At 28.6% G+C, this 139,856-nt stretch overlaps 2 protein-coding genes across 3 annotated transcripts; both read left to right on the forward strand.

Moving 5' to 3' along the window:
- Positions 1 to 1,601: 1,601 nt before the first annotated feature.
- LOC112593226 (AT-rich interactive domain-containing protein 3A-like) lies at positions 1,602 to 88,319 on the forward strand. Of its 2 annotated transcripts, XM_025337580.1 has the most exons (11): positions 1,602 to 2,044; positions 2,123 to 2,227; positions 26,497 to 26,841; positions 26,968 to 27,321; positions 45,089 to 45,161; positions 64,513 to 64,696; positions 65,295 to 66,061; positions 74,616 to 74,690; positions 78,515 to 79,000; positions 83,311 to 83,412; positions 87,168 to 88,319. In XM_025337580.1, the coding sequence occupies exons 2-11, from the start codon at positions 2,225 to 2,227 to the stop codon at positions 87,263 to 87,265; spliced, it is 2,487 nt and encodes an 828-aa protein (XP_025193365.1). In that variant the 5' UTR covers positions 1,602 to 2,044; positions 2,123 to 2,224; the 3' UTR covers positions 87,266 to 88,319. The 2 variants fall into 2 exon arrangements, with proteins under 2 accessions (XP_025193365.1, XP_025193364.1); XM_025337579.1 differs by having other exon boundaries at positions 1,602 to 2,227.
- Positions 88,320 to 107,032: 18,713 nt separating this feature from the next.
- LOC112593232 (dynein regulatory complex protein 8-like) lies at positions 107,033 to 118,453 on the forward strand. The gene is made up of 4 exons (XM_025337589.1): positions 107,033 to 107,291; positions 108,989 to 109,112; positions 110,179 to 110,398; positions 118,318 to 118,453. Exons 1-4 carry the CDS (start codon positions 107,033 to 107,035, stop codon positions 118,396 to 118,398), a joined length of 684 nt encoding a protein of 227 aa, XP_025193374.1. The 3' UTR covers positions 118,399 to 118,453.
- The last annotated feature ends 21,403 nt before the right edge of the window (positions 118,454 to 139,856 follow it).

A 139,856-nucleotide genomic window follows, 5' to 3' on the forward strand; every position in this document is an offset into this window, starting at 1 on the left:
CTTTATAAAATATTAATGTGTAATTAACAAAAAGAAAATTTTACAATACGATTATGAATATAACGAACATCATATTTAACAATAAAGACCTTCAAATTTATGAAATATCTAGTTGGCCTCAAATTATTTTGTGATTTCCAAAAGTATCAAAAGAAGTGAAAATTACTATACCAAGTTTTCTAGAATCTATAAAAAAAGAATAAAAAATAGAAAAAAAGTTTTGACAAAAAATAAAAACTCTTTCGTCAAAAACTTGAAAAACTTCAGTTAAATTTAAAAAAAAATATATTTAATATTGTAGTTAATTAACTATTGAAAAAAATGTGTACCTATACATTGTCATTTTTAGTCAAATATTTTATAATATTCTTAATTCATATGCAATTAAAGAATAAACAGTGTATACATTATATAATATATATATATATATATATATATATATGTATTAGTATAATATTTGTAAGTACATAAATCATAAGGTCCGAGTAAAAAGTATAGTACCTATAGGTAATATAGAGGGTCAAAATTTTATGTTGTTTCAACAGGGGGAGCATGTGCCTAATATACCTACGAAAAAATAAACCATAAAGGATGTTTTATAGCGTGCATATAGTATATAGTTTATGAAAATAATAAAAATGTGGCAATATCGATGCGTGAAAATATTTTGTTAGTTACGATAATAGTTTATTACTATTATTTCTATTATCGAGTCATCGATTAAAACGTACATATATATATATATAGAGACATATAATATATATATATATATAATTCATATACTCATTATAAGTACCGACTACAGTATAATAATAATATACCTATTGCGGTTTTTATACACATATAAAATATATATACAATAAATACCTAAATTTATTTTGAATTTGAACAGGGCTGCAATATTTAATATTTATTACATTATAATATACTGCACGCGCAGAGAGGAAAGATATCATTAATTTTATTATGATATCGCGTCGTATTAGCTGCGGTAGATTAATACTGTATATAGGCATTTTATTGTCTTTATTACGATTTTGTGTGTTATTACGATGGCGTGTGCGCGTGTCGAGTATATTTAATAATTATAGCGTTATAACAATATCATTCATATCGAGTGTATATTATAGTATAATACCCATCCAATATAGCTCAATATGTATGTACTATGTATACATAACGTATAGATATAATGATATAGGTATCTGCGAAAGAAATGAAAAAAAATAAAATAAATACTAAAGAAATAATAATAATAATAATAATAATAATACATTATAATATTATAATAGTAAAACAGGAAGAGAGAACGTAAAAAAACGGATCGAGCGGCGCGCGCGCTCGCGGTAGAAGGAAAACTTCGCGCGAGGTGGGTGTGGCCCGGGGCCAATGGGAGACGGTAGCCCCGCGAGTACCCCCCCCCCCTCCACCCCTCCCCGGGCCGCTGACAAGCTGTCGGGGTCAGGGGCCGACAAGCACGCAATTCAGAACAACAGTCGTCGCGCGCGCCACACGCACACCGACACTGTTTGCTGGATTTACGGACGGCGAGTCGTACCGACTGTATCTGCGCGCAGTAGATAGTGCCCATCAATGACGCCGTCGAATGCACATGAACACATGACAATAATAGCATACAATTTAATATCGTCATTGTAGGTTTGGCGTGCGATTTTCGTTTTTTTTTTGTTTTTTTTTTGTTTTGTTTTTATCGAAAACCGTCCGTTTCGTTTCGCGTTTTTTTCCAGACCAACGACATAGTTTTGCATCGGGCATCCGACCGGATACGCGGATAATGCACCACCGCCGACGGGTGTCGTTGTTCACGTGGTCGTCGCGGTCGTCGACGCTTCCGTCTTGTTCCGATCGCGCCGCAATCGCCGTTTCCGGTCTATAATATCATAATATCATATACACATACATTTATATACATACATATATACACAACTCCACGCAATAAGTTCCTATAACGCGCGGAAAACCTATATCATACGTAGGTACGTGTACCTATAGACCGCGTTTAGTCGGTATTCCGTCGTAGTCGGTAATAATATCATCACTTATATCATAACACATCACATTATAAATATATATATACATATAAATATACCGCCGCCCTTAGTGGACCGGATGTGAATACTCATTCAAAATTGGCCGTGTCAAGCAGAACCCTGTCCGTGCAGCAGCCACCGGCGAGACCAACTCGTTGGACTCGCACAAGGATATGGTGAGTACCTATTAGCTATTACACACTACATTAAATACCTACTATACAAGTGTAGGTATATATTATATGTTATACTATATCTTCTCATCGATAGATAAATTTATAGATATATATATATATTATCACATCAATAAATTGCATAAATATCCTTACTTTAACTATATATATATATATTATATTATTAAGGCTATAGGTTTACGCCAAAAAGCTATTCCTTGAAGGTATCTACCTATATATTATATTGAAACGCGTTATTGGTATGTCTATATTCCATGGATAATTAGTAGTTAACGCTTGTATTTTTCTTTGACACTTATTTTATATTTTATTCATTCGATTATTTATTACTGCATGATCAGATATTATTTGGCTTATAAATTATAATTGTATATGGTTGTCATGTTCTTCTTTTTTTAGCTGATCTAAAAACATTTATAAAGTTGGTAGACAATACAATTAAAATGTTTTAAATGTAATATGATATCTTTCTATAGTTCTATATTATAGTACCTACTACATTATATAGCTGGAATTTGTGATCTATCATGTTTTGATGATAACTAAATGCATTGAACATGTTATAGGTATATTTCTTAGGCAATTTATAAATTACATTAAGATGACCAATTTATCGCGAGCAAAGTAGACTTAAAAAAAAAGTATATTCAAATGTACAAGTTTTTGTTAAAATGAATGATGTTGTTGAATTTCACATAAATGTAAAAACTATCGCAACTGCATCGCTCATATTTAATTTCCTAGTGATAAGCGATAGTGGTTGTTATCAGTTCACTATATCAGCTATATTAGGTAGGTACCTGATAAACATTTTGAATGCATTGGATATAATAATTATCATATATCTCCGTTTTGTATAAATCTTGACATTTCGAAATTTCCAAAATATAGTTTTTTAGCTTTTATTGTTTTATTACTTGCGTTTTAGGTACCTATAACTATATATATATAGTATTTTTTTATTTTTCTCATGCTTCATTCTATGGTTTCATTCAATATTTCTCACTGACTACTGTCTTTACGTATATATAACATATGATGACACATATAACATTACGTTTGAAGTTTGAATGGTCTGTATATCGTGTAAATATATTTCTCCAAGTTTAAATTGTTTTAAATTATCATATAAAAAGTAAATAGAAAAATCAATCATTGCTATCTTAAATTTTATGTATAATTTTCTGTTCATGTTTTTTTTTAAGGCAGCTAGTGTTTTTTACGTTATGTAGGTAGTCATACCTAACTCTAACATAACAGTTAGGTATTGTTAATTTAACAAAACCGTGCATTTAAAAATATAAAAAAACTCGTTAACTAATTGTTAAAATATTCCGATGAGGTCTTTATTTATACATATAGTGTTTTGAATCTATAAACTTATCTTGGTTTAATTTTCGATTATAATTAGTACCTATATATTTATTAGTTATTACTATGGAACTCAGAATTTAAAGCATATGCTTCTTTTTTATGTATGAGGTAGAAATATAATTTGTATTCGTAAATTCGTTTCGTGTCATTCTGATTCCAAATAAACCTATTTATTCAAATTTTTGTTATGCAAATACTTTTTTTTTCAGTTATTCCAATTGTAGAATTTATATATGATACGTTTACTACGCTATAGTGATAAAAAAAGAAATTAATTTATTAATAAGAAATTTAAAATTCCGAAGTATAGGCTAAATTATTATATTGGATTATTATTGTTTTCGTTATTGGCTTGATTATCAAATGTATTAAACGTATAGATCATCAACCTACAGACAGTCTACAGGTTAATAAGTTATCGACCTATAAATAGCTTATAATACTTATAGTTAGTATGACTATAACATCAATATCGATCATTTCAAAATTTAAGATTTAGTGTTGTAATTTGTAAGTACTATTTTCAAGTAAAATGCGAAAAGTTAAAACTAATGCATCTTTAAAAACATTAGTGTTATAATTTGATGAAGAGTTCTTTTCAAACAGAAGGATCAGTTTTGTATAGTAATCTGTAAACTTTGCGATAGAAAAGAGTCTTGTGAAAGATATGTAACAGCATGTACAGAGATATAGAGTAAACATTTAGCGTTTGTTTTCTATGTATAAAAACATTTTGTCGGACAATAGAGTCAGTTTCACTACTGAAAATCTAGCAAAATATAAAGTAATTAATTCTTTTATTTTAAATTTAAATAAATTTTTCAATTTGGTTTTATTCATTTTTATAACTAGTTCATATTAATTTTTGATCATGCTTTTTTAAAAATAAATATGTTTCTATTTTGCTTTCTTTTATTTTTTTAACAATTTTGTGTTTTTTTATTGTGATTTATTATACTTTAAAAACTGAGCCTTAGTTATTTCTTGCCTTACTTAACATACTATAAGTTTTTTGTAAAGATATACTTACTTTTTATGAGTGTATGTGAATCTAATTTCTATATAATTTCTTTAAATTATTGATGTATATGTCAATGCTTATAAGGTGCAAAATAATTCGAAGTTTGATTCTCATATGTTTATCATAATAAAAACTATATAATTATGTTCTAAGTTTTTAACTAGCCCGCCTATAGGTTATATTGATAAATAAATAATGATTTCATTTTGAAATAATTGGATTAGCGCGTAATCATTACTTATAAACTTTGTAGAGTTAAGTAATATACCCGGCCGTTTATAAGTAAATCCAATTAGTAGGTAAATATATAATATATTACAAGCATATAGCCTATATATGTAGTACATAATATATTTATGGGTGCTCATATATATTAAAGTATAAAACATTTAACACGCAATAAAAATGTTTTTATTTCTGTTTTGGACATAAGGTGTAAATTTAAAACTTCAACTATTGTATTATTGCAATTCTATCATAGATATTTCTTACATTTGACAGATATTTTTGAATTGAAACTAATACATCTCTATATCTCTATAAAGCTGCAAGATAATATCTGCAAAGCCTGTTCTTTAAGTATAATATTATATGTATAACGATTGCAACTTATAACAAATTATTAATAATAAATTTTACTATTTAAAATAATATATTATAAACAAAAATTTATGATTATTACACAATACACATAGTCTATGTTGATACATACATAATACATGTATTATTGTAGGGGTAAATATCATAATATCGAATGCTAATGGTATGATAATTTAAGTAAAAAAAGAAATTGTTTAAATGGTAAGTCTTTTTAAGACTACTATTTCTATGTTAAATACGGTTGAAATCAACTAAAAAGAAATATAATTTTATATCTTCATTATTTTTAAGTTCTGCTGTAATTGTTATTATTTTTTACCAAAATAAAATAATATTTTACCATTGAATTATAATGAATTATTAATTGTATGTATAATGTGTTTTCATCAAATTATTTGTATACGCATAACTATAAACTATAGGTATTTATTCGGTTCAATTTACATAATAATATCTAATAATTATTCTGATGTCGTTACATTTACTTTAACGACGGTGGCAGTATTAATTATATTAATTACGTTTTTTGGTTGTTCGATAATTTACTCGTATACTGTTGTAAACGCCCTGTAATATAACTATGATAGTTCACGTTGTGAGATTATTTATTATATCATAAAGTTTTGCGCTATTAATTTAATAAAAATTAAAGGCCATAATATAAATATATAATAAAAACGAAATAAGGGAAAGTATTGAATTTATGTTTTCTTACTGTTGACAATAATTGTATGTTGGCGACGCTAAATATCGGTGTCTACAACATATAACATTAATATATAATGGTTATATAATATTATGGTCTTCACCCTCATATAATACATACTACGCATGTATAACAATATTATGTACATAATATTATTAATACATAAACGTAATGCGTTTATCGTACAACCTTGCCGATCGGTCACCATTAATCGCGTCGTAATGGCGATTTAATGACGATTATTGTGTTTATTCACAGGATATTATCTCGAATAACCCCTGCAGCTATTATGAATTGAATGTTTATAAATTTGATATAATAATAATATATATTATTATTATACTTAAATAAGTCACACCTGTAATAATAATAACATTATTATGTACAGTTGATTTCATAGATAAACGTTTTTGTATAGGTAGGTATATTATATCATATAATAGTATAATACCTTAAGTGCATTTTAAATTTAGTGCGTGTTTCAAAAACTGTAATACACGTGTGTCCAAGAAACAATTGTTGAAATCGCATAATCTCATATGAACGAACGAGAATCGATATTATTGCTTAAACTGCATTTGTATTATGACAATAAAATAATATATATATTATTGCTCAGATTTATTATAATAAGGAATTATAGGAATTATATAAAAATCACCAGATCACACGCAATGAAATAATTGGAACGTGCCAGAAAAACGTCACTGTCTTGCCTTTGATAACTTTGCCAATAAACTCGCAGTGATGTGCACACACGTATATTAGGTGGGCGGTAGATATACGTATTCACGGGTCCGGCGTTAGTATAATATAATATTATTAGGTGATTCTGGTTTTGAAAAAAAATATTTATAACTACCTATTTGTATTATTTCTCGGAAGTCTGCACATTTTAAAAAACAATGACACTTGGCATATAGTTAGATGAAGTGCTGTGCAGAGTATATAATAATATATTACGGTATAGATACTTCAACATCAAAATTTAACTAAACGTTATATGTGGCTATGTGGATGTGAGCACTGGCACTTTTTTATTTTTCAATGGAGCTTTAAGAGAATTTTTTTAAAATATATTTACATATCATGCTTTATAGTGACTCGCCATCACCCTCTTTTTTATGCGGATGTCAGCTGACACTTTTGTATTCTTTAGCGAATTGTGTTATGTATACACGTGCTAATGGTTAACTAAAATCGTGTTTGAAATCTATCAAAGTATGCCATAATTCTTATATATATATACATAAATATCTAAGTATATAAAAGCTGGACCTTCTTGACTAGAAAATTGTATTTTTGTGATTTTTGTGATTTTTAATTTTTTTTGTGGATCTGTTTAAAATTGTTTAAAACATCACAATTTTCCACATAGTTCTGTCAAATTCAGTGCATAAATTTCGCATTAATAGTAGATGAGTTTATGTTATGTTTTTTCGATCGGCTCTTACAAATAGTAAAATGACATGTTATAAAAACATACATGCTGTAGTGTAGAGTAATCGGGAGTAGAACAATTAGCTTACATTATTATCACGAGGTTTACTATAAAGAAGCTTTAAAATAATATGATATAAATTCATAGATATACATAGTTAGTTGGATAATTGGATTATAAAATCTACTTAATAGTAAAAATATACGTCTATTATCGAATGAAGTCGGTTAATTATTATTCAGATAATATTACATAAAGCATGCGTGGACATACAGACAACTATATTATTTATAATTTATACAGCTGTGAAACGTGCATATAATATTTATAATTGATAGGGTATGTTGCATATTAATGTGATTTGATGTGCACTAATCCGTAAAAGCTCATTTCATTTTTGTAATTTTATTTGCGTTTAGACATACTAACAATACTACAAAAATAACTAAATGTATTTGGGCATAAGGTATAGTGGCGATATTATGATATTATTACTATGTCACATACTATCAATGTCCCTATAGCTAGGCCTCTCATCACACACCGCCCAGCACTCGGCACAGAGGTATCAATATAATATGACTGATATTTGTACATTGTATAAAACTAATGTTATGCGTCGAATACAGCTTGTATAATAATAATATGACCTTTTTTTTATGATTTGCACAATAGTTTGGTTTGGTTTATGTTGAATACCTATGATAGGTACCTAATGTAATATATCGACCAATATAATCCCTTAAAATTTATCGCGTCAAAACCCGGTAAAAGAATCTCGTCGGGGCGAACAGACGCGTTCCACGTCCTTGACCATAACATAGGTATTATAATATGTGTAGGTATATATATATGTACGCGCCTTAGCGCCTGTAATGGGTCCAAGGACTTTTCTCGTTGTGTATGATAATGCGGAGATGTATGTCGTCGCCGACGATGTATATTTGTGCGCAAGTGTGTATGTATGTGTGTGTGTGTGTGTGTGTGTGTGTACGTGTGTATTGAAAACTCACTTATGGACGTGTAATAAAAACCCTCAAAAAGTACAGCGCGTTTTTAAAAAAGAAAAAATACCCGTACAAATCAAACGTTTGTTTAGTCGTGACGTATATTATATATAATATAATATAATGTGTATACTTTTATTATTATTATTATTATTATTATTACAAGGGTGACCTGATGGTTCAAAGAAACCGATGCTTTTTAAAAAAAAGGGAGGTTTATAGACTCGGAGAAAAATAACATACAACGCGCGCATAATATAAAGAATAAGATATCACGATTCCCATTATACATATAGGTATACATTTTATTATTATTTGTGCGGCACACAGACCGATAATAGCGGGTGGTATTTTTATTTATACAAATGATTTCGTCCTTTTTATACGTGTTTGTGTGTGTGCGTGTATTGACATTTTGACTCGAGAAAATAACCCTTTTGACATCTTAAATCACACAATCAGCTGGTACTTATAACGGCCACGTACCTACCTAACGCATCGTCGATTAAATGATATATACGTACCTATTATGTTTTGACTGTCGGCAGTGTGTGGTAAATACGTCGTGATTTGGTACAAATACACCTATAAAATATAATATTATAACGAACAAAATGATGCATTATACCTTATAACTTATAACTTACAATAATTATAGGTAATAAAATCGTATTATCTAGGTATAGGTATATTATTAATTTGGTGAGTATATTATAATGAACAAGAAAACGTTATGTAATGAAACATTCTTTTATTATTTCGAAATCGTTAATACTTGTTGTACAAAATATTTATAATATTATCTGAGCATTTGAACTGTATATTCAATTTTAACTGCCAATAGTTATGTTTCAACAATTTGTTTTCATTTATATCAAATACTTATAGGTACTGATTAGTGATTTATTAACGTACCGTTACGTTCGTGACGAGTATAATTTATAAAATAATAAAATCAAACATACATTTTACTATTATATTAATAATATATATTTACATGATAGAACGCACATAACATTAGGTAATATTATAAAAATTAATTTCACAGAAATAAAGATTGCTAACTTAAAAATAATAATAATAGAATAATAATTATATTTATTTACGTTTTAGTATAAGACAGTCACCTATATAAAATGTTTTATTTTTTAACATTCTTACAATTTTTTTATTTGATACACTTGTTTACTTGACTATCCAATTTTAATTTATATAACAATTATACCTACTTGAATTAATTCCTGCATCATATTATAAACCAAAATAATACCGTCGAATGAAAATAATATTTTAATATGTAATTCAATGCAGATTAGATTTAAACATCTAAAGAGTAATAAAAATCAGACGTTTCCTGCAACTTTTCAGAAAGTATAAAAAAAACTGAATTATTATTTATTGCAAAGGTAAATAATAAATATTTATATTTTTTTTAGGCGTATTGTTAACATACAAATGTAGTTTATACTTAGATTATAAATCAGTGTATGATCTAAGAGTTTATAATGTTTATATTAAAATATTACTACAAAATTAAGTTTTTCGTATTCACTAATATTGGGATATTATGTCGCATATCATATAGGTACGACTAATATATTAATGACTTCATGATTTATCAAATAGATATAAATACTTAAATATTTTTGGTATGAAATTTAATGAAAATATCGTATATTATGAATACATTTTCATATTGTTTATGTTATGTTTGTGTAAACAATATCTGTCTCTTTATAAAAAATTTAGGCATCAAAATCACTCCAATAAAATGACCAATTTTATTTTGTTTCAAACTTATATTAATGTGTAAAATCGACATAATAATATGTTTCAAATTATTTATATTTTTTTTTTTAATAAAAATTAACTAGTAATTAGATATATAAGGTTTAAATTAAATAATGTTACGTTTAATTGTATATATGTATGGTATATACACACTTTTCGTGTATTTACATAATAGTTATATTAAGTATAAGTTATTATACTAACGCTAATTTTTACGGTTTTTATTTTTTATTATCGTTCAGTAAACAGTTTATACGAAAATAAGGCGTACATACCTATTATATTATATATTATTACGTTTAAATATACAATAATATAATATATTAAAATTGGTTTTACAAAAACAGCAAAATTGCCGTTTATCTTGGAATCGGCTTGTAATGACGAAAAAGGAAGTTTACCCAAAGAAGGTACGGCAGTGCAACAGTTGCACGTGTCATTTTAAAATACATAGTGTATAGGAAAGGTAAATACTGCATAATATTGTAACATACAACGACCACTATTATAATACTAAATTATAACCATTGTTGTAAACGTTTTAATAAATGATGTAACTCGTAAGTAATCAATTATTGTACCTACAAGTGTACAATAATATTGCTGCGATTTAGGCGTTCTTGATTCTTGTATTATATTATATGTGTAAGGGGGTGAGGGATTTAAGATTATTTTATAGGGTAGCGATTATTATTTCATGTTTGTATATTTTGACATAAGATAGATAATAAATAATATTATATTGTTATGCATTTATATGCATGCATATACAGTTAAATGTCTAACTGTTTACTGATGTCACTCATTATAGTATAAATATTGTGAAGCTATAGTCCAGCTTTTATATCAAATAATATCCATAGTTCATAGACAAAATAATATTCTAAGTAATATAAATAAATTCATCAATTAAACTCGTAGCTGCCCATCCTTTATGTATTAATTTATTTAGTTTTCAATTTTTAAACCTAAACATTATTAAGCTTCAAATGATTCAGAATAATTCAAATAAGTAGTTTTTAATTTATTAAACTTGATGTACTATTGTGTAATATGTACAAAAGATCCTTGTCTTGCATGATAATATAAGTTTACCTTTAAAATACATGAAGGCTATTTTTTTTTAAATTAAATTAATCAATTTAAGTATTTTAAAGTTTTTTTAAACTTATTTTAAGTATAATAATTACTAGAATAAAATATATAAGTACAAAATCCATATTTTATATTCTTAACTATTATAACTATAATTCGTAACTCACGTTTCTTTCAAACTTGTTAAAAATTTACTGAAAAAGAGGTAGTCTTAATAAAAAAAAAAAAATATATATATATATATATTTCGCTAATAGAAACTCTATAAATATTTTATAAAAAATCCAAATATTTGATAGGATAGTTCTGAAGTATTCTTAAGCATTTAAAAAATTTGAATTTGAATAATTCAAAGATAAAATGGGGTTGGCATGATTATATGTACGGATATATAGTTAACGTGCATACTGAATGATGATTAACACAATGTACAAATATTATGATATCGAATTCTTGTAATTATAATACACGATATCATAACTCGTTTATTATATTATGTAATAATATTAAAATGAAGATGACCTGCAGTCATCTCTTCTGAGCACATTGACGAGAAAAAAAACGTCGACTGCCGATGTAAATAATTGTGGAATCATTATATATATGTATATTACATGTAAATACGGTGTAAATACATTAAACATTTTCTCGTGTACAATTATTATGTGAAAGAATTTTTAGTAAATGTCCACTCATTTAGTATGATGTACCTACTTTATATAAATAATAAAATTGCGATGTAGGTTGTAATAAGTGATTATTGAAGGGATCTGTTCATGCCAGCAATCACCCTCCCGTAATTGGGTATTTACGAAATCCCTTTTATTTGGTTTTCTATTTGTGTAAATAAGTCTGATTATAAATATATCGAGATCGGCCCTATATTACAGGTTTGATACAAAAATTGCGTGATAAAATATCCACTGAAAAAATAGACGTAGGTGATAAACTGTTTATTACCAAAATCATTGATAATATTTTTGATTTTACTAACTGATATGCAATCACTTTCAAAATATTTGTATTAAACAACCTTAAATGCACTATATAGCACCTTATTTATATCAAATATCAAAATAGGTACACAAAATATAAGTTATTTCGTTAATTTTTTTTTCATAACAGACATTGTATATTATACAGGATAATTTTCTTTTCTTGGATCAGACCCAATATTCAGAAATTGCGAGGAATTTTTCAATTTTTCTGATATTCAAGCACAGCCCTGCACATGGAAAATGATTTATTGTATTTAAATATTATATTTTGTTCTTAAAAATTAATTTAAAAAAACCCACGTATCATCTAATATATTAATTGGTCCAAAATGATAAAATAAACACAATATTAAATGTACAGTGTGTTTAGATGACGCGAGTTACTCCGCATGTTTGGTATTCTGGCATTCTGATATGCACTCATTGAAACTGCGAAAAATCTCTAAAGGGAGGGATATGCATACATATATGGTCGTTAAATAATATAATTGTCGTTTGAGACGCAACGGTAAGTTCAATAATAATTATTGGTGGCTATCATATTCGTCCAACAGCAACGTAACACGCAAACATTAATCCTCAGTTTCGTTAAACGTTATGCGCGCTGCTGAATAATATTATATATCAGAGGTTCTCGTATGTACACAGAAGATAAATTTATTAATTTCGGTGTGATAAATAAGTCCAATTTTTTTATTTAACATATCGATATTCATAAATATGTGAGTTCCGAGTGATACTATTACGACAAATGTAATATACGCTTGCTGATAAATGAATAACAAATAAATTAAACAGTATTACATTAGTTTTAATGATTCTTAGTTCTTGTTTTTTGTAATCAGTTTAGTAGAGTGGTTTAAACGCGTGTATGCAACTGATTATTTATTTTATAAATAATAATAATACATGTACCTAGCTGGTAAGTGGTAAGTATTACATCCAGTACTTGTTAAAAATACTTTCGCGTACCTATACGAAATTCAAATTAATTTTTTAGTATTTTTCGATTCAAGTATTTAAATACTACAGATAAGGATATACGTTTTGAAAAACTTGTTTACGAGGACTAGAATTATTGTCTATAAGTAATTTTGAATTAATTTTTTTTTTTTTTTTTTTATATATACACACAATACATATTTTAAGCAACTATTAAATTAGAACTTATAAAAATTGTAAATTTTAATTTTTTTAACCATTCATAACATGCTATTTTTAAGAAATAGATACCATTAGGTTAAGTTTACATTACCACAGTACGATTTATAAACATACTCAACTATTGCAGCTGATTAATTTAAAATAGTTTGACCCGGAGAGTTTGAATGTAATATTATTCAAGACATTGTTGTTATTACGTATGTAGGTATATATTTAATTTTTATAGTAGACCAAAAATGTGCGTGTTTACACCCAGATACATGTTTTACTGATATAATAATTCAAAACTTGACGATGTGCATACAGGTAAATTAAATGCAGTAATTGTTATTTTTATTATCCAGAGAGTAATAGTAATCGTATCCACTATTGTTTTATGAGTAAGTTTATTTTGTTTGTACGATATACATATAATAATACGTGTTCATGTGTGTGTAAGAATAATGTGTATCCACACTGCTGGCATAAATTTCAAAAGTTATTTTTTCGACCCCTTACCGTGTGTTGACTATAAAAATTCTCCTTTAGGTATAACATGCATGATTTATGTGAAAACGTTTATTTTGACTTTTTAAAACATCGACAATATTATAAATATGATATTAACTGATAGGTCGACATGTCGATAACATTATAATATGAGTAGCGTGGGTACTGAGTACTACCTATGTATGGACGTACTTTGAAATATAAATGGACTTTTTCGTTCACTGTTTTAAATAATTTCTAGTTCTTATCGTTTCAGGTGACCGGTAAAATATCTCTAGCTAGAATATACTTATCAGAATATTTTCTGAAAAAATATAACTAAAAAAAATATCTAAGCAAATTATTTCTTTCTATAAAAACTGTATGACAAAAAGTATTTAAAGCCAGTAAAATAATATAATTTGATAGATACACAAAATTAAGAATTCAAAATTTAAGAACAATTTCACATATTCTTAAGTTTTGTATTATAAACTTATTTGTTATTTAGTGTTTTTATACATTTATTTCTGTGTAATATCATTATTTATTATATTTGTATGGATAGAACATAATATTATTTTTTATCTTGTAACTATTTTTTTTTATTTTTTTTTTAAGAGATATTTTGATCTATAACTATCCGTTTCTATATATGCGTATTTTTAGGAAACAGAAGTTAAATAATATCGATGTGCCGTCAAACGTATATAATAATTATACTTTAACCTACCGACAATATTTTTAATATACACTCGATGCATAGAATTACCGGTGCAATTGTGACCAGAAAAATATATTATAATAAATTGAATATAATACTATGTACCGTCGCCGTCGTCATCGTCGTCGTCGTCGTCGTCGCATGTCGTTGTTTCGGTTAACTCGTAAAAGTAATAGTTTGCAGCGAACGCACGATACAGCCTATATATTATTATAATAATAATAAAATATAATAACTATGTGTGGTAGGTATAACAATCCGTCGTTTTAGAACAGCGCCGGTGATTCGAGGGGCGTGTACAGCGCGGAACAAAAACGGAAATAATAAATATATCTATATACGTACAAAAGGGATATAAACAACACACGGGGAAATATGGAATAATAAAAAATTCATTTTTTGTTTCTTTATGCCGAGTCGCGTATTGTTATGTGCGTTTATAATATATTATAAACGTGCACCTCTATACTTAACGGACGGCGTGACAGCCGGGCAATTCCGACACGTCCACATGATAACCGACTCTATATCGGTGCACAATAAACAATATTTTATAGATAGATATAGCTGCAAATATTGTAATACGTGTGTATATTATTTTGTTATTGGTTAATACGGGATTAAGCTGAGACACTCGGCAACAAAGACAATAAAAAAAATATGAGAAATACATTGACAACCGGAATACTCACTGAAAAGCATGACGTTTGCAGATTACTCGTTTAGAACATGTTATACCTTATCATCTGCAGAACAGGTAGGTATATGATTTCACACCTAAAAATTATATCGATGTACTTACAGTATGTCAGAATTTGAAAAATTACCGTGTTAAGATCAATCAAACACTATATAAAAGTGTGTCTGCTCGTTTTGACTTGCGTTAAAAATTCGAAAATTTTAACTTTGACCGCAAAAATCTTATAGTCTCAGTATTAATTTGTACAATTAATTTATTAATTATCTATACGTATAAACAAACTAGTTAGGATAAAAAGTCGTTGGTTATTATTAATCGTATATATGTATTTATCTCTAATAGTATCGGATTCAACCACGGATAATTAACTCGCGGATAACGAGGATTTACTGTATATTAAAATAATAAATATATAAATTGATATTAATTACAATATGATAATACTTTTATCACATTGTAAAAATATATTTCTATGCAATTCACATTTTTCGTTGAAATTATCAAAGAATAATTTAAAAAATAAAGAAACAAAATTATTATTATTATTGCTAAACATTCTTGTTATGTGGTTGTAATTTAATGAGAAGTTACTTTTTAGAAACTTCTCATTAAATTCCAAAAAAAAAAAAAAAAAGATCATGGTTACATTTCGGGGTACAAAATGGTTACAAAATGTTGTGAAAGTTTCGTGTAAAATTCGGGATTTGAGGTGCTGATGTGACATAGTTATCGAAATAGTTTTATTAGTCAGTATAGAGTTGTAGGAGCAACGATTACATTGGACTAAGAAGTAGATAATAATATAAAATTATAATTTTTCGTAAACGCGTTTGATTCAGCGCCGGAAAATAGGTATATAACGCACCATGCACATTATAATATTATTAAACAGAAGCTTTATAAGGGTTTATTATATTTTGTATGTATAGGCACTCTTATTATTATGTATAAAGGAATCCGTACTATGAATCAATTGAGCATCGGCGAAGAAGGCAACGATGTCGACGACTACAGCTAAAGTCCCGTCTTGGATTAAACGGCAGACTTGTTTTACAACATAAGAAGCCCGGCTCGGGAGTATTATCATTACATCACCGAGTTCTAATATCATTATGACATTATACGGACGTCGTATAGTAGTTTAATTTTTACGATTTCCCCCCCAAAAACACACACAAACATATTGTTTCTTATATGGGTATAGGTATTAGCCACTGTATTATAATATATATATATATTACACATTAATCCATCGCGATCGGTATAATATGCATTATATTTCGTCGTTATCGAGACCTTCAAAAAAAAGTTAATAATCTGTCGACCTCCTTTTTGACATATTATAATATACACTTATATTTGGGTAGGTATGTGTTTACTATTATAATATTGTTATTAAAATGTTTAAATTATACAGTCGTTTTTGATATTATGAGTGTTGATAATACGGCTTCTATTCTTCATGCTTTATTATAGTACGATGTGGCCGCACGTCTGCAGGTAGTCTGTCGGTTTTTAATATTTATAAATATTTTAATATTTCTTGGTGTTAAATTATATTCGACGACTTTCGGGAAAATGATTATTCTATCATAACGATAATTTACACACAATATGCTCAAATAGATTGCTTCTTGTTCAAATGATGTTTGCGATCATTGGCATTATCAATACTGTCGTAGACACTGACCAGCATAAATAGTGTTCACATTTAAACGATCCAGTAAAAAGACTAAAAAGAGCACATTGAGTGTCGATCGGACTTGAAATTCGTGTTTTCTTTAGCCATTGCGGTGTTTCAGGTATAATAAGTGTATAGAAGGTATATTAATTATTATTATTAATACACTGTACAGTGTACACACCTGCAAGTCCGCTAAAGGGTTGTACGCCCGCACTGAAATCGACATGTGACGTTCGGTAGTCACCAGTGATATTAATTGTTTAGAAACGGTTTGTCGGATTACATCATATTAAAGTAAACAATCAGAAGCAGTAGCCAAAGAAAATTATACGTTATAGTAAAAACAATTTTTATAAAATATATTTAGTGAGTGTCTCGTGTATGTGTGTAAAACACATTGTAATCAAAACATTCCGAACGGGCGTGTCTACAATAGAAAAATAACATCACATACACAAACCTTCTTGTTCACTGTCGTATGTATTTAGCGTTATTGAATTCTTATATTGAAATTTTAAAGTAATCATTTTTGAGGGGAAAAAATAAAAATCTATATAATAATACTGCATGACACGCGTATTATACAAAGTATACTCACGTATACTATACTTAAATGTATGAACTATGTACTTTTGTACCTATACATATCATATATTATTTAAACTCGCGTTATGCATATGCAATGTGTTTGAATGCATTTTAGAATATATTTTAATCTACTGTTAGCGCCTAAATATGACTATAAACTGTTACAGTTTCTCTTTTTTACTCTCTTTGTTTCGTTTTGCATGGAAAATAAAAAAAACAAATGTTAATCGGATACAAATTATGCCTATAATTACTGCGAACTTAATAAAGCACTATTAAAAATCCCTATGAGTGCAATTTTAATGCAATGAAATCGAAATATGCAATGCAAAACAATGACCTAAAAAAAAAAGTAAGAATAAAAAGATTAGAAGTTATAAAAGTGAATTTATTATAAATAATGACTTATTGCTGAATTCAAACTTTTTAATAAGAAAGTTATGCTTAGCAATTAACTAAAAAAAATGTATTTTTATACAAATTCACAGCCTTACTTATACTATAATAATTTTAAAATATTAATTATTAGCCCGACGATTGAATAAAAACAAGTTATAATAATATAAATGAAGACCGGATATTGTATAAGCCAATTATACAATATGTGTTGCACGTGTATCAGAATTTACGGGCAAAGCCCATAGCACGCGGCGTAAGGCGTTTGATATTAAAAATATTATATATATTAACGTGTCGTCGCGATCAGATTTCTGTTACACGGCGACAGCTACGGCGCTTTCGTAGATTTTATTTATAATATTCACTCCATTTCATTTAATTCTGTTTGAAATGCAAGTCGTCTAGGAAATTAAATGACAAAACCGCGTAAAAATATACGAAACACTCACACTTATACAATATGATATAATACAATAATATTAACAACGATAATCGAACGGACGATGCATGGACGTATCGTGTTATTCAAAGCGCCGGTCCAGTGCAGATGGATCGAATCAATCGACGCAGTTACGCGGTGGAGGTGGCGTAATCGGATTTACCAGACTCCTCGTTGTCGTCGTCCGTGTGTATATTTATCGTGTAAAAAAATTTATAATTTTTTTCACTACTCGCTAGTCCACTGACGTCTAAATCATTTTTACATCACGACAATGTATAGATATTTCATCCTATTTCTCCAACCATTCGTCAAATATATTTAAATAGCCGTAAAGACGCAACGAACAACATTAATGCTGCCAAATAATATAATCGTTTTGTATTAGATTGTTTTTTTTTTTTTTTTTTTTGTAGGGGATGAGAGAAAGGAAATAGAAGTTTCACCTTGAAATTTCAATAAATATTTTAAAAACAATTATTTATGATAAATGTTGTATTTTTTTTTTTAATACGAAATACATAATAGATATTATTATGTATTTTATGATTTCGGGTCATCAGACCCAGATATTTTCATTAAGACCGGGTCCATTCTCGTAATATAATAATACGATTTTATTGAACGTGTTATGTATCATAGCCACACGACGATGTGTTATTATGCTCTCTCGACTTTGATCACGACTATAGGGTGGCAGATAATCGATTCCTTGATGGAGACGGGTCCGTGGGGGTGTGTACGTATAACATATATTACAATATTATATATTATAATAATATCAACCAGAATCCTTATCCGCGTGTATAGTCTGTGTGCGAGGACTTTGGTCCGCGCTGCAGTTATTGGAAAATAGTTTTGGCGTGCGAAATTGATGAACCGATACATGTAGGGCTGGAGTCGAGTATATATATACAATGCATCGATAGAGGAATGCGCGATGTCGAAAGAGCTGACAGAACAAGAACGCAACAAATGTACATTCATCATTTGGGTCGTCGTATCGGCTGTATATTATATATCTACTAATCTCGTTTCGACGCTACGCGGCAAAGGGGTGACTGGCGGATGCAGCGGAAAAGTGTCAGACGGTTTCACGGCGCGTGTAATTAATGATGTCGTAAGAATTTGTTTAACGAGCGGCTCTTTCGTGGCCGGCAAAAAAAAAAAAAAAAGGAAAAAATTAAGTGTAAAATTAAAAAAATATATATATAGGATTATAAGCATTATATATGTATTATATATTACGATCTGCGTTAACAACAAGAGATCGGTAGGTATAGTGGTATATGGTTTTCGTGCGTTCTGATTAAATATATTGTAATGACCATGAACTATACTGTGAAGTTATAGGTATTTTTAATATAGTTGCTGTGTTATTATACCATCTTGATTTGTTTTAGTAAAATTTTATATTTCGTTTAACTATAAATAATAATAATAATAATAATACTGTTATTAGATTATAACATAAATCTGTAAATTTAACGTACATTTTTCCTCGCCAATTTAATATTTATCACAAATCGAGTAAATTTGGTAAATTTTGATATTTTTAAAGATTACATATAATCATAAAATTACACTCTCAGGAAAACTTCTTGTTTTTATTTTTCCCAGACGTATTATAATCACAATATTATACAATAAACACCTAATTTTAAAAAACCATGACATATCTACATTAAAACAAAAAAAACTTACAACTTCGATTTGTATATCAGCCAACACAATTTTATGTTTATAAATATTAATTCATTATAGAAAATTAATCTTCAATTTTAAATTTTTTCTGTAAAAAACGCGATAAATTTACCTCATCGGTAAATTTTTATCAGGTTTACATTTCTAGATTATACATGATTTGATCGATCATTGAAGTCTAGTTAGGGTGGTTTGTCTGATGAACGCATAATTAGACTATAATTCCATCTAATAAAAAGCTATAACAACCGTGCTTTTTGTTTTAGAAAAAAAATTAGTGAACAATTAACTAAGTAAATTTCGAGCTACGATTCAATGTCTTTTTGTTGTTTGTGTTTAAAATACTAATTCTTTTAACACAATTTATTTCGATTTACGTTGTGATGTATCGTGTTAGACCTTGTTATACAGAGGGTGATCAACTTACTGCTGAATTTTGCAAGTCGCTCAAAGTATTATACTTATTAAGTTAGTACGCCGATAAATAATGACTTTCGCATAGTATATAATATCGTAGTAAGTTTTGGTTGAACGTGTTATTGCGGAATCCCACGCGGCGCGAATAATACAGCCCACATGCATAATACACCCTTTTCGCCACCTCATTCCCTGTAACTGCATAGTATTGTTTAGCCTGTTTAGGTATTTCAATATATATTATAACACAGTATAATATATTAGGCCGTACGCAACTCGTCACGACGTCACACCAAAGTCCGTCACTTTCAAAAACATAATATTATATTAACTATTAACGAACTAACATCATTTTCACTTCTTTCATCGCCGGTTTCAATTATAGTTTTCAACCCATTTATGTTCACCGCAATAAAATATAAACTTATATGACAATTTTATACAACCGCAAAAATAATAAATTGTAAGTACCTACTATTATCTATAGCAGGGACGGTCAAACTTTTTTCGGCCGCGATCTACTAAAAATATACTTTACCTTTGAGGATCGACTTCGATAAAAAAGTTTTTATTATTATTAAGTTACTATACCACCATAATTAATTTTCGTGAGCGCAGCCTAAAAATAAATTTTAGCACGATCGACTTTAAAATCGTTGCGATCGACCGGTCGATCGCGATCGACTGTTTGGCCGCCCCTGATCTATAGGGTAGGTCCGTGAATACTGTTTTGTTTTTTCGAGTACCAATATACCTATATTATTTGCAAAATACCAAAAATTATACATTTATTTACTTAAGTCTAAAACTTTAAACATTTAATTAGAAGAACAATAATTGTTATTGTAATCAATGAATAATAATAATTATTGATATTAATATCGTTCGTCTAGTTCGTCTGTTTGGTATAGTTATGTATACTTATGTACGATCTTTGTCATTAGAAATTATTATGCATTACATATATAGTAAACGTTACTCACTTTTAACTAGTTAAGGGAGATTTGATACCCAAAAATTAAGTGCATTCAAACATGTATTAATAATTCACTGGGTTAAATGAATTATATTATAGCTTTAACGTTGTATTCAATTCTATGGTAGAGTGTAACCAAAATTTTAATTTTTAATGAAAAAAAAAAAAAAAAAATATGTGACATAATTAAAGATATAATTCACTCATTCGCATAGTTAAGGAAACAAATTGTAAATATTGAAAATAGAAATATTTTTACACTTATTTGTTTTTTTTTGTGATTTAATACACATTCATTATTTTTAAAAGCTTTCCCAATACGCTACTATTGTAATTCAATTTATAATGTCTGTGGTTATTCCATAAATACGAGTATATATATAATATATACATATATTATGTTATACGCGCCAGTGTAGATCTTGCAGGATATAACGACAATCAATGTATTTTATTATTCTTTATAGTTTGTATATTTATATATATATATATATATGTATTTTTGTTCTGGCCACATTATAACGTTGATATTCGATCCGCCGCGGTAGTCACCGTACAGTCGTGACGGGTCTCGTAAATAACAGTTATTAAAACGCGCCTGAAACGATAATAATTATTATCGTCACGGCGGCCATGGTGTAGCGTTGTATAATAAATACATATTATAATGTGTACAGGAGGAGAATACATATTATAATTTCGGGAATTTAGTTTTGAGAGAGCGTAGGAGATGAAAAATCGATCGTAGCTCGACCTCACGTAAAGCGTTTTGGTAACTGGTAAAAAAAAAAAAATTGTTTGAATAGTGGTCTGCACTGTTTTACTTAACGTACGTTTTTTGATGACAGCATACAGTACATTAATAATTAAATATGTTTCCACGTTATATATGTCAAGCTAAGGTTGTTCATAAAAATACAAAATATACTTGATATTAGGAATTGACTCTTGCAGGTATAATATATTGTATTATTGTACATTTATGCCCCATTTACAGTATAAACCATAAACATATGCGTACCTACATCTTAAAATATATATTTTTAATTATTATTGTATACCTGTCTAACTGAGAAGTTCTAAAAAATTTGTAGCTGAACAGTATATTTGGGTATGCTGGGCGGATTACTCTGTAGTATAAACACGTCAGTACGCCACCGGTGGCACGATACAGTGTATCGCAGCGTACGTCGCGTTTTTCGCGCAACGGATTCGTATAAATTAACGTCATAATAAGTTGAATTTGATCTACGCAATTGGTGTCCATTTTCGGAGACGCTAATAAAGTATAGTTGTGTATAGCGTGATCCGATAGAGAATTCTTATATTTTTATATATTAATATAAAAAACGATACCCGCGCGCGCGATCCCGTAATCTGTGTGTATGTGTGTGTGTGTGTGTGTGTGTGGGTATGTGCGTCAGTGGATCTGAGTGTTATAATATTATATATTGAACGCGGACACGCAATCCTAGAGCCCAAAGCGGTCACGATATCCCGGAAAAAAAAAAAAAACCATATTCCCGTAAAAACCAGTAGTCGCTCCCATCGTCGTCTCGTACAATCCGTAATAAGGTCGATATTATTATATACCTACTGTATATTTAATAATATCATACATTAATCGAATCGTTAAATGAACATTATACATATACGGCGCATTATACGAATCTAGACGATTGGTATCGGAATTATAATTACATACGTAGTCTGCTGCTGCACAACTGATGGTGCAGTAGTATCTATACAACTGGCGGCGGCGCTGAATATTATTATTAATATACTTATATTATGTTTATCATGCGATAAAAGGTCGTAGGGTGTAATTATTACGCGCTCGCGTTGTTTCTCCTCTAATGTTTTCTTTTTATTATTAAAAAAAAAAAAAAATAATAATACAAATCGAAATCTGTTTGATTTCGACTCCGCGTGTATTACATACACAAATACACGATGATATACATCGTATAAGGGCAGTATTACAATCAATGGGCTCGTATGCGTTCAAAATACGACGTGATAAAAATATTAATAAATAATTTTAATTTATTCTTTGTACTCAAATTTTAGCTCATATTCTAAGAAAATCGGTTGTATTATGTTGAAAGATATTTTAAGTATTTTTATGATTTTGAAATGAAAACTGCGTTAGCTGTTAGATATCTTAAATATTTTCACTTTTTAATACGCAGATTTTAAAAATCTAAAAACGTGTTAAATAAAATATTTATATTTGATTCATTACATTAAAAGGCGTAAATTTGTGTTTAATCAATCATAATAAATAAAAATGATAATGAAAACTAATAAGACAAATATATAAATATATATTTGTATTATATTAAAAGCGCAATGCCAATTACTGAAATCTACTCGAATGAAATGAGAGTACACAATTAAATGTTTTCTCTCTCTGGCTTACGAGCAACAGGTAATATTTTTAACTTTAAGTTTAATAATAAATCATTTCATTCCAATACATTTAAGTAAACAATAAAAGATTGCAGGTTTTGCTAAATCAAAATTTACCATATTACGTGGTTTGCAGAAAAAAATTAATAGTACTCTTGTTCGTGCGATCGGATCACGCACAACGAAATAAAAATAAAAATAGTATATCTACTTTTACCTACCGATTTATGTACACTGTTTCATGCGATGCGTCGTACCTGAACACTGTACAGTTTTGACGTCATTTTCTGCTATACATATCTATGTATAATATTATATTATGTTTCGTATAAACCGCTGTCGTCCGACGATTACGTGCAATTCAATATTTTAATCGATTTTCGATGGGTGGCCTGTAGACAAGGGGGAATAAATGTTCTTAAAGCGTCGACCGCACGCACGAAACCAAATCGTTCCGACGGATCGTATTTTTGGCCAGGATTTTTTTTTTTTTTTTTTTTGATAAATTGCTTATGACATTCAGTTGACGATAATATGACGATTTCTGAGTGAATTAATAATAAAGCTCACGAGCGCGACAGATGAAGGATATATGGAAAAATAACACGTGTTTCATTAAAATTACATTAGTCCACTTGGCAGTCGGCCACACGTCATACACAAATAATATATGTACATACTTATTTTTTCTTAATACCAGGCCATTCGAATCATAATCATAATAATAATAATAATAATAATAAAATTAATAGAATATAACGCCAGCTAGTTTATTATTAATTAACAGGCTCGTGGTTATGCCAATTTCTGAGTTGTTGACGCCTTCGAATCGACTCGGCGACAATAAAACGATAAAACACGATGTCGAATGGAAAATCGAGAACACTTCTTATATCCGATAAAAATATCACATCAGTGCGTTTTAGATATTCGATTTTAAAGCGAATCCGTGCATAAAAATTAAAAACTTCGTTGTACTCGAATACCGTATGTTGAAATTGAAATACGTTGAAGAATATTTTTGAAAAGTTTTTACCAATAACGTCGACACGATATCATTTTGTAATACATGGGTACTATAGTGTACTACTATCATTCAAATATGGAATAATATATGCAGAATCGGTTGAAAGTACGATATGATTTTAATATGTTATTGTAATTATTATGTGTATTTTATCGTGAGATTTGATGTAAGGCTATATTATTATCTCCATTATTATTTTTGACACAACAGATTAGAATGGTTAAAGATATTCTGCGTGGGACTATCACAATGTATAAATGGTATTATATTATAATGTGAACTCGATGAACCACTGAAGGGTGAACTCCCGGATACAGTACCTTATAGTTATGTCGTCTGTGCTACGCTGGTGCATCATTGCTGACATAAATTAAAATATTAAAGATTGAAAACGGTTGCGTCACGCACAAAAGATGTACAAAAATTATTGTTATTATTATTATTATTATTGTTATTCGATCGTATCTTGTATCTATATTATTCTGTTTCTTTGACATCGAAAATACGATCAAAAGAATATTATTAGTATAGAAGAAAACTCCACTGTCGTTGTTCCGTCTGTACCTATAGTCGCCCGATGCCCACTCGACCTGTGAGTTCCAATAGTATATTATTTAACGCAGCTGCACGTCTGACCGATTCTGTTTGAATAATTATAAACTATCGGCACATTATTATACGATATATTGTTATACTGAATAAGTATCTATCTCAATGATATCATACATTATAAATCAAGATATTTCGTTTTTCTTGTCCCATGTCTTTAGTATTATAAAAAATAAATATGTTCAATGCTTATAGGTATGTACTATTTAAGAAATATAATTTGATCGGAATTGACAAAAATGTAGTACACAATTAACTCTATCGTTCTATCATAATGTACGATATATTATACGTGTTATGAGAGCTTTATTGTCTTAAAGATTAGGTTTTGTAAATCTAATATAGAAGAATGTAAAATGACGTATACATATTACATTCTAATATTACCGTATTAAATTATAACAAATGATTAATTCAATTTTTTTTTAAATTGTTACTAATTCGTATACTAAATTACTGTCATTTAACGTACACTTACATTTTACACTGAAGTTTATTGTCAAATAGATGGCATTTAATTTAATTTTACAAGCTTTGTTACGGATTCACGGACTTGAGCAAATATTGAAAAACCCTATAAATTTCTCTAATTATTTATTTACAAATAGTGCATAAATTACTATAACAAAAGTTTCCAAGAATTCGATAATATAATATTATAATACGTTAACAAGCAAACTGGCGTTTTCAAAGACTAGTTGATTACTAGGAACACAATAATATTACATAATAATTCATAATGTGTAATTCATATTATAAAGAAGACGTATAACGTTTTGTTATTTTTTTTTTTTTTTAACGAAGAAGTTTTCCTCCTACGCATTATTTAAAATAATTTAATTCCCGAACAGTATGATTATGTTTACACGGTTAATAATTGATGTACGACGTTTTTGGATTTCTACAGCTGAATAGTGAACCGTCGCCTGAGCTAGACAAACAACAGCGCAACGCTCAGACAGAACAAGTGAAGATGGCCGCCACCGAAGCCGGAAGCCCCAGACGGCTGGGACTCAATCTCAACCTGAGCGTACAGCCGCACGCGGCCGCATTTCACTGGCCCCACTCCACAGTGGCCGAAGACACGTCACCATCCCGGTCTAAGGGCTGCACGGACGACGACGACGACGACGACGACGAAGACGATCGCGACATGGACGACCGTGACATGGACGACGACGACATCATGATGGACTGTCGGCAGGACGAGGATTGTTCGCCCGAGGACGAACAAGACATACTGGAAATGCAGGTAAAAATTCTACGATTTCAGGGGGTAGAGAGATATCGCGAATTTGAGGGGGAGGGACGGCGTAATACACAGGTGTGGATAAAATTTAGTTTTTCGTCGTCGTTAAAGCGTGATTTTTATTCGCAGCGCGAGGAACGCGAAACCCTCAATCAGCTTGCCAGACAATTGGCTTCCGGTTCGCGACTGATAACTCCCATGCTCCAACATCTCGTGTACCAACATCCGGGGCTATCCGTACAACCGTCGCCGATGCACCAGCAGCAACTGCAACAGCAGCCGTCCTCCGTGGCCGTGTCGTTGACGACGGCCGCGCTCAGCAGACACGCGGCGGCGGTGGCAGCGGCCGCTGACCTGTCGCCAAAGTCCAGCCACTCGGGCGACGTGCCAATGTCCGGCGGTCGTTCTACCGACGTGCAGTCGCCGTCCGCGGCCCGGAACAACGAGGCGCAGTCGTGGACGTTCGAAGAGCAGTTCCGACAGGTCAGTGACGTTGTGAAAACATATAATATATAATATAAATATACAGAACCGCAGCTATTACCGCAACGCCTTTATTGTTGCCGTTCATTAAGTATTTTTTCTTATGTTTGAAATATAATTTTTGGGACATCGCAGCTACCCACTACTAGAAAGCCTAAAAGCTACGGTTGAAATATAATTTCGTAGGATTTTCGGTCTACTTAAACTGGAAATCAAAATGCATGCAAAAATGTCGAAAGTTGAATAATTGACAGATACTTCTCGTTATTAAACGTTTAAAGAGTAATTAAAATAGGTATAGGTATAGGTACACGAGCAGGAAACGGTTTTGGTCATGCAGAAAAATAATTTCTAAGAAGCGCAATTATTTCATATTCATATATTCGCAGCTGTTATCATATATTTTTTTTTATTTGTAGGTACCTACATTGTATTATTAGGTTTAATATTATTTAATAGTTTTGTATTCAAAGACAGCTTTAGGTACCTATATGAAATCAACTAATAGTCGGTATGGTGATGTATGTAGAGTGGTTATACTAATGCTCGGATTTTTCATTTTTGGATACATATTTTGTATTATATGAGATTTATGGGATGTAGGACTTCCTAATAAACTTACTTATAGGAAGAGATTTCCGCTACTTCTACACGGTCTCGTGTGAATCACACGCGTGTGTTATCGATTACGTAGTCTTTGGCACTGTTATAATGCCGTAAAGCTAAGCGTGTCTTAACTAGGTAGTTACATATTGTACAACAACAAAAAAAAAAAAAAATATATATATATATATATATACGAGTATACGACCAACGATTATCATCGTAATATATTATCATAGTATGGCCGTGACTAACTATATCGGTCCAGTCGGTTGTATTTTCGAACGGCAGCGCAGCTGATACGCGGTTTGCACTTGAGTGAGACTTGTTTTATGCTTCTACTTCGGACCGCACACGAAAATCCTCGAACATTGTCGCGCGCCGCTCGTAACAATTACACGCATTACGTCGCGCTGCCGTAGATTAAATTAATATACGCTCGAAAACGTGAAAAGTATAAAAATCATTAATTTTATATACATGTAAATGTGTATTTCAATCTATTTTCGGTAATAATAATCCCGTGTGGGTTACTCGTTGCGTGCCCTGAACCGATCGGACGCCGTTCTTCCTATACTCGAGTATTCGTTCAGAGTGTAATCCGAGAGTCGAGACACACAATAATGTTTTATAACTATTTGAAAAATAATAATTAGATGCTAATGATGCTGTGATGCTGTGTAGTCGGATGAACACATTTCTTAATCCTTTGACGCGAGTGGAACGAAGTTTAAAATACTTATATGTGAGGCTTTTTGTTTTGTTATAATACAGGACTTACTCTAACTTAAAGTTTATTTAAACGTATTAAATATAAACATGATTATGCACCTGAGGAGGCAAAGAAAAAAAAATTTACTTATCACTTTTTTCATAGTCACATTTACATATTTTTATATTCAAAATCACAGTAAATTTATTTTTAATTTATGTAAATTTAAAATTATACAAATACAATTATTAAAGTCATCTATTATTTGCATCTATAAATATAGAACAAGTAGTAAATTGTATAAAATAACTTCAGGCTACTTTATTTATTAAGTAACATGAATATTGATCATGCATTTATTACACAGTCACGAGATTAAAACTTCAAATAACTTAATATTCTTTGTTATTTATATATAATATGATGTTTTCAGTAACTTAATAAATTACAATATCATTTTTCTAGAAATGACAACATGTTTCTATGATTCTTGTACTTGTATTACACAGAGTTATATTTTGGGTGGTCGGTGATTAGGCCACATTTTATTTACCTGAAAAAAAATATTTGTTTACATATTAAATCTGTTTTTTAAAGTGTATCTAGAGATTTGGTCATACATTTTTAATACAGGAATATACGAATAAAAATACAATTATTTTAAATGATGCCAATCCAATTTAATAAATTTAATATAAAACAAAGTACATAAAATTAGTCAATAATTATATATATTTTTTCTAATATATGAAAATATAATTATGATACAGGTTTTACAAATTCAAATCTCGTTTTTTCTCCTTCTTAGTATTTTTTAATTTCATTGAGAATATAATTTTTTCAAATTAAAGTTCGTTTTTTGGTTTTTATTGTACTTGGTAGTGATGTGATTTTAAAAAATGATTTTTGAAATACGAACGAAAAGATTCGACGACATTTGTAGTTCGAGTAATAGATTTAGACCGTAACGTCCGTATATGCGGAAGGAAATTAATATCATCATAAATATAGGTGTCAAGAATATAATCTGAAAATGTCGTTAATTAACCGAATTGTAGATACATGTAATATTAAATGTGGATAATATATAGTTTGCACTCATCTAAACAATCGCGATGCTTTATAATATTTGTAAATTACGCTTTTGGATAATTTTATCCATTTTATTCGGTGGCGGCCTCTACCAATTCTTTATCATTTGATATTGGATAATTTATTACTTTTTTATAAAGCACGCGGTCACTTCGAATAAAGTTTCGTGTGCACTGAAGTTTTAAGTATTGTTGTGATTTAATATATGTGACATGCTTTATGCCAAATATTATTTCATTAAAATTTAAAATTTAATTGTGGCCCGATTACCGTATACGGCGTATACAACAATAAAAAATGTTGAAAATAATGGCCCAATCACCGGTTTTACCTATTATAAATGTAAAACAGAAGTGACCCAATTACTATCGTGTATACCTTTTTGGTAAAAAGGTTAATCGTGGCCCGATTTCCGGACGCCCATTTCCAGACGTACGTGAAATAGTAATTTCGCTTTATTACTTGATAATTATTATTGACTACTGTAGCAACGGTACATGGATGGTACCATCAGCTGTTCGAATAGGAATACTATTTTAACAAAAACATTCGTCTCTATGGTTCCGACACGTCGGCTGCATACGAATTGCATCCCGATATAAAAATTGCGATTTGTGACATACTAATCGTGGCCCGATTCTCGGGCGCCAGATATTTTTCCACGTGAACCGCGAACCAATCGCTAGATAATATATCATGAAACATTGAAATAGTACATAGATATGAATGCATTCGTCGAAAACCAGATTTTAATAATGGTTTGTCGTATAATTATAATTAATTTTTTTTTTTTTTTTTTACACTCAACTGTTGGGTTGTTGGGTGGGTAAGTCTAAACATTTTTTCTCTGTCGTATAATTTGCTACGCGCTAAGTGAATACATATAATATTGTAATGTATAACTATTTTCGAATCGTTTCCAGAAGTAATTACATATTTTATGCAACGGATTTGAGCGTCAACTTGAACTCCGACTGATTCTGCACGCCAAAACTATTATCACAAAATATTTATAATAATAATTATAATAATGACACGTACATGTACGTAATATGAACCGGAGGGGGGTTTCGACTGATGTTTCCCGCTCACTTTCTCTGTGTTCGATAACCTGCAGGTCCGAGCACGAGCGGTACACGCGGACGGGCGCCGATACATCAACCGCCACGGTGCGATAGACCTTATCTAACCAGCGCGGCGCGTGCCCAAAGATAAACGGCGTGCCAGAAGACGTGATCGTCTCGGCTTACTAGTCTGATGATGATCCGTTTCGCCCGAAATAAGTGGCGTCCACTCGTGTAATATATTATATTATTCCGTTCGTCCCAATGAGTTGTCGGCAGTATTTTCAATATAGTGTAGCTTATCGAAAACGGCCCCGAGAAACACTTTTGAATTTATTTTATTAAATCGTCTACATACATATGCGTAGAGGAACAAGGTCAAATCTCTTTGTTATTGTCACGAATAGACAATTATAAACTACTTGAACGTAGTCCACGTTACCAGTGATAGATATAGATACAACGGGTCGGTTATGACTTTTACCCTCTGAGAGCCGTTTTAAAGATTATCTTAACGAACAATATTCTATGCAAATAAATGGTTTATTGATTATATTTTTTAAAAACTACGAGTACCTGTTTACTTATACGCAAGTACATTTTTTCTCAAGCTTCCCATTTTTTTATCGCCAGATCAACTCCTGCTATTTAATCTGTATAGTAATTATTAGTATGTAAATATATAAAATCTATAAAATCGACACCGCAAACAAAATTTTAATAATATTATTCGGGATACAAAGCGATTCGCCATTTACATTTTAATCTTGGTTGAACATTTTTTTAGACCGTGTGGCTTACTGTATTTTTTTTTTAACCCTCACTACAACAACAAACTCAGTACATATATTCGTGTTATATATATCCGGTGTAATATCTGTCTATTCCTTGAGGGGGTGTTTTGGTTTTTTGTTTTTAATACACCTACGCGCGATGGCAACTGTACAACAGCAGTGTTTGACGAATATTATGATAAGTGCAGTGCGTACTATCATCGTAGGTAGTAGGCATACAATATCATAATATTATGACAATAAACAATAATAATAATATAATTTATTACCCCATCATTTTAAGATTATATTGTTTTAATATAATGGTCGTGCATCCAGACGTTGACGAAACGGTGAACACGCATTCAACGGCGATTGTACCATTCTCGGACGAGAACCAAGTCGGCCGTATACATATATACACGTGTGTGTGTGTGTGTGTGGGTACATAAATCCTACCCCACGACTAATTGTTCCTTGATGGGACAACCCTTTTGAAAACACTATCTTGTCCGTGTATACTGATTTTAAGACGACTCTGCAGAGCCGCCACTGTGCACACTAAAATTAATAACGCTATGACGACAACGTCTGGCCCACTCGGACAATACATAGTACCTCGCGGTTATTACATTACATTATCATCGTCATTATCATCTATAGAAGAGCACACATTAATTTATGCATGTGCGCAGATGACTATTGGAGATTTTTACGCGTCTATCTCGGACCGGGGTTAGGTCACAACGTGTTATTGTGATAATTATATTCACACGCCGCCAGACAGACGAATTTCGATCTGTTGTCACCGAGCCGATTCTTTTCCCTTTTCCCCTTTCGTTTTTATTTCATTGTCTCCCGTCTCTGGACGTGTTTTTCATTTTCACCTGCCCCGCGGTCGGCGTTTCTCATCGCGAGACACATGACGTGCGATGCAGTCTGATTGCATTACTATAGGTACACCAGGTCGTCGATCCACGCTAGTCCGCCGCGCACGATATAATATAATACGTTCTCTTGCCGTACCTTTACGATATAATTAATATCAATCTGAATACACACACACACATCGCTTGTAATATAGCATGTACCTACCTACTTGTTAAACTACTACTGAATATGCTGTACACAATGTCCGCGAGTGTAACACGAGGGCTACCGCAGCATGTGGGTGACGAAAAAATGTCCATTTCGAACCCAGCCAAGTGTAACTCTGTTGCATCTAACCTACTCATATCATGTTGTCGTTTTAATTTTTTTTCACACTCAAAAATTGTTAATCAACCAACCCCTCGTGTGTGGTTTTTTTCGTTTTACGCAACCCCCACTGATGTCCGACGGTAAACCGAAAAACTATTCAAACGTGTGTCTTTTCTCTTCGTTTGATATCGCTATTGTAGAAGATTACGCATGTATGCAGTATCAGACTATGCACAACCATAAAAAGTTTTTAATCGCATTTCTAGAGTTTAAAGAGAACACTACACACGTACGTGTTGTCTCCATCTTACACCCATATAAAACGGTAAATTTGCGTTCATTATAACTGATTTTATGCTATTAGTTTTAATACTTAAGTAAACTGAACAATTATTAAATGTGAAGGTGAAAATATTACATGCGTACTTACACGTTAGCGTTTTTTTCGATATTTTAATTTTTAAGCCTGATATGAGTATGTAAAATATTACAAATCACAAATTCTCATAATATTTATCACTCTAATATTAAATTTAACAATAAAAATCGGTTTAATTAAATACAATTTTTTTTATCTTGTTTATTTATAGGACGAATGCATTACAGATAAGTTTAGCATCCTTTTAATGGTATATTGTATCGTAGAATATACGACATCAGTCATTACTGTTATATCAAACGAATTTTATTAATATAATAATTTACTAGGTATCTTTATCGAATTTTATGAAATTTTTCAAGTTGAAAAATTATTATTATTAATATTTTTTTTTTAATATACAATACTATAGTATTATAACATGATTATTATGTGAGAAACGATTTTCTTCTAAATAATTAAATCTTTCGATTGGCGTACATAATTTATGATCGACGAGCTTAATGTCTAAATTATTTTAAAAATTTACATTTCCGATATATTTAGAATATAATATTATATTTTATATATATATACATGTAACAGTGACAAGTGTGATCCTATGAACTGCAATACTTGGCCACCAGTCACTCTACAAAGTAATAATATTATATACCGCTATAATACTACATACGTATAGCGGCCCTCCGTTTACGGTCTTATTTTTGTCAATAGGGGATTGCATTATACACTTTGAAATCCTTAAACTTTATTGTGGTGTATATATTGACCTTGTATTGCTTCTAATGTTCATATAACTATGTGCATAGATATATAAATAAACACCGTATAGGGGTGAAAAAGCGATAACATGAAGTATATAATTGAAAAACGGAATAGCATATAATATATATCTATAAATGGTAGTGCAGACGACCAACAGAAATTAGATCCTCTTTTCACTACAGTTTTCATATTATCTCGGAATAAAACATTTTATTATATGAAAGGATAAAGCAATTAACCTAGTTCGCTAGCCACTAATCGTTTTCGGTTCGAGAACTTCTCCAAAGCTCCTAAACGATTTGAAACAATTTTCACGAATTGAAGAAATAACTTTGTACGAAATTCTTATTGATTTACTTTATACTACGTCGACTCATGTGTCTCGACACCTATTACAGTCTACGTATCGTTTTGAAAGGAAAAAAACTATTTGCTATAAAGCGCATACGTTTATAAATAATATTAAAAATAAGTTAAGATATTTAGGAATTGGGGTGCTCTTGGATACATTATAGGTATAATCCTATTGTAGAGACAATATTATGACTACATTGGTTTGTGTTGAAATGAAAAAAAAAAAAGTAAAAGATAAAAAATTTTACTCAAAATATACTATTTTTAATTCATATATTTATTACAAACTATCACTAATTATAATATAGATTATATTATCTATTTACTCATAGTACCCACCTAGCTGTATTACGTTTTTCTTAATTTTTGTTCTCTGTATAATCGTATATAATATGTTCGTTGTATTATTAATTATTACTGGATATGTAAACATTTAAGCCTATAACTTCTATGAGTACATATTAAACATATTTAATCATCACATCATGTTAATAACAAGACGATTTCGATTGGACCCATGTCGGAGAGGAATGGCTGAGATAACCGATTATTATTTATTCGGCCAGTCGAATAGTTATAAAAAAAAAAAAAAAAAACTTAAAACTCTTCGTTCTATATATTATTATTATTATATCCCACGCTGCGGCCGCAGTTAATCGGCTGCGATTATTCATTGTCCGTAATATAATTGGGCGAGAGCAAAAAATAGAAAATAAAAATATTATTATATATTATCGGCGGCCGGGGAAACAGATGAGCGTATTATTATAACGACGACGATTCCCGTACTTCTCGAGATTGACGATCAATCAGCTCGTTCGTATGTGTGTGGATATAAACCGCGATTAACGCGTTCGAGATTTCGTTTAGTATTATTATTATTTTCTCGTCTAATCAATATTTTTCATATACACATTGTACGTATGCGTGTGGTGGGCGTACGGTCCATCAGTCAACGACGTGTTTACGGCAGTCGGATCGCGGACAAGTATATAATACGATGGTATAGTATAACGCGTGTTACATTATACAACAAAAATATACCTAAGTTAGCTGATGAGCAATATCCCCATTGTATAATATTATAAATTATAATGTCCGTATACTTTGATTTTATTATGCGTACAGAAACACAAACAGACAATATATAATATACTAAATACTAATATAAGTCAACGACCGTCGTGCAACATGTGCATATATAATATATTTATCATATATTATGTAAATGTTAATAAACAGGTATACGAGAAAAACGATAATCTCAAATAATGCCAATAACAACAATAATAATATCGTATAATGTCGTGTTTGGCCAAAGGCGCCATACGATTTTTCGAAATATCGCCGTGCATACCGTCCTTCAACCGCGTTTACCTAAGACCGAATCCGAATAATATAATATGTAAGTAGTAGCGGTACACTAGAATATAATAAAAATTAAAAAAACGTATGTGTTCACGTACGGGCGTATTCAATTTTTCTTGTTTAGACCATTCGAACAGGAATATTATGCAGGTAAATATTTCTTTTTTTTTTCAAACCCGAAATATTTTTAATAACGAGACATTTATTTGGTCTACACGCGATGATATACCCACGACGTTCTATTATAAGCATAATATTACTTAAAAAAAAAAATAAATAATGATATAAAGACCCTATTTATATTAATTATTATTATTGTATATTATACATTATATGACGATATTTTTTTATAATAATAGCTAATAATAATAATAATAATAATAATCATAATAATATGTGTCATTGCAGCGGCACGTACATTATTATATTGAGTCGTTCGCGCGGGTAATTTAAACAAAAATTCTTCGACAAATGTTAACAAATAAGTATTTACGCAATTAATCTGATAGGTGATAAAATTTTAAGATACATCATTAAACCGTTTGTTAGGTATACTGAAATGTGCGTTGAAACTGCGCCGCGCCACCTGCTGTTAAAACCTTCGAGTTTAAAACGGTCATTAAAATCTTATGTAAATCATATACCGATGTCGTTAGAAGTATTACATACGTTGCGCTATAACTTTGTATAGTGTACCTATCTATTATAATAGTCATCGAAAAGTGGAAAGATGCATGGTACAATATATTATTTTAAAATCACCGTCTTTATCGTAGTATAATATATTACATAAAATATTATAAGTAGCAGTAGTGTAGGCAGTAGCAGTTTTTTTTTTTTGGTGGCGTTTAACACAAATGTGTTTTTGTTTTTTTTTAAATTGTTGTTTTTGGAAAATGCATATCTTGCGATTTACTGTGAACGCTTTGAATTACAATCATCTAATATTAGATAGGTATACTACACTATACAGACAGTAAGTCTGTTAGGCTGTCAATACATTATTTTATAATTAGTATTTAAAAAAATATTATAAACTACGAAAGTGCCACAATAATTTTACCTGGAACTAAGTAGATGATTATAATCTAGGTTATAATATTTAAAATTTATGTTATGACCATTTTATTATAAGTGTTAAAAATTTAGAGTTGAGCATTAATGATTGTGGTTTGATCATTAAAATTTATATAACTTATTTTAATTACATCAAAAAAATGTATCTTTAAATTAATTTTGAAAAAAATATACAAGTTCCCATATGAACTTTTAAAGTTGAACATCCCTCTATTATATACCTATTTTTATATATAAAATAAGAATCATTGAAGATACTTAAAAAAAAAAAAACTTTAGCTGTAACATACATTTTGAATTACTTTGGATATTTTTATTTAAAAAAAAACCTAGTGTTTATACCAGTAATATATATGATGTGTATTGTGTATATATTAAAAGTGGAAATATTAATTTTCAATTTTCACTGAGTTATATATTATATATGTATATGAAGGAAAAAAAAAATGGGCAGTAGAGTAAAATATTTATTTTGTAAGTGGGTTGTATACAATGATAAAAATTAAGCGTCACACAACTAATTATTGGAAGAAAAAAATGTATATAAGACTATAAAAGTTTTAATATTTTGTTATTATAATTAAAAAATTATAGTTAAATGTTGTAAGTTATTCCAAGATGGTTTTGAATTTTATATATAACAAGTGTTGTTTCTAATAATAAGAATGAACGGTCAAGGACCAGTCATACCAAAAATATGACATCAGTAAAAAATAACGAATATATTTGTATAGTATTATATCGTGCTACACTACTGCGATACCTCATTATTTGCAATAATTATATACCAGAGATATTATTTGGCAGTCAATAGTCATTAAGTTAATGATGAAAAATATACTATTCGTAAGCATATAAAAAAAATAAAATAGTATCTTTTACACAATTAAAGGTCTTGAAAATATATAAACGCTATTTAACTGCTGTAAAACGGTGTGAATATACAATGGTTTATATAACATTGTAATAATTCCTTGTGCATTTAAATTGGGACTTATAAATTTATAATATTGTGTTCTTTAAAATTGTAATTATAATATTCAGCAAGTATAAACGATAAAATATGCACTTTTATAAATCTTTATAACATTGAAAAATGTACATGTTATATATTATTAGTATTATAATATTTACTGTATTGCGCTAATCGCATGACAAAGTTATATGTTAAAAACGTCTGTTCATCCAATAATAGTATCTATCTATCAACTATCTATCATACCATTGCAACTATAATAATGTTTAATTCGAAATAGTTGTCCCAGATAATTTGAACAGCATAGTTTGAAAACCACTGATATACGAGTACATGGTAATGGTATATACAAACAAATATAAACGATAAGTTTTTATGTTCTATCAGGCATAAACTGATTCTAATATAATTGCTTTGTATATGTATGACTTCTATAGTATAAACGCATACATATTTTACACAAAAATAGTATAATTTATTTGTTCATTTTATTTTAAAAAAAATTTAGTAATTACGATACAATTCAAACATATGTGTCGAAGTATACATTTAAAAATGTTAAAAATAGCTTTTTTTTAATTAGAATGTAAAACAGCTTTTTTATTTGGCTATACCATACAAACAAAATATAATCAATAATCGAAAAAAAAATAAAATTAAGAGCTAAGTATTATTTATCAATATTATATTAAAATTGTCGATAAAGACAGCCGACACAATTATTTCAATAAGTATACACTAATACAGAGGTAAAGTTATTTATCTTATAATTTTTTTTTTTTTTTACATATTGCGTACAATTTCATTGGAATTCTGAATACTAAATATTTTTTTTCTCAATGATATTAAACTATAATTAATCATGATTATAGCTACTACCTAATTATTCAACTCTGAAAGATTCGATCGTACCCTTGCATGCCTATCTATACTATCTACTCAATTAAAATTCATGTCAGTGTAATAATATTGCAATTTTTTGTTTTTAACCCATTGCCGGGTATGACCTCTGTTGGTCCGTCATCAACGCGTGTAGTGATGTGTGAGTTTTACGAATTTGTTGTTAATTTTTTTCCTACTTGTGTTTGAGGTAGGTACAGTTGATGTCGGATTTCCACATAACAGACCACACGGGCGAAATGTTAATTTTTGTCCACGACCGAAACTGATCGGCTGTCGCGTGTCTGTGTACGGAAAAACGTGATTTAAATTAAGCCGCCGTTATTATATGCATCGTTGTCGTCGTTGTAGCGTGCTACAACATAGACGTTTTTTGCCCGTCTGTCGTATATACACATCATCGTCGCATATAATATGTATAGATATAAAATACTTTATTTTATTATAATATAATGTAGTTATGACTTAGTCCATGCGTATAAAATCAGATAATTTTTTTGTTTTCTAATCTATTAAAGTTATTAATAGGCACCTACCACGTATACGATAACGCATTGAGTGTAGCATTTAATATATTTTTGAGCGTAGATTTAATTACTCTTTAAAGTTCTCTCGTATTTTTGAAAACAACCCCTAAAACTTCCGTCAAAATTGGTCAAGTAATTTTTGAGTCTATAAATCTTTAATAATACTAACACCATTGCCTTTAGTTGTAGGTACATTTAAACAATTAACATTTAAATAAATATTATTTTATTTAGAAAAAGCCCATAAAAAAGCACGGCAAATTAGCTGATATAATACCAATTTCTCTCTTAATTTTATTTCTGTATTTAATGGCAACCCGAAAACCTATAAATGAATACAAAAAAAAAAAAAAATTCAATTCTCGTGAGCTAAAACGAAATTCTTGTGTGAACTTTAAAATGATTAAAAAAAAAAAAAAAAAAAGAAACACCAATCTAGTTTCGACGAATCTATTGATATAACTATTTTTTAAATCGTAGATTAGACATGGTAAAAAAATAATTTTACATATTTGTATACTTACCTATAGCAAAAAATACAAAAGAAATATTTCATTATTGGGTTTCAAGTGTTATGACTCCTAAACCGGTTAAATCCACTCTATTTGCGCCACTAAGGACAGCGTCACTACAGTCACTATTCACCACACACGCGTATATGTCCTATCGATAACATATACATAACGTATTAAAATTTATTTAATTCAAAGGTTTTGTGAAAAATTCGTAAACCAATTCAATTGAATTCAGAACGCACGTGTTGCTGGCGTTCGGCGCAATGTAATACAACTTTTAAGTGTATGCAAATATGCATATTATTATGCGCGTGTGTACAGCAGAAAACTAATTGCTATTTATACTTGAACAACAATATTACGAATAAAATATTATAATTTCTAATCCGATCGCATGCGGGCGATCGATGCCAGCTGTGTTTCGACGTGTTAAATTCCATTGCAACGACCACGGTAGCAAAATTACCGTAAATTACACAGCTGATATCGCGTGCTAGTCAAGCGCATTTTAATATGTCCATCGCACATAATAATAGTATGATAATAAATAATATAATATTCGAATAAAATACGATTATACGTACCGGATTGACGAGATTCCGTCAAAGTACGATTGAAATTTCGTTCGTATTATATTAATAATACCTACTGCGAAGAACACTTTATAATAATAATTCTTCCCGATTTCCGAACGTGGAGATAGATACCAACCAACCAATATAATGATACTTACGTGTATAATATTACATTATATTATAGGTATATTATGTATATATTTTGTGTTCACACGAACGCATAGGTTTATACGGCTTGTGTGTGTGTGTGTGTGTGTATAACACACAATATATTATATTATATACGTCAAAATAATATTTTAATAATCGAACGCTGCACGATAGGGCCGACGATACACGAATTTATTATAATTTATACGAGACGTATCGTGTATAGCGATTATACGAACAAACGCGATATTCGGAGTACCTACCGAATATAACAAATAACGCGTCTACATATCGATGTATTATACGCGCGGGTATGTGCCGATCGGAAAATCTCGAATTGCGGACTCGGACGATAAAACCAAACCGAAAACCGCGTACCTGGAGGTGTCTGCCGATCGGCGCCACAATCGTAACACGATAATAATAATAATGATAATAATACGATCATAAAAATGTTACAATGATATATTCCGAGACGTCCGTCCGCAGACCTCAGAGCCTCCTCAGACGAGAAATCCGCACTGCGCTCAGCACGCGGTCCAGGTCGGTCGCTGCGCTGTATAATAATAGCAACGCAAAGATTCGTCAGCGATCGGGAGGAGTATATATTATATTATATTGTGCCCTTGTATCGTGTGTGTGTTTAATATAAGTATCATCGCAGTTAATTCATATCGCGTGTCAACACGCTACACACGTGTGGTTTGTGTATGTGTAATACAAGTGCTGTACGTGTTATTATGTTATAGCGTATTTACGCGAGTTTCGTCGTCGGCACCCCGGGGATCGAGCGCTCGGCGACCTCTTTCCGGCGCGTCCGCGTTTCTCGCCCTTCACTACCCACACCCCCTTTTCGCCGCCGACCCACCCGAATCGTTGGTTTCGCGTTTACGCGTCCGAAATGATGACGATAAAAAACGGTGTAAATCCACCGTGACCCCACGACGGCGTACAGGTACCTATATATATATACGCCGTGTAGTACGATGATGACGTCATGTCGCGGCGATACCTGCTACCTGAGCGGCGGGTGCGAGTTTCGATGATAATATTGTCCACCGCTGTCGCCGCCGCCACCGATACACTTACGTATATCACGCGTGAAGAACAGTATTATTATAGGTGTATAGTATTTATCCAACAATCGAGTCGTGCGGGGTGCAAACCGAACGCGGAGATATAATTATTACGTTTTACAAGCGGCGGAGGGGACACCGGTGGCGGTGCAGTCGGTTCCGCGTAAAGTCGTAAAAACCGGAAACGAAAAGGGCTCAGCGCGCGCAACGCTACAGCAGATATACGCAATAGAGAGAGAGAGAGAGAGTAAGAGAGAGATGGAAATCGGTGAGAGTCGCATACAGCTGCAGACGGTATTGCACAGCGCCCACCAGTTCACCTATATAATCGCCCTCTCCCCGAAGACCGTACACGTTAAATATTTAGCCCCTATATTCGTTCTTTTATTTGTAGGTCTTATATCATAAGCACACGCTCATTCCTTCTATAAACAATACCAAGCTTAATAAACATTTCCGTCTAAAGTCAATAAACCTAGACGAAAAACAGATAATATAATAAATATGTTCGCATTCGGCACTTAATTGTGCACTATTATTGCAATAGTATAAGCATATTAAATTTTGAATATTATGTAGTAAGAATTAAGTCTAAATAATTGAGGAATTTAAACGCGTGTCGAATGATGTTAAGTATAGTTCAAAGGATATACACATTATATCATAGTATACATATTATTATGTGCAGTGTAAATATTAAAGCAAATATTACAGTATTATACGACACTACTGAAGAACACCAATAGCACTGAATTGCACTCTGCAATTGATGACACAGATGTGGTCGTTATACTATAATAATATAATGTTGTGACGTGATCAGTGTGTACGGGATGAACCACATCCGGCATCGATAATGTGAATATAAATCATGAATATATACACAAAATATATATCCATCTTGGAGACGTCATTTGCTCGCGCCTTGTAAACCACATTGTATACCGCAGTAGGCTGAAAATACTAACTTTCTTTCGTCTCGTATTGATGAAACTCTTCGTTTTATTTGTCATTTATATAGGTACACATTTATAATATTTAAAAAATACGTCACCGCGGTATGCGTATTATTGTTATGTTACATGTATGTATGAGCAAAAAATGTATTCACAATCGATAAAAAAATATAAATAAAAATAATATCTATCCTTAACCTTGTACGCTGTAGTAAGACGCAAGGATTAAATCGTATCCTTCTGAGTCCGTTCTGTGATCTACCTATTTAAAATAATATTGTACAACGGATAACTTAACTTAACCTAACCGAAAAATAATTTTTTTACTTATAAAATGTTGACTTTAAAAGATATCTATTTATTTGATAAATATATCTAACAATGCACTGCATATACTTTATATTCAAAAACTGATTATTGATTGTTTATGTGTCTTGACTCGTGGCTTGTATGTATTATCGTTATTTCACGTTAATTGGAAAAGACGTCGTTAGTTCGTTAATGCCTATATTATATTATTGTTTAATAAATTAAAAATATATACTTAAGCACGAAACACATTTCGTCATACATCGGTGAAATCAACGAGTGTGTTTTATTCAAATTATCATCGTAACTCGTAAACATGTTTAAATTAAAAGCTTTTAAAATATTCCATGATTTGGTTACCTCCGATGTTAATAACCTTAAAAACACGTCACAGTCAATTTGTTCCCGAAAACACACCTTATAGTAATTACTAGTTATATCTATACGACGCATTATTTTATTCATTTAATCCCATTATCATTATATATTATTGTACGTATCTACATATTTAGTATTTGAAATATATTTACATATATAACGCACAATATACAAAACGCATAATTTCATATGCACGACAATAACAATTAAAATGTATTACTATGTTCGTTTTTTAACGAGTAGGTAAGGTACCTATACACAAAAACAGTAAAAGCTTGTTGGTTTTTTTTTTTTTTTTTGTGGAAAATGTCTATTTCATAACAGTATTAAATAATAATGATCTTCATCGAGTGACAATTAGCGTGCTTACACTACTCGTTAAAAATATCTGTTAAGTTCTCTAGCTAACGCGTATTCAGTCGACGTTCCTCAGATTATGTTTATGTATAGACTTTAAACGATCTTCAAACGTGTATAAAAATATACGCTTGCACACACGCATTCGTATTAATCCCGTAGATTGAAGAGCTACCGTGTTACAAGACGTATTCTATTATTCATACATACAGGGCCGTGTCCTGACCGGTTCTCTAACACACTACTATACACCACGTTGCCTGTTAATGAGAAACACTATATTATATTAAATGATATACGCTCATCACAATAATATGTTTTCACCCTCCACGTCATTGTCATTCGTCTCGGCATAGTGTATTTTTATGTTCATTTTTTTTTTTTTTTTTTTTTTTTTATTGTAATAGGTTGTGTTGACGTTTTTTTTCCTAGTTGCGTATATTTTATCATTTTTAAATGTATTTTGATGTATTATAATAGTACCTGCCACGGTATACGACACGCGGATTAAAATAATCATACCTATACGTATTAACAACAAGGAAGAATTACCGAGAAAACAATAAGGTGTTAAATGAACGATTTGTTGAAGTTGAATGGTAATTATTTTTCGCAAAAAACGATCTCACGTTGAATTGAATACAAGTACTTAATATGGTATATGTACTTATGTCCTATAGGTACCATAATATAAGTGCATATACCAATTTATTATTATTATTATTATTTTTGTTGTTGAGTTAACAAGATAGATGTCGAACAGGTATGCACTATGCACGAGAAAAGTGTATTGCGCAATGGAACAAATATATTTTGTAATAACCGCAGTCGGGGACGGGAGAGCAATGATTTATACAACGGTGTGAACGAAAATATATTATAGGCATCAAATTAATTAGACATCCAGCGAAACGCTGAACTGTTCGCGTAGACTTATACCGGTCAAACTTTTGAACTCGAGTGTCTAATTTGTTTACAATAATGACTTGCAACCGATGGAAAAACAAATAGTATTAATATTACTGTATTAGCACCGACCGACCGACCGACTATTTGAAATACTCCGAGGTTAGGAAAAAGCAATACATTTTATCATCCGAAACGTCTCTAAATTAAACATAACCGGTAGACAGAAAAGTGTTGATGTATTAGAGTATTACCATTATTATTATTACTATACCGCAGTACATGGGAATAATATTATGTATGAGAACAATAATAATTATTATCATTATTATTATTATCGATCATTATATTTTATAGTCTATGTTAATTTACGAATTATAATATAAATTAAAAATATTCTAATAGTTGGTACCTATATATTTAACTAAATACATTAAACTATATACTTACTTAACGGCTGACTAGAATAAATACATTTTCAAAATTATAATACTTACATAGTACATCATACATAGTAAATTATTACATAGCAAATATAGAACTCAATGTTTATCATCCATTAAAATCGAATAGCACTCGACTTTATTCATCTTATTATATAATCGAATAATGAAAAAAAAAAACCATTAAAAAATTATAAAATATTTGTCCACATGAATGTTTACAATTAAGCGGTGTAAGTTGCATGTACAACTAAAACTGATTATACGTCTTAAAATTACAGTGGAGATAATATAATATTATTTGTTTTACAGTTATACTCGGCGGGCAGTGAATCAGACAGACGGACCTTTCTAGACTCGCTATTCAGTTTCATGCAAGAACAAGGTGAGTACCTGAGAAAATAAAGCTTGTGCTTATATTTTATTAATCATATTTCTTACTTTATTGACTGATAATTTTTCCTTGATTCTCCGCAGTCGGTATACATATTATAGCTATCTATCATGTTTAAAGCTGAGTATTCGTAAAATATAAAAATAATTATATCTATAAGAGCAAAAAAAAAAAAATATTTATTATTTTTTTAATAGCATTACAATTTGCGGAAAATAATAAATTATATTGTATATATTATTGCAAATATCAACTACCATATAATATCATATATATGCACTTCAACAACTATCGCGTATTCCGTCATGTCTCTGGTGGTGGGGTAGGCGAGTTGCATATAGCTGATATACTCAAGCTATACTTAGATACTCTATAATAATGTCCAGGTTATCGACCGTCGAAATCATGTACGTCTTAAAAATTTAATTTCAGGCGATTTTTTATCTTAGTTAATATGATTTGTATCTACCTCTACCTATAATCAGATGAACTGCAAAATCTAAAATATAAATTTTCTTTCTAGAAAGTAAAAAAAAGGTTCTTTCTGCAAAATATTTCTTTTTAGCGGTGTTTTCGCAAAATAATGAGAACCAAGTAACTTGGTAACTGCAAAAAAAAAAAGGACATTTAATTATATACATTATATGCATTTCATAACTCCACTAATACAGTAGAACGTTGATAGCCAAATTTAATCGATACACAGTTATCATTCGTTTAACGATTGCGCGTTTGTCAGCAAATACACGATTTCTACATTGTCCGTTATTAAAATAAATTTTATTTTTAAGTCACAACGTAGTAAATTTGTGTAAGCATACGATATAATGATCAATATAATTTTTAATATTTTTATTGATAAAACTCAGCAGGCGTAGATTATAATGCACGCAATTAGGCAAAAACGATAATATTACAAAAGACGCAATACTACTGATCGTGATTCGTAGGTCTTGCAAATGAGGGGTACATAATATTATTCATAACTATGAATTATATATATAATACACACCTATATTGTAATAAATTATAATAATGAACGTTGTTATTGGAAAACCGTTTAAAATTTACTATTATATGTAGAATCGATAACAAATTATGTATATCAATAAAATTACGACAAACATTTGAAAGCAATTAAAGCCGTTTAAGTTTAAAAATTTAATTGGATAATCATTTTACTTAACGTCTTCTTTAAATACAAACATATTTAATAAATAATTAAATTTCGTATAATATTATGTATATTATTAAAAATTATCATCGATTATCAGGAAATGTTGTATTGTAATTGAAAAAGTAGATTCATACTACAATTTTGTTTATAGTTATGAGAAAAAAAAAACCATAATATTTTATAAAACATGTGGATATTGGCAATGTCAAGATATAAGATCGTTTAAACACAACTACTTATAATGCAATTCGATAAAATTAGCATATCTATTTATAGTTTGTACTGCTCAAATACTTAGTATATTAATCGTTGAAGACTTTCATAAAAAGTTCATATCATATTGCCATAATATTATACCTACGTTAATTTGGACGTTACCATACCATAGATGTTACATCTGAAATAACATTTTATGCGTTTATCATACTCTTTTCGGAAAATCGACTTTTTGATATCAATTATTTTGTAATTTTGTTGGACGGAACGGATGTTTTGTACAGTATACATGTAAATCTCATACGATATTCTACTTCAAATTTTTAACGTTAGTATGACTTTTTTATACGGTCTGAATAATTATCATGTTTACCATAAACTCGAACATAATGTAGGGAGAAAAGTAACAAAAATACGGGCTATTCAAAGACACAGCGACGGTGTCGTTATAAACACGTCGGCCGCGGTGGAGGCGCTAAATAATAGTGTATTATATCATATTATATATTATACTATACAAAATAAAAACGATTACATTTTTATAGCCAAATAAAAAAGCAACGCGCAATGAAATATCGATTTCTCGAAACGTGTTTCATTGTGAATAGATGTTTTAATATGCAATACGAAAATTTACTAACTATAAACGACGAGTCTATAAAATAGTTTTGAATAATTCGGAATTCGGCTTTGAAAATCAAACAAAATCGTACGCCATAGTAAATTATGTCATTAAAAATGTATATACATATTATATATATTATTATAACGTTGAATGAGCAATAAAAATAATAATATTAGATTTTTAAAAATTAAATAAAAACTACTATTGTAATACTTTTGGAACCCACCGATTTTTTATGCTACGACAATGACTCGTTTTTGGATATAAAATCTGTTTTGAAACGTTAATATTTCTTTATATTACCTACTTAAAATTTAGGTTCCATATTATTATAGACTTCAAGTAGACATTTTTTTTACAATATTAATTTTTTTTGATTATGTTTACGAATATAATGGTATAACTGATGTATGTATGCAACTAAAAAACGCTTCAAATATAGTATTGTCTTAAATAAAATAAAATATACAAATTTTAGCTATAAACGTTCATTTGAGACCTAACTGAGTCATGCATTGCATCTATATTCTATACTAATACACTCGGCGGGATTTTAGTGGATGAAACTATAACTGAATATTATGTCATTGGGTTTAGACATTTAATATTTTAATATGACTTTAGATAAACTTATTTTTCATTGTATCTATATTGTGGTGTGCAATTGATTTGACTATAATTTCGTTTTTTATGCTATTATTGAGTATTAAAAATTTGTTAACTAATAATTTTGGATCTATGTCTAAGAAAAATAAAGTAAGACGAACGCGTTCAGAAATGTAAAAAAAAAATATTTGTATTTGTATGTTAATTATTCAAAACAAATGGTGTATATATTTAGGTGTGTGTGTGTGTGTGTGTGTATGTAATATATGTCTATATATTTTTCTGTAAACTTCGGATCGTAGCTGTCATTGTGTGACGCATATTTGTAATGAAAACCATCAGCGTCGTATATCATTATATTTATTATAAAAACGTTTATTAGGTATTTATGTTTTATATTATAATGACGCTAATGAACTAAAAAATACATTTACATACTGTATGTGTAGCAATTGCGAAACATCATTAGAGAACATTTGTCGTTATTATAGGATTTCCGCTGCTTAAATTATTATAATATCATAGTTGAAAGAAATAATAAATTCGAGAGTTCCTACAATATACGTTGTATATTGTGTATTTGATATTTTCCTGTTATAATGCCTATATGTTAATATGTAAACATAATTTTGTTCTTCTATTCTCAAAAACGATGAAAAGTTCAAAAATGAACTATTTTTTTTCTTCTTTCTGCAAAGACGACGATAATGATGGTGACAGCGTGGCGCATTTCAAATTCCAGTTTTTTCGTAGGAGGAGACGCGTGGAGAAATAATCATTTTGTTTCTCATACCAATCCTGTGTTTGACGAATAACGATGCGAGTGTTCGCGCCCTATACACCATTATTATACACGGTACACACTATTACTACATTATAATATATAATATTATAAACGTACTTAAAAAAATAATAATAACTCCATTGTAAACGGATCGGCTCGAAGGCGTTTTAACAGAAATAGCCGATTTGTCAAAATCTCTCTTACGTGTAGAATACGGTTTATAGTGTAGAAATCTGTATGAAAATCATTTAATAACAACTAGCTCATCTACGTTGTTAACCTTCGACTGTATCAGGGGCTTTTACTAAAATTATATTTTCCCCGTTAATTTCGGCTTCTATTTGATCTATCCCGTACAACGCATATTGTTGTATACCTGCAGCACAACGCATTCGACTATCTGTGATCATAACCGGAATAATATTTTAACTATGTTCCAGGAACATAATATTTGACTGCTCGATCGACATATTCCAAATAGTCTATGTAGACTACACTATCGATAGCAATTTAAGGTACATACCTATCTTGTATTCTTGTATGACCATTATGATACATAATTTATACATATACCTATAGTGCCTACCTACATGTTGTTACCTCCTAACTATCCAACTATAACTACTGTGTACAAAAATTTACGTTTATGTTATATTGTTATAACTTTTAATATTATCATTTAAATATTGAATTATACGGAACATCATATAAAAAAAAAATCAAAATATTTGATAAAATGTTATTAATATTATTGTTAAATTTTATGATGATTAAAAACAAATATTATGCATCTAAATATTATGGTGAGTGTGAACAATTAAACATTTAAAATTACTTAAGCTCATTCCATATCCTACATATTTTGATCTGAATTAATTGTATAGTTAAGTATAATGAATATACAGATATTTAAGTGCCGTAAATACAAGAGTATAAAATAAGGTAAAAATGTTTAATATGTATGTCGTATCTCATCCATATCGCGTAATTGTACGTTTCGCGAAATGGAAACGTGACTTATATGTGATCATTCTCGTTCCTAAGATAGATAAAGACCGTTGGATCTAGCGAACATCACTGGAATAGTGGTTGATTAAAAAAATGATATGAACCAATTGGGAACTGAACATGGAATTATTAATGGTTGGTATGATGTAAGAAGCTTATATAACTGGCTTCTTCGAATTTTATAAAATTAAAGCAAGTAAAATATGAAGTCGAGAAAAAATTTAAAACAAATTGTTTCTTCATTAAAGGGAAGACAAGGTTATTTTAGTTGCTATTATAAAAGCAAATTTCAAACAAAAAAAGTGTGCTTATTTTAAGATAAAAATTTCAATTCTTGATATTATAAAAATTCTATTCTACGTTTAAACAAATAATAAATATAAATGATTTCAAATTCATAGTTTTCATGTTTCATTATATTTATAGTCAATAATTTTCATAATTTATTATATTCACGAGTAATCATTTTCTTAATAATTCATAATTTTCATAATTATTAATTCATTATAATAATATTCACAATCAGTATTTATAATTCTGTACTATGTTAAAAATAATAAAAAATATTATTATAAATATTGTTACGTTAAGTGTTTATCTATATGACGGAACTATAGTTCCGTTATGTGTAGTTTAGGTATGCATTTCGTGAAATGTTGTCCAAATAGCGGAATTACGCGAAGTGGAAAAAAGCGTTTCCGTTTCGCGAAGTGGATATAAACTTTATCCATTTTACGAAATGTATAAATATTATACGATATAGACGCGATATAGATGCGACATATATATATATATATTTATTTACTTATAGATTAATAATATAAAAGTGTATATATATTATACTCGTTTAGTATAGTTACAATGATAGCACAGTATATATATATATATATATATATATATATATAACATTAAAAAGTTTTAATTTCTTATCAACATTTTGTAATTTTTCTGAGATACACTGCAGGGGTCACACAGTTTTAAAATATCATATACTTTGCGGTTTACACAGTTAAATTCCGTACAATGATCGTGACAGGCAGACAAGCTTATTAATTGCATTATCAGGAAAATTTATGGATATTAGATGTGTTCAATATATTAATTATTAACATAACAACATATTGTACATTGTTTTGTCGAATGTTGTGTAACGTATTCGGTATAAAGACAATATACTCCACATATTGTGACTATAGTGCAATATATAATAATATAATAATGTATGGTCATGCAACGTGGCACATATTGCACTATAGTTTAAAACCACGGTTGACGGGCGTGTGAGCATTAATGAGTAGTTATATTTAATATTATAAACGTTATAGGTACATATCTACGTCGTACAATGTATTTTTTATTTTCTCAAACTAGAATATTTATTACAAATTATAAGATACGCACAGTAAACTCTTAATTTTCTATACATCCGGAAATGTAACCATACACTAGGCGCAGGAAAACGAACGAATGTTAGTAATTTTGCTTCAAAACCGGCAGCTGTTGTATGTATTGTAATTTGTTTTCCTTCAAATATTTCGCAAATATATACGTACAAGGTTTATTCCGCTAGAAACTTCATTAATGATAGCTACGTATCACTAATATGTAGTTAGTATTTTTCATAACTTTTTAATAATTATGTTATCTTCTCGCGGAAGATGCGACGACGTGAATATGATATGATTGAGAATCGAACGGATGCAAAGAAAAGGGCTAACGTTGGTCGTTGACCACGTTATCCTACTAAAATTGACCGACCACTGAACAATGACCGATGATAGAAAATATTGTAACTATATACAATTGTAATTATATTTACCACATTTATGATTTGGACTGTGGTCACTGTCATAAAAACAGGTTTTTAATATACTAAGTCGTGTGTCTCATCACACAGCTCACCGTTCAACGCGATTTCTTAAAAAACATTTTATATCTAGTTGTGATATTGGTTAAATCAGTAATTATCATCTAGTGGTTAATCATCGATTAACCGTCATTTTCATAGTTAATACCTATTACCTTTATCCTATAATAAAGCTCAATCTTACACAGACCACGTGGTTACCATAATATTATATTACTAGGTATGTTTCACGGACCACGATGAAATATAGTATACTCGTAGCCAGCCTGTGGATAACAAGGAATTGATGTTTCATTACTTATGAATAGGTATTGGATAAATGTAATAAACGACGTGTTACGGTGTATTATAAATACGAGGTAATGCTGTGATGGTCTACATTGCTCATGATTAAATGACGATAATATTTTCTTATGTTCAGCGATAACCCATAAAGAAAATTGATGACCACCGACCGTTTTTGCACGTACCTACATCGAACTACGTTTGGTTCTCGGCGGTACTCGATCAGTTTTTGATTCATCACGACCTTTATAGAATCTTTTGCATATATGACGAAATTCTGGAACACGAGTCTATATTGTTTGAACTTTAAACACATACTTACTTAAGGGTGATATATCTTAAGTTTTCATCCAAAGTCCTAGAAACTTTTCTATACTAAGGGCGACGAGTCGGTAAAACATAAAATTTTCATCTAGCTATTGCTTGTTACTTATTGTATACTAATTATTAATTATTATTCAGTGTTACGCCTATTAAACGATCACTGTGACTCAGTATTTATTGTATAGTTACACCTAATATAGTGTGATGTTGATGTATACCTACAGTAATATATAAAGCTAGGAATGCTAGGATTTAATTAATAATACATAAATCAAAGAATCACGCGGTCGTCGTAATGACCGTATAGAGTCTTTATGTATTATGTTAAAAAATGGTCAAGACTTTTCAGGATAAAAATTTCTGACGAAGACGTCTCGATCGCTAGTTACTTTAAAACACAATATATCTATATAACGTACGAGCATATCGATGTCAGCGGCCATATTTCGCAATTAAATCGTGAGTCGTAACGCAATACTTTTAAAAATATTAATATATATTAAACGGACGTGATAAATGTCGCGAACAATGTGCATAATATTATACGCACGCGCACTCACTGCAATGGTCACCACCGTTAATCTCGTTATATTATATTATTATGTAGGTAAACGTAATCTCGACTGGCGGCGTACGTGATGTATATAAATAACGAAAATAGCCGCCATTTTGTTGTCGACTGTGAATATTGAGGTTTTATTTTGCACGCACGTTTTTTATTATATTTTATTTACTGTTCTTATATATTATACATTGTTGCGCGAACGCACGCGCAGCACTTATCACGTAATTTGCTCAGACGCCTGCTATGCCCCATTATGCGTACTGTACGTAAATGTGTTTACGGGGGAAACAACTTTTTCTTCGAAATTAACTACCTATGGCGTCGTCATTATTTTTATTATGATTATTATCAAGTCAATATTTTATTGCCACAATATCTCGCAGTTATTAATATAATATAGTAGAATAACTAATAAGCAATATTTAACATTTAGTTACTTCTAAAAAAGCACGGCCTTCGAGTTATTCGCCATCTCAATTTTTTTATAACAATTTCAAAGCAAAAAATTACAAATGCGCCCCAATAATAATAATAATAATAATAATAATAATAAAACTACATAGTATAAAGTTATAGTTCATTATTTTGATGTCAACGTATTATTGCGGGTGCCAAAAATAACCTCTAAACATTTTCATTTTGTGGTTAACTACATGTAGGTAGTTTTGTCATTTTTTTTTATTAGTTTTTTGTTTCATTTACCACCCACATTCTCGACGTATACTCGTAAAACATATTATTCAACATCGCCATTATAAAAAACATGAGATGTAAAACGTATAAAATATAGGTATATTGATATAAGAAGGTTTAATACTGTTAAACAGCCAGATACACAGTATACATTATAAATATAGGACTAATGAAAGGGGTTTTATACCTCCATTAATTTTACATGCCGCCACTATACGTCGTATTGAGTATAATAATAATAATTTTACCGCAAATATTTTACAATTTGAGCAAAAAAAAAAAATAAAAAATGGTCATGTTTGTACGATCTACAATAATTTACTATTGAATTTTACGAAAAATCAACAGTATAATATTTCGTGTTTTTCTTTATAATAAAACTGTAGTCATAATAAAATTATTAATGTCCATGTACATTATATGGACTGATTATTGCTTCTTCATTTTGAACGCAATACATATAGTAAGGGAAAATAAAAAAAAGGTAAATTAACCACCACATTATGTGTCAGCACTAATAGATAAGATAATGATTATAATATGATACTATTGTAATAGTATACTTAAACTTAATATGAATAAAATATTAGTGCCATGAAATATGTTTTGAACTATATTAAGTGCATCGTTTGTCGGAAAATTTTTAACAGGAATTTGAATCAATTTTAAAAACACTTAAGAGAACCATTCACCTTCGTGTCGTGTTCTCCGTTTTACAAACCTAGAACACGGTAAAAACCATTCACGCAGCAAGAACCACTTGGACTGTAGTGCAAGTTAAACAACACAATTTATATACTATATTTAGGAAAACATTAATTGCGAAACATCGTTAAATACAAAAAAAGTTTTTATCGTTTCAAAATCCATTAGTTTTGTGCTTTTCAAACTTGAATAACTTTTTTTGTTGTTCTGATACGAAAAAAATAAAAACGATGTTACCCAGTCTAAACACATCTCTTTCTAGTGTGAAAATTTGGTTGCTTAATTTTGGGCTACAGATTGAGTAGTCCTTGTCAGTTGTCCGCGTGAAACTTAAAAGAATAGAATATTGTAAGTTTGTAAGACTGAGACAACTTATTATTGTACTGATGAAGCGTCCTCTAAATATAACGTTATTCTATGATATCAAGTCGTTTTTACACATCTCCAGAGGTTTTTATATCATATAATATACCATGTTTTTTTTTTTTTTTTTTTTTTTTTTTTTTTTTTTTTTTTTTTTTTTTAATAAAGTTGTATTTTAGCCTTTAGGTACTTTGTATAGATAATAACAGTGATGCGCTATCTGAACGACACTATTGTGAGTTATTTATTAGTTAATCTTTGCATATTCTTATAATATTAAATACAAAATAAATATGATTATTTTTCTAATGTCAGTGGACTGTCGTAAAAAATCCATCAGAGACACACGTAATAATGATAATAATAAAATCATAATAATAATATAATAATAATAATAATAATAATAATAAAAACAACAAAAATAAAAATTATAGAATAAAATATTATTTTTTCGGTCAGCGTAAAATACATCAAATCTACTGTATCGTATACGCACTGTCGTTTACGACGATCCGAATCAAGAACACGCGGGTACCTACTGCATTGTAGCTGACTGGACGGGGCGGGAAGGGTCGAACTATACTGATATACTATATATAATATGTACATGTAGTAGATTATTATATGAACATAATAATATCATATATTTGTATATTATATGTGCTATATGTATAGATACTCCGGTAATCATATTTTTACGGCTTTCGACATGACGCGCTCTGGCTCTCGGCCGGTATTACCTATATATATATATATTATGTATGTATCCGTGCGGCCGGAGACTTAAACGACACCTCTCAGTAATCTAAAACTATAACATAACAACGTAGCTTATAGTTGTGTTATTGATGATAATAATAATAATAATAATAATAATAATAATAACAATAATAATAATATAAGCAGAGGCATTACTATATAATATTATTATACTCGTAATATTGTTATTATGTGTTGTGCGTTTAATAGCGAACGATAAAAATACTAAAAACTAGTTCGTCCGATGACGATAGCCATTAAAATATCGTTTAACTGCGTGGTAACCGAAATGCTCGTACTTATAATATAATATAAAAAAATAAAATAATATTGTTAACGCCGAACCGCGCGTTGTATAAATAATGTTCATTGGTGTACTAAAACGTATTATACGAGAAAATGATATGAGAATACGTTCTGCACGAATATTACTGTATTTTGTAATACTTTCTGTATTAAAATGTAATATTAAATAATATAGGATTGCGTTTGGAATTCGCAGACAAAATATGTGTAAATATATGTCATGAGTAAAGTTTAAAAATAATTAGTAGCAGTATACGTTAACAATCGGGTAATGTAAACTTTCTTCTTATAAATGTGTAGTGTATATATGTAGCGTGTATTATTTACCTAAACACGTATCTATGCATACATTAACAAATCCATGTATATGTCGCATCCATATCGCGTAATAATTGTACGTTTCGTAAAATGGATAAAGTTTATATCCAATTCGCGAAACGGAAACGCTTTTTTTCCACTTCGCGTAATTCCGCTATTTGGACAACATTTCACGAAATGCATACCTAAACCACACATAACGGAACTATAGTTCCGTCATATGGACAAACACTTAACGTAACAATATTTATAATAATATTTTTTATTGTTTTTAACATAGTACAGAATTATAAATACCGATTATGAATATTATAATGAATTAATAATTATGAAAATTATGAATTATTATGAAAATGATTACCCGTGAATATAATAAATTATGAAAATTATTAACTATAAATATAATGAAATCAAACATACTAATCCTAAATAAGAATTATTTATTAGATTATTATTAAATTAATTGATTTGTTTGTATATATATATATATATATACATTTGATCTATTTATTTAATCAACATTTACTTTTACATATATAATATAAACATTTTTTTTTCTTCACCTTATCCGGATAATGTGTTTATTATCTATTTTCTGTTTTTAATCGTAGCATAAATACAAAATACAGAGTAGGCCACTACGTTTTTCTTGTTTCCAATAAGATCACAAAGAAAAACCATAAAACACGATTGCAAACCTTTTATAATGCATTAGTGTGTAATTTTATAATATGTCGATATCATCTGGTCTGTTAAATATATGACATATTATATGTAATAATAAATTTGTCTCAAACTCGACATTATATTTTATAATTCTCACATGTCTCATTTGTATATGTATACAAGCGTAATGTATACGACGGACTTCGATGTCACCGCCTTAGTTGTAACGATCGAAAACATAGTAGCGGGTGCGCAGTGCGTATTAAATATATATATATATATGAAAAGCAAATAACTTTAAACTACAGTATTATTATATATTATATTAAACCTACTTAATATAAACTGCAGGGAAAAAACGAAAAAATGACGACAATGACGACGCATGTTAAATATATAGGGCGGCGTATGGTGTGATATACATATAACGTGTGTATTATATAAAGCATACTATATATTTAGGTATAGCCGGTCGAATTTTACGACTACCCCTGAGGGCAAATAATATATTATTATTATAAAAATCCGATGCGGCGCGCGGTATCGTATGTCACGCACCGTTGTGGCTGCTTCGGCAAAAACACATGGCCGACAGATTTTTGGGACATTTTTATACATATATATTTTATATATTATAATATATTGTACGCCCGGTGAAACTGTGTGTGTGTATGCTTATATGTACATTTGTATAATAATATTAAAGTGCAAAATACGCACCCAGACAGCAGACCGATATATATATATATATATATATATTTATAGACATATTCGGTAACCCTCCTATATATATATATATATATAATATATGTATAATTAACTTCTGTCTAGCATCGGGCGATATAAAATCATGGACATGTGTGTGCTCTTTTGGTGGTGTATAATATACAGAGCGATTTCATAGTCTGATTGGTTTCTTTTGGAAATTCACGAAACGAAAACGTATAATCTACTGCGCCGAGGGGCATGTATATTATTATGTAGAACGCATCTGCAATATCTCAATTAGTTCGTCATTTCGAGTAATTATGTCTGTCCTATCAAATACCGTTCTTGCACTGAAACCCGATATTTCAAATCGTTCGATACATCTTTGCTCTTGAAACATTTTGTTTTTTCATAAATCTATTCCTGCATTGACCTCCGAAAGGAAAAAAAAACTCCATAATGATATTAATATTTCTACGTTCTACACAGAATGAAATATGCCAAAATATATATATTTATACATTATACTTGTGAAGCAGAATATTATTATTACGTTTACGCATTGTTTTTATTATGAACGTAATTCGCATAGTGTTGATTTCTTTCTGCTGATCACATTATAATACTATGATAGTTTTAAATACCTACGATGCACTCACACACTTAAAATTCGTAAAGACGTGAAATCTGTTTAACTGTTGTGTACCTATATATATTCGATGTTAAAGAGAAACGATATCTTTTAACGAAAACAAACGGGTTGAACGGCAATGCTTAAAAATAATCTCAATTTAAAGACGAACTTTAAAGGTTTTAATACGAGTGTATTGTTGGCGTTCTAGACCACTCTGTATGCACACATGACGCAAACCACCGTGCATAAACGCATTATACATTATGTACGTGTGCTTAATATATGATATATAAATATATATGTATATATATTACGTATGTATGTATATATACATACATACGGGGAACATGTTTTGATACCCTCATTAGCCAAAGGGGCTCTGTTGTTTCCGGCCCACGCCGTATTCGCGTATATGAGTATAAGGGTTTTTAATTATCCTGGAAAATAGTAATATATGTGGTTGAGTCTGCAGTGTGAAACGGAGGTTGGTGTATATTATGGTATATATTATGCGATGAGAAAAGAAAAAAAAGTGACTCGGCTAGTCTATAAAATTTCCGCAACCTATTAACATTCCTTTTGATAAATAACGTATGATTTTGTTTTAATGACGTCTCAATTGTTGTATAGACACGTAGTCTAGCCGCGTATACGTATATATATATATATAATATATACGTATACACAGCCGTCTGCTGCGACTCGTTTCAGTCGTTAATATGAAATTATTATATTTCATATAACTCGATGTACGTATTTATGTTTAGGTAAATGCATTTTATATTACGCGATACGTGCTTGCAAACGAATAACGATCGATTGTGCTCGTGCGTTTTTAATCGAACCTATATATTACGTCGTATACGCACGTTGCATAGTTTTATAATATTATTAATCATTATATCGTTGTAAATAAACTTTTTAATCTTCGCACATATTGTATGAACCCGGTTCCGGGTGTAAATCGTACACGAGTCGAGTGTAAAACGTACATCCTGGAACTGTGCAGGATAATATTGTTCAAAGTTTATCGTCTATACGTGCGGGGGGAAGTTTAACAGCACATTATTAACGGATCGCAAACACTGCAGACACGAACCAATGATACCGTGACGTAGACTTTGCATAAAGTCATAAGGACAATATTATTATCTCACCACATGGATACATTTTCTGGTGAAAATTTTCCACGCGTGGATCCTGAAGTCTTATAATCGGGCACATTGAACAACCTAACCTAACCTCTGTAGATAATAGCACACTATTAATGTATTAATTCGTGCGTATCACGTGATTTATCACGCGTGTTATATGTATTACAATTATATAACTATACAAAGTTCTAATATATTTAATTTAATTAACACTAAGTAACTATTATGTTTAATTATGTAAATAACAGCATATCAAACATAAGTGGTCGTATCTGATGGCAATAAAATATGAAAATATGAAGATAATGTCTCAAAACAAACAACGAAAAAACTATGTTTAAATAATTTGAATGATTTCTAATCAACAACAAATACACAAAACTGATTATTTTCTTGAATATCAAAGTCAAACGAATGTCAAAATGAGTAAAATGATATGATTTACGTTCTCATTAATTTATTATATTTGTATTAAAATAAAAGAGGAATAGTAGTTGAATGAGTTCTATTGACCACTGCTGAATAAATTCTATGTAGCTCATTAATGTATAGGTACTTATTCTTCTACGACTAATTTATTTAGTAATAACTAACAATATATTATGCATCACGCAATGATTAATCTAATTAAATGCTTTCAAAATAATACTGTCAAACACTTGAACATTTTGAAGAAGTTGCAAGATAGACTTATATACATATATTTATGTGTAATATTATGTACACTGTAGTACAACTATATTGTCTATACTTCAACTCAAAGTTTGAACCTGTGTAGTGTATAATCTACGTTATCTTTATCAAAATCATCATATAATATAATTTATAGGTAAGCACTAAGCACCAAGCACCTATTAAACATTTATAGTTAAATAAAAATTCAACTTCCTACTGCCTGAAGGCCATCAACGGATTTAACAAGTCACTAATCATGTCTTCTCGTTGTAAATCACTTACACTTATTATGCTAACCTAATACAAATAAATTGTGTAATTTTACTAACAAGTTGACCCGGTAAACGTAATTTTTAGAGTGGTTTAGAGTATTGTTATCACTAGTATTATAGGTACATGTATGCCAAATGTCAGAAAATACATGCGTATGAGTTTATAAAATACTCCCACTGAAAAAAGCACTTTTGTTTTTTCACAAGTTTTTCAATTTTCTAGATAACTTTTCCAATTTTTTTTCCGTAAAAATTTTAATTGAACTGTTACTATTATAAACATTAAAGAAAAAAACGAATTTAATTAATTAATCCATTTTCATGCTATGCGCTTATAAATAAATAGCATTCAATTTTTATATAATATAAATGTAGAAAAATGATAAATGTAAAAATAAAATTAATATTGCAGTTGATACTGTTACAATATTATATCGAAATTTCCTTTCGTATTGTGTGGCACGTTAAGTCAAAAATTATGAAACTTCGAGATACAACTTTTTTAAATTTAATTGGCGCGATTAAAAATAAATGGCCAGTGAATTATTTTTTCTAGAATTGACACTATTTATTGACCACTGACTATCATTATACAATCATCAATATTAAAATATCATATTATAAATAAATATATATATATATATATATAAACCTATGCATTATATGTTTTGTATAAAATACTATTCAAATGTAATTTTACTAAAAGTGTATTAGTATCACATATAGATTAATTGTTATTCAATGAGCACTATTCGTAATATAAATTTATCTATATATAGATATACCTACCGGTATAATATTGTTAACATTTTTTTAGAAAGTTTTCCTTTTTTTGGTCAGGTAAAATTGTGGGCGCATTAGGGCTTCACCCCGTACACCAAACGAGTGTGTAATAATAACAGTCACATGGCGTAAACATATTATATAGGTAGTACCTATGGGATTTCACGCAGGACACTCTTACTACCCGCCTGGCCGCCACCGTACGCGGACCACCTCGCCACGCTAACAAAGACGCCGCGCACGAGATCAATCACGCCACACACGCGGCGATATTTACACGTACATATTATAATATTATTATATCACATATTATACGATCGTGATACTATGGTGTATAAGGGCGGTGGTACGTCAAAGAGCTCTAACAATTGTAAATATTGATAGACTGAAAACGCACACAATCGTATATATCATATTATATAGGTACACAATAATGTATAATATTATGTGTATAGGTTTATATAGTGGCCCCGTGAAGGTGTATCTCGTATACTCTTACATATATATATATATATATATATATATATATATATATATATGATATAAGTAATAAGTATGCGTGTGCGTGTGTGTGTTTTTGTGCAAGTCCTAATAGTGAGAACGGTGTAGTTGTTTTTATTGTGATGAGTGTGTGTGTGTGTGTGTGGTATTAATAATAAAATATTGAAACGGACTGGAAAACGACTCGCGCCTCCCCGATAATAGTTCGCGGCCGGCAACGGAAAGGCGCATGGGGGGGGGGGGGGCTCACTCGGCCGGATGGCGTGGTGGAGGGCATATTATAATATTATTGCCGTGGCGGTCAGTGCTGCAGGAGGCGGTGGTGGCGTGCGCGACAAACAACACAATACTTGGCTTAATGACCCGGCCTAGCCCTCCGAGCCCGGCATTCGAAACAATCACGTACGATTTTTTTATAATAACACCGTCCAGTATTATTTACGTACGTAAATACAATATTATTATACATGCCGACAACGCGGTTATAATATTATTATAATACGACGCTACGGTTCCCAGAAGTCGTGTGTGTGTGTGTTCGTTGTACGCATATAGTGCCGTACATAATAATAATAATAATAATAATAATAATAATAATAATAATAATAATATTATACACGGACAAGCCTTCGTCGTAAACGCCTTTTCCTACGGGACGGAACACATACTTACGTTATAGTATAGACTAAATTTTATTATTAAAATATAGGTTGTCGCAATGGCAATTTTTTCTTTTTTTCGTATAAAACAATATACGTTTCTATATCGTCGCCGTATCAACGATCGCGTGACGGGGAATATCGCGTCTCTCGTTCGCCCGTCACGTCTTGCGGCGCACTTTCCGCAGGAAAACCACGTCGTTTTAGTTTTGCAACCGTATCGCATCGTCGCGTATCGATGTTGTCTACACCGTTTGACCGCGGCGGTTGTCGACGCTATTGATGGGTTTTGACTAGACGACGATACAGACTTGTACGAACAATGAGCTTTTGCCCCCCCCCCCCCAAACACGCACGTGATCCGATCGAAATATAACGTATAATTCCAAAATCCTACAACTGTACAGCGTGTTTGACGAATGCACTCGGACGGACGTCATAATATTACACAAATATTTAAGTAAACCATTCCCACTAATCGTGAATTTTATGGCTGTATATAATATATTTTATTGACTCGTATTGCTTTATTGCTGACAGTCCACGGGGAGGTGGTGGCGAATAACAAATACCAAATATCAAATACCAAATAGTCATGTAAGTGCCTAGGACCTAGGTACTTTGTTCCCACTACGATATGACGACGGGTATCAATGCATTTCCATCAAGTATACGAGTCGTGGGAACCCGACTCAATAATATAATATTTTACGGTGTTCGTTTGATTTACGGACGTTTTAATTTTCATTCATATTGTTACATAACATACGACTCAATTGTAAGGTTATATAGCTTAATTATTTTAGCAGAGATAAATTTTAGTCGTGGATAAAATTATTATGTATGCGATATAATAATTAACTCAGATATTATAACGATATAAAAAGAACCATAACATTATACTATTATACGTAAAAAACATTTTCACGGTAGTTAAAAATTTGATTGACATTCGCTTTCGCGTTTTGCACTTGGACTAAATTAGACACATGTGTAATATAATTATTTTCCATTAATCAACTGGTCTAATTTTAGGCGTTTATTTATATGTTACACGTATGTATTATATCATACTTATTGCAATGCGGCCTCAGTTCCACCACACGTAAAAGTTTTTGTAAATAAATGTAATGTGTGGCGTCTATAACTATAACATACGTGCTTAATTAATGTTTTTTTTTTTTTTTTTGTAATACACCAAAGTAGTGAATTTTCATCATAATATCGTACTGGGTAAAAAAATATCGTTTTATAAAAGTTAGATATTACATATTATTTATCGCGCGCCTTAGAATTTACGTCTGACATAATCATAATAACAAGACTATGCTCGTTTAGAAAAAAGGATTTTTTCTTCTTTTTTATAGACGACTACAGTAATTCTTATCTTGTATTCGTTTTGCATTTTTCTTTTTTATTGTTTTTATACGTTACATTATTACCTATATTTGTTCTTTTATGGTGGTCTACTGGATTTTTCACGTTTTGAACAATAATTATTTGCGCGCATTCGTGTACACCGACTATAATATATACAGACACTTTGTTAGGTATGCGGTGGTGGTTAGAAGGCGGAATAACGAATAATATAAATTATAATGGAACGAGTCTAATTTTTTATTACATTATTCCTACTGTACGCGCATCGCGCAGGTACCCTATACATATAATAATAAATATAGCCCATAATTATAAGTCGTAAAAAAAACCACGCGGCTGGCTGGAAACGGCCCGAGGGGGGCTCCACTTCGCCATTTCAGATCCTCCGCCCGATTTCTGTATTATTTTTTTTTTTTTTGCATTAACTTATAGGTATTACGGGTATTACACATCGAACATTATAATATACGTAATAAAATGTATCATTATATTATACGTGCTTCGTGCATATGCGCCGCGTTAGCAGGATGTATTTATTTACTTCGTTACATTATTATTGGGCTGCACATTCGACGCCATATTGTGTAGACTTTACATTACAACACCAGTATTAAATTAAATGTGTAATGAAATACCTGTGCATTAAAAATAATATGATGGCTTTAAAAGTACGTTTTTTAATCAGATTATTATTATTACTATTATTATTCTTTGAACCAATGGGAACAACTAGACGCGAAACTCGTTTATGGTTTTTTTTTCTTTTTTTTTTTTTTTAGATAACAGAATTCCTTTGTAATATTATATTCATTATATTCATTTATTCGTTTCGACAACGATCGATAGGTTGGATTCATACGATTACACGATCTAACGTGGCGCCATCGCAGTAGCTTTTCTAGATACCTACTTTTTTTCATTCCACAGTGTTTATGGTGATTCGTAAACTATTATCGGATTATCTCAATTCGACCGCGTACTCATTATACAACACAACCCTAGTTTGAAAAATAGAATGATTTCTATTCAATAATAGGTTGCTATTGACTGTGCAAATTTTAATAACACAGATACCGTTCTTTAGCTATATATCGTACGGCGTAACTATCTACATATTTAGTCAAAATCACGCGTAGTATTATTAAATATATCTTGTTATAAACGTAGATAATATTATGTTACGTTTATGCTTTATTGTCATGCATAAAATATACAAAAGAGTATAGTTTTGAATAAAAAATTATATTTTTATGAATAAACCGTGTTAAAAATATGTTTATATTATTAAACATTTCTATATTTTGTCTAGGAACCCCAATTAGCCGTCTACCCATCATGGCCAAACGCGTGTTGGATCTGTACACTCTATACAAGTTGGTTGTCCAGAGAGGTGGTATCGTTGCGGTCATCACCAAGAAATTGTGGCAAGAGATCATCCGAGGTCTGGGACTACCTCCTTCAATAACGAGTGCTGCGTTCACATTACGTACACAGTAAGTACACACTATTTATATTATAATATTATTTAAATATTTATTATTGTCCCCGTTTAATTGTGAACAACAATAATAAAAAAAAAAAAAAAAAAACACGTAGGTACAAAACGATAAATTTATATAACATATTATACTTGACGTATAACTGTTCAAGCGGGTAAAGTATAAATATAGTACCCGAATATTTAAAATAACTAATATTGTATAATCGAACCATATCGTTACTTTCTGAACATTTTGAATTTAAGTAGTACGTTTATGATTTTAATGACTTAAAATCCTTAAATCTTGATATTATATTATAAGTACTATTGAATATAATATAATATAAGCATCATATGAAATATATATGTAGATATGAACACGAAAAACGTTATTGTCCTTGGAAAACGTCTTACGAGAACTTCGATTGATTACATTCGGTGACACCACTGACAGGTAATAGGTATTTCCAGATAATCCCGAGACAGTTTTCAACTTGCCAGCAGTTATATCATTTTGCCCATTACCCACAAATAACATAAATAATACGTCATGTGGGTGGTCCCGAATATATCTGTAGAAAAATAATATTTTTTTTTAAAAACGCTCACAGATACGTTAAATATTTGTACGCGTACGAGTCACGAATGAACCAGTTCAGTACGTTGGACGAGCTGAACATGGCCATAGCGGGCAACCGGCGCGAGGGCCGGCGGAACAAGTCGCTCATGTACTCGGACATGCCGCCGCCACCGCCCGGCCACATGCACCACCATCACCACGGTGGCGGCGGCGGCGGCCATCACCAGCAAGTGCACGGTGGTGGCCACCCGCATCCAATGATGGGCGGGGGCGCTCCGTCGCAGCAGCCGTCGCCGCAGCAGCAACAGCAACAGCACCAGCAGCAGCAGCAGCACCAGCCGCCGTCGTCGCATCACCATCACCACCACTACAATAACGTGTTGGCCGCCGAGGACCGTTTCCGGCACCTGGCCGCCGCCATCATCGACAACCACCATCACGCGGCCGCCGCTGCAGCAGCCGCCGCCGCGGCCGGCGTCAGCGTCGACCACCCCAGGCTGCGGATGCAGTCGTGCAGCCCGCCGCAGCATCAGCAACAGTTGCAACTGCAACCGGAATGCAAGGCGTCCGCGGTCGCGTTGCACCAGACTACGCCCCGGTCGCCGGCCACCGCCGGATTGCCGCCGCCGCCACCCATGCCGCCGTCGTCTCTGTTCAACGGCCACCAGCCGCCGTCGTTCCAACACCTCCACCAACAGCAGCAGCAGCACCAGCAGCAGCAGCAGCAGCAGCAGCAACAACAACAACAACAGTCCAACGCCGCCCAGTCCAACAACGAGCAGACCAACAAACAGAGAGGTTAGTAGCGTACTGTAGGTATATAAATGTTGTCATGTCCCCCCGGTTCCAGTTTGGTTTGGTCCGGTTGCAGTTTTTGGTATAGTGGTCTGCAGGTTCTTCTCGAGGAGAGAAAACCGTGAACGCGGTTTTCGGTCGACGAGGTTTACTCTTATCGGTTTGCTTAATGTGCAATAATTTTAAATTTTTAACGTAATGATAAAACGTCTTGTTGTTTTTACGGTTTGCGATCGACTGCCTGCAAAAAATATTCTAGCGACGAATGTCGCGCATACAACGAAATTATACTTACATGCTAGGTATAGGTACATTCTCAAAACTATAAATGAGATGCGTTCTTGACAATACACTGATGTATGATGTCAAACGAATGATGAGTTATGATATTATGTTATTGCACGAACCCGACGGCAGAAGATCGCTTTAAAAAAATCAAGCGTCTTTTATTGGTAAATCAAATATTTTTTTACGCTATAATTTGATCGTCTCGTCGCGATTATATATATATATATTTTTTTTTTTTTACCTCTAATGGCGTTCAACTAATTTATGTTTATTTAAAAAGTTAGACGTTTGATTATATTTTTAAACGAGGAAATCGATTTGTGTACTCGTTCATTCGATAAGTAACGGTGTTACAGGTACAAGAATGTACTTATGTGTACAATAACTGTACAATACACGACGTTTTGTCTTGATATTCTAGGTTAGATAAAAAAAAAAATTAAAAAAACAAAAAATACCTTTATTATACCCAATATTTTAATTTTAGTGATTAATTAATGCAATAAAATAAGTGGATTCAATATTATAGATTTCTCACGGGCTCTTTATCTTTAGATAATGTTGTGTAGTACATAACATTCAAACAGCAAAATTCTTTTGTCGGTAACAAATAATTATTACTCGCCGCATGTTTTGTCAATAGGTAAACACAGTTGGTAATGACTAATAAAAGAAAAAAAATATGTTTTTTGTTTTTTTTTTTTTTTTGTTTAGACACTTAGATTTCACTTTATTGGTAGGTGCATTTTAGGTATCTATATAATATAATTGTTATCTCTGAGTTATATATGCTATAAATTTCTTAGTCATTATTGAGTGGTTCCTGTGAACATACTATTTTTTTTTTTTTTTTTTTATAAACACACCGCGTTTATAATTAACGACTGTTTATTGTATAATCGAATTTCGACGTGAATACCATAAACTATTTATATCACACAGATTTGTATTGTGACATATCAAATTGAACAATATACGTTGCCTTTACGTAATAGGATGTATAAAATATTATATTTTCTACATAATCCGAACAGTTTTGTACTGCCTTGTATTATATATATATACAATATGTTTGTATATATAATTAACTATTTATCGCCAATAAAAATAGTATAGAAATATTATACTGCACGTGGTGTGGTCTTCTCATTACATTTAGTTACATTTCATTATACACTTGATAATGATATATTTTAATAGGAATATTACATTATGGTATTTTATTCAATTCGTCATTTGATAACGTAAATATTGTCAGTGGCTGCATTATGACGATCAAAATGTTTAATGTTCACTGTTAAATCAGATAAATATACTACCGATATTAAATATCTGTAACTGCTGGGCGCAGCCCGGGATTTTCGTCTATAAAAAAAAAGTCTGGTATGAATTTATTTTTCAAGACAATATGCAGTTACTATTCAAATATATACTATAAATCGTATGAAATAATTAAGTTGTACGTAATTTAGAGTAAATTCGCGTGAATATTGATAGCTGAGAATGCTGAGATATTCCGTCAACGACTCATTTCTGGCATTACACAATGTGTACCTACTTTGAAAACTAGACAGTCATACGCCAATACTATTGGACCAAGATTGAAAGATAATACAATACAAATTTACTTACCTAATATGATCGAACATGACGTATCGCATCGGTATTATAGGTAAAAATTTCAAATTTTTTTAGAAAGGACTGAAGTCTTAAAAAAATGTTTAATATAAAACAATAGCCGCGGAATAAGTAATTAATGTTATACATTTTCTCAAATCCTTTCATAATCGTTTAAATATAAAAAATTAATATTTTATCTCACTATATTAGTTTTTATTTAAATACAATATGAAATATTGTATAGAAAACACAATAATTCACAATTATCATAATTTATCTCCAGACATACAGAACGTATTGTTCAGCAATTATAACTTTATATCTACCACCTATCAGACATATCTCAACACTAAAACAAGATTTCAAACAATTGTTTATATTTAAATAATAATTATTGGTTTTTTTTCTAAATTCCATACAGTGATGATAAATAAAGTATAAATATATATACGTTATGAGAAACTTGACAGAGATTTATGGGTATTTATATACATGCGGAGTAGAACGGACGCGTTGATAATATTTTTTCAATGTAAACCAGTGAGACGTACTGACGTTTGTTATTTTCTTTATTTTTTTTTTTTCGTCTATATTGTTATAATTTACACTTACAGTCTCACGACAGCCAGACGTGTGTTAAGGTAAACGAATCGTATAAATACGAAAAACAAAATAAACCTTTATACCAATCTCGCGGAAAAGATTTCGTGAAAATGCTCTGTCACAACGCGGGAAATCGCATATTATATTTTGCTGGCCATCGTCGTCACCGTTGTTGTTTGACAGCCGACAAGATTTCTGATGAGGTGTGTAACTTTATCGTGGAAAACTACAGGGAGATGATAATGACTTAATAACATTAAAGCTATAATAAAACAGTTTCTAATAACGGCTTCTGTTAAATTCTGTGTTTTCGTTGTTTGCATATAAATTATAATTATACACTTTTGTTAGTAATACTGTAATAGTATATATAATATGTTCATAATATATTCTATACAACGTTATAGCTAAAAAATTTTAGACTTTGTGGTTTTAAAAAAAATCGTGAAGATTATTTGGTACGTATATTTTACACAAAATAAATATTTTTTTTATAAATATTAGGTTTGATAAAATGGAAAATTCATCGTTCGTTATAGCTATTAAAACACCACGATTAAACAACATAAATCTGAGAAACATAGATAACAGTTAATTCTTAATTACACGGTTCAGTTAGTTAAATCTTTCATGTTTATGAAATCAACGACATACGTATCATTTATATTGATATTAGAAAATAAATTTATAAAAAACGATAAATCACTTGTCATCTACTAAATATTGTATATTTTTTTGTCGAATAGTTATTATTATTTTTTTTATGTTTGTAAGTTTGTTTTAATACTTAAATATATATGTAGGTCTTTCCGGTAGAATAAAAATAATAGATAACTATAGCTTATAACAAAAATTAAAAATAATATCTATACCAACCTAACTGCATATTAATATATATAAAACGCAGTACGAGTTTACCATTAGATTAAATGTTTTAAACAATGTAAAAAACCTCAATTTTTGCAACCACGCCAACGAATTATGGATGATAAGCGTGATCTTTAATATGTCACTTGGACATTTTTCAAGTCAGAAACTGTTCGATTAGCCTGAGTGCATTTCGAATGTACCGAAATCGCCTTACTAAGATTAAGTTGTATTATGTTTTAATAACCGTTGATCTTTTTATTTCCATACGCTTTTATAAATTATTTGGCTCAGTCACAAATGCTTTCGTGTCGGGACATTTCATGATACACACCTAATTCGTAAGCTATTTTACAAAATATATATTATAGTTACGCAGCACACGAGCAAAAACACATATTGCACCTATTAATGACCGCCTTTTTAAAATTTCGATATTTCAACCTCACTAATATGTTCGATTATTACCATCGTACTACCGCGCGTGATTAAAATCGTCAGAATGCAAAGACAAACATAACACCTATACCTATATTATATTACACACGCGATATAATCTGATCAGACAAAACATCTTAAATTTTCACGAGTTCGGTGGTATGCAATGTATATATGCGAAGTCGGTTGTCTGTTATTTTATACGTTAATATATTATTTTCGCTGTGGTATACTGCGCGTTTACGGTGCGAACCGTTTTCGGAACATTACCACGAGCGTTGTACGTATTATTATATTATGATATTATTATACTCGTATTATTGTACGCGCGTACACGTGTCGGCGACGAAACGCAACGACTACGTTGCAGGAGTAGACTGAAAAAAAAAAAAATCATGTATTTATAATATAAACGTGGGTACCTATGTAATATTTTGAAGAAACGAAAAAAGAATATCGCGCGATGCGTTCTAGTTTCTGCTCATTCATCAGACGTCTTCATTAGTTACGGTCGCGGCGTCGATCAAAAACGCGTTAAAGGTAAAGCCCGTTGGAATCGTATCAAGACGGATCCGAGTTTGAGCTGCTGGCCGGTTAATTATTACACACGCGTGGTGTATACGGACGGAACACATTTCCCGTTGTCACCCGTTAATAACGCGCCCGCCGGTAAAGTCTCATTCGAGTATATATTATTATTACTATTACTATTACTATTATTATTATTATTATTATTATTATTATTATTATTATTATTGTTGTCTGCACGACGAATGTGCGTATTTATAACTATTCATGTCGTGTCTCCGGTAAATCGTGTACGCCATCGTCTCTTCGGGACGTGAGACGAGGTCAACAGTCATCGTTTCACGTTTTATTTTTCAACGGGATTCAAATTATCAAACTTACCAACTTACCATATGTATATATTATACGTGTTGTACAGGACAAACTTCCCCCGGGGTGCTCTTTCTCGTTTTTTCATTTAATAATCGATTTATTATTGTTTTTCGATATTTTAAAATAATCATAACATGATATAGATATATACTAATTAAATACCATATTATATTTTTAAATTTTTGAGATTTTGTGTTTCAATAAAATTAAGAAGTACGTGTGCGGATAAAAACATATATTTTTCAAAAATGAAAACTCTAATTTTTACTGCCATCTATTATTTAGTGAATATTTTCTTAAAAATTTCGATGTACCTAATTTCTTTATCCTAATTTCTTGTCTCATGTATATATAGTCTTATCAAAAGAATTGTGGCTATGTGACTATGTTAGTTACTAGATGGGATATCGATTTAATTTTAACATTTTAATTATCTGTCATTAGAAGTTCATATTTTGTTTTAGTGCGTAAAATCATTGAAACTTGTTTAAAATATGATATTAAAACATATTTTAAACGATGAGTACCTAGTTAGTTTCAATCAGGTACATTAATATTAGAAATATAATAAAAATAAGTTATGTTAAATTAATAAATGATGCTTTAGTTTTATTCTATTTTCATCATGCTCTTTTGTGTTCAATTTAAGAATTAATTATCAAATAATACAAAACAATTTTAAGTTTTATAAGTTTTTTCAATAATAATAAATAAAAAAAAAACACATTGAGAACAGAAATTACATAGACGGTTGCACGTCCAATACTGTATTATCTGCATACGAGTATAAAGATATATTATTATAAGTCATATTTATTTAAATATATTTTAATCTAAAATCGGTGTACACTTTTACTCAGTACAATAAAAACGTTCGATACTATGCTATAGGCCGTCAGTCACGTCCGTTTGTTATTTGCATTTACATGAAGATATCTAAATGACGTTTAATATTGCTCTGCGATAATATGTCACCGAGTGCATTAATCGTTAACGTACATGTCCGATTATTCGGGCCGTTGAAAGAGCCTTCGTTATCATTATTAGCGTACTAATTTATGGTGTCGCGGAAAAATGTCGTGGTATAAATATCGCTGCAAAAACGTCGCAATGAAAAAATGTCACCAAAAATAAAATGAATGTCGCAAGTAGTAATGTGTATATCGTGGTAGTCGCACCGATCGGTGATATCCGATTGAGCACTATAAAAAAATAAAAATATTTTGTACAGTGTTGTCAGATTTTCACTAGTTACCTCCTACGTACCTATGCTGTGAAGATTACTAGTGGGTAACTATATCATATCATATTAGTCGATATCGATCGATGAGTTCCTACGGAAGTCAAAAATAACTGTGATAGAAACCAGAACTGTTGTTAAAAATGATTTTTGGATCGGCTTTTCTTCCGAGTCATGAATAGTATCTGATGCATTTATCGAACTTATCAGTGTATGTCCAGATGAAACTGCTTGCACAGAATATATTATAAATTAAATTATAATATGTTAATATTTTTAAAATACATTTTTGACATATAGCGATATTTTTGTGTTCATGACGTTTTTACCGCGACATTCTATAGCGACATAATTACCGCGAAAATTTGACGTGGTTTCCTAATTCATACACGTCAGTTATCATACCGTATAAAAGGTATGTGCATACACAGCGCCGTAGCTGTTGTAGTTGTTCGATAGGCCGAGCCCGATAAAAGTTTTACAGCTGTGGATTTAGCGTTTTACAATATCACATAATAATTATTATATTGATGCACCGCCACGGTTAATCGAAATACTGCGTACCCATTCATCATAATTTATAGCATTATTTTATGTATTTTACGCAACAATTCATCATTTTGAAGGTGGTAATAATTAACAGTATGTAGGTAGTACTTTATGAAGCGCTTATTAATTACTTTGGTACCTTACTAATAATATTAATAATAATAGCATTGCTATTGTATCAGGTACTATAAATATTTACCGTTTTTTTGTCTTCGTATTACGGCTGTGAAATTTACATCGATGTGTTAATCAATCGATGTGTACGCAACATTGCGTGCGTACGAGTTATTACTAATAACACTGCACGTACCTAGGTATATTACCATAAGTGATTGCGATTTAACGAATAAGGAAAAAATAAATATTTGTTTTTTTTTTTTTTTTTTTTGCTAATCAAATAATATGATAATGGCAAAAAATAAAACTACAGTATTCAACTCTCAGTATCTACTTGTGCGTACACATATTATCATTTTGCGTTTTAATTAATAACAATGTCGAGTTGGTGAAAAAAAAAAATCACGATACAAAAAAATAGGAATTTCAAAACGTATAATAATTATTCCATTATTCCGGAACGATTAAATTTGCTTATTATTATTATATCGATTCGTCGTATAACTCATAATCTATAGCGTATACAGATTATACATATAGATTCTTTTCTAATGTTCCGTCTGTGAATTGTCTCCTCTCTTCATGTCATTCATGTCATTGTACTCAATTTTTCCCATCTACGTCATTTAGTGTTTATGTAAAGCAGATTGTAAATACAATTTAATAATAATAAAAAAATGTGTATACATACGTAGATTCTGTATAATTGTATTATTCTTTTAACATAATACTTCAGTGATATTGTGACGCTTAACATCCATCGATTGAAGGACACGGATCGCGATGTCCTCCGATAACACAACTCGCGTAGTGTCACTATTCATCTGACGACAGCGTGTGATTATTATATATTAAAATATACTTAGTTACTTGATGATAAAATATAATATATGACAAAATAATAATAACAGCTTTTGACATTCGAACGATGCATTTTAAAATTATAAAACTAGAACTTTCGACTAAACGATCATATAACACGAACAGATTTTTGCGCCGATGACACTGCAGTCACAATCCTCTCAAATTAAACCCTGTGCGATTTCATCCAAAGTGTACAGTCCTGTAATAGTATACAGTATACATCCCGTGTCATTTCGCGAATTAGAATTATTTGCAGCATTGACGACGTACCATGTACCCATGTGTTTAAAATAGTAATAGTTATACTACCATCAATCATTTATTAATACGATTCATATAGGTATATATATATATGTGTGTGTGTGTGTGTGTGTGTGTGTGTGTGGGAGTAGTAAAACACATGTGTGTCAAGATAAATATCGTTTTTAGGAACACGTTATAATTTAATATTATATAATAAACCTATACCGACACATGTGGGTAATTTTAATACATTTTAGGCGCTCTATTCGAATATATTATTTGAGATATTGTATAATACGGTTTTATACGAACAGGAACAGTCACGCGCCTTTCAGGATTTGTGTCTAACCGTTTCGCCATCGACCTTCTGTGTATAGGTCAGTGTTATGAGTGTTATGAGTTATGACTAATTATACTTATTTAATTTACTACACTGTATACCGGGACGTCGGGTTCTAGATCCATTTAAACGAGAGAACGATATGAATTATTTCACGAACATGAGTATAATATTTTATTTTTTGCTCAAAAATTGTGTTTGAATAATCTATCGCGATGCCGATGTGTAGATAACAACAAATCGATAATTAATACGCGGCGACGATGTAAATACTAATTATCGACAGCTTTAAGATTAGGTACGATCATTATACGTTCGTTCCCAAATCGACATCACAATAATAGTAATTTAATACAAAGATATTATTGTAAATATGTTTTCAAAATATTAACAATCACGCTCCTAGTAATAATCAAGTGTATACCGTCTTTATCGCAATAAAATTTGATATTTTTTTTTCTGATCTCTTGAATTTTTACGTTTTTCAGAGCTCCTCAACATGCTCATGTGGATGGACATTGTCAGAGCGAATCAAACCGCAATGCCGAGACTACCCATTTCAAGTAAGTGAAATTTTATAAAAAACAAAATATGTTCGAAGTCGACTCCACGACGAATATTTATTGTTATACGGCCTGCGATCTGTTGTCGAAATGGTGCACTCACGACTTGGCCAACGCATTCGGTAGTCGGTAGAGAGAGAGAGTATGTTGTATTGTAACACAAATTAGTCGTCGCGGCAAAAAGGGGTTTAAAATAGGCAACCAACCTATAAGTTTTTTTTATATAGAAGAACAGACGTGTAACTAATAATCATTAAAATTATATTATTTAAACACATTTAAAATAAAATTTTTTTAAATGATCTAGTATTTCTACAATCAGCTATGTATGATTAAGATAATTTAAGTGATAAGTGTTATGTCCGAGTTTAAAATGTTCAGTTAATATTTCTTACTAAATAACCAACGTTTACATATTATTATAAAGAATTATTTAAATTGATTTAGACCATTGAAAAATTGATAACGTTTTTATTTATCAAGTACAGAGTTCTATTAATTAACTATATTCATGCTAAATTTTCTGTGATTATCCTTTAATATGAACATATCTGCTCTCTGTATGGTCTTCTAAGTCGCACACATAATTTCGATTTTACACTGCACGTCCTAATAAAAAATGATACATAATTTTTATTTTATCTATGTTCGTTTGTTTATCGTTTATAAAAATTCAACCGTTGATGACGAGTCATATTCATGATTGTCATTAGTCAATATTATTGCCTGTGGCTCACATTGACTGTTTCGAAACATAAATGGCGATCATTAATGAAATAATGACTATAATATATACATGTAAATAATTTTAATTCATTAAAACCATTATTGGTTTTGTTTTGTTATACCTACGTTAAACGAACGGTCTGCTTAATTTATTACTTTCAATTAAGGTGGTTATAAACTAAATATTCAAACCTGTCGAACTTGAGTACAAAAGTACATGCGATCATTTGTTTTTTAAAAAAATTGGTGCTAAAAACAGAACAAGTTTACATAATTTTCATCTCAAAAATCAAAATTTATTGACGGTATTTACACAGTTATGTAATATCAAAATTCTTGTGATTTAGTGTTTAGTGTGATGAATTAAACGGTTGTCGTGGTGACGTGACCCATTATTTGTGTTTATAGCTTACTACTAATCGATCACTCAATACTGTGGATAAAAATCTAATTTAAACTAATGTAGTCATGGCTTGGGAATATCTAGACACTATTCGAAGTACGGAGCGACGACAATGTCTTCTATTTGAGATGGGTCGATCTCAAAATATGTCGAACCAAAGTTATTTGATTTAGTGCACGTCGAGCTAAAGTTTGAAAACATGTATACGTATATACGCGCGTACAAACGTTATACAACAATATGCCTTGTTAAACGTATTTCTCACGCACGAAACTGTCATTGGTATTTATTTACTACGGTAAATAATATAATATATTATTCACTATACTAAATAATATAATAATATATAATATAGCAAATATATTTCGATTTGAATTTTGAAACTTAGTGCTGACAACACGACGTATCTGCCTTGCAATATAGGTACACCCTTTTACAGTGTACAACGTGCATACATATTAAATGGATAACTAACTATTCCGTCTTTCACCTGTAAATTACTTCGAATACTTCAGACGCAATGATCATCTTCTAAGTTAAAAATGCATAATAGTAGTTAAGTTTATAACCAGTACACATCAATGCGGTAGGCTAGCGATTCTCAACCTTCTAACGTCCGAGTACCATCTACACATCTTGAAAATGTTTACGTGCCACTTAATTTAGAAAACTATATTTTTATTTTGCTTTTAAAAAAATGTATAGAATATTAACATTTATTGAAAAAAAGTAAAGTTAAGTATGTTCAATTCGTTAAAACATAAATCGACCAAGCATCACAAGATTATAGAGATTATCGTTTATCTAAATTTCTATCTTTAATACGATTAAAACCGGCCATTTGGTTTAATTAATTAAATAAACGAAATAATATTTCATGATAAATAATTATTTTTCCTTCACGTACCACCTTTGAGCTTTGTGCGTACCTCTAGTCGTACGCGTGCCATAGGTCAAGAAACGCTGCGGTAGGTCGTTATGAATATTTTTTATGATTGTTCGGAAAAACTTGGTTGACATGATACGCTTAGAACATCATGGAATAACTCTATACTATAATCAGTGGCGGCTCGTGTATATGTACACAAGTGTACGTGCACTACTTACTCAAACTCAAGAAAAATTGAAAACATAAATCTTAATCATACAACTAAATACATGTAATGTTATTAAGATTATTTTTCGAAATATAAAAATATAAATTCAGAATATCACGAAAATAATATAATATTTAGATTGGGTTATTTCAACGGCCAAACAACCCAGCCGAACGATTATCCGCGGCAACGGTATCGGTATGTATTATAGTGGTGCAGTTGTGCAGTGTGCAAAAAATCGCTATGCACATTTTTTTGTACTGCGTAAAAATTAAAACAAGTCGATACTCGATACACGCAATCCGCGTTACAATGGAATTGATGTGCTCGTAATCAATTAAATTGTTTTCAGTGAATTATTTTCGACGTCGCCGCGTCGGCATCGGAATTACAGTTTATTTTTACTCTCGTCCGTTTATTATATCCCGATTATTATCAACTGATAATGTTTGTCGATCATTATTTATTATTGGAAATTCAAAACAACAATCGTGTTTCTGTTTTTTATCGACGAACAACATTAACGTACATTATTATTCGTGTATTTGTTTTAAATTTTTAAAATGAATTCAGTACCTACCTACCTGTCTTACCTACTCCAAATACTGCAACTCAATTTTTCAACAATCTCGTCGGAGAAAAAGATGGAAATAAAAAATAAAAATAGGCCTACTCCAGACTTAAACATGAACAAAATAAATGGCAATTGGTAAAGAACTAAAATTTGTAAACAATAATTATTTAATACAGTTTATAATATACATATAGGTCATATTGGTTATATTTTTTTTGGACGTGCACTGACTAATGACTATAATACTATGTACGCAGTGCACTCTAAGCACACACGCGGATTACAGATCAGTACCTAAATATAAATATAATATTAAATCGCGTACAGAATGTTGTAATAATTATTCGGCGGACCGCCTAACGGTATACCGCCACGGTGTGGTTTACTTAGGTTCTTTCATAATTTGAACATGCAGATGCTGAAGTTTTATTTTAGATTTTTGTTCCTATAACCTTTAACATATTATATTGATTTAATATACTTGTATACTTTAAATACTTTGGATATTTTATTTTAATAGTAATATATACAATAATTTTTAAATTTTCTTAAAATGTCGGGAGAGGGGGGGAGCTACAGCCCCCTTAGCCCTCCCCTTGGCTACGCCACTGCATCTCGCGGTTATCGCAATGACGCGAAATCAAAGAAATCAATGGAAAAACGACGAACTGAAATCGCAATCATTTCCGTCTCGCGCGCCGCACCCAACACGCACGACGTCGCGACGGTACCCACATACGTCATAATACTTTTTTTTAGGTTATGAATGTTATCGCGGCCTTGGGGGGGCACGACTCCGTCTACTGGTGGCGTACCACTTTCAAACCCCTCCCCCCCTCGAAATTTTTCCACGACAAAGCATAGAAAAAAAAAAAAGTCATTCAAAATAATACATTTTAGCCCATTTGTTCAAACCTCTCCCTCTCCCTCCTCCACTCCGAAATTTTTTCCTGCGTACGCTACTGCCGTCCACCGTTGAGGTGTTGACTAATCGTTGGCCTCGCGCCGTTTGTGGTTTTCGCAGGTTTGCCATCCAGTCCGTCGGCTGCTGCGGCGGCGGCGGCGGCGGCGGCCGCTTACACGGCGGCCGCGGCGCTGAACCTCGCTCCCGCGTACAACAAGGGACAGCAGATGGCCGTGGTCGTCGTGCCGGAACAGAGCGAGGCGCTGAACTTGGGCAAGAAGAGGACGTCGAACAACAACAACAGCGAGGACGAAGACGCGGACGGCGACCGGCCGGACGGGCGTGACGGCCGGCGCGAGTCGGTGTCGTCGGCGGCCAAGCGCATCAAGACGGAACGGTCGTCGCCGCCCGTCAGCGGTTGTTCCAGCGACGACGAGAAGCCGTCCGCTGCGGCCAAGGCGACGGCGACCAGCGACGGCAGCCCGTCGTCGCCGCAACCGTCGCCGGCCGCCGAGGACGTCGCGTACCGACCCGACACGAGACGCGGCTCGTCGCCCGTCGACGAGGACGTGGTCGAAATGGATATCAACACGTCGCTTTCGGCTGGTGAGTGTGACGTCTATACAAAAATAATACAGTGAAATACCTGACGCGGCGTTGTTTATTATATTTTGATATTCTCGTCTCGTTTCGGGTCGGGATCGGTAAATTGAGTCCCGGAAAAAAGTATATTAATTAAAATGCATGTGGTTTTTATAATATTATGTTCTCAATAAATAATATATGGTATAAATGATGAAAAAATTGTGTCCCGGGAAAAAATGTCAATACGCTAAGTAATATAGTGCGTCAAATTTTACAATATATAGGACCCAACTTATCTACTACCACCATTTTATACCCGGGACTCAACTTACAGCTTTCAAAACGAACCCAAATTATCGCGGACTCAATTCACCTAGCTCCTTTCGGGTCGTCCCGAAACGACGTATCCGGCACGGGCGCCGACTTCACGGGTGGAGGGGAAGGGAAGCAATCGTCCCCGTACTTTGGTTTCAAGAGGGGCACCGCTCCCCCCTCGCACACACTTAAATCGTTACGAAGGTAATGACGTAAAAATAGTACCTATTTTCCTTTTGAGTATAAAAACTATTTGATCGTTATTACCTATGGCATTTTTGTAGCCAATGAGCTTTGACGCGGATAAATGCTCATCAAAACAACTCATATCGTCCAAATGTGACTAGAGATAAAAACCATCGCCGTCACGCATTTTTGAGTGTATAGATATGATTAAATAATAATTATAAACCTATACGACTAATAAATATTAAATTATTGATGATGGTTTTCCCTGGCTCTCCGTTATCGCCCCGCCGATCTATATCTGGCAACGACTGTAGTACATGCTCGATCAATGATCATATTTTCATTGGATAGAATCGGAATAATATCGTTTCACGGTAAGTTTTTTATTTGTCCCCGTGCTAAAATCTAAAAGTCGGCGCCCAGCATAATTCTGCTCGAAACGTGCTCAGTTCGATACCTAAAAAGCATATAATTGTGACGACAGTCACAATGAGAAATGATTACGATGTTTGATGCGGAGATAAAACGCCAATGACGGATTATTGTTTGCGAATTGAATACAATACATTATTATCATGGCTCGAGAGTGGAGGTTTCAGATTTATAACAGAGAGAAGATAAGATACGGAGAGCGTTCGAGATTTTCGAATCTCAGGCGCAGAGTGAATAACTAATTATCCGACTTGTCGACTTGAAAATCAACAATTTGCGCTGCAGGATATTTCTTCGTGTTGTTGAATGAAAAAAAAAAATAAATAATCTCACGTAATGTAAAACATAAACTATAACTATACAATTATTATTGACAATCATATCATTTTACCATTGTCGATGTATATTATAATGTATGGATATATATATATCCGAATTTTCCGAAGAGCTTTTATCGCTATAACATCGACGAGGCCAAATTTCTTGCTAAACGTAATAAATTCCCTACCGGCCTACGAAATATATATGTTACGTACACTGCACACACTGCAGGGCGCGCCGCGTCTTTTGCCAATAACTCGCACGTCATACGAAAACTTTGTGAAGCGCAGTGACTCACTGTGTGTATATCACACTCCTTTGCTAGTTACGTGTGTGCATTACTCGTGTAAATTAGTTCCGCCTCGGTAATTTCATCCGTATTGATTCAAACAACGATGATATCCTACACACAAATATGATATTATAGCCTATACGCATTAATACGCCACATAATGGAACCACTAACATACCATTTCGATGTACGTGTATAGTGTCTCTATAACTTTCCAAGTTTGAACTGAGTTGATTGATATGTAGAGTTTGACGTACGTTTAGTGTGCACTTCCGGTATTTTAGTCCCCCGAGGTTGGAGAACGCGCTCGGGCAGCTTACGTTGGCTGTTGGTAAACATAGTACAATATACCTAACCGTCGTCATTCATCAGCAAATGAGCTGCCATGTACAAACTAAACTTTTAAAAATGTAAACTGGCTTCTAACTTTACTTTTTCATATGTTTTTATTGATTTTAAACTCGAATACACTTTTTTTTTTTTAAATTTGCAATTTTGTTTAGTTCATTTATTTTTCCTTAAAATAAAAATACCTCATTCGAAACAAAATCCATGTATTTACGTATAAATTACTATTATCACCCGTGGAGGTCTCAGATTAGAAGTTATTTCTCACTCCATTGCAGTTTTCTTTTTATCATATCATAACATTATCACTGTGATATTAGAGTTATTATTTCGTATTAACTTTTTTGAAATTTTTTTTTTCTAATATTCTCTATGACCGTGAAATCCCAAATTTAGTTTTGAAATTCCCAAGAGACAATCTTTCAATCTTTTTCCCAAAAAATTATGTAGAATTAAAAATACGTAAAAACGGTTAGTAATAAATGTATAATATTTATTCAGTATAAAAATGTAAAAACAGTTGTTAATTAAACATGTGATTAAAATATGTCATATGGCATCCTTAAATTAATTATAGTATAATGTGCGTTTTTTCACAATCTGTTTGCAACGCGTTTGTTACGATGCGTTGAAATCGAGTGTGGCTTACCGGATCGTGATTTGCCGGCCATAACATACGTTTATTCCGTTTTTATCTATACGTCTGTGTAATATAAAGGGATAACCACCGTCGTTAAAAACAACAATATTATGTTTATATGTAGAAATCCGTTTTTGGTATACGTTTTCAACCCTCAATATTGCGTTGGAACTCGGTCAATGAAATAACGAACGTTGCGCACCGCAGTGTAGTTACCTATATTTGTGGCAATAAGTTTTGCAAATTTGTTAACTAATGAATCAGTTTTCATTGTTTACCAATGGAAAATAATTCGTTTAAAAATCCAGATTTATAATAATATATTATTATAATAACACAATGTCTCCTTAAATATCCGTGATTGCATGAGCTATACAGACTAACTTGTGATCAATTATTAAGATCCAATTTCAGTATTAATAATTAAGCAGATCTCTATGCCAAGACCGTTTTAATTTTCTCTGTTGATTGTTAAAAATTACACGTGAAGAGAATCACGTTAAAACGAATTGTTTCTTCATTAACGGAAGATCAAGGTTTTTTTAGTTACTATTTTAAAAGAAAATTTCAAACAAAAAAAGTGTGATTGTTTTAAGATTAAAATTTCAACTCTTGATATCATAAAAATTCTATTCTACGTTTAAACAAATAATGAATATAAATGATTTCAAATTCATAGTTTTCATGTTTCATTATATTTATAGTCAATAATTTTCATTATTTATTATATTCACGGGTAATCATTTTCATAGTTATTCATAATTTTTATAATTATTAATTCATTATAATAATATTCACAATCAGTATTTATAATTCTGTACTATGTTAAAAATAATAAAAAATATTATTATAAATATTGTTACGTTAAGTGTTTGTCTATATGACGGAACTATAGTTCCGTTATGTGTAGTTTAGGTATGCATTTCGTAAAATGTTGTCCAGCTAGCGGAATTGCGCGAAGTGGAAAAAAAGCGTTTCCGTTTCGTGAAGTGGATATAAACTTTATCCATATTACGAAACGTATAATTATTACGCGATATGGATGCGACATATATATACATATTAATATTATATTACATTATGTCATGCAACTTGTTATTGGTACTTAGAAAAGTTGATGCAAATACGAGTGTGGGCAGAGTTGTAGATATGTTGATGTGCGGTCAAAAGAAAATAAGTCAGACTTTTTGATTCCTTTTGCGAAAAGTACGGTCACGAGTTTTACTCTAAATAAATAGTATTATACACTGCTGCATAATAACGTCATTTTGTATTATAATGTTGGGTGTGCGTGATAAAAAATATTTTTTTCTTGCGGAGTAAGAAAACGTCTTAGACGCAGTATATAGTCTTACTTTTAAAGACATTTCAACGATAGTTGAACACATATAATCACTGTAGTTAATGCATCGTGAGAATTTCGTGAAATAACATATTATTATGATATGGCTACATTGTACAGAAGTATGAGCTGGAACATAATTTTCCATGTTTATATACTTTTTTTATACGAGTACGTTTAAACGTATCGCGTAATAATATTATTTTACATTGCACATATAACATTATATACATTATTATCATACAATTTATAATATTGTTTAACGTACATCGCACTCCATGACATCAAATTTTGTAAAAAAAAAAATTATATATATACAAGAAAATGAGTGTTTACCTTTAAAAGAACCTATTGTCAACTTTAATAACGATATTATAGATTTTTATTATTTAAACTTACATTTGTTGATTTTCTTAATAATTTAATTACTTTTTTTGTTCATTATTACGCAGGCTCGTCTGGTAACAACGGTTTGGCGATTTCTGTTACGCGAAGAACGAAAAATGGCGTGTACATGGGTCAACTCACCAAGAACAACGCATTGATCAACGGAGGCAAGTATATCTCTACATATAATAAATGTAATCAAAAGGTTAAATTCTTTAAGTCAATTTAACGATCTACTAACTAGCAGGCGTAAAAATATTTTAAATTCTTTGAACCAAGACAAGTTACACTGAGTAGAATTTTTTTTTGTCATTTTAATTGTCAGAAATGTCTACAATTGTATATTATATTCATGAATAAATGATCCGATAACGAATTGATTATAGGTAGGTTGTTTAAAAAATAATTTTCAGTTTTTACTATAAATAAATATAATATATATAACATTCAACAGTTTTTCACTTTAGTTTTGATACATCTTACGTGTAGTTTAACACAATAATAAACATAATATAGTGATTTAATGCGCTATTGTAATCGGTACAAACATCATCGAAATTGACTTTTAAGTGATTTAAGTCTTCCTTTCAATATATTTTAGATCAAATCGTTTCACACGTTATAACTGGTGTCAACAACGAATAATATATTGCAATATTTTGTATAATAGGTAACGTAGTACTCTGTTCAGATCAGTCCATCGACCTAGATTGTAAAACGTATTTCCAATATCCCTTTTTGCCAGTGTTCAACCCATCACAACTATAATGTAATGATATATCTAGTTGCTGTGACTGTGTATAATGCACACCACCATATAATTGTAGTGTTTAATACCGTGTTGACTCAAGCGAGAATGAGAGTAAATTCTTGGTATACTAGTTTCTAAGTACAATAATTGTTTTCGCCGTATTTAAAATCACGTTGAACAAACTTTATTATACTTATACTATATTACTATACATGTGGCGCTACCAAGATTTTTTTAAGGGGGGGGGGACTCTAAATATATAATTATCTTAAAGTAGCTAGCAAATTTAATTATTATTTTTATTGTTTGGCTATTGTAAAATTTAATTATAATTAAATGTAAAAAATAAAGGTATGTTCAATGTGTATACTGCTGTAATAACAATAAAATTACAGTATTTTAAAAAGATACTACACGGTTCAAGGGAGGGGGAGTCCGGGCCAAGGACCCCACCCTGGTTACGCTACTGTTACTTTAAAGTTGAATGTAAGATCTTGATATATATATATTATATGTATTATGTACCTACTGTATAGCATATATGTATAAGGTTTATGATAATTTAAAGAATATATCGATAGTTCTATATACTATCTTATTTGGTTTATATACGAGTATACTCGTAATTAATTAAAAACAAATTAATTATATTGCTATATTTCAGCACAATAAACATATGCCAACATTTAATTAAATATAAATAAATCATTTTTTCGCACCAAAGTTTATTTTATTGTGCTATTAAGTAATCCAACATATTATTTAAACTTCTTTAAAAGGTAACTAGGTAATTCATATCAGATAGGAAATTCAAATAGTAATAGTTCATTATTGTAGTCCTTCAGTTTACTTTCATAATTTTTAGTATTTACGTTCATTGCTTTTCTAGAGGTAAAGAAAAATATACCAAATATCTACCCACCTATCAATATTAACGCAAAAAAAAAAAATGGAAGAGGGAGTCTAACATAAATTTATATGATTAATGCATTATACAATAATACAACTAATTATATTTTAGATTAATATTGGCTAACTATATTGTTTATCATACATTTTAAAATTTACAACTAGGGATTCAATATCCAACGATTACTACCCATCCCTCTATTTAAAAAAAATAATACTAAAGGAAATTACCTCTTAAATTATTATTCACCACCCAATTGAACTTGACATTAGAAATAATCTAGATTTTGCTTGGATTTTTCAATATTTTAAAAAGTTTCATGAATTTCTTCTTTTTAAATAAAAAATGCTTTATACATAAATAATTTCTGTAAATCTCGTAAAAATATCATTAATTTAAACAAAGTTAATTATTTTAAAATCATAATATGTAGTCGTCTTCTTGTGTAATTGTAAATGTTTTATGTCTTTATGTGTATGATTTATTTTGTAGTAAACAGTTGATCAATTATATATTTTCATACTAAATTTTATTGAAATTTTAAAAACGTTATTGCTTTTATTTGAAATTTGATTGTTTTGGTTTTACTTAAAAAAAAAAAAAAAACTAGCAACTTTATTTATTTTTTCATGGATTGAGAGCTTTGAAAATTTTAGTACTATTTTGTCAGATCTGGTTTTATTGCTACATCTATTATAGGTACTAATGTTAATTGTAGTTGTTACTTACTATAACTGCTATTTTATTTATATGTGCGTCTATAATGTTTGCAGTACGCGTCTTTACGCAAACAAAAACAAATCGTCACAATATTGAAGTTAATATACAATATCCATTCAAGACCGAAACAATCGGCAAAAACCATAAAACAACGACTTTTGATTTAAATCTATACAACGGAGTTAATGGTTCCTGCGTCGCTTGATCTCTCAATTTTTCAACTTATTTGTTACTTATAATAGCATATACAACGACTTGAAACTTAATATTTAACAATTTGCTTAAATATCATAAAACACAAATAACTCGTCTTTCACAATTTTTCTAACCGTAGCCTATTACGCATAACACCTATTCAACTGGATTGAGTTATCTTAGTATAAATTTTCTTATTGTAGTCGTTATAAGAAATATTTATATAGTTATAATAATATATAAAATAATGCAATTGTACCATACACAATGGGAATTCAGTAGAAGAATTTCTCTCGACCATTTTTGCATTGAATTTATATAGATTAGGTTTTGAATAATATTAAAAGCAAAATCGTAAAACGATGATGTTATTGACGTTATATACCCCATAAAATGTATTGATGAAAAGTAGATTTTCGACACAAAGTAAAAATGACGATCAAAATATTAAACGTACCTACGCACTCAACTAATTTTTATATGATAAACTATTAAACACAAATATTTCTATAATTATTATTTTCTACAATAATTTTGAATATTTTTTTCTTCTTACTATCAAGGCGTTTTCCCGTTCACAAAAAATACGAATTTGTGAACATTTGTTTTAGAAAAATACTTTCACATAGTATGAACTATATTTTGCTTCTTACTTTTTTTAATCATACCATAAATTGAATATTTCTAAAAATAAACAATATAATTTTTTTTTTCTTAATGTAGTTGATCACGTGGTTTAATTTTTATTTTACTCTATTTAGTGTGTATGATTTCTTTCTTACTATTGTGTCATAAAACTTGATAGTTTACGTATTTTACGTCTGCCGCGCTAATTCTATTAATGACTGTTTTCAAGACAAATTATAATTTAGAGGTAAATCGTGATTATGGCGGTCGTTCGTCGCATATTATTAATATCATATTAATATTATTATTATTGTCATATCGCGTATACTCGGGTAAGGTTAACTGCGTAATAATATCTCAGTCAATAAAAAAAAAAAAGTTTTTCCGTATACTGTATACCACTGTTTGCAATAATAATATATATTAGTGCAGCAAGAGCGTATTAATACGATATAATGTCATTATATCATTAAGTACACTACAAGTATAGTATACGGGTCACTGAACCGCGTATAAATTGTATCACGAACAATTAAATTATTATATTTTAAGTTTGTGTCTTGTGCGTATGGTTTCTTAAGTTTAATTTTAATCGTCAAACAATCGCAGTCTATACGTATTATACTATGTTTTTGTACCTAAAATATTATTTCATAGAATATTATTATCATAAAAACAATTATTGTTCGATGTCTGACTCGTTACGTTCCGTTTTTCAGGATTGAACAACAACGAAAATCCGTTCGTACTGCACCTGAACGGAGATCTGTACACCGGACAGTTGCAGTTGCAACAGCAGCAGGTGGCCAACAACTGAGGATTTGATGTTTCTCTCACACCGGCCATCGGCGAAGTGTACACGTGCAAAAAAAAATAATGATAAATTCGTCTGATTTAGAAATATTATGCCTATATAATACACACATTATAACTTATACCGTATTATTTTAATACAATTTGGACGTCGAAATAAAGAGACGTACTATGCCTATACACATCTTATTATAACGGTGTAGGTACACTGCGCCGCATTCGACTCAAAGACGAAAAATGTGTTATTATTATTATTATTATTATTATTATTATTTTTTTTTTACGAATAGCTTTTGACTGATTTTATATTTGGTGTTAATATTTCGGTAGCATATTGTAGAAAAATACTTCGTTTACTAAATATCGAGTTTTATTTATTGCCGATTTTCAGGTATTATTATATTTATTATATTATGTTGGCCGGTGACCGTGGTATTGCGTCACACTCACATTTTTTCAACAATATTGTCATATTATTGTGAATTGTAATATAATTCGTTTTTACTTTAGTTCGATTAATACTTTTCTACCAAAAAGTTTTGTAAACGTGTTTGAGTTTGAGATAAATAGAAAATTTGATATTTACACATTGTGTGATTCAATGTAATGTAAACAAATTGAAAAAAAATATGAAGTATATGTGTGTATATTCAGCAGCATAATAATATGTACAGTGTATATTGTAGTTATTTTGAAGTTTATTGTACGACTTGTGTTTCGTCAAAACTTTCTTTTTATAGAATGATAATAATTGTATTTTACATTTATACGGTCTCGTCGAATCGAGGACTTTGTATATTTGTATGTGTGTCTTTGTGTGTGTGTGTGTGTGTGTGTGTGTGTGTGTGTAAAAGTGTATATTTCGTATAAATATATTTAGAATGCGTAAACCGAAATCGGAAGGGTTCAAAAGACTTTTTGTACATAAAAATTCAATTGTAAAAGTTTTTTTTTTCATCGACTCAATTTTGGTCAACTATAAGGTTTGTCTGTGACAGCAATAAGACCTAAATAAAAAAAAAAAAAAAAAAACATTTACGGAATCAAAAAATAGGATTTTGTTAAAAAATAAATTAAATCTATTCGGATTCACGTGATTTTATACGTATATTATATAGGTATTTACATTATATTACGTAATATAACTATATTCGAAACCGTGTACATAATAATATAATAATATTACTAAAACTACATTATACGATATAATTACAATATAATATTGTACTTTATATTTGCCATTGAGTGGTTTTAGTTTTAAAAGTATAGTAATTTATCGATTTATTGTGTTTTTAGTATATTATTCAGTTTAAGTTTAGTGTTAGCTTTTTTTTTTCTCGGTAGACTCTACGTTGAGGCGTATAACTATTGTTAGTTTAATAACTAATTATAATATTAATACAAACGGGTGTGACAAATACACGGCATATTAAATTATTGAATGTAAGAATTTTTTAGTTAAACATAATATTGTGATGTTATATGCTTGTGGGCAACGAGATCTCATGTTCAAATGAATAAAAATATCATCGTGCTGCACACGTATTACAACGCTACCATGTCGTGTTTTTCATAATGATTTCTGTACTTGCATCGAGTTAACATTTATTTATTGACTTCGACGAAGCAATATATACGCGCATCAAGTAAGCATAAAACAATAGTCAATAGCCAATTCGTCCTAAAACCGTCGTCTTCGATACGATGACGTGTGCATGACCATTTATTGAAATGTATTACTTTATCCAAGACACACTTTATTGCTGCCCATATTATACATAGTTTTATAAAATATAGTATTAGTGTGTACATTTTATTATTATATTAATACATTTATACTATCATTATCACCGTATCATTGTAATTTTGTATTATATATTATAAATATTATATGATGCGTATTTAATATCTGTGTTTATTATCATTAGGTACTTAATACAATATAGGTATGTGTTAATTACTATTTATTTATACATTTATTGTCATTTATTTTTTTATCATACACATTCATGTATAATACTTTAACGATTTAACGCCATTGCAGGATAATAGCTAAAAAAATATTTTAGTAAAGCAATACTATGATGATATTACAATATATAATAAGCACATTGATTGTAAAAACAAAATTAAACGATTTGTCTTTATTATATTATACACTTATTGTACCAATATATTTTATTATTCATGTTGCATATTATTATACATTTTAAATAATTGTTTAGTACCTCAACGACGTGAAAAATTATTGCTAAAGGGGTTGGAGGTATGGCAAGCGATTATATATTCCCGAATCTCATCTATCGACTTCATTCATCCAGCTCGTAGTAATGATGGCGGTTTTTGTTTTGTTTAAATTATTATAGATTAGGATATATTATTCAAATTGTATTGTATCGTGTAACGCAGTTAATATTATTAACATTTTGATGTACTGAAATTTAAATTTAAATATACAATATATAGAAATAATTTTCAAGGAGTTGGTTTGTTTATTAGAAATATGCGTGATTGATCTCGTTTCAGGGCACAAAAAGAGAAACTACGAAAAAAAAATCATGTTTGAAGTTTGAAAACGTTCAAGGTATAACATTATACAAATATATAGTAACTAAATATTTAACAAATTACAAATAAATAAATAATTTTAATTGAAAGTACGATTAAAAAGTTTACAATTTTATAGGATATTGTAAATTTTAAAATTTGGTATGTTTTGGTTTAGTTCATAGATATTATAACTGTTAAGAATGTGTTTTTATAGTTTATTTGGATAACTGGACGTAAAATAAGTTGGAATGTTCTAAAAAAAAAAAAAACCCGGAGGATGATTAAATTAAAATAAAATATCAAGGCTAAAAATTTTAATAATATTTTTAATTTAGAAATATTTATATATTGATTTAGTTGATAGAAATATTGAATGCATCAATCTAATTAGTATATTATATTATTGGTTTAACTTAACTTTGATTAATTTAATTTAAAAAAAAAAAATGTTTAAATTTTAAAATCACATTGTACTTTTTTTTTTTAAATATCCACAACATTAATTTATTATATATAATTTGTATTCATATTATTTCATAATCAGAACATTAGCATTAATACTAAAATGTGATTATAAATGTATTCATATATTGATTATAACTTATAATTTATAATTAATAAAGTAAATAGTTATAGTCATATGACTTATAATAATAATGATTACATAAAGTAATCTGTATTTTTATCTTTCTTTGGATGTCAAATTTTTATATTACATAAAATTGATTTATCAAGCATATTACACAAACAATAAAGTGTAAACCAATTAATATCGAAAACATTAATTTTCTTGATAATAAATTTTAAAATCAACTTATCACAAGCTGTATTGAAAAAACAACGTGTCGATATATCGAAGTTACCCCTGGTTAAAATTACTTAAGTTTATAATACAATTTCTATAACTAACAAGCTCAAATTTTAAAATTAATTCAACTTATTGATATTCTAGTCTTAATCAGTAGTATAGCAATTATATGTATACTATAATAAATTTCACTTGGGCACAATTGATCAAGCTTTGACATTTTTAGAAAATTTAATTTATATAGTTCAATACAAAAATAATAATATAGTATAAAAGTCATTGTTGTTAATGTTAAAAACGACCAATAATAATAATAATAAAAGAAAAACTATAATTTATGAACTTTCTTTGGTCCATAGAGTGTAGATTATCCATATTGAACATACATTAGACATAAGATACAAAAAATGGTTGGTAATAATTGATAAGTTATTGACTGACTGTACGTTAATACAATAATAAATACGTACTCGAGTTTTGTTATAAATAGAACAAGAGTACAAGTATTTATAGTTCTATAAATAAAACTTTATCTTTGTATATTATAGTATAATAAACAGTATTAAGCTTATTATAATTCGTGTTAAAAAAATAAAAATAATCACATTTTAATCTTGTAAAGTAAAACTTCACTAATAAAAAAAAATGAACGTTTATTAAAGGCTTTAGAAAGAAAAATGGATTATCTTCCCGTAATTTTAAAACATCCGTATTTCGTACTCGCTGGCCTTTACTGTCTATTCTGTATTTATACGACCACTTAATGAATATTACAGCCGGTAAAAATGTACTGCACAGTTTAATATTTATGAATTTTTGAGTTAGGTGTACAATATCAGTATAGGTACCTTTATTAGTGTACCAATGTGATGTGTCTTATGTGACGTTAAAAATTATTTAACGGATTATTTATCATCGTAAAATGATATTGTATAAAATAAATATACTCGATTAAGCATAAGTGAAGTTTTTGAAATTTTTCTTGTACCTGAATATTATAAGTTATAACAATAAAATTACTTGAAAAAATCAATAATTGAGGAACGTAAATGAAAACAATATTTATGTGATTTATATGAACAGCGTTCATAATTAAAATTAACGAATACATATAAAGCTTAACATTTTTATGCAGAAGAAATTATTTATTTCATAAGAAAAACAAGTGAAGTTTTGATACTGGTGTTGGTAATGTGGTTTACCTATCGTTGATTTTTGATGATAGAATCGATATAATTTTACTGTCATCCTGATTTTAAAATATATGTTGATATAGTTATTTGCAATTCAATCCATTTCAATCATTATTATGAAAAAAAAAAAATCTTGTCACGGTTTTGATATTGAAATAAATGAAGCGTTATAAATAATCGACAGTACGCAATGTTATACAAAGGAGATCGAAAATATATAAAAGCATGGTAATCCATATTTTATATCTAAAATCACAGTTTATGTACAGTTGTTATATTACATTCAACTGTCGATCAATTTTGGTTATTCAGACAAATCGTGTTACACTGGATGTCGTCTGGATTATACATAATATTTTATGATATTATATTATGGGTTTTTTAGATTTTGGATTTCTATTGATTTTTAAAGATTGATAATGGTAGTTTTGCCGTGATGTCGTTGTGTTAATAAGTATATTATATCAAATGCTTCAGAAATAACAAAAAGGAAACAAAAACACATGCAAATTTTAGTTTATAGATTTAGTTATATTAATTTATTAAAACAATTTAATTTTTTTTTTTTTTTGTCATCGTGCATAGCGCACCTAAATAAAGTAGAAAATACGCATTACCCAAGACCATAATAATAATGTCACTGCTTATATGTATTACATATAATAATATTATAAAAACATTTACAATAAATTTACATGATCAAATCAATAATATCAATATTTATTATAATATATACATAATATGTATGTCCGTTCAGTAAATAAAAATATTTTATTTATTAATTTTCGTGAGTAATAATTGATTACTGTGCCCAAAAATACGGCGTGCGTGGACTTTATGAAATCTAATAATTTTTAAGTCATTTAATCTCATTAAAGATTCGTATACAAATCTAAATCGATATTTTATGCACTTTTGAGTGTAAATTCTTCAATTCACGCGGCTACCTATGTACGTATTGTTATACATATAATTTTATATTTTTATTCTTTAAATGCATTATTATTTTAAGTGGAAAAGCGTCGAAATTTTTGAGGCGCATAATGTGCAACGCAAATTTAAGATTTCTCTGAATTTCATCTCAGGTGGATTAATATATAATATACGTAAATATAATATAATATACATACATATATATATATATATGTATATGGATGATGTAAAAAGCGTATCGTCGTCTATGCAAATGGATTTTTTGAAATCACATCCCACATGGCTTTGTTTTTGCAAAAGAAATTTTATGAAATAATATTTTCTTTTTTTTTTTTTTTTTGTATAATAACCTTTAAAGTGTTATTTATATTCATGAAAAATATAGCTATTTAATATAAACAACACATCTTTCATATTATATTATAATACATAAACAGTAATATATAATAATTTGATATATTATACTATAATATTATTCATTGAAATATACAAGCAATAGGTCTAATTCATCACCATCACTCCTATAAAGCCGCGTCTACAAGACGATATTAAAACGTGCAATAGTTGCAATTTTGACAGCTACCATTATGGTTGTAATAGTTTGTATGTGTAATGTATTAAATTTTTAATAAACATATCCATTTCCAGGGCTTTGGATTTTGAAGACTATCGAGTCTCACCTAACCTCATGCAATAATGGCTTTTTTTGAAGTGAAACTTCTTTACGGAGTTTTTACGTTCAGCTTGATGGTCATCTTCACGGTCGAGTGTCACGGTTGGATGTCACTTTTCTGCTAAAATCACGACGTGAATAGATAACGCCAGTGTGAATACATAAGATTACGTATGATGTTTTTTGGGTAAATCGGTCACGAAGTGTGCAAAAAATTACAATTAAAATATCCATCTGCTTAATAGTCGTATATCATATTTTTGACATTTATAAACCCACTGGAATTTTATTTTATTATTACACACAATATGCGAATGCTCCGCGATATCAGTAGAGGTCCATTATTATACGTTGTTCAATTTTCGGAACGTTGTACGCGGTTATCGGTGAATAAATGTAAGCACACCGAGAGATTGTGGTTACTTCACGGAGTCCCCACACGACTGGAGCCGGGGAATGAGGATTTGGATGGTTGTGGTGGGAATACAATGGGTTTTGGTTCGTACGCAATCACATTTTCTCGGCAAACTGAGAACAGAAAACAATGCGATCAATTAATTAACAATGTTCAATAGTCGACAAACAATCGTTGTTCATAACACGTAGGTATTATATTCCTCTGCAGATCGTTTTGTTCGTATAATATGTAGACATTTTATTAAATACATTCATACATAATATGATAAATCGCGTATGCATTTGAGTTTATGACTACTGTATGAATGTATACCATTTCCTTGTTTTGTGTATGATCGGATTCGAAAAGTTTTTAGGTTATATCGGGAGCGGTAAAAGGATTTCACATATTTCGTTCTACGCGGTACAGCAAACGTGCACATAATATAATATTTTGTATGTGTATATCACGTTTACAAATATTTGTTTAACCGCGCTCTAACGAATGGCATTTTCGTCACGTGAGCATGAAAATTCTTCGAGTTTCCTATTATTATGACCTATATTATGTAATCCACGGATTTTCGAAATATTTATTACGATTTATTTGTTTAAGATAAGTAAAAAATATAGTGGATTTAACAATATTAATATATTTTTGCGACCGCCATCTGATAATATACTATTGTTACTTTTTGGCGAATTTTTGTCCGAAAATATCTTGCATATTGAAAACTAACCTGAAATTTTAAAATAATTATAGTATTGCATTTTGTTACTAAATAATATCCAATCTTTTACAGCAAAAACTACGTTTTAAAATGGCCAACGTTTATAATTGTTGACAATTTTTGGATAAGTTTTACGATATTTTATGCTTTTTATGTAATTATTTTTAATTTTTACATAATATTATAGTTATTTTATTTATTAAATGTTTAATATTCCTTAAAAAAAATATTTAAATCACTTTGAAATGGTTTTCGTTGTATTGTTATATGGTTACGAATAGTAATAAAATACTATGATTATGATAATATTATAACGTGGTATATTCTGAGATTTGATTAAATATAATATTATTATTAGACGTAGTCATCGTGTAACATCCTTCTGGGTAATTATTACTTTTAACAACCATTTGCACGGGGAAAACTAACCAAAAATATAAACTGAATGTGTATGCACGTTGCTAATGTTTCTTACCTCTTGTAGGAAAAACATCGTTTTAAATAACGACGTACATAAATTATTTATTTAATGGCATTTTGAGATACTTGTATGATACATCTTGACGTTAAAAAATACGCATGATATCATGCATTGTGTAACTTGAAAACGCGTCACGTGTAAACGATGAACGTGCCCAACGAACCAATAAAATTTTGTTTTATTTAATGAACCAAACGTATTTTTCTTAATTTATTGTTAGATGACAATAATATAGTTTTTAACTTTTTTGTTTCTTTAATATTGAAGTCATCTAACTAAATTTGTTGTTGAGAAACTACACAGTTTTAAACAAATACGATGAACGATCACTGAGAAAAACATTCGGTAATATTCTAAAGCAAGAGAATATTAATTTAACAATGAAATTGATCTTTTACTAGTTGCATAGTTTTAAATTAATTTCATAAACCGTATTCAAAACTATTGTCTTAATTCAATGTATATTAAATGCACGTCTTAATCTTATTGTCATCCGGTCATCGACGCCTATCAGCTAAGAAAATATATCAAAATACTTTAGTAGATCGAGAGCAAAAATAACATTATCATATTAGATGCAAAAATAATACACGTAGACTCCGGTGTTCCAAAGAAGGTAAAAATAATCTACATTAATAGATCTGTATTCGCGATTCCAAATAAATCTTAATAATGTACAGGCTGTAACAAATGACAAACGAAGAGACAAATGAACGTGCACACTCTTAGCTCCATCGTTTATGTTTGAAAAAACCTAACTATAAACATCTAAAAGTTAATATATTAATATTAGGTGAAGTTTCATCACTAACTCTGGCCAAGTTTATTTTCGATTGATTACATTTCGTATAATTATTATGTTTTTTTTTTATAATTTTATTGTTTTTATATACTTTTACGAAATAATAATATAATGTATGTTACAATTATTGTTGAATTGTCTAGTAATAATAAATAAAAAGTATATCAAAATTAGTTTAAACGTTTATCATTAAATTATACGTTTATACTTTATAATAAAATTTAATAAATACGTTTTAAATGCCTATAAGTTTTAATTACAGACAATTTGTATAGAAATTCGGAATTACCTATTATTTTTTTTTATTTGTTCGGGTTTTTCTCTAGCTTAAATGTCCATGTTGATTTTGAAGTAATATTGATTTGCAATAAATGCATAAACTAATATCATTCGCAGATTATAAAATAATTCTTTAAATTTATCTTAAAAATATTCAATCATTTTCACGCAGTCAACACAGATGTAAAGTACGGATGAATATATTATAGTACAAGATTTTCGACCTAACTTTTCGAATGTGGATTTCACCGAGTATAGAGCCAACATATTCAGAATGAAGATGGAAATACTATGTATAGGTAGTTACAATTCATAATTCTAGATTTTGTCGAAGTAACCGTCTAAAATAATGTAACGAACAGAGAAGAATGATTCCTATGCCCATTGATCATTTAAATAATATGTGAGGCCGTAGAGTGAAAACGTGGGTTTTATTTGAGACTATTGGACGCAACATGGTAATATCGTGTGGGACACTTTATGCATTTATATATTATTCTAAATATTGGAATCATTTTTGCACTAAGTTTAATAAAATGTACGATAGTTTAATATATCGTGATTAAACAGTGCATACAATTGATAGTCAGATCAAAGGCGAACGCTCTATCTATATTTTGTTGCTTAGACGAAATGCAATTATTATTGCTATGAGAATAATACGGTCGATTCAGTCACGCGCCATTACTCATCCATGGTAAATTATAATATGTTAGTCGGATGAGCTGCTGTATTGGTGAATTGAATTTACAGTGTTTCAATGTTATAAAATATAAATCGCTTATTAACTAAAACTGATTCGGTTTCGTATTTCTTTGATCCCGCGTGTTTATTTTATAAATTATTTTCCACCAAAATATGATTTATTTTAATTATTTATTTACATTGACGAGCGTTTTTAATTAACCAAATTAGCATAGGCACGGTGTAGCAACGCGTAGTATCCTCAAATTGTGTTACTGTTTAAACTGTTTAATCTCAAATAATAACTCAATGTACACTGCAGATGTACATTATATGGCAAATGTACGTCCTTGTAACATCAATTAAAACTAAACTGCGGAACTTTGATAATATATTATTGTTGCGCTTATAGCGTAAACTATTTTTTGTTTACGATAAATGCTGTACAAAATAAAAATATTATATCAAATGCACGTAAATATTTGAGTACGTTGCACATTAGGTTGAATAATTATACATTTTTTTTTCTGACGATATTTTTTTTCATGAGCTGGTTTAAATATATGGAGCTGCTAATTAAATTCAGAATCAAACCGTCTACATATGTATATATATATATATTGCAGTTTCGTATAATAATATAGCCGGCGCTTTTAATTAAGTTGATATTTTCATTCCAGCGATTTCCGTCGCCTAGTAATGAAACCCACGCGTGGTTTGCTTACAATTTTAAAGTACACTTTTTATTGTTCGTTTATTGCAATTTGCAATATCTTCTCAGTTATTATGAACAAGCACTCATTAAATTGTTTTCTTTGTTTATGGCGTACAGGTTTAACATTATTATGCTAAGTTATTTATAAAAATGAGTTAGCCATCTCAATCTAATGAATTATACTTTAAATACACATTTATTTTTTTGCTATAAAATATTTTATTATACAATCTATAAAGCAGTTTACAATAAGTATAAGTGATGTAATTTATTATATGGTCATTGAAGATGTCTAGAGTGAAAAGGCCACCCATTGGTGGTACTTTGTCATCTTTTATTTGATAGCAATATTTTGACTTTTATTGTGTAAGGTTTAAGTATTTAATGGATTCTTATGAGAAAAAAGCCAAATAATTAATGATCGACCAATGAAAATCTCAAAAGTCGATATTCTCAACTACGAACTAATGACTTAGTGCAGTAAGTTTACCCTACAATCTATATCGATATAATTAAATATTAAAATAATTTAACTTATAAATAATGATGTGTAGTGTAGGGACTATATAGAACTTAAGATATCATATATTATTCTAACCTACAATTTTATACGGTGGCTAAAAGTTTACTTTGAAATGTTAGAAAAAAACTTTATAATTAGATTTATATCGAACTTTTTTAAACTATTATTTAGTATTGTTAAAATATGTGTATGTGTATCATAAAACCAACATTTTAAAAAATCCATTATAATTAAGAATTATAATGTTATCTTATTAATATAATATTTTATGAAAGTGGTATTTGAGTATATCTGTAGTTTCATCCTCACTTATTTTCATTGGAATGATGTAATGATTATAATATAATGCAATCTTTACAAATAATTTACATGTAATTTACAATTTGGATTGTGTAGCAAGAATAGTCAAATTCAATTGATAATTAAAATATTTTTATAATCTAGGTTTTGTACTAATCATGTAGGTGTTTCGAATTGCTTCAAGGAATATTTAGGGCACAAGTATTTTACTATATCATATATGTGCATATTAAGTAGAACAAACATTTTATCAAGACTGTTATTATAATAAATTTATGTATGTCAACAATATTTAGAGTTTATTTGAAAATATTACATAATTGAACATTATTATTTCTTTTATTTTCATTTTAAAAATTGATTTTCCAATGAATTTATTTTAATTTCCATTTCAATAGACATTAATGTATTTATAAGCTACAATTAGTATTTAAATGCATATATTATATTTAATAAACTTATCTTATGTTGACTTTTGTATTATTTGTAGCAAAAAAAAAAAAAACGTATCTTAGTGATTTAGTTACTTAACCTTGGTGTAGATACATATATTGTGTGCCCAGATTTTAACGACTATGATAATGTGTATTTACGCCTTAATTGAAAACGTCAACCATTCTTTGTATCTTATACACACTTAGCAGTTAGAATCGATGTTATACTAAAGACTTTAAGACTATAAAGGTTTGCGACTGAACAAAAGAAATGTTAAGGTTTTTATTGATAAGTTGTTATTCTGAAAATTCCAGCTTAGGTATTGTAGTAAATATTTTATTTTACGGAATTTCATTAGAAATCATTTTTTATATTATTGATTGAAACAAAATATGATATTATTATGTGGCTTGATGTGGTACAGTGGTTGGCCTCAGTAACTAATGTGTTTTGAGGTCAAGCATTGGCCGACGTCGCTAGTTATCGGATGGGTGACCATCCTAGTTCTTAGTGACAAATCCATGACACACATACATACACACATGTGTTCCAACCCTACTAACCAAACCTTACACAAAAAAAAACCTCTACTACTCATATGCACAGCTAATGACCTTAGTTACCAGAATTAAATAAAATCAATAGTAATAAAAAAAAAAAAAATATAGTAGACACAATATAAAATAAAGTCACGGTATTTGTTATAGACCATTAAATTATTTTAATGATATTATTTTAGTAAATTTTTAATGTTTTGTTTGGTTCACGATATTTCCTAAAGTAATACAATATACAAGTGTAGAATTGTAATACATTTAAAACTTAAAAAAATAAAATTCATAGTTTTGTATATATATATACCTATGCATATGTATACGAATTTAAGACATGGTTATATCATAAAAATACTTTTCAAACAATACAATATTCATTTCCAATTTAAGTAAAAGAATTTGGTTGTTATTTCAGTTTATTTTGTTTTTGTTTTAAGTTAATAAAAATACACCATCGCTAAAGTAGAAAAAGTGTTTCAAATTTTTAGTAGGTAATTTTGGTTATTTTATTAAAATTCACTTATTTTATATTTTTCTTGAATATCATTAACTAAACATTTTACATATACTTATTATAATTCATAGTTAATATACACTTGGATGCGTCACACATAATATTTAACATATGTGACATAATATGCTCAAAAAATAAATATTTCTGAAAATCCAGAAAAATTTAACTTATATGTCTCCAATTCAGTTTAACGTTTATTGTAGTTATATTTTCATTTAAATAATTTTTATATTTACATTTTATATTATTATTAAATAATAGTGTTTGTTCTGTATAATTATTGAACCGATAAAACATTTTCAATGCGACTAGTTTTGTGATGGACGATTTGTGTAGTTATTGATTTTATTTTTGTATTGTATGTTACCCGTGAGTGGATATAATCTTACATGACAGCTTAAGAAGCGTATATGTATATTATTAACGTGATATTTGAGTATTTTCCGTAGAATAATACATAATATTTACAGTTTAATTAATTCAGATTTTTAAGCAAAAAGTAAGTCATCCGGAATTTCAGAACACTTCCAGTTATTGATAGGTGATAGATGTTATAATAAGTAATTTTTGTTATTGTATGTTTTCATTTATTAATTTTAAAAAGGTTTTAAATTGAGTACATTTATAAGTCTGAAAAAAACTCAAACTATTTTTAACGAATGCTTTTTTAACTACGGTGTACACATTTTTGTGTAGTATACATCAATGACTATGCAATCATTTTATTATACGTCTAATGGAAGTTTGCTTTCTGGTCTATTATGAAACATTTATCTTTTGATGCATAGAACAGCTGAGAATGAAATATTTAATTACTCTAAATTATATATCTAATACTTACACCCGGTGTTTTAGTTATTTAAAGTTTTGTTTTGTGAAATTTTATGCAATAATATTATTAGATTTCATGAAAGGTAAGCAGCTTCACTCGCAGAATATAATATACAAACAGTACATATAATTACATCAAAGAAAGTAATAATACGAGTATGTATATTAATATATTGATATTCTTTTCAAAAAAAAATTTAATAAAGTCTATTGTGTTTGAGATGAAAAAATATGATTCGTAAATAAATAATTATCGGAAATAATGCTTTCTGATTTATTAATATATATATATATAATGCATGTCCACCTTATAATATCGAACTATATGATTTAAATGAGTTGTTTCTGGTTTTATGTCGTTTCTTGTATGTTATGCATTGCCTACAGTTGCATAAATTCACACTCATAATTATCTGAATATTATTAAATCACTATATGTATCAAAGAATTCCTCTTTATATTAGTAAAGAAACAAAATAATATTATGTATATAACACTAATAAATGTAAAATTATATATATATTACATTGATATTGTATTATTGTAATGGATTATCAATAGTGATTATAATACTACAGGTCCTGACCTCGAGGTATTTATCTATTGAAAAATATTATTATTCGTTTTAAATATAAATTAAAATTAAATCAAATTAAACTATTTTATTATTGAGATAGTTACATTAGTCGCTTAAAAAACAAAAAAAAAAAAAAAGCATAGCTAAATTTCAAATTATATAGTATATAATTATCATGGGATAAGTATTTTTCCTGTGCACGTTAATGTGTTGAAAAATGCGTTACGATGGGTTAAATATGTTTTGGAGAAGTCAATTTAATAGGATATAATATTGTATAACATTTTTATATTAGTTCGTTACAATAATTTATTGGGACTATGTAGGTATTTGAAATGATTATTTAGAGAAGTAAAAAACATTTCGTTTAGTACAGTATCTAATAAAATGTTGTAATGAATTTATATGTGTATATGACGTATCCATATAGTAAAACCACTCATTTCGTGAACTGGATATCCAAATTGTGAAATTCGTCCTGATTGTGAGTTTTGACGAAAATACATTATATGGATATCCATTTCATGAAATGGACAATACCTAAAATGTGTATTTTGTGTAGTTATTATAAAACAATTATTTTTGTTATTTATCGATAAATTATATTGTATTATATTTTTATTAATTCTTTATGAAACAAAAAAAAAAAAATAAAATAAATAAATAAATAAAAAATATAATAAAATATAATATTATATTATTATAATACACGAATATAATTGTACATTATATTTTATAAATGGCAGTGTTACCTATATAAAGTATAATTATGAAACATTATCCTTATAATTTTTTTTTTCACGACAATTGATTATGACACAGAGTCATGACATAGATTACATTTACATGCATGTTATTTTTAAAACATGCATTCAGACTTGATTGGTAAAGAGTTTTTATCTTACACGAACAACACAAAAATCCTTGTCCTCCTGAAATTTTTTCAATAATTTTTGGCACTAAAAATCCAACATTATTATCAACATGATCATTAGTGATATATTGAATTGTTGATTTTTTTTCAAACATTTATTATTGAATCATTCTTTTAGTAAACTTTATTTTGTTCAAAGCATTTACAATCATTTTTGTTTTTGTTTCGTGATCACACAAATTATATTTGGCGGATCTATAGGTCCCCCCCCAAACTTTCAGTACTCCGAATACAACGTATTGATTAATTTTAAAATCGTCTGCTATTTTTTGGTTTCCCTTTAAAAAAAAAATATAAATTAAGATCTAAAAAAATATTTTTATCATATTCTATTATTTGCTTTGATTATTTTCTCTGCAGCTATAATCTGAATTTTGTATCCACGTTCACGTTGAATTTGTATTTTTTTTACTTGAATTGTTTAATTGACAGAAAATGTTATTACTTTCATCAGTCCTCGACAATAGCAATCTCACTTCGACTTTACAAATACTGCAGGCAATTGACCGTTTTTCAATTTCCTTTATCTGAGAAGTGTGTCAAGTTTTTCCGTTATTAATTTCTTCAACAGATCAAATGATAAATTTGGTGTAATTAGTCCAATTTTTGGGTCGTTTCTAAATAAAACTTTATAAAGAATACGTACAATTGTTCGATGAAACAAACTTTTTTTTTGGAATTAAACAAAATTTAAACCAACGCTTCATTTTTCGGCTTTGTCATCAGCCATCGATGCTAGGGTTACATCCTGATACTCTTCTGAATTTGAAGGTGTTTATAGTGTATGTCATAATCAATCGTCGTACAAAATTATTATTTTATAACAATACTTCATAGGCAACACTTTCGTCTATAAAATACCTATAATATACAATAATATAATATAATATATGTATGGTGTTTGAAAAATAAATAAAAATATAATATAACATAATTTATTGGTAAATAACAAAAAAAATTGTTTCAAAATAATTATTACACCAAGTACACAATATATAGGCATTGTCTATTTCATGAAATGGATGCCCATAATATATAATAATGTATTTTTGTCAAAATTCACGATCTGGACGAATTTCACGACCTAGATATCCAGTACATGAAATGAGTGGGTTTCACTACATGGATTCGACATGTAAATAAATTTATATTTTATACTCTGTTAACCCATATATGAGTTGGAAGATGATTTGTATTATAAGTTATAACACATAATATAATCATTAAATGAACAATTAAAACATCAACTGATGAATTTATGCAGATATATTATTTACTAAGTACGCCCCGTCGATATGACTTAACTAATATTTTCTTATTTAGACATTGGCAATTACTTAATGAGGTTATCATTATTATTATAATAATTTTTATTTTTATTTTTTTTTTTTTTTTTGTATTATGTAATGCTAATTATTAGTGCCCATAACAGTTTATAATAATATATTATTTTGTTTGATGTGTTTCAATAACAAAATATTATGAGCACATGGACATTATACATAGACATAATATCAGGTACATCAATGCAATGACTTCATATTTTTTTATAAAATATTATAATATTGTGCTTTATATCCGGTTAAACACTTTTTTTCGTATATCGTTCTTAATCAAGTTAGACTTTATACCCTTTTAACGGTATTAAAAATATGATCGATTCATATTAGTTAATTCGTTAGTGAAAAATTAATTGTATCAACTTCAATATTGTAATCATTACTACGTTTAATAAAATATGCAAACATAAATTTGCATAGTTAAGACTAAATTATAAGTTAAATTTGAATTTTTTGAAACTTTTGATTATAAAAAATTGAAAAACTGATAAATTTACATTTATATACACACATATGAAAGAATAATATAATTTATTGTCCGAGCATTTAAAATAAGTAATTAAAAAAAAAAAAAGAGTCATTAAAATTGTACCTTTGAAGTAACCTCTCAAAATATTTGTATATGGGTTCATGACGTTTACGAATGATGTATTGAATAATACAATTCATTAGAATAATAACAGAAAATCATTGTAAATATAAAAAAAATACAATTATTCTGCGTAATGTTTTTCAATAAAATAAAACCATTGTTCATGTTTTATTACCAAAAATTTCACGGTTGGTGTAACTGAATTAATTACAATTTAATAATGATTTTTACGCTTCATAAAAGTTCACGATACATGCACATACGTAGACTATAATGACTACATTTGGGTCTGTAAATATTGTTTGTGCTATCACACTGTGTACGGCCGTGACTATATAAAAATAGATTCCGAATAAAAATAATACGATGTTTTTTTTTTTTTTTTATTGTTGTTTTAAATAACTATAGTTTGTATAAAAATCCATGTTCATTATTCGTGATACCTTGAAACTATAATAGATAGTAGAACCACTAAATTATTTTAAGATGAAAATTTAAATGTTTATTTAATTAATATTATTCGTCGTATTATGTCATATTTATTTGGGACAAAAGATAAAAATATTATAATTTTTAAAGTTTTATTAAGTAGTAATATAACTTAAATAATACTTATACAATGTGTATAAAAAAAAATTAATATAACGTCCAAATTTCACTTTCCACAATCTTAATAGCCTTTGACAAAGTTGTTTTAAATTCAAAATCTTGCTTAATGGGGAAACTTATTTAAATATCTTAACAAAAATTAATATTTCAAAAGTAATATAAAGTAAGATAATGCGATTAAAAGTCGTGAAAAACTAAAAAAAAACATTTTTAACAATTATGTAAAGATTAATGAGTTAAAGCGATGGATGGATTGGTTTTACTATAACGCATGTTTATTAAGCAGAATTGGGTATTATTATTACGTTTTAAGCTAATCTTCAATTACAAATATTCCAGGTAATTTCTGATGGAAAATTAGATATAGCTGATATTTTTGGATATTGTAAGTAAATAGTTCTTTTAAGATTTGATTTTGTTTTTCTTATAATTCAAAAAATAAGAACCGTAGGTACTAGAAATGTGCACTAAATTTTTATAACGGCTTTTTATAGATGTCGTATAACTATAAAAATGTTTTGGTTTTTAAGTTATTTCTTATTAAGTATTTGAAAGTTTAAACTTTTTAAAATGTTTTTTTTTTTTTTAGTTTTAATACACTATTGTTCTAGAGTACTCGATTTTAGTTATTTAGTTTTAATCAAAACTTTTTGCTACTATGTCAATGTATTTTTATTATTTATATACAATGAAATACTTGAAATATTCAGACTTCTTGTAACAATCTTATTCACACCGTTTTAAGGCTCATTAGTATAATTTACTTTATGTTAATTACAAAAATATATGATGTAATATATACTATATACTTATTGATATGTATAAGCAATTTTTATAACTGTATTTTTAGCTAAAATTTTACCTTTTCATATTTTTTAATTTATGTTGTTACATTTTTTTTTTCGCAAAAAACTTGGAAGTGTAATATGACATTTTGATGAATTAGATATTTAAACAATATATTATAGTTTTGGATATTTCAAGTTTAATTCGAAAAACATTAATCATAAAGATTTGTAATTTTTCACCATTATGTTAAAGTAATAATTATACTAATAAACTATTTAACTAACTTAGATTATTATTCATTCATCTATTTTTACTGTTCTATTTTAATTAGCTTGTAAGTAGCTAATCGCTTTTCTTTAATAAATTATAAGCTCATTATAATATTATTTTAAATCTATATATAAAATATTTATTTAAACGTGTAGTTATGAAGTTATGTATTTGATTTAGGATTAAAACATTTAAACAAGAAAAAATACATAATTGTAGATTTATTTTACATTATAATTAAACAAAACTCATAAGGTATATTAGGTATTTAAATAAAATAGAATAATTTATATGATACGTGGTATTTTGATATTAAGATTTGTGAGCTTGAAGTCACACGTTACGTTATAATTACTCGTTACAATATGTTCTATACATTCACATCGAAGTATATCTTATTTTTTTTTATTTTAAACAAGAAATTAACAATTTATATAAATAAATATATAGTACAATAAGTAAATGCGATATTTTAGGGAAGATATCGAGATGAATATTGGTGGGGAAGTCGCACAATGGTGGAACCCTAGGTAGTAATCTATACAATTTTCATAAAAATGTTGAATTAGAACTACCACGATGATTGGGTTTTATATATAAATAGTGGCTTATTATTTTAAATTTATAAATTATAATAGAATTTTTCTTTAAGAATCAAACATAAATGACTTCCCATAGAATCATTGATTGATTTTGACACATTAAAATTTTTTTTTTTTTTTTTAAACAGAAATACAACAGTATTGACAACACATTTTTATTTATATTTATTGAATTGTATGTCTTAATTCAGGTGTATAGGTAAAATGTATGTGTACAATATACTGATATCGAGTGTTTTGAGTTCAAAAAAAAAGGAGAGACTTTTTTTATTATCAATAATATTTTAAAAATATAAAACATAGTTGTACAATTTACGATCTTATAGTAAGTATAAGATGTCTTGTCGCTCAAGTATATTTTTAAAATAACCGGCAACCATATCGACCAAAATCAGCTATCGATTGTACATGTCATGTACAAATGTGCACCGATGTATCTAATATTTATTTTTATTTTTTTTTTTCATGGAAAAATACATAGTTTCTTATTTGTTGGTGGCACGCACTCGAACCTTCATTTTGAACAAATGGATTCGATTGCGACAGAGTTTCGTGGTGTTTAATCGATAAATCAGTAACTAGGTCGTCGTAGCACACACCTGTCATGTTCAGAATGGTCGGAATATGTTGTAGTTGTTCGTATACGACAGTAAAATATGACTGACACAACGGTAACGACGTTTACAATCACGACTTCGAATGCGACGACGACCACTTCGGTTGTAACGTCTTCGTCGGTACAACCGAACACCTCCATCGCTGCAGGAGTAAGTTCACAAGCGGCCACCGTAGCATTGTCGTCATCGACGTCAACTTGCACAGCTGCAGCCATAGCTGATGCTTTTGACATATTCGACCATAGTGGCAATAGGACCATTGACGTACGCGAACTGGGAACAGTGCTCCGTTACTTAGGTAGATACATATTATATACTAGAATTCGATTGAAAGATTCCAGAGATAGAAAGAGACAGTGAGAGAAAGAAAGATATAGATATAGATATTTCTGATAAAATAGTAAAAAATACTGTACATAGTTTACACGGTAGTTATTTGACAATAAACATTTTTTTCACATTAACTATAGGTGTATATAACAAATGTATTTATATTATATTTTCTATTGTTACATTTTTAAGTTGTTTTTATTTAAAAAAATAATAATGTTAATTTTTTATTTTAAATTTCGAAGAAGAATATTTTATTAAGGATTTCAATTTATAAAAATTTAATTTGTAGGTATATTTGATAGTTAGTTTAGGTGTTGTTCAATTTAATTTTTATAAAGTAAAAAACCAATGCAGATTTAAAGAAATCAGTATTGATAAACAATTAAAATAATAAAAAAAGTACAAAAAATATTTTTAACATAATATATTTGTACTAAAATAAAATCAACAAAATTTAAAGAAAAAAAAAATTAAAAAATGAACAATTTTAATTGTATATAATAATTAAATTAAAAGTACCAATTTTTAAAATTATAATATATGTAAAAAATTTTAATTAAAAGAATTCGTATCAAAATGTCAAGGAACTGCGTTTATTTCTTCTTGACTAACAATAAAAAAAAAAAAAAAAAATTGACGATGTTAAAAACTGAGGTGTTTAAATATTTCCGTATTTTTTGCTGTTTTTTGTTGATTTTTTTCTTTCTATTTAAAAAAAGAAAAAACTGAGCACTTTAGATGATGTAAGAATAGTTTGATAACATTTGACACACTTCTCTTGGTTTTATCAAATTTTAAATTTAAAAGCTCAAACATATTGTGCTTATTTATTTTCAATATTTTCAAATTGCTAGTAGAACAATTTATCTGAATTTGCTCAAAATTTAAGATTAACAACAAATAATTACTTACTCAAGCGTATAATATTATTATCCTATACTATTTTGTCAAAATTGTTGTTGTGTATTTAAATATTTCATTGTTTATAATGAAAGGTATTAAATAATATTTGAAAATATAGAAGCATAGAAAAATATATACTAATAATAAATCGATATTAATATAATAAACAAATTATTCATATTAATTTTAGGTTAATACATGTTATAGTTAATTCAGATACTTTTCATAAATATTGTTGGCTGACATGTTTAGTTAAAAGTTTGAAATTGAGACAATTTATAAGGACTTACAGAAATAACAATGTTAAGCTCTTAGTATACACGTTAAACCCTTAACTTTTATTGACTGATGTAAGACTTATGGTTCATTCTACACGTATGTAGAATGTAAACTATGGATGATATAGATTTAATATTGGTCTAAGTAATCTATACCATAAAATGTATGCGCAGTCATTGATACGAATTTGGGACGCTGATTGGACTATAGGGTAATATAATACTATAAACTATAAAAAATAAAAACTATTTATTATACAAAATACCTATTAACATTTATATTCATAACTATAACTACTTTATATTATATTTTAGCGATTAATCGCTGTGTGAGAAAAATTTCGTAGGAACTGTGTAAGAAATAATAAATAAATAATAATTATTATGCTACGTAAAATCAACGATAATACATAATTTTATTGGTTTAATAAAATGTTCAATAGATTCAAAAATATTATGGTATTTATAAAAATAATTATAGGTTACGTACCGTCACAGGCCGATCTGAGGGAACTTGCGGTTAACGTTGAAGATCACGAAGCAACTGGTACCGTACATTTGGCTGAATTTTTACCGTATGTTGAAAATGCCATTAGCGAATACAAGTAAGACAGATTCGTTACCTATTAATATTTTACGTGCATGCAATATAATACAAAAATACACAAATTTATTTTAATATTTTTAATGTTTGAAATTCAATTTAATAATTTAGAATGATATTTAAGCATTATTTGAGGATTAGGTAACACTTAGAATAGAATAGAATAAAAAGAGATTGCCGTTGGGAAGTATCTATTGGGATATTTAAATCGAAAAATACCGAAAAATGACTAGTCAATATAATTCGTTGAATTATATTGCTTGATATAATTTTTTTTTTTTCAAGATTCTGCAACTTTAATTCGGTACCTATACTAGAATGTGGAATAATTGATGTTTTTTATTTTCAAGCTGAAAAAAAATTGTTTTCGTTTATTTGTCTGGTTTTGGTCTTTTTACGTATAATTTATTTTAATTTTAATTACATTTACAGAAAACTTAAATGTATTTATATAATAATATAGTACTTCCAAATGAATTTAGTTTTAGTGTTTGATTTAATTTCTTGTTGGTCTAGACACTCTAGACAATCAGTATTGGATCAAATAAATTGATGTTTTTAAAATATATGTTAGTAACTGTCAGACTTCTACAAATGTATATCTAGTAAAATTATTGTTCTTTTATTTGATTGATATTGATACTCGTCCTAAAAAAGAAAAAAAACTCAGTTTGTATTTTTTATAAAAACATATGAAAAACGAAATGTATCTTAAATAACAGATTGTGACATTAAAAATGATCTATCATTATCTTTGGGACACAAAGGAACACCGCGCTCAAATGACACCGGCACGATCAATCAAAATATCTTCCTCCGTAAAAATATGTTTTTTTTCTCTCCCGCAGAAGTCCGGCATTCAACTATTGATTTAGAGTATTTAAAAAAAAAATCAAATCCAAAACTAGAATAAGAAAAAATATTTGAAAATCAAAACATAAAAAAAAAAAAAAAAAAAAGGAAAACCAAAACATACTAGGTCTCTGGTATACATACCACTTCAAACCGTACTTCGACGTTATTTATCTATCGTGAATACACGTCATTGTGACATTGTCTTACACCAGGTATCAGCCGGCGTCGGCATCCGAATTACTTAGCGCGTTTCGTGCATTGGATCCTGAACGGACCGGCACCATAAGCCGCGAGTGCATGGAATCGGCGCTTCGACATGACGGAGAACCGTTCGAAGACGAAGAACTAGAGGAAATGATGTCCGCTGCTGCCGTAGAAACGGCCACCGGTGGCATGGTCATACCGTACGAACTCTACATCAATAAAATCTTGGTAAGTTTGCCTCTGCACAGTCTCACTTGTTATGTTTCCCGCCGTTATGACTTGACTAAATGTACGTATGCAATATGCATGTAATAATACGCTAGATACTCGCGTACTCACTACTACCGTACTACCATGAAATATAATATAATATATTGTATAACAATATAGTAGGCCAAAATTTATTTTACTGTAAGAAAATTAAAACGAAAAATCGTATTTTAAATTATATTTTGAAGTACTCACAACATTGTTTATTAGTATATGACTTTTTCGAAGCCATAACATAATAATATAGTTTTTTTGGTTTTAACGTTTTCATAATACGACTTAATTATATTATATTTATTATTTTAAATTTGAAAAATAATTCAAAGTATTTTAAAAGTGATTCTGCTTTAGTACCTTATTGATAGTTAACGTAAACCCACTTAAGATATCATGTAAAAAAAAAAAAAAAAAAATGGTTTCACGTAAAAAGAACTCAAAAGACCAGAAATTAAGAATTAATCATACAATTAGAATAACTTTGACAGTACAATACTGTTTACATTTATATACTTTTTTTTTTAATTAATGAAAGAATAATTACGATATTTTACAGTTGAAGTTAAGATCTCTTCGGTTTACGGCAAAAGTTTGATTTCTTAACAATAATTATAACTAGAGACCGGATTTATTTGCATTTTTAATTGTAAATGCATTCAAAAAAGTCAAAATATGCAAGTAAAAAATGCAAAACATGCAGAATAATTTTTGATTATACAGCTATTTATTTATTATAAAGTTATAAGATCAAAATATAAATTATGAAAAAATAAATAAACTACAATATTATATTATATAATGATGATAAAAATGAATTAAAATGAAAAAAAAATATACAATTTATTCGATATTAGAAAAATAATAAGTAACAATAATATATTCCATATTGAACTCGGTTAAATTATGACGGCGGTTTGTGAGAATATGTTTGTATGCAGAAAAACTTCGTTCTACATCAACGCTTATTATGGGCGCATATTTAAAACTCAACAACATTTCCGGGGAAAAATGTTTGATAGCGGAACTCTTCAAGTCTATAACAGTCTCACCTTGGTGTATTTTACCAACTTCTTTTAAAATTAGCAAGCCTTTATTTTTATTAATAATTTCGGAACATTTTTTTTTTTTATCAATAACCTACGCTATTTTTATTTTTAGAAAGATTAATAATAGAATTCGTAACTTGTTCAAAAATGTATAAGGCATCTACGAGTAACAAATCTGAAGTTTCAAGCTTTTTAATGCTTTCAACAATAATCGAAAAATTTGTTTTAATATAAGTTAAATCGTTAATTATATTTGATTTAGTTAGAATTTGTTTACAGTTTTTAATGCTTTTGACACTATCTTCTTGTAGGTTTTGAATAACATTTTTAAAAGGTTCGAAATTATCTGCATAAAATATTGCCGATTGTAACCAAGCTCCCCATCGTGTTATTATAGGTTGAGGTGGTAATGGTGTATTAGGTAACATTTCATGATATAATTAAATTCTATTAGGAGCTTTCATAAATATCTTCTTTCCGTTGTTAATTAAATCGTTTATTTCATGAAAAATATCCATAATTTTTTCTGCGATCTGATGAATCCCATAAGCAGCACAAGTCACGTGAATAAGATTTGAATAAAATAGTTTTAAATTGTTAGCAGCCTTAACCATATATGGGGCTGCATCAGATAACATTAATAAAACTTTTTCGTCGTTACATCCCTTGGCCATAACACTCTAAGACAATCATTTATAAATTTTGCTATGGTATTATTATTTGTTTTTTCAAGAACTTTAGATGCTAAAAGATACGATTTTGATGGTGAATTAAAATTTAATTTTCCAGCAATAAAGCTTGCAATATATTTGCCTCGTGGGTCAATAGTTTCATCGATACAAAAATATATGAATGAACTTTCTATATTTTCTCGTATTTTTTTTTTTTTTTTAAACGTCTGTGTAACATTTGATTACATAATTCTTCCTAAGTACTTTCATCATATATATGTAGATAAGTATATTTTTTCAAAAAATATGTGAAATTGGTATTTTGTAATTTATGCAGTGATATGTTAGAAGCAATCAAAGCTGAACAAGGTCTTAAAAAAATACTGATTGATTTTCATCTAATGTTGACTGTTGATTAACAAATGTTTGTTTAGAAGTGGGAGTTTTCGAATATTTTTCGTGTGAAAATGACTTAACGTGCTAATCAATTTGAATTTTTTTTTTTACTACAATAATTACTTTATTACAATATTGACAAAAAACTGAATTATTATTTAAGATTTTTAAAACCTCGCCTGGTTTGTTATACGTTCAATTCATTTTCTAAGTGATGGTCATTTTGAACTTGGACACTTAGGCATTATAAAATAACAAAATCAAACAATGTTATACAATGTTATACAAAATGTACATGTTTTTATAATATGTTGGTCGTTGATTATTGCCGAATGTACGCTTCGAACTACAGTCGTCAGTCTATTAGTTTGTGTTCTGTAGTATTGACGATAAGTCGATAATGTTAGACAAAATCGATAAGATAAAAATATACGATAGGAAAACCAGTATGCAATGAATAGTGAATATCTACCTACCTACCAACTAATACGAAAACGAAATATTATATTTTTAAAAATATTTTCAATTTTTGTATTGTGGAAAAATGTATATATAATAATTGTACATACAATTATAAAATTAAATTTATACCTAGTGTATATGTATTTTGCAAAAACATGCGTTTTTATATAAAATATGTACTTGAACCCAAAATATGCAAAAATATGCAAAATAAAAATTTGTAATATTATTTATTTAAGTATGATTAATGAAAACCCATTTACTGCATGTAATTGCTTATAAAAATATGAACATGCGTTATATGCAAAATCCGGTCTTTAATTATAACCAACACGAAACAATTATTAACTTATTATTCATGAATGTGTTGCGTCTTTTTAAGCATGTTTACGTCGTATAAACGTCTCGCCGTACTAATATCTAGTATGTATATTTATAGTTGTAATATTTTATTCTATTGTTCTACTATGCTTATCAATATGTTTTGATTATTTCCTTTATTTAGAACATGTCACGTGGATACATAAAAATTTGATCATTGTTATGAATTTATAGTCAGCTGATTTAAGTAAAAATATATTGATTTCTATAAATTATTAAAATTAAACGAATACATAGTTTTTGAATTATTATTCTGAGAATTAAATAAAATATTGTACAGTTTATACGGATTAAGGATACTATTCTGTAGTTTTGAACAACAATAGTTTACTATAACGATATTTAGTAGAATACTACAGAATCAAATACATTGTAGAAATGTTAATATTTTTTTAACCTTATCATGGTGTGTGCTAATGTAAAACAAACTGAGAATTGTTTAATTACTAAATATTTTGGGTCCGATTCTAGACTTGAATTTGAACACGTATATTAATAATTATGCAGTATACCGATACAAAGGACACATACTAGTCAGTAGTTGTGGACAAATTACTCAGGTCAATATTATAACATAACAATTCTGAATACGAATTTCATTGTCATAATATTAATTGCATACAGATTTTTTTTTAATAAAAATCATGTAAGTTTACCACTTTTTCAGGATTTAGACAACTTTTTTTTTGAAACAGTCTGTATAAATGATACTCTACTGATTTCACCACTTGAATATTGCAACATTTGTTTGCCGATAAATGTCTCTTTTTGACAATTTTTTTTTTTCGTTTTAAATTTCGTACAACAGTAGATACAATTCATTTTCGTATAGCTACCAATCTGTACTTCATTTAAGGTGTCGATTAATTGGTATATGATAGGGTGACTGCGGTAAAACATTCCATTAAGGTTAGCACGAACACTTTCACAAGCATTTACGGTTTGTGAAATAGAAGAAAATTAAGTTTTTCACTATACATTTTTATACAGAAAATAGACGAAAGATATTAAGTAAGCACGAGTAAGGTTGTGGTTAAACTGATCAAACATATTTTTTGATAGCTGTCTCAATATCGCCAATATCAAACATTAATTTCCCAGCGTCCACGGTTGTTATATCAAAAATAATAATTGGAAAATTGTCCGCAATTATAGTATGTTATATTTATTTCCGAAATTTGTATGTTACCTTTTTAGATGTTGTCCGCAATTCCCATGGTTTTTGTCACTTTGTCCACAATTAAGAAACACCGGATACAAAATTATTTTTCCTAATGTTCAATTATATGGTTTTTCCTCATAAAACACTTCAATAACAATGATATAGTCATTAATAATTATTTGTTTCTATTCGATAAAATACAATCGATTAGTGCAACTATACTCTATAGTGAAATATATTTATTTTTATTTTATTCTAATCAGTAAAAAAAATAATCTTATTGTGCTTTTGCAATTTAACATAAAATTGAATAATTGTAAAAATTTAAAATTCTCATTATTTTTTCCATGAATAGATAATAGATACACGTTTGCATTTATTTAACTTATCAGATAAATTATAAATACAATTTTACCGTGAAATAGCATGTAAAAATACATTATATAATATATTTATTGTTTTTCATGTTATAATGATGTATCTGGTTTTTTTTTATGATAATTGTATTTATAATACATATAATTTTAACTTCTTGGAAGATAAGAAAAATTGACCCGGGTTAACTTAAAACAATATATTTAAATTATAAGAAAGTTTTAAATTTTTAGCTTTTGTTTAATCAAGCAAAAGACCAAATTTAATAGATAAACTATTATTTTTTTTTTTCAATTATAAATCGTAAAACGTTTCAATAATTTAACAAGGAAATGAAAATTTGCATACTATTATTGTAATTACCAGTTATTATAATATTTGAATAAATTACAACCTCTGTCTTATTTCCTGATAATACCGTTCTCCCAAAAATGTTGATAAATATTTATTAAAGCAACCTGCACGTATATATAAACATAAATGTATATGTTTATTTCGGTAATTCGTATATTTGCGTTCAATCATATATTATTATTATGTGTAAATGGACATTATTATTAAACATTGTTAATCTAATATTGAAAAATCAGTAAAATTAACATATAAATAGTAAATATAAGAGTTGATTATGAAGCTAAAAAATTTTAGTTCAAGCCATAAGAACAAAGTTTTTTTTTTATTTATATTTATTTTAATCGATTTATTTAATAAAGAACAAATATATTTATTTGAAAATGTATATAACTATAAACAGTTATGATATTTTATTAATAAGCTATACAATATTATATTATTTTATTATTTTAGTAAGATTCGATATCGTCCCTTATATTATTTATATATATTTTTTTTAATCAAAATTCGTAATTATTATATTCTAAATATAGAATAATATCTAAGCGTAAATTGATGTTATGTTCTATAGCATGATGCATAGAAAAGATCAATAACCAATATTTTAAAAGGCTATTTTATCAGGAATTTTTCGGGAGTCATCTTAATTCAATATGTATTATGTTTATCCAAAATATAAAGTAAAGACAAAATTAAAAAAAAATAAATAAATAAAACGAAAATTAATGAATACCTTATTTAATTTATCATTAAAATATAAATACAAAAATTAAATTGTTTATTTATAGCCCACTATTTTAATGATATCTGATGTATAAAACATAAAAAAATATTTATTTCATCATTAAATATGACGTAATTAATTTAACACAAAAATAGATTGATGATGTGCTGTTACGTTATTGTACATATTTTATTTTACGCCGAAACTAAATAAATAAATTACTTGTAGATTTATACCTTTACTAGATAATTTGTGTATAAATAAAATCTATTGTAAGTTGTCAAGTATTTTTTGGTTTAGAAATACAAGTTTTAATGTTATATTATACGTACAAAATTAATGCCTTCCCTATTTATCTGTAGTTTTTATGAGTCACATGAAAACATTAGACACAATTAAAAAAAAAAAAAAAAACATTTATTCTTTAATCTTAGAAAAGAGTAGTATAAAATAACTATCAAGGTTTAGCTAGTTGGAAGGGTGAACGAATAAGAAACATAATGAGGATGTAAACGCTAATAAAATTTAAAACACGTATTTATTGTGTTGTCATTATACACCGATTTTATAACAATATTATTTATTTGTTTTTGAAACAAATACGAACGATTTGACAGTTTAAAGCAGGTGTGGCCAATATGAATAGGTTTGCAGGCTATATGAATAAATACAATGACACCAAGACCCAAAATTTCTATAGATGCATTTTATATAAATATATTATATATAAAAAATTAAAATTTATAGTAATTTTAATAAATACATTTTGATTCAAAAAAAAGCGAACCGCAAGTTGGTCATTCAAAGCTTATAATAATATGAAGAATTTATAATTATTGAAATTAATGCTTTGAAATGATTCAATGAGAGCTACATTGTATAAGAATTATGATTTAGATCATGTAAAAATTTTATTTAACATCATTACTTTTGAAGTCTTGGGATTTTTTATGTATTTTCAATTAAATTGATATCTTCTGTAATCATTTTTCTTTTTTCTTTTCTTTTTTTTTTATTTGATTAAAATGGTGGATCAATTTATTGATTAGCGACAACCAGCATTTAGATTGATTAATTAAATACATTAAATATATTAATAAACAATTTAATAATACTATTAATATGATAAGATGAATCTCTATGAACATATTTTATTAAGATAAGCATTTTTTTTTCTGAAAATCTAGTAAAATAATTGAACATTAATGAATACTTGCCTCATGTGGTATCAAGTGATAAAATGTACTAAAAATAAAAATATCAGTTAGCTGAGTAATTGTAAGTGGAGTTTTATTTGAAATCCGAGTAATATATGACCTTTAGCTACATGAAAATCCACTGTGAAATACGATGCATTGTTCTTTTTTTTTTTTGCACTTAGCATTACGTATAGTTTTTTTTCTAATGTACATAAACTTTATTTCTTCTCAATTTACCGTACTCATAAAACACGGTATACATTTTATTTATTATAAAAGTATATATATATTTATATTGTATACCATTTTATTTTATTGTTATTAACATTTGAGTCAATAACTCATTTACATAGAAAAATTAAAATAGGCTCATAATATAAATAAGACCGGCTTAAAAGTTAAAATTAATATAAGTATTTTTTAAATATGATTTTTATATGTAATATACTGTTAATAGATATGCAAGTTTCATAGTAACTTGAAAACATCAATTTTCTATAAATAGCTTAAAAAGATTCAAAGATCATGTTTAAAAAATACTAATGTTAATATTAAGTAAAAATGTAAATTATCTTTATACGGTTATTATTTTTTGAATTATATTAAAATAAAAAAATTAGTCAAAAACTATAGTTATACGTAAAAATTCCTGATTGTTCTTCATTCCCCCCCCAAATAATTAAGTAAAATACAGATAATTTTACTTTTGACCTACTTAAGTATTAATTAGATTTACTTTCCTACTAAAAGAAATATTGAAGTTGAAGATGTTTAAGTATTTTTAATATTCCAAAATCTGATGATAGATACAAAAACAAAACAAAAATAAAACACACATGATTGTAAAATCAATAAATGTATAACTTTGTTCAAAATTTAAAATTGTGATACCACGTGTGTCCCATATAACTGAGTGATTCACGTGTCACACATTTCCTACCGTTATGTCATTCTGCTGTATGACAATAACATTGTGTTATAACTGTTATATAAATAACACTTTTTATTTTTTGAACTTCCACTAACGTAAAAATAAATATAAAATAAATACTACTTTAAATCTTAATAATAGAGATTTTTATTTGATTTTATACTTTGTCTTTTTTTCAGGTGACAAAATGGGATACAGAACAGTATGGTAGTACTGTAACTGTTACTACCGCTAACTCAAAAATATCGAACAGAAAATAGTTTATAATATTAAAATTAATAGTTAATGCAATCATTTTTAATCAAAATTCATACATATTTCAACTTTTTTGAAAGATAGGTATAATTCTTAGTTTTATTTATTAGTATAATATGATTATTATTTTAAACATTTGATTCTTCAATAAAAAAATACCTATAATATAATTTTTTAAATAATATATTTATAATTGGCACATTTTATTGGTTTTATACGATGATTAAAAACACTTAAAACACTATAATTTATAACTAGATCATAATGAATATCAATAGATATCACAATTTGATAAGTGATAACCAATTCAATTCTCAAAATGTGTAGTAATTAGCAGTTGTTTCCATTAAACTTTTAGTTGTTTAAAGTCGATTATATTATACAAGTTGTGTTGTTTATATAGATTGCACAGTATACCAATAGTGTGTTTATTTTATCTATGAATAATAATAATGTTAAATAATAAATATTTTTCACTAATGTTTTTAATAAATAAATAGTGAAATTTTTCTCATTTTTTTTTTTTTTTTTTTTTTTTTTTTACTTTCCCTAAAGTTAATCTTTAATATAATAAATAATAGATATTTTTAATTAATATTTGTAATGACACCATTTATATATATTTAATGTTTCTCTTATATGTATACAACTAGAAAAACCTTTTTTCTATTGTTAAAGTAACTGTATTAATCAAATAGGTATTTTATTTGGCTTAATTACGAGTTAAAATTGTAATTAAATTAACAAAAAAATTCATTATAACAAATGAAATATAAATATATATATATATATATATATATATATATATATTATATTAATTTCTGGTTCTGTATTTTGTGTCTATGAAGCAATTTATTATCTACAATCATTGAAAAAATATTTTTTTATGATCGACTTGCATCGACGTCCCACAAGCATCTACAATTAGAATATTTACACGTAAAAATTAAACGCGTAAGGCGTAGTTTCAATACTAGAATGAACGCTTGTTTAGGGGGAACACTTTTCGTGAGTGACGTTGACGGGGCCTCATAATAAAGGTATCGTATTAGTTAAAAATCGGAGATTGGTTTCTTCGTTCACATAATAATTAATCACTGACAGCCAACGGAAAGATAGTTTTAACGAGGCTACCAAAGATTGATCACGCTTTAACTTCGTACAAATATTTTTAACAATCAGTGAAGCTTAAACTGCTCAAAATGAACATCGACATAAGATAAAATATATTCATTATGTCATAATATCATTATAGTTGGCCGCGTTAAATAGTGTTAAATATCAAAGAAAAAAATAAAAAAATCTATAGAATAATATTATTATTATTATTGTTTAGTTGCTTCAAAATAACGCAACAAACGTGTAGGTTAAGGCTGTAGAAAAGATGTTGCGTACAAAGGGAAAATGTGTGACGTTAGTTAATGGACGTCATTACAACTGCTAATAACAGCGTGCTAATCGATGGCGTTTTTTGATTGTAAGCAGTTGATAATAGTTTGAGAAAAATTAGAAAATATAAAATATTATATTGTTATTGTTTTTTTTTTTTTTTTTTTTGGTTAACGTGAGTTAATCTTTTGGAAAAAATGAAACTTGTCCTCCATATATCAAGCTATTTACGTGTATGTTCAACTGAGAATTTTTAAACATGAAAAGTCTAATGAAATGTTTACATTAAGTGTGCACAAGAACAACTGTACCAATTAGGTTAGTTCAACTTACAATTATGAATATCTATCTATAATAATTTATGTAGGTATGTATTAAAATTATAATGACTATGTTGATGCTGCACACAAGCCATGGGGGTGAAAAACACCGTTGAGCAGTAGGTGGGTGGCGAAGGTAATCGGCTTGATGGTCTTTAAGAAAATGTCTACAAAGAGAAATAGATGACAGCATAAGTAAAACTAATCCTGAAATATTTGACGAGATTTTTATAATTAATTCCTTTTCGTCCTCCCGTGCACACCCGTTCCACAGGGCGACTGCGTTATAAATTAGCGCGTTCTCTTGTATACGCGTAGCGTCGAGCGAAACGTTATAACGACCGAAATACTGCTCGCCCGAAACGAATTAATATTTGTACTCGTGTAAAACGCATATCATTGTGTATAATATATTATGTGAACCACTACCGCCCATCCGATCATTTATTAATACGTCGTGTGGTTTTCAATATTATTTGGGTGAAAAAAAAAATCAACCATTTCGGACGTTAAACAAATAAAATATAAAATACACAGACCGGCGGCGCGGGGCTATATAGTTTTTGTTCAATTCGATGGGCAAGAGTATCGAATATTAATATAATCACATTGACGACATGAAATTAAATTTTATTCGGTCGGTAAACTATTTGTAAGCCGAAATCAATAAAAGTTTTTTTTAGCATTCCTATTGATGCATACACGAATCTAACAAATTATTCATAACATTCGAGTAGTTCATTAATTCGTCTTAAATTATGTCAATATAATGCGCATTATTGGAGTGGGAGTAATATAGTAATTCACAAAATAAGTCAAATGATAAATAAATATTTAAAAAAAAAAAAAAAAAAAAAACCTTATAATAAGTCTTACCATTGGACATTACTTAATTATTTTGATATATTACACGACTTATATCGAGGTATTACGTATTTTATGTTAACCCTTAGATAATTGTTCTAATAGGAGCAGTGGAACGCTCTACATTGGTATTCGACTAAAAATAATATAATTGTAAAATATAAATAATTTGTATACAATTAAAAAAAAAAATAAAATAAATATTCAACTAAACCGACTTTTAATATTATTATAAAAACGTTTTTAAAATTAACAACTAAGAACAATAGGTATAATATCATCGAACATCTTACACCCAAGTTATGGTTGAACAACATCGTTTTTAATCGCACATCATTATTATTATTATTATTATCATATATATTTATTTGAGTTTATTTAATAAATTATATTAACTAGAGGGAACGCTATATTTTTCTAATCTACTTGTAGGCACCACTTATATTGTATAATATTAAACAGAGTTAGACAGCTGACTGTCTATTACATTTTCGATGGGACGTTGAAGTCGTATGGTCATATGCCAAAAACGTAATGTTTACTGTATATCTTGATTGATAAGATATAAATAAAAAATAAGCAATATAATATGATACGTGCAATATTTTAAATATTGCTTGTGGGTATATTATATCAACTGATTTCAATAATATCGTGTCGTCCGCTATCTAGTTTTTTCTTATATTTCTATGATTATAATAATATATTATACTCACTAACTATATTATATTGAACTAAAAAAAATTTTGCTCTCATAGGCCATTAGTTTTTATTTACATTTTTGTTTTTTATTTCAGAATATTAAAATATTAAAATATTTTTTTGGATTCAGTCCCAACGCCTCATAGCGTTAGTAATTGTTGTGCATACTCTTTCTGAGATACCATACATACTCGTGTATATTTTTACATACACAAAATATTCTCCAAGTATGTATATGATCATCTGGTTATTCTCCACATGCTTAATATGTCGGTGAATTTTTTTTTTTTATTTTTTTTGTCATAATTAGACAGTATGCTATTCTTAAGTATCCAATTCTTTGTATATTCAGTATTTCGCGTTTCACGTATTGTGTTTTTGATTTCCTTTAGCTTAGATTTATTCATTTGGTTGTATTTGTCATTTAACTTACATTTTGTTTTGAATATGAATTGTATGTCTGTATTAGTTTTTCTATAGAAGTGATGTGTTTATTAGTTTCGTTGTCCTGCTTTAGCTTCTTGGTACGCATTTTATTTTATTTTTGTAATATAGTTTTTCTATATTTCTGAAGCCTGGTGTTCAAATAAATGTTAATTTATTCCTTTGTTTTGTGTTTGTTTTGTTTTTATTACATTACTTTTGCAACGTCTGCAGTATTTTCTAAGCCTTTCAGTGTTTGTCAGTAAATTCATGATGATGGTGTTATTTAATGCTTATTTACTTGGCTATTTAAGTATTCCACTATTTTAGTATTGCTGTGACTTCTGTTGTGCAAACGAGACAACTGCTAGGTAATTAATATTTAATAATAAAGTTTTTGTGGATATTTGCTATTCCTATATTTCTTCTTGACTTGAATAATAATAATAATAATAACGTAGTAGATAATAAGTTGACATTGATGTTTTGTACATCACAAATTGAATTATATAGTCATACACTTATTCAAGTGTATTTAATATAATTACACGGGACGTAAAATACATTTTAACAACTCAATAAATATAAAACGTATTCAATTTTAATAATAATAATAAAAATGATGTATGATGCATTTTAAATAAGTAGTATAGACATTTAATAGAAATTTATTAAAATTTTGCTTTCAATATAGTTTGAACAAAAAATATTCATGCAGTATTATATACACGAGTATTTAAATCTTATTATATTAAATTTATATTTTCATCATATACTTGTTTGAATGAATATATTTAACCTTCAATATGTGTTAATATATTCATTGATAATTATTTTGGATATTTAAGATAATTTATCTGACTTACTTATTACATTTTAGAAGAGATTCAATGCACATATCGATGATAAAAATCATCAAAACGTCTTCGTCAGAAAATTGTACGTATTACTTATAACAATCAATATATTGATTTTATTTGTGTGTGTACGTTAATGTAAATTAGCCATAGAATGTCACCAATGGTTAAACATTTAGACGAGTATTTAAAGTTTATATATGAGTACTTACACGTTTATGTACGTGCATTATTTTTGTATTCGCTCAATTTGATAATTTCTAGAAAATTTCGATTATTTCCATACTCTATCATGTGAATATGTGATACAATAATTGACCACTAAAGAATAAATGGTTTATTCTTCAGGATGTATAGTTTGATTGCTGCAGTCTACACACAACAATTTCACTAATGTTTCCGACAAATAATTTGTATACGCATATAGGTATAAGTAATATGATTGTTTATTTATAAATTAACATGTAATTAATTTTTTAAAATTTAAAATAATATTAAAAAAAAATAGGCGCTCAACGCATCATGGCTTTTTTTATATATAACATTTTAAACAAATTTAGTATTTCTATAAAATTTAGCATTATAAAAAATTAGCAAATGTTTATAGCTGAATTTAAAAAAATTTATATGAAAGGTTAATTATTATTCTAGGAATTACAATTTAATAAAACAACAGAAGTAACGCATTTATCATAAATCATTATATATATATATGTGATGGTAATATAGGATTAAATATTACTGTTATACCCTCCTACCATGAAAAAAGTTTTAATTATGTATATTATTTATTAAAAAGGGGGGAATTATTAAGTATAAACTCGCAAAAATAAAAAATAAAAATTTAAACAAAGTAACATAAGTATAATTCTACTTTAATTATTTTGACATGAATAATACATGTAGTGTAAATAACTAGTAATTCATTTAACGTTAAGAAACGCCGTAATCATTTTCACATGTGTATTACGAATATATTTAAAAAAATAATTCTATTTTTTTTTTTTTGTTTACCAATGGTGTAATAACTAATAATAATGTTGAATTCAAAAATACAATTTATACTTAGATCGTTTACTTCTCATACGTTGTCTTATCAAGTCACATGTATCTACAATTCACTTATATATTATGCTTTTCAATATAAAATTATTAGTAATTAAGTATCACTTATAACCAAGGTTAGATTAGGTTAAGTGAGGTTACATAGAAAAAAATATATATTTTAAATATTTACAATGAATGATAATATTGACATACGATTCTCGGTATCATTATACGCAATGATAATGTATTGTCATTATCATAACAAACGAACTATCTTGGCCTTTACTTAGATATCTTGGTAAACATAAATATACATACACACACACACACACACACACACACACACACACACACACTTGATTTTTAAAACATTGAATCAAATGTATATTATTTTCAACACACCGACTAAGCCATACTATATGAGTAAATACGCACATAATTTACCCATACATACATATTAATTCGTTCTATATACTAACAATGTTTATCATAATTATTATACCTATTTTGTGAGTTTATATAACCATATTGTTAAATTTATTTTGAATATTTTCTCGTATAAATTACAAATCTTATAATATTTATCACGTGGTGGTGTGTAGGATATGGTACCTATAATAAACAGACGTAATGAAACGTATAACTTAGGTTAGGTATACCGCTTAAAGCCGGAAATTACGGCTTGTCGTTCTTTGTAATTTATACAAAATACTAATTGGAGTATTTTATTACATCTATATTATTGCAGCTCTTCAGAATTTAGGAATAAATAAATTATGATTGAAAGCTGAGTCTTGTTAAAAATAACAGTTTGAACACACTCTGATATAAAAAAAAAAAAAAGGTAATGCTTTGTCATCAATATGGAAATACACTTATTTATTTATATTTTATTAAAATACATAGTCCGTTTTTACAATCGTTCTATATTATCACAAAATTCTACTATGTTTAACTTTCTTACTTATTTTGATTACTTTAAAAAATTTATAATAATAGTTATTCGGCCCGCTACATATACAATGTAGCCAACGTAGTTTCTTTACATTACTAGTTCCGTGTGTTACTACAATACTTGTATTATATTTACTGAAATACATTGTTACATTCATGATTGGTTTCTAATCGATTTATATTTAATTGTGTAACTGTTAGAAAAGTATAAGTAATATTTAATATAGTTTTCTTTTTAATCTGATTTAACTTTTTTTTTTCAAACAAAAATTTTCTAAAAAGGTAATCTGCTAAAATATTTTTTTAGAGACATAGTCAGTTTAGAATACTATAAATTTAGCATAATTATTTATAAATTAATTTTAATCCAATGAACATATAATTTTCTAACAGTTACTTGTGATATATATTAAGTTTGAATTTTTATAACATGTCCAATAAATTATTATTTTTAGTAATCTCGACCAAATAAAATAACATACAACTATTTAATTTTTTTATCTGAGCAAAGTATTGTTAACTATCTACTAATTTATTGGATCCAAATATAAAAAAAACAATAGAAAGTATTCTTGTAATAACACATCGCCAACATCATTTTTTTTTGCATCAAAATATGGTATAATATTTTTGAAACATCAAAGTAAGCTGAATAATAGTTGTTAATTATTGTTTAAGCATTTAAAAAAAGTATCTTATAACCACTGGACCATTCCAATGTTTAAAATATAATACCCTAAATGATTTATCATACTTAACTGTTTTTAAATCTTTAATTCACGTACACGGTAAACTGGTTTTTAAAATTACTTTAATTTTATCATTATCCACTACAAGTTTTGCGTTATAAAAATACGTCATCGGAATAATTTATTTTATTACATTTTTTTAAAGCTTTTAAAAAAAAAAAGTTTAGAATACTATTAATTCTTAATTCATTTTTTCCATTTACTTACTATTATTAGAAATAAAATCAAGAAAAAATCAATTCTAAAGTATGTTTATATGTGTTTTAAATTTACAATACATTTTTGTTGTACAATAGAAAATTATTATCATTTAAACTGAAAAACCTGTTGTGTTTATTTTATTGAAAACATATTTTTATTAACAAAATTTGACAAAAACATTATTTTTTATGTCGATTGGTCTCACAAAAACCAAGGATAACAATAGTTATAAAACTGCAAAATTATTTTATTTTTTTTTATTAAGCCTCATGAATTTCTATAGTTTGATTTATTTTCTCGTATAATAAAACATACTGAAAGTAATAAACTAAAAACTAACAATATTTTGAAACACGTATAATTATTTTTTATTATGATTATGTCACAAGTTTATGTAACTTTTATAGATTGGTTCAGATACATATAATATGTTGACTGTAAATAAATAAGTGGAATTTTAGTTTATGTATTTTCTTGATTTTTTCGATATTCTATGTTAAGAATGTTGTAAAATAAGTCTAAATTATTATTTTAATTTATTATAAAAAAAAATGCTAATTTATTTTATCTATGGCATCTAAGATAGAAAAAATATAGCGCTGAAATGTTCTTAAAGAATCTACTTACAAAATTTAAATCAGAAAATAAATTAAATTAGATTCAGTTCTTTATTTACTTAACGGAATAAAAGTTCCACTTTTGCAGATAGAATATTTAGTGACATTTTCTAATATTATTTCTGTTGTTTTTATTGTGATACTCTGTAAATATATAATATGCATTATAATTTATATCTATACATATATAGTATCATAGACTAAATGATTAAATTATTAAATAAAATATAATACGTGGTATCTATTATACAATTATAATATACTTATTACTTATAAAATTAAATTTACTAATGAATAATATTTCAATATTTTACATACCGTAAGTAATAATTAATCAATTAAATATTAAGTTGTTTTTATTCCTTAAAAACAATACCACATTTTTATATTATGTTTTAACTTTACTTTGTCACTTTTTATTTTTAATACTGGTATTAATTCAAATATTATACACATTTTTTTTTCTTTTAAAAGCATTCTCCTGCTTATTGCATTTTTTTATGATCCCAGGATTTTACGTCAGATTTATTATTTTCTTTTCTTTGTACATATAGAGTAAATCGTATATATTCCAAAATCCAATTGGAAATCTAACGAATTTTTAACAGGGACTTTATCAAGGAAGAAATCAAATCATATGGAATTACCTTCCTTCTGCGTAAATACACCACAAATCAGTAGATAACTTTGAAATATTTTTAAAACATATTTTCCTGAACCACAGTTAAGAGTTTTTGAATATTTTATATTTCTATAACATTTATTTACATTTTTTACATATTAAAAATATTTTATATATTTACAAACAAATAAAAATGTGTTTAAGTTATTAAAAATAAAATAATATTTAAGAAATAAAAAAAAAAATATTAGAACTTAATAGCTAATACTGAATTTAGGTTCATCTATATACGTATATTTTATGGAATAGCAAGTGCAAAGTTAAAGATTAGATATCTCATAGTTATATTGTATTATACTGTATAATATATATTATGCATAATAATTTTTCAGTGTTAGTAGTTCATTATATCCCGAGTCTAAAAATGAAAAAAATATTATAAAAGTAATAAAAATGTTTAAGTATTATTTGGTATACCTATTTTGAAAAATCTACTTAGATACATATCTAAATATCAGTAATCTAGAATTTATCCAACTATTAATACGGTTACCAATATTGTAATAGATGTCCATCTCTGAATGCGATCATTATTTATGATTTTTTCGCAAACTATTTTATAGAAAGTTCACCATATAATAATTAATAAATAATTCATTTTTGAAATACAAATCAAGATAATTTGAAAATATGTTATACTATTAGAATTTACGAACTAAAAATACAATATAGAGATAGAAAAATTTAATATTTTACCTAATAAATTATTTTCAATACTTAATTATTACAATTTTTGCTCTTTTTCTGTTGATTTAAACCGCAATAAGTTGTTACAAAAAAATGAAGTGAAACAAAAAAATGTAGATAAACAAATACAAAAATCGACTATAATAGCATTAATAATAGGTATACATTTTAAATAAAATGCTTATCAATTTTTTGGGGGGAAAAAAATAATAAGAATATTGTTTTTAGAAATGCAAAATATGTAATCGCTACCATGCCACTCTCAGAACATTAATAGTGATACAATTATTAATGATTTAATGGTATATTCGTAAAAGTTTTGTACAATATTATAAAATTTAGAATAAATTTGAGTGCTTTACATTTTTTTTTTCAATGGTATAGGTTATGATTTGAAATAAAAATTGTGCTAAATATATAATTATTATGTGAAATATCTGATTTATAATTTTCATATTAACAGATATGAGCAATAATTATAAAAAATTACAAAATAAAGTGAAAAACTTTAAAAATAAAATATAGTGTGATTTAAATGTACCTGGCCTGTGATATTGTCTTCGTATTTTTTGTCGATTTATAATCTCATGATATTTATTGCGTTAATTGTTAAGATAACATTAAACTGTCGTTATTAATTGAAAATAATTCAACATATTATTTCTATTTTGAACACATTTATTGTTATTATAATATTGAATGTCCATTTTAAAGAGGTATTAATGTATTTTTGTCAACCATTTTATCTTACATATTTTAATGGGACCAAAAAAAAAAAGAATATTACATAGATTTAACTGTTGATGGAAGCTTTAGTATACTGTACTTTATTTGTAATAAAAATAAATGATGATATAAATGTTATCAGCTATACAATATTAGGGTATTTATCTATTTAAAATTTAAATTCAAATCATTTAGAAGAAAACTTTTTTAAATATATTATATTATCTTTTTCATCAAAAGTTTCTCTTCGTCTCTTGCGTGTATTTTTCCGATCTTATAATTGCGTAATATTGCAAATACTTATACGTTAGTAATTTTTAATTTTGTGTTATTAGTTTTAATATTAAAGTGAAATGACTTATTAACTTAATGGTTCAAAGTCTTTTTAATTCTATCAATGATTTTAAAAAAAATAACAACATTTTTTAAGCTATATTTATACAATTATATGTTATACATGTATTCATAACTTGCTTTATTATTAAAATATTGTAAAAACTAACAAGAGAATATCGATAATTGAACATAAACTCACGAATTGAATTCTATACTATTAATAAAATTATATATTTTTTTTTCAATAAATATTTAATTAAAATTGACTTGTATCTCGTAAAATGATACAATGGTATTGAAAAAAAAAACTACCAGTAATTTTTATTTTAACAAAATGTCAAAAAAATAAATATGTATTGCATAAACCGATGCTATGAGTTTTTTCGATATAAAAACTAATTTTTACATCGAAAAGTTGTTCAGTACGAGAAACATAAAAAAAAAAGTTATTTACTCAGAGTTTATATTACATAGCATCGTAAATGTAAATTTAAATGATTGATACGAATAATGAAAAAAAATAAAAATAATCAAGTTATTAAATAGTCTATCAAAATATATACACTATTCAGATATTATAATTTGGTTATGCGATTTAATTTTTAGATATGAACACACTTTAAACATTTCAATCGAAATAACTCGAAAGAAAAATATATTATATTACATATGAGTTATGACTATATTTTAAATGTATTCATATCATGTTCTTTATGAGTTTAAAACATGTATAATGATAAACTTAAGGGACTAGAAGATACTAGAAGGATACACTACATCGCGTGGCTTAAGATTCAACAGAATTATGAAATGTACTGTGTAACGAACTTTTGATATGTTAAGAAACTTCGATCATATATTTTTATATAATAAATAAATCGAAAGAAAATAAATACGAGATGAATTCGATTTATGCAATATATTTTCTGGGCGTCACGAGGTCAAATGCGTTTAATGACCTCTTCAGATCGCATGCATATAATTTTACGTAACTTAAGTCTATTAATAAGCATTATTCGATTTTTACAGATGATTGAAAATCAAACCGGACTTCATTCTTGTGTTTTTGGACTAATATTATCATGTGCCCGAAGATGGAAGTTTAAAGTGCTGATTGTTTAGTTTTATGTGTTCCAGAAAAAGAAGATTACAGTTTAAACACCGTCGTATTATTACTAGGCGGGAAAAGGACGAACAATTAATACTCTTCAGGCTTACAAACAAATAAAAAGTTTTATAGTAAATTTACGTGTTTTCGGGAAATTTTCCAATGCAAACTTTTCATTTCGAAACTTAATAAAAGGTGAATAAAAACTATAAAATATATTATTAAAACTATAGAATGACGGATGTCAGTCGACTTGGACGGGGTTAAATCTGATGGACCGAACAATCGGGACGTCCCCAATACAATGCATGCTGCCACTTTATTATTAACACGAAATAAAACCATTGTTATTAATAAATGTAATAACACAAAGATATTATATTGTTTTAAACTTATATATATATATATATATATATTTATTATGTAGTAATTAATAACTTAATCGATCAAACCCAGCGGCAGTCCAAAATTCCAAAACAGACAGTTGAATATAGGTGGCCCGGAATCGCATCGTTGTGGTACAGACAGTTTCGCTGAAAGGTTATATAATACCTACATTGTTATTTCACGTATTATATACTGCTCTTCTATATAGAAGCGAGACTGCTCGCAGTACACCAATCGATTGATAAGCGCCTAAGTGTTATTAGAAAACAATATCAACAATCAGTGGCGGCTCGTAGATAGGGGCGATGGGGCGATCGCCCCCCTTCTAGAATTATCATTTATTACAAATTTATAAGTTTGTATATTATCAATTTTTAATTTTATATTGTAGTATAATATTATCAAAAATAAAAATTGTGTTTTCTATAATATTTACATTATTAAGTATTATGAAAACATTATCAGATAATGGGAGTTTAAAAATAAATCATTCAACACTGTAGCTCCTGAAAATCGATAACTGATAACGATTTACCAAGATCCGCGAGCAGCGCATGCCATGCTTGGGCGATGTTAAAAGTCGCTCGTCATAACTATAATCGGAATACAAAAACTAAGAAGGAGGAGAACACAATAATAATACTGCCGCCGGGGCGATGATTTTAATCGCCCGATACACGTGGATTCCGAACTTGCGTATATTTATTATTAACTTTGTGCAGTCATAACTCGCAATCAATTATTTCAATTTGATATTTTTTTCCAAAAATATATACTGGAACTATTAAGTTTTTAATCATGGATTCATCCACACATAAAAATTTTATTAAATTAATTTAATTAAATAACCATTATTAATATTATTTGTGTTCGATACCTACTTCCCATAAATAAACAATTTTATATCGCCCTCCCACTTTCAAAGCACACGAGCCGCCACTGTCAACAATAATAATAAAAACCGTCATATAGTCGCTGTAGTTTGCGCATTTAAGTAGGTAGTTCGTTTTTGTGGAATATGTCGAATTTCCCAAACAATATGAAAAACGAAAATTTAAAAAATAAAATAATTCAATATTTTATCAAACAACTTAGCATCAGTCGAAAACAGTTGAATCGAACGTTTTGCTGGTGTCATCGTTTCATATTTTCTGCTTGAGACACTTTATTGAATTATGTATTAGTATGATATAATATTGTTGCTGCTATTATGTAACACTAAACATATTATGATACGAAGTGCGTTTACGTAGGTGGTGCACAAATTCTATCTCGTATAAACGCTTTAAAGAACAATTTTACTATTTTTTTTACTTTGAAAGTAAACACCACCCGATCTTGTTATAGGCGATACACCATGGTTCCGTATTTCTGTGCTCTCCTTATGTTCTCACGCATTATTTCACACTCCTATAATAGAAATCAATCGCACAAATTACAGAAAACAACTAGCCAACAACAGTTTATCATTTAAATTGTTGAGACTAAGTTGTTAAGTTATATTTTGCAATTATATTTCATATAAATCTATTGTACTTACATCAATTTTCATATTTTGAAAATAGTATATTGCTACTATAATACTTGGACAACGCTCATTTTCTAATAAATATATAAAATAAATTATATTAGGTTTCATTTTTTTTTTTTCGTGACCATGTTTTTATTATTAGTTCATTTATGGCATGACCATAATAAACGAATATAAAAATGTTTACTATTTTTAGTACATAATTTTTTATATTTTGATTTTTTTGTTTTAAATTTAAGACCAATGCCATCTACCCAGCTTGTAAAAATATCGAGTTCAGATTGTAGAATAAGAAATTGATTGAGGTTAAACATTTTAAGGAAAATGTTTATGTCATCAGCAAAGAGAAGGAGTTTAACCTTTGTAATCTGCTTAGGTAACTGAGTTAAGAAATAGGACTAACAGATGATGTATTTAAATGTAACAAGAATAAATCGCTATTTTTAATAACATATCATATATAGTGTATGGATCATGTGTATGCAGGATAGTAAAGAACATGCATCCCGTTTAATTGCCATTCCAAGAAAACTTTACAGCTTTTTTATGCACCACTAACGCGTATACAAGACGGAAATATTATTATATATTGCCGTCAGAATAAGTTATAAAAACGCAACTATATCACCACCGTTGAGCCTACGTCGTCAGCTAGGTTTGTTTTTTATAGGCGTCTCGTTCCACGTAATTAAAAACATTTGATTGTTTGCTCGTGCGCTGGTGTTTGGAATACGTTCTTGAGGTCGATGGAAATCATGCGCCTACGCATAAGTTTGGATAAAAGTATAAAACCCATTTCGGAGTAGAGTTCGAGGGTCTTATAGTTTTACATAAGTTTTTAATATCGGACCATGTCCCATATTTGAAAATATGACGACTATTATTGATCTTTTTGTCTATACATATAATTTTTTTTTTCAGTTGTGTTACATAAATAATAAATATATTAAAGACATTTATGTTGAAAAAAAAATCCTTGAAATACAGCAAATAATGTGTAAAATAAAATTTTACATATGGATTATTATCGATGATTTAAAGTACCTATATATTTTGTATAAAACAACTGAACTGCTGTTTTACATGGATATGCAATTATTATAAGTTCCAAAAGATCCGAAATCTGGTAAAATATAATGGTATGTTTATGTGTCGGCTATATAATAAAATATTACATTGATATTTTAATAAAAATCAATATAACTAATAATGCACTGTACAAGTATTACATGTAAAAAATAAAATATTAGTACCATAGAGTGTTGGCAATGGAAGTGACTTGCAATCACGGTAATCGACTTTGGTGTACAAAATAATAGTTTCAAAATTATTTTATAGTCAAGGTTTGGTTTATCAAATGTCCACCTCCAGTACTGGTACGAGCAATATGATTGATGGATGTATCATTATTGTTCATGTCATTGATCTAGACAGTTTTAAAACCCGTTGAAATTTTTTTTTAAAAACTTTTAAAAACGGTACAAAAAAAAGTTAAGCTAAGTTAGTTTTTGTTGTGTTGTGGGGTTTTACGGTCACGTAATACTTTGAAATTCTGAAATATTTTTTTTCGGGGTATTTTCTTTTCTAAACGCGTGGTGGATAAATGTAGTTTTCATCACGAACAAAAAAATAAGAATAAAAACTATCAATTCCCTACATGTTATTCATTGTGTACAGTCTCGGCCGGCTATTTTACTACTGTGCTGTGAAATTTTAAATTAAAAATGTAAAACTCTAATATATAATATATTTACACTAAATAAAGACGGTTTAGAATCTAGACCGCATATTGGATATTATACAACAGCATGGTTAACTATGGTCATTAAAAGAGTAATTTTTTTTTATATTTATACGCTGAGAGAAATATAATAATGTGCGTTGTTTGAGATACGAAGATTACACTTGTAAATTGTATAATAATATGTTAGTTTAAAATCACGGCCACCGATGATGATAATACTCGTATGTTATATTATGTTGCACAGAGTTCCACGAATTATGAAATAGTAATTTTCAAAACCATGTGTGTTTAATATATCACATCAACATTAAATACTGCAGTGATTCGAGACAATATGACGCTAACTGAAATAATACGATTTTTAAGCTGTGCAATTATTATAGACTATTCATTATTGTGGAGATTACGTCATGTCTCTCGGGGGTACAACGTTTATACTTGTGATATAATGCCATGCCAATTTCATTGAGATTTTAGTCATTCGTTCAGTTCTTTATTCACACGTCATGTTCATTGCAATAATATTAACGTAGTTTTTTTTTACATATATTATGTATCATGCGAATTCGAAGTAAAGTATTGTATCTACAAAAAGTACAAATTCGATAATGCACGTACATAGTTACCCGAATTTATTCCATGGCATATTATTAGTTTTGTTTTTTTTTTTTTTTTTTTGTCGAGTCGGGTGATTGATTTAATCCCGAATTTATCCTGCACACGTATATGAGGACGAGTATACTACGTCATTATACGTAGTATAACAGTATGACAGTATGACGTCACGAATATCATTTTACAACACATTTCGATTTTTATTGTTTTTTTTTTTTATTTACTCCATAAAACTTTTGATACGTTTTTACTGACTTATTCCAGCGTGAAATTGTTTCACTAGTTTTTCATTGAGATTTTTGTAACCTCGGTTTCTGTGCAACAATATTATTGTTGATGAAATATTCACTCACAAATTTATATAGAAACACAATTAGACTTTTGTTGGTGCTCTATTTTTACAGAAGGAACAACAAAGAGAAAAAAAGAGAAATTAGGAAACGATCAGCAATCATCAAATATTAGCATCCCAAAAATTCTTGGTATTTCGTCACCATTAAAAAACGTGTGTGTTGCACCTCTTCTACAGTATATACAAAGTGGATTCACAGAGCTATTGCTCATTCGTGTTGTTTCCACTAAAAGTTTATTAATTCAAATCCTGATTATTAGAATTTTTAAGTATACTTACTCAAGGATTATATTTCCAAGTATAAACTTTTTCATGCAAATGAGGATTACCATATTGTTGAAAGTTGACAAGATGATTTTCCAAATAAATATATACATATATATCGAAATTCAAACGTGTAATTATTAAACTTTAAGGGTCAATTATAATAGTTCGCGACATAGATTCAGAAATTATGTTTAGGCTATGATTTTTTAAGAATTATGGAAATAAATATTAATTTAAAATTGGATTTTATTGTTAGTAAATATTATTAGAGTATAATAACTTATAGAAGTATTTTATTAAATATTAAACAATAACTGTTGAAAAATCATTTCTAAAGAATATTATCCTTGGTACATACAAAAACTCAAAAACTACTCAATCACAACTTGTTGCATACTTCAATAAAAATAATGAAGTAACCTTATAAGTAATTAAAATAAGGTAGAAACTTATACATTCATATTGTTCATTTAAATAATTATATTTAAATTTTTACCTTTTAAAATATAAAAATTACACAAAAGTTATAAGAACCACTTCCTTAGACTTCAATTAAAAACTTCTCCCATTATAAACCACGGATTCTGAATCTGTACAAAATATGTTTTGTTTATTTCTTTTCTTTGAAAAATTATAATTCTTATGTTTTTTTTTTTTTTTTGTTTTTTTTTTTAATGAATAATACATAAATATTAAAAATAAATTGTATGTAGCAAATCAACTTACACGCTTATTTAATTTAAATTAATATATATTTATGTATTATAATGGTTTGCTGTACAACATTCATTATTTTTGGGAAATATGATAAAAAATATTTTGAATACTTAACCTACCAACCCAGCTCCATATATTGAATTTTGTATAAATAACACACCCACGTCTGTTATTTGTCCCATCATATATTTTTATTTTATTATTTTTACAGATTTGAATATGATATTGTTTGTGGGTTTTTGTTTGTCAACATGGTTTTCAAACAAAAAGCTTTTAAATCGGTTGATTTTTTTTTTTTCGTACTTTATAATGTACATGGTTTGAGAACGGGCTAGAGAAATATTTACATTAAATTGTATTATCAACAAAAAGGGAAATTAGAGTTAAATATATAAACGGTATATTTGTACATAAACAATAATAAATAAATATTAAATTACATTATATGTTTAATAATGTGTTAGTGTGATTGATATGAACTTTCAATGTGTAATAAATTTAAAATTAGTTGTATATTTTAAGATTGTTTCAATAGAAAAAGCATAACGTTTTCATAATTTTTTACTAAGGAATAAATATCTATTTTTCTTTACAACCAATTTTAAAATGAAATCCATATCAAGGCTCTTATTTGTTAATATTTAATTGTTATTTATAAATTATATTTAGTAGTTATTTAAAAATGGTCAGTAATTATCTTAAAGTATTATAGTTAATGTGGCACTTTGCCATTAAATATAGTGAATGGTCTTCACCCAAGTTCAGTCGGTTAAGGTTGTCACAATTAAATGTAATAAGCAGGTATGGTTAATAGTTATCGTTTCTGGGTGGGTATGATGACAATTGAGTAAAATTAATTAAACATAATATTATACTTGTAGAATAATTCGAGTTTTATTTTTCAAGATAAAATCTATTAAGGATTTTATTATATAAACTGTATTCATCTAAAATAAAAAAAAATAATTTGCAAAATTTTCGTTATTACTGTACCTATATTTTTTGGTAGAATTTATAACTATTTTAAGTAACAAAAGAGTGTGGTTTTTATACATACCCAGTTTAATGCACATTTATAAATTCCAAAACCCATGTCGAATCACAAGGCGTTATGATAAATAATTTATTTGAAACAAAATATTACTACATTGACACATAATGAAAAACAAAAACAGTAATATTTTTTGAACAGTAATATGAATTCAGATAATATAATGTTTTTCAATAAAAGTGAAGCATATCCCTTGGAGAATAAAGGACAAATATAACGATATACATTCAGAAAATAAAAAGGGTTTATCGGACGAAATTTTAACGATTGGACAACAACTACATTATTAAGTACGTTTATTTATATACGTCGAACCAATAGAAAAAATATATAACCATACTCGAAAAATGAACTTAGTATAAATTATTATATTGGCGCGGAAGCTCATTTGTCACGTCGTTTCAATAAAGTATAACCATTTCTTATTTTTTCTTTCATTATATAGGTATATTGCCTATCATATTATATGCTCTAGTAACAAATACTCAACAAACAAGGTATTATTGTGTATTTTTAAAACTTTATCAAATAAAAAATGTATGATATATGGTTATCATACATCGTGCGGTTGTCACGACAGAACGTATTTGCATGGTAATAATTATAGATGTAGTTGCATAATTGATGCTGATATTGTCCTATACCTATACGTGTCTTTTTTCCTTTTATGTGTCGAAATAGATAGTTTGACCGGATATTTTTAACCGCTTCGAATGCATTAAATAATTAAAATTCACTTATATATTATTTCAAATAAGTGCCATAAACTTTGCTAACTACGGGTACATGTTCCGTTATAATACATAGATATATTTAAAAACAAAGAACTAGGTTTTTCACCAACCACCAAAAACCACTCTATACAATTATATGATAGTTTACCTGGCGATTTAAAAGAAACATAATTAAAATTAATGTGATGGTAAATTTAAAGCTTATATGATGCTTGATATAGCGTTGAAATAAAATGTTGACTATAATAATTTTATAAACATTAATTGACTATATTATTATTTTTTTACTAATGTACCTACATAATTTTTTAATCTTTATTATTTTATATCTAAAAATTTGACTATATAATAATTAATATAATTTAAATGCATTTTTATAGTGCAATTTTTAATTTTTTTTATATTAAAAATAATTTTCATTATAATACGTATTGTCATTATCGCCGAAACAGCAGCGCCGAAAATATCTATCGCCGAAACGGCAGAGCCGAAATGGCAGCGCCGAAATGGCAGCGCCGAAAAGTCCCATTCCCTTATACTGGTACTTAACTTGAATTACCAAACGCGTCCACTTTTAAACAATCGTGTTTATAGTTGTTCATATTGAAAAATATTATAATACCTAAATATATGATTAATTGTTTTAAAATTAGATGGTTTAATGTGCGTTATGGTATTTTATAAACTTATTTGATTACAAAACGAAAAATGTTAAACCTTTTTTACTGCTTAACATTTTACATAATATTTAAATAAATAAATACAGTGAGACCAGAATAATAAATTAATAATCAATAAATATTAAATCTATAACGTTTAGTTGTGAAATTAAAAACATAACAGTAATTTAACTAGTCGGAGCATTGTAGGAATTATAAAATCAGCATGTTTAATGTTTATATTTATTTTCAATCATTTGAAATGATAAAGTGTACAAGGTTGAAAAATTCATTCCGAAGTCATTGGTCATAAGTAAAACAGAAATATTATATGAAATATAATTAAACATATAATAGTGACATTTTCTAGTATGATTAGGTAATTTGAGTTATTTTTATGATATTTAAAAACTATATTATTACTAATAAAATGTGTACAGTATAAAAATTATAACATCTTAAAAAGGTTTTTACTGGATCGTTTCCTTAAGAGGTAAATAATAAGATTAAATACTAAAATTCATTGACTTTTTAAATTACTATATGAAATCAGTAAACTCGCATAAAGATGTAGCTTCTTTATTGGAATAAGTATACATTTACACTTACATATTAGATCTATCGATGATATCACGTACAACGCGTAACTTTGAAGGTAATTATGAACATGAAATGTATGCTATACAAATATATCTTCGTGTTACACATGTTATGATTAAGCGCTAACCATATAGACTTTAGAGTAACTACTCAGCTTACTTGTATTTATAAAATTAATATGTTAGATAAGAGGCATTGAACAATTGTTAATTTAGCCCAGCCCTATAAACGTACACGTACCACAGGTACGTTTTCTACGTAGGTAAAAACAAAACAAATTTGTGTATCAAATATTTAAACAAAATAAAATGTTTTAATAATAATCTAAATTAATTCGACGTGATTATATTTAATTATGCACCAATCAAAATGTATTATTATTCTAAGAGGATTATGTACTATGGCAAATAACTTTTTGATATTTCAATAAATGACAATTGAATAAAAACGAATTTCAGAGTTTTCCGTCACCAGATAAGATTCTAATTTTTCTGTTCCATTTTTTCATTCTCTGTATTTATTATACTCTCTCTTTACACAATATATAATGTTGCTTACAAACGAAGAATTTACTTTTCTTGTTTAAATATTATTCATTAATTTTAGTAATTAGCTAAATGACTAAAGTTTTTCTGATACTATGCTTGTTCGTATTCTTATATTGTTATAATTCGTCGAGTAAAGTTATAAATAAATAAATAAATAAATAAGCTTGATCTCACTTAAAATAAATCAGTTAAATAATAAAAACAAAAATATTTCCTAAACGAATCAGCAAAACTAATCGAAATATTATTATGATAGTATTATTATTATTATTATTATTTTTATTATTATTAACATTATTATTTTTAAATAGGTAAAAACTGATCCAGTTAATCATTTAAACGAACACCTACGTCTTCTTATCAAACCTTTTAAAGTATGTTATTATAATTAAGCAATGATTATACTCATGCATAAAATACGTACCGTAAAGCCAATATATTTCTCCCATCTGGTATTGTAGTTTAGTAAATAGTACCTAGATAGACTAGAATGGCTAGATACAAGAAATTATGATTTCAGTTTTTAACTACACGATCTAAACAAGTATTTATGGTAAATTATTTGGAATCGCACTAGAGCAGCCATACTTAAAATT

Source organism: Melanaphis sacchari, unplaced genomic scaffold (genome assembly GCF_002803265.2).
Source record: "Melanaphis sacchari strain LSU unplaced genomic scaffold, SCAv2.0 Contig1_pilon_pilon, whole genome shotgun sequence".
NCBI classification, from domain to species: Eukaryota; Metazoa; Arthropoda; class Insecta; order Hemiptera; family Aphididae; genus Melanaphis; species Melanaphis sacchari.

Excerpts from the sequence above, each read along its gene's own strand:
- LOC112593232 (XM_025337589.1), top strand. The coding sequence starts at position 107,033 with ATGACTGACACAACGGTAACGACGTTTACAATCACGACTTCGAATGCG. Across the intron at positions 109,113-110,178 it reads AATGCCATTAGCGAATACAA|GTATCAGCCGGCGTCGGCAT; the intron begins GTAAGACAGATT and ends GTCTTACACCAG. Across the intron at positions 110,399-118,317 it reads TCTACATCAATAAAATCTTG|GTGACAAAATGGGATACAGA; the intron begins GTAAGTTTGCCT and ends TCTTTTTTTCAG.
- LOC112593226 (XM_025337579.1), top strand. Across the intron at positions 26,842-26,967 it reads AAGACATACTGGAAATGCAG|CGCGAGGAACGCGAAACCCT; the intron begins GTAAAAATTCTA and ends TTTTATTCGCAG. Across the intron at positions 74,691-78,514 it reads GCCGAGACTACCCATTTCAA|GTTTGCCATCCAGTCCGTCG; the intron begins GTAAGTGAAATT and ends TGGTTTTCGCAG.